The 144,179-nt window shown below is 37.4% G+C and overlaps 1 protein-coding gene across 1 annotated transcript; it reads left to right on the top strand.

Annotated features, from left to right (window-relative positions):
- The first annotated feature begins 30,865 nt into the window (after nucleotides 1-30,865).
- LOC140241086 (uncharacterized) lies at nucleotides 30,866-109,929 on the top strand. The gene is made up of 19 exons (XM_072320852.1): nucleotides 30,866-30,885; nucleotides 35,049-35,200; nucleotides 37,459-37,770; nucleotides 39,017-39,302; nucleotides 39,350-39,405; nucleotides 41,352-41,477; nucleotides 42,622-42,690; nucleotides 43,753-45,299; nucleotides 62,335-62,530; nucleotides 78,577-79,103; nucleotides 82,100-82,282; nucleotides 83,127-83,309; nucleotides 87,434-87,616; nucleotides 89,678-89,860; nucleotides 92,135-92,317; nucleotides 94,300-94,482; nucleotides 102,453-102,630; nucleotides 103,314-103,383; nucleotides 109,884-109,929. The coding sequence occupies exons 1-19, from the start codon at nucleotides 30,866-30,868 to the stop codon at nucleotides 109,927-109,929; spliced, it is 4,683 nt and encodes a 1,560-aa protein (XP_072176953.1).
- Nucleotides 109,930-144,179: the final 34,250 nt, after the last annotated feature.

The raw sequence follows: 144,179 nt of genomic DNA, 5'->3' as shown, positions 1-144,179 counted from the left end.
TTTTGCATAACAATCTCGGTGTTAATACGTTATTAAATGAAAATTGTATGCTTGACTCTAATCTATGCACTTTTTGCTCAGCTAGGTGCTGCAGAGCCTGTTTCCTTCCAGTCGTATAGACACAATGCAGCTATTGCTTACCCTTAATGAAAGCGCATTGCTTTAAAATTAGTCGCTGTTATTTTTGTTTTGTAAACACTATATTGTGATGACATTCTTGTGTCATTGTCATTGATATTCAAACTCACAAACGGTGGTAGATTCGATCCCATTTCCTCGTCATGCTCGTGTTCTTGGAGATACCACTGCCCCCACTGGGAATCCTCGATACGCCGGTTGCCCCCTGCTCCGTGGTCGACTTGTCTAGACCCATTGCCGATATGCACATCTCGCCACAAGGCGTATCTTGTCGGGTAGGTAGGATCCACCTCGTAGGCCTTTTCGTTGTCGTATGGTCTCGGCGTGTACTGAAAGCCTGTGTTTTCGATGCCCGGGAAATCGTCTTCATAATACTTCGGGTAACCATAGCGACTGTTACCGAGTGCCCGACTGAGGTAGAATGGCACGGGTTTACGTTCAACGTTCTGATTTCGTCGCCATTTTGCATAGCCCGCTGTGACAAGAAGGACGATGATGACGGAGATAACGAAGATACCCAGAATGCCACCGAGGATGATTACGGTTTTTGAGGAATCAGAAACCATGTCTAAAAGTGGAGACCATAATGAAATTATTACCTATCCATATTAAATGTTATGTACTCTGAACATAATGCAAATACACTGTAATACATGTACGTTTGTAAATTATCATACAATGCCACGAATGAAAATATAGGGTTTTCAACGCTTTAACTCTAACTGATCTCTCATTGTTCGAGAAGATTGTCATAAAAAAACTAATATTGGTCTTGCAGGAAACGACGAATGGGTACTTCTCTTTTCTTTAAAGTCAAAGTTGTGTCTGTTAATTGCTGTACGCAGTACTCAGCGTGCTTACTATGTCAAAAGGTAAACAGTAAAAACAATATGAAAATGGGGGAAAAAAGCACCAAGGTCACTAACACGTCCGTATATACGTATTATAAGAGCTCCAATACACACCTTGTTGGCACGCACGTCCTCGCTCGCTGCCAGAGCTAGCTGCATCACTGTAACCGTCAAGACAAGTGCAATTGAAAGAGCCCTCTACGTTCGTGCACAGTGCATTGGGTGAACAGTCGTTCAAGCTACTGTCCGAACATTCGTCAAAATCTGGGACATTAGGAAATTTGATGGATACAATAATGATTACATTACTTTAGATTTGGTTGAATGCCGCAGGTCAGCTGATCCGCAAATATAAGCAAGAAGTTATTCACACATTTAATGCATCTATACTATGATGACTTACAGTGTAGTACTTTCGTTTGATTTTGGTCACAATGTTATATTGTATTTGTACTGCTACAGCATTGTTTCATGATCAAATAAATGATTATAATACTATACCAAAAAGAGCACTTTATCGCAGTTTACACAAACCACATCAATAAAATGTACTTCAATTGACAATTACTATTGGACATCTTAAAATCAGGCCGATTATTAACAACGCCATTCACATCTTAAAAACACGCGAGCGCAAAATGATAAAACCTTGCCAGCTGTAGCTGCCGGGATAGGGCAAATCATTTGAAGAATAATAGAATGTGTGTGCGGAGACAGGTTAAATGAAATCAAGGCATGACTTTGGTGTTGTTGCTTGGCAATATTGTGTGTTTGTATGTGTATATATGTGCGGATTGATATCATTACATCAATACAAAGTGTGTGTGTGTGTGTGTGTGTGTTTACACATGAATGGATAAGCAATTTTGACTTATGCATATCTAAATGATATAAAGGCTGGATTTCAAATGATAAACATCACAAATTGCATTTACCACTGATCCTCAGATGTAAAAAGCTAATTGATATATCAGCTACATTACCAGAAATTAGAATGCCGCTTGTATCAATTCCAATTATAGTTTCACCAGAAGCGATTTGGCCCGAAGCAAGACTTGATCTCACCGAAGCTTCGACTGCAGCTATCGGGGTGCCCGAGGGGACGATTAAATTGAAGTTACCGATGACACTACCCCTCTGGAAAGATGTAAACTTGACGTCCAAAATCGTCTCAGGTAAAGATGTAAGCAGCTGCATGATTAAATGAAAAAGAATTAGCAACATCGACATCATTGCATCATTTATTTCGTCGATGCCATAAAAAAACACCAAGCACACAAACAAAGACAAGACAAGTGCCAAAATGTTTCTCGTCCATTCGCATTGAAGAAATTGATGTTTTTCTAAATCCCGGAAGTTTATTGACCCCACCTATAAACTTTGACCTTGTGGTGACCTTCAACTCCCCACGGGACATTTACCAGCCAAGTTTGGTCACAAACGGACGTATAGATCAAAAGCTATGAGCCATAATCAAAACGCGCCGTAGAAATTGAACATTGGGCCCTAAAAGTTCGTTGACCCCTGTCGGTGATCATTGACTTTGTGATGAACTTCATCTCCCTAAGGGACATTTACCAGCCAAGTTTGGTCATAAACGGATATAGGGATCAAAAGTTATTTGCCATAATTGAAATGTGCCGTAAAAACTTAATGTTGGACCCTAAAAGTTTGTTGAACCCTGTCTGAGACCTTTGACCTTTTGATGACCTTCAACTTCCCAAGGGACATCTACCATCCAAGTTTGGTCACAAACGGATATAGGGATCAAAAGTTATGAGCCATAATCGAAACGCGCCGTACAACCTCAACATTGGGCCTTGAAGTTCATTGACCCCTGCCCGTAACCTTTGAACTTGAGGTGACCTTCATTTTCTGTAAATTGTGTGCGTTTGTATAACCACTCTTCCCTCCAAGTTTGAATGAAATCAAAGTAAAGTCCTCAGTAGACAGTTATTCAAGGTTTTGTAGCGCTATGGACAGACGACGGACAGACGCCGCAGGCGATCCCTTGGTCTCCCCGAACCCCCCGGTGGGCTCGACGAAAAAGTACAATGTGTCAAGGATGAAAAGTATCATGGAATCTTTGGGAATGGTGCTGGAATTGGAAAGTATTTCTCGCCATAATCTTCTAATTCCAAAATCATCCCTGATCGTTCCGAGCCTTCACAGCAGAAACACACCATACAACAACAACATTATCTACCTTAAACGGGCGCACGTCCATCGAGTGCAACAGACTGACGTTAGATGTCCTTCTCTTATTTATTTACTGAAAGAAAAAAAAATATAGGCAAGCAAGCAAACGAAAATGTACAGACATTCGCCCACGCACACATGAATACTAAAACAGAGGTTTTTTTTTCTTTTTTTTAACATGCACCTTAGATCGGGCGCATTATTTTTCAGAACAAAAATCTATAGATTCTAACAAATCTTACCGCTCCTCGTAAAAATTGGGCAAATTGTCCGAACTGGAGACCCATAGGATATGCTAATCCGTCTTCATACTCAATAGGTGTACCACGAATAGACGTGAAGTTTACAGATGCGGAGTATGTGGTAATTTCTGGAGAGAGAGAGAGAGACAGAGAGAGAGAGAGAGAGGGAGAGAGAGACTTTTTAGGTTTAAATACCACAGTTAGTCAGATTAAAGGCATTATTTACCATTTGCAGATGAAACAAAATCCCAGCTTTAGTGCTTCAAAATACTTCTAAAATGGGAGTTAGTTATAGAGGGATAGAAACAAAAAGCGTAAAAGTTAATCAGCATAATCAATGTTAAGTATTGATATATACGAAATGCGAACAATAGATATAATACCATTGTTTCCATACTAAACTGTCTACGTTTATAGTTTAGTGAGAAAAATAGTAATATCTCCGAATATTTTAGGCTTTGTTGCAAAAATTTTTTTTTTTTTGTGATACAACTAACGTATACATAGTATGTATCAAATGTGATATCTCGAACATTTTTGTTTTAATCACTGCTCCCAATGGTAAACAAAACATTTAAGGCACAAAAGTACAATCAATATTACGCAGGCACATAACTGCAAAGCATCTATCTGGGAAAACAGAATGAATTTGAATATTTCGAGGAATTAAACTAAAAATGAGGCTAGAACTACGAAATTTTATTCATATAGAGGGGATGCTCATTCCATTATTCTGTTTTCACCTCGATAAAGAAATAATCGTGTTTGTGGAGATCAACCTGTTTTAGCACCATTTTATTTTTGCATTTCCTATCATGAAAATCAATGCTGTTACCTTGACATGTTCCGTTAACCCACAGATAGCCAGGTCGGCACACGCACGTGAACAGGTACCCACAGATCTCGTGCCTAGACGCCGAACAGAGCGAGGCGTTGGAAACGCAAGACGTCAAGCCTAGAGAAAGGGGACATAGGTTGCGAAAGAGTACTGGTTTTATTTTCCTGATGCAGAATTCTCAATGGGCATGATGGGAGTTTAAACCCTCAAGTCCCCACATAACTCTACAAAAAGCAAAAACAATAATCATGTAGATATTGCATCAGAGTTCAGAGGCCGGCACTCTCTGCAAAAGCTATCATTGTACTAACAAGGGTTAAAATTCTTCCTTAAAGAGTTGTTTTATCACTGCTAGTTCACATTGGTTGCAATAAAGTAGTTACCATTGTCAGTCACATACAATGACCTTGTGATATGGATACATGAATATTGATATGCGATTCATATATGAAAGTATTTACTCCGCAATGTTTGCTTTTATGTTGTTGTAATAAAACAGAGAATCAATAGCTTCCCAAGTAGCTTTGCGAGATGATTTGTGTTTGACGGCATAATGTTTGTCTCCGTTCAGGCTAATTTCAAGTTTGATCATGGAGTTTGCGAAAGACCCGACACACCTGTCTCACAGTTTGGTCCGATGTACCCTCGAGGACATTCACACGTGTACCTCTCCCGGAAGTGACGACATAACCCTCCGTGACGACACGGCGAAGATGAGCATTCGTCGATATCTGTGTGGAAGGTTTTGAACAAGTCATCATGTTAGCTCTTATCTCACACTGTTTAACATGTTAACCTGCATCAATGTTAAACACTGGAGTGTGAGAAAGTACGATTATTTATTGCTTTTGCCGTTTGCAAGAGAAATACACCTGTCATTAAAGTTACTATACTGCTCATGAAGACATGAAAGTGAAAAACAAGGACGCGCTATACTTCCATTTTGTCCAAGGCTGTGGAATGAACCTCACTCTCTTAACCCGAGAAACGTTTGTTGCGACACGGATTGTCGCCCCTACACGGATTGTCGCCTCCTGCTCGGGACGACAATCCGTGACGGGCGCTGGTGGCACGGATTGTCGCCTGGCGACAATCCGTGACGCTTGTGCAGTTCCCAGTTTTTGACCTCGAAGGCGACAATCCGTGTTGGCAAAAAAATTGTTGCGACACGGATTGTCGCCCCGTCACGGATTGTCGCCCCGGGCTCGGGGTGGTTCCTCCGGTGTTGAGCTTTGGTGGGATGGGTATGACTGGTAAGTTATGCATATGTGTGTGTGTGTGTGTGTGTGTGTGTGTGTGTGTGTATTGTGAGCTGCATGATATGTGATGTGTATGATTTGTTGTGTGTGTGTGTGTGTGTATGTGTGTGTGTGTTTGGAGTATAACAATACAATATGTAGGAACTGTGCATGTGTGGTGGTTGTATAGTGGTAGTGGTTTGTTTGTCTGTGTGTATACGTGTGCCTGTATGCTTGCGTGTGTATGTGGAATATAGTGGCGCTACTGTGGCAAAACAAACGAATTCAGAGTGTATAAGCCCGTGTTTAAAGAATTCACACCAGCGTTGATCTAAAAATAGTATGGGTGTGTCAACCAATATCAGCGGTGAGGCGGGCTAGGCGAGAGAGAGACCGAGAGAAAATACATACGAGGGAGGTACCCTCCCCAAATGTAATTTGTCTTTGTTCATTTTTCACTGCAGTCATTTTCTTCCATCAGTCTTATAAACTAGAACGTCCATACCACTATTCTTTGTCCCAGAATAGGTTTGGCATGCTCTGTGCATGAGCGAATAATTTCCACACGCCGTAAAAAATTTGTCAATCGTTAGTTCATTTTAGCACAAACGAACTGTCATTGCACACCGCTAATACATACGTAATACAAACACACACCAACAAACACTCAAACAAATCCTCATAATGCGAATAAACCAACTCAACACTTTTCTTCCTTGATATTTATTGATTTCATTCAAATCATTCATAAATCGACCCATTCTGGGTGTAACATGAACAAAAAAAGTTACAAATGGCAATTCGAAACACAAGCAAATCCATTTGTCAATTTATACCACAAATAATCTCACTTCAACATAGATAACTCGATTATACACCAACCCTACTAATAATTTCTTCACGAGAAAGTTTTGACATGTATGGCCCTACCAAACCTATATTCCTTGAATATATTGGTTTGGATCATGTAACACCTTCTTACTTACAAGGGCATATACATAAAAAAAAAAAACACACACAAATACATTACAAAAATCTAGAATGAAATCAGTCATAAAAAAACCCCGACCACCCCGTCCTGAGCGTTCGGACGAATGAGCCTTCAGAATAAAAAACTTTTGCAATAACGAAATGTAACCCCCTTCCCACATACCGACGCACACCCGAACCGATACCACATTCCTTCCTGATGAAACGATTTCCCAATGTTGATAAATATTCGAACGACATAATGGACCGTATGCAGAAAAGCAGCATCCGCCCGCACGCAAGCTCCACTCCGAATTCATATACAAATCTGCCAAACAAACTCATCAAATTCAAAGCTGCTGATAAAATCAATATCAACGTTTATGCCAGCAACAGCTTACTAGGTATCCCTCCCCACGCGCAACTAAAAAACACATACGCAAAAAACTGACATAATAAACACATTCTTCCATCACACACACACACACACACACACGCACACACACACGCACAAACGGACACTAAATTATCATGTGCACGCGCACATACACACTTCCTTGAAACCTCACCATGACTTTTTACATGGCATGTTTGCATGGATGTAGCCATGTAAGCTATGTGTTAGTATTTCAATGATTATGTCCAGAACGATATTACCCAGCAAAATGTGCTTCGAGGGCGGGCGACAATCCGTGCCATCAGCCCTCGTCACGGATTGTCGCCAGGCGACAATCCGTGACGGGGGCGACAATCCGTGTAGGGGCGACAATCCGTGTCGCAATAAACGTTGATTACTCTTTGAAAGAAAATTTCATTGATGCTAATTAAGGCAAATTGATTTCTTTTGTAATTCAATACTTGTCATACAATTCGCGTAAGCGACTTCTTTCGAAGAGACAATATTATGTTTATCTTCTTCATCATCAATAATGATTATCACTCCAGCGCCTCGTTTTGAAAATAAACATATTCCACACCTGCGCCACGTGAGCCTCACTGCATTTTTCCTTGTACATTGTAATTTACTGCAACAAACTTGCTCAACGTCAAGCAATACAAGAGCAAGGGACAGGGAGTTCCGTGAGCTTTCAATGTATTATGACTGTATTAAGGTCACCAATGTGAAATCTTGAACGTTTGTGTAATACAGAATGATGAGAAAAAAATGAAGTTTAAATATTACTATTCTAAAACATCGTTATGCTTATGGCTTCAAATGTGATTAAATTTTCTTGTATGTATTAATTGACATTCATTTGGGCCTTTCGTTTTGCCTTTTGTGCGGAACAGCTCAGAAGTGCACTCTCTGAATTCATGACCATTGTAACATCAACCAAGAGGAGAAAGGGTACACAAGAAAAACGTAAATGTTTGACGTGTCTGATATTCTCACCGACACATATCCGTCCTGATCGTTCCACTGAAGAGCTCACGTCATTATATCCAGACAGGCAGTCGCACTGGTAGCTGCCCATACTGTTAGTACACTCAGCGAAAGGCGAGCAGTCATTCCCATCTTCGCTCGCGCATTCATCGATATCTAAACAAAATACAATAAAATGTCACGTACTACTTGCCAACTGTGAGTGACTTTTTAGGAACGCCACATCTATCGGTCATATATGCGTACGTTCTCAATATCCAAGTAGTAGTACAATGCGAATAACGATCTCTTTCTTGGTTCATACTAATTATGAAATATTTTAACAATTGTTTCCATTAAAAAAAAACCGTATAGAATGGAAAGACAAAGTCATCTTTGGCAATTGACGAATTAATTGAATACATTGAGTTCTTTTGAAATGTCCGTGAGAAAATATTCATTGTTAACAACACTGATATATCACTGGGTCTTGTGAATAGTATTAAAAAAATCTGATTGTATCAACTATCTGTATAATGTCTGATCGTCTGTACCTACCATAAGTACAATTCGGTTATTCTGTGTTTTTCCATTGAGTGTATTAGCATACGAATGAACACGTGATGTATTACAACAATCTATGAACACAAAAATAGGTAGATTTTGATTGATTTACAATCACAGAGTTTTAGTGAATCATGCGATACATTGACAATTCATTTCTGAGGGTGCTGATTAAACCCTAAGACAAAATATTTCTCAAATAATTAGATGAATAAGACGTTTGACCCTGAGCTTCGACGGATTAGAATAATGCCCATACATTTTAACGAGTTTTATGCTAAGAAGGTTGTAAACTCTATGATAGTCATGTATTCGTACCGACGCACACCCTTCCAACTTCGTCGAGGCTGTCTCCCTGGTCACTGTAACCATGGAGACAAGAACACTCGTAACCACCGATGGAGTTATTGCAGACTGCTGAAGACGCACAGTCAGACAACCCAGTTACATTGCATTCGTCGACGTCTGCAAGGTGGACACAGGAAAAAGAGATAAATGGGGGAAAATATGTTAACTAGGTTAAACATGATGACTTTGACGATGACTCAATAGGTCTTTCCCTGGAACAATCTTCCTATGTGTTTTCATTTGAATGAGCCATCGATTCATCATCAATCATTTAATGGAGCTTATACGGACTATTACTCATGACAAGTTAGTGACCCCAATGGAGTTTTCTTTTCCAACAATACACAAGCTCCTTACAAAACTACACTGAAAATAAGAGGAATATGTTCGATCTGCCATCGAGTGGAAACAATAAAAGTCAAGGTATCTCTGAAAGTGTAAGCTACATGAAAGAAAGGAATTCAAACTAGAAACTTGCTGATTAGTTTAACTGCATTGGAAACAGAAATACCCCCAAATAACTTTTTGTCATGTGAAAAAAAATGATTTGATATATGTATTACGCATATTTATTATCTGCCATGCTACGTATCAACGGTAAATGGGCAAGTAGGCCTACATAAACATTACTGCAAACATTATAAACTATAATTATTGCTTCTTGATGCTATCTATATTACATTATTTGCCCATTCAAATATCCAGCTGGAAAGAAATGAAATCTAGTCCTTTCAACAATGAGGCAGCTGAATGAATTTACGTATGATAGGGATTCTTACCTTGTACTTCTACCAAAGATACATTGATGACGAAAGTGTAGTTATCGTAGGACAGGTCCTCAGCAGGGTAGATTTGGTCGTCGGTCATTGGACCTAAAATAGTGACGTCATCAGCTGTGCTGGATGGCGAAAGAGTCAGCGCCAGTTCCACCACGTGGTTTTCGTTGGAGACCGACTCGAATCTGACATCGAGCACTGATGTAAGTAATTCTTCTACTCTTGACAATCGATTTAGGACCTATAGAGTTAAACAATAATATGTGTTTAAGCAAGTACAATTGTCTGCCCTCAATTCCGAAATCTGCAAAATTGTAGACCATGGAATCTTTAGCTCTATTTAGGTGTCATGAAAGGTCAAAACCATGCCACAATCCAGCCGTCACTAATCACAATGATGATTTTTTTTTGTCTTGTCTTCACTAAGAAATTTCATTCACATAAACATTCAGGTACAAAATAAATGTCACTCTACATTATACATAGTATAACTTTCACAATTTGACAGACAGCTACAATACAGTCCAAATAATATGAATACGATTCCAGTTATATTAGATACAAACCTTTATTTTTTTTATAATATATATTGATTTCCTTTTCGTTTGCTTTAAAAATGACAAAATTTGAAAGATCACAATGATTATGCATGGTCAAGTCTCTTAGAAGAGTACATGCCTTTTGAAATTAGGAATCCTTTCGAAATATAAGTTCATGGATACCTTATCTCCCTTTTGTTGTAGTTTTCTTTATATACACATCTATACATATGCATACATATGTGTATATCAGTTCCCTGGGTCTTCAGCCCCACTGTGCTTACACCAACCCTTTGCACCCTTCTCAAAAGAACTTCCTCTCATTCAGATTTTATTTTATTTGGAACGTACTGCGATTTCAAGGTCCTCGTTTCTTGATGGCTCCGAGATATCTGCAGGAGATCCATCGATCTGGGTAACAGTCATCCACATGTTGAATCTTCTCGGTACTGCACGAGGGGGGGGGGGGGAGAAAGTACCAAATATATCTACATTCATAATAAAGGTAGGCCTGTTATTTCCAATCATACAGATGATCATCTGGACACAATAGGTACTTCTGGAACACGATATTCAGATGAAAATGAACAGGGACAGTAAAGCTAACTTTGAAGATATTTGTCACAGTTCAGGCGAGTTCTCAACTTCCAGCTCATTGACACTTTTTAGTGTGCACGTAGCAGCTTTCAAAGAAATTTTGCATTAGGAGTACATAGCTTTCAAAGAAATTTTGCATTAGGAGTACATTGCGCAATGATGAAGTGATTTCGAAAGCTCTTAACATCAATTAGAATTTATTTACAAATATCCTTCGTTTCCTTGAGGATTAGAAATCAACAGATAGGCCTACTATGTTGCCCCTTCCCTAGCTTTCACATTACTTTATTTGCTCTGAGAACAACTTTCGTAGTCCAACAAAATATCATCTAGACCGTTGATAAAGTAGAAGCCATTAATTAGTTGTAAGTTAGCTTTCCTTCCACGAGGTAATTTTACCTTGACACGTTTCGTTGATCCTAACTCGTCCGTTGGCGCACCCACAATAACCGTCGAGACATTGCTCATAGGTGCTGCAATTCTCTGATGAGACGCACATGGCCTCCTCTAAGGGCAAATGAAATGCAGACGATTAATGAATGCCAGTTAAAGTGTCTATTCTGTGGCTGTGAAAGAAATGCCAACTCGAATAAAGGATCTAGCAAAAATTGTAGATACACTGCTTGCCTTTTGACAAAAAATACATTCTTCCCTTCTTTTAGTGGCTGAAATTCGACTTCACAAAACTGATTTTGTCAATAGAATCAGAGGTCAATGACAAGACCAGGATGTTGTTGATAATTGTTAACTTATATAGCGCTAATAATCATAGTTAACTTTTAACTATGATTATGTATTTACACAAAATAATTTTTGGTTTGTATATGTATAAATTATGTTTGATTTGATTGATTGTTTATCTATATATATTTTTAACTGAACTTGTGGAAATAAACTAAGCTGAAATCACCGTGTTATCCAGGATGTGATGTACTTTTGTCTGAGATTGGTAATAACAATAATTACTCATGACGGAAAATAGGATACCGTGTATCAGTAAGATCTAACTTTATATTGGGAAGTGGTGTTTACAATACTACTACTACTACTACTACTACTACTACTACTACTACTAATATTAATATTATTAATAATAATGATTATTATGGTAACAGTTATAAAGCGCTATATATTTATGTTTCTAAGCGCATCAATACGGAAAAATATCAAATTAAAACACAGCATTATGTACATTATAACAGCAACAACAAACAATTAGGATGGAGTAAATACATAAGTTTTCAGCAATGACGTAAACACTTGATCGTAACATTATTCTCGGTCTTTGTACCGTATTCACAATGAGTCCCGGTGTATCCCGAAGAGCAGCTGCACGAGTAGCCGGTTATGAGATCATAACAGGTCCCTCCATTGTGGCAGGGGGAACTGCTGCATTCGTTCACATCTGTAACATACACACATACAAAGGAATTTTTTGAAACTATTTCATGAAAGGTGCATAGGTCTGGTATAGTTTGCGTTTGAATAATCTTCACTAAAAAGCAATCAAAAAGTTTCTCTCCTGCTCGTGTACTGTATCAACACGGTTTCATGCAAGTATGCATATGTCTGAATAAAACCGCAATTTATTTAGACATAGCAAACTCAAAATGTGTACTATACGAGCATATACGAGTAAATATGCACTGTTTATTGTGGCAGAAAATACACATGAGTAGGTTTCAATAGACACAGAATCGCATTATTAGATTCCAAATCAGTGATACGAGAATTATCACATCTCATTATGACTACCGTCATTTCACAAAGGAGGACGGCCGTGTTCCTTATTATTTTTTTTTTTCATCGGAGGCCAACAAACAAGTTTCAAATAAAAAGAAGAATTTAACGCATATTTACCTGCTTCACACGTTGTCCTCCTGTAGTCGTTTCCCAACTCATATAAACTCCCCTGTTTAAGGTTATATACATAAAATATGCGTATAAAAACAAACGAGAATAAATTGAAAAATCTTATTGAAGACAGAAAAAAAAAATCACTACCAAGGGACTGTGAAAGATGATAATCTCTGCTGCAAGCCCTAACAGAACCGTCTGACAATCCTAGTGGTATTAGATATAAACATGTTACTCTTGGACCGAAGGAATTGATACCATGGTTTCAATTTAGTCTGCGAAGACCAGGAAAGTGATGCTAAAAAGTCCCAGCTTTTTAGATGGGTGAAAGATATAATGATTGACATATTAACAATGAGATTAATTCTTTCAACACCTAGAGGTAAGCTACGTATTGTTGATGGCAGCTGCTCTGACGGGATCTAATCTTACAACGAAAGAATAATATCGCACTGACACGTTTGAACTCAGAAATCAAGGATAGCGGTATACCTTTATGTATTCACTACAAAAAAAAAACCAACAACTTCATCGGTATTAGTGTAATGTCAAAGAAACTGTTTGACGACTTTTGATTGTGAAATGTATGTGATTGCACAAGCAGAATTTTAGTCAAAATGTAAAGGGTCATTCAAAATGAAAAACATAATGAAGGTATACTCGAAACTTAATCGTAAAACAATTCGTATCGATCAATAAACTAATTATTAATGATAATTAGAAGTAAGCCAATGCGGGTTTAAGCTATCATACTCATATTACTTCAACTTACAGTGACATATGGACAGTGGTCAGCCGTTCCATACTGCCCGCCATAGTAGGCAAGCTCCGTCTCATTCTGTACGCCCGGTAAGGAGTCAAAGTACTGGAACAAAAAGTGTGTTTGGAGGAATGTTTGGAGAAATGTCTTTTTGATTTAAAATAGATTGTTCCTTGTTATAGTTTCACTTCTTATAGCAGTATGTATTTATATTTTCATTTTGGATTAAACAGGTAGGCTATATCACATCATTTCTCCATTCATTATTTCTGTACTGGGTCTGTGGACAGGCATTACTGTATGCTTTTCGATACCAGTCAGTATACTCAAAGCAAAAAATTTATGGGGTTATTACGAAACGGTATGTATATCAATAGGGTAAAGTAAACTCTGTTTCGTTGGTATTGAAAACAAATCCTACCTCAATTAAGTTGGACTGGCTCATTTCATTCCTAAGTACACAAAGCTTTGCTTCTTTTCAGTTTTTCTTTTCCTACTAGTATTTTTCTTTTTATTACCTGATTTGGCTGATTTTTTTTCTTTTTCTCTTTGACGTAATTTTGTATTGTTTCATCCATTCTTACATTGTCATATGCCTCAAGAAATGCTGAATAAATTATATCATTCGTGGTCACGTCAAGTATTATTCGTACAGCCGTGCATTGCGTCTCATCAAATACAATGACGGAAAAAGTGAAATTCCTCTCTACTATACCCATTGATGGTAGCTTCATACAAGTTATTGGTTCCGCAGTCATATCCCTAAGAGTCTCGACCGCTTCTTACGTTTGATAAGGAAACTCCCACTTTGTTTTCCATTTCGAATTTTTATTTCCCGTACAAATACGACGCCTCAGTTACTAGGAATTGATAATTGTAAGTGGCAGAAAATAACGTATCTGTAGATGATACGGCAATTATCTACTCTGATATCGACTGAATATTTATGCAGAAGAATCTGAAGAAACGTATAACATTATACTATAGCTACCTTTATCATTTGAAGAGAAGAGATTTTACCCCTTTTTTGCATGCCGTCTCGGAAGCTATCTTTGAGGTGACAAGGATGCACTCGCGATAAGAATTTCAGAATGATTCGAAGATTTTTGAAAATTGAATGCAATTATTTCATAATCGACTTTGAGAAAATAGTGAAAGGTCCTCGATCTTTATCTTTGGGTGATATGGGGTCTATATCCCTTTCATGAAAGAGTTCTTATTGATAATAGAGAAGGGGCCGATACTTTGCAGAAACGGAATTGAAAATGGACATTAGCCAGGGGCGGATCCAGGGAGGACCAACCGGCGCACGCCCCCCCCCCCTTTACTTTTTGTTGAAACAAAAGAAATAAAAAGAAAAAAAATGGGGGAGGGGTGCGTGCGCCCCCCCCTTTGATTTTGCAAACACGCCCCCTCTTTACGGAATTCCTGGATCCGCCCCTGTTAGCTGACGGTTACTGGACTTTACCATGAAATTTGGTTCAATCACATTATACTGATATGCATGCTGTAGATGATACGGAATATTTTTATGAGAGCAATCTGGAGACGGTTGGATAGTACTACAGATTTACCTGATAAAGACTTGGAAGAGGTTGATCAAATCGCATTAGGTTACACCTGCCAGAGAACCCTCTTTCTGCGTCACACTGGGGAGCGTTTATTTGGTCACAGAAGGGCTCTATAGACTCTCCCCTTTGCACGGGAAAGGAGAAAGAAAACCAATTTTGATGAGGATGCGTTTCTGGTGTCATCATCTGTTTAACTCTTTATGTGCCATGGTGTAAACCCCCTGTGTCCCACGCAATTCTGAGACAGCAACGTAGTCATGCGTTCAGAAAACATTCTGTTTTTCAAATCTGTGTAACTTTTATAGGTTGTTGTTATTTTGAACATGTACCAAACGAAGTTGGAGAGAAAATGCCGAGCTTTGCTTTGATGTAAATTATATGACAATCTATGATTGTTTTTCTTCCAAATGACCAGTAGCTGTGTAGAGTCATGACTTTTGCACACAAAATAGTGACTGAAACTTTATCTAACAGGAAACATCGCCTGATATTCAATCACCACATAAAATGCAAGCTACATGTGACAAGAATGGAGTCGCAAGAATCGCTTTAATTGTACTGTGAAATTTAGCGATATATCGATCGATTTGGATGGGTTTCTGCGTTTGAGAAGAATTATGCAAACTTGGCACGTCGTCGACTGAGTTGGGCTTGCGAACATGGCACATAAAGAATTAAAAAGCATTTAAAGGCGCAGACTTCAAAGTTAATCTGAAAAGTAAAATGATCAACATTTCCACCTGTTTTAGATTTTTTGATAGCTAAATTGGGAAATTGTAGAATAGGGAAAACAATAATTACGCAATGATCAATTCGAAAGGAATCATTCTTTTCTCTGCAGAGGGATCAATTTCATTCCTTTTTATCAGATACAGTGTAACAAGATATACTCGGTTTGCGGTTAACCATGTCTAGTCCTTGGAAGGACTGTTGGAATGACATGAGAAAAGAAAGAGAGAAAGTCGGATAAGAGGTAAGAATTGAGTGATAGTACTCGAATACTATCACTCAATTCTTTTCTCTTATCCGACTTTCTCTCTTTCTTTTCTCCTGTCATTCCAACAGTCCTTCTAAGGACTACACATGGTGAACCGCAAACCGAGTATATCTTATGTACTACACCATGCAAACGCCTTCCTTCAAAAAAAAAAATCATACAGTTTAATACTTTATATAACGCATTTCGTCAGCACTTGAATACGTCATATCATTTACGTAAGCCTGCTTGTAGGCTTGATAATGTATTTTTTTTTATCACAAGGTCGAATGTTATGCTTTTCTTGGTTCGAAAGGATTTCTTTAAGAAAAATGTGAGCTTGGTCTAAGCATACAGTACAGTATTTTCAGGTGCACTAATGAAGGATATACACTTTCCAATAATATCAGTATTAAAATCCGAAGGTTAAACATGAAGAAACTCACCTAGATCTCTTAGTGTCCATCCACCATTTGCAGCTCTTTGTGACGAAATCACAGCCAAGATTCTTGCCGTAATTGAAAGGATCAGCCTGGTCGTAGTTGGCGCTGTACCAGCCCGTGTCTTCGAAGAAGGCGAGGGAGAAGCGAGAGAAAATCCGAAGGAAGCTGATAAAACCCGTCATACTCTCTCCCTACAGTGAGTCAGAGGGAGAGGGAGAGAGAGAGAGAGAGAGAGAGAGAGAAAGAAAGAGGACGATAGCATTGACAAAAGATCCAACAACTGATGCTATGAGGATTAGAACCAACACTTGCTGTCGGGCGAAAGCTCGGTGGTCTAGTGGAGATGACGCCTGTCCGGTGATCAGGAGGTCGTAGGTTCGAATCCTGCTCGAGTATGTACGCCCATGATTTTTTTTTTTTTATCATGGCTACTACTAAAACACTGATCAATTCAGTGCTTATTTACGTCGATGTAGGGCAATTTGTCAATCAGTTGCAACTGATGAAAAGTATGTTACCGAATATTTTAGGTTCATACGCCCGATGGAGATCTTAGTATTTTGGGATATTCAGGTTTATTATTGTAGAATGGACGAGGAAAACGTGATTAACCAGGATTATCAGCAGTGCTGGCAGGTCTATACAAATTGAGTGATACATTCGAAGACACATAAAAGAGAAATTGTCTTCTCAACAAGATTTATATATATATATATATATATATATATATATATATATGTATAACTGTCATTAACCGTTAAACAATCTATTTAGCTAGATGGGTGCCAACTTAGTGTAGTCTTATGTATATATATATATATATTTTCTTTTTATATATATACATATAATTCTATATTTCATGTCAATTTGTTTTATTTCATGTTCATTACTTCCACACATTGAATTAAAGATATAAACGAGACATCTCCAAAGTTCATAATACGGAGAAGAGTAAAAAATATACACTTCTAGAGCAAATTTTGACCTTCTATACAGTGCAAAATGTGGAGGCGAAAAATCAAAGGCCATTTTTCTGCCATGGTTTCTCCGTAATGTTAAAACATGGCAACCGTTTTATTTCTATACGCGACGAAAGACATGAAAGAGAGAAAGAGAAAAGAAAATAAACATAGTGAGAAGAGAGAATAGTAAACTTACTCCCATGATTCGTTGCTCGAAGTGCGCGAGTCCGGTTCCTCCTGTTTGTCCCATGTTATCTTCTATCTCCACTCCTTCGAGTGTCGGACAGCCGTAATGTTCCCGCGCCTCCCTCTGTAAAAAGATGCAAACATGGCAAAGGGCTATCAGGATTTTGTGTATACATGCAACTCCACTTTCGAATATTAAACTCTTAGTCTCTCTCTCTCTCTTTCCTTTTTCTCTCAAAATACACATGAGAGAAATAATGCACTATGATAATCAAACGTCCTCCGTTTTCCAAACAGAACTCTTCAAGCTGAGCCAAGTTTTAGATAACCGACACTAACCGAGTAGACTTAATCAAAGAATGGGGGAGTTTCGGTTCTCCTCTTTTGACGTTTGAACTTAGAGATATACAGTTATGGAACGATAATAGGAGTTGGATATTCTGTTGTAGAATATAATAAAAACAATAATGACATTAATAATCATCCGAATAATGACATATGTATGCAGTCCATGTCCAAATGAACTTAACATTGGAATCATTGATGAATATCAATAGGTCTACAATAATATCATACTGAAGGAGAAGTAGTTTATTCTGATTTAACCCACCACTAGATTGGGCGTGACAAAGAGTCGGACGGTACGATTGAACACGCCGTCTCTGACATCCCAGTCCAGCGTCACCTCCTTAATCACAGTATCACTCCACTGGTATACACCAAGCCTTGAATAATAGTAGAAAGCAGTATGTTGATGATGAAAAAAAAAGACACAAAAGATAAGAAATATTGTTTATACTCCAACCAGCTCCATAACCACGTCAAAGTGCCGAAAATTTGTCACTTGTCGAGCTCCTTTTTCACACCTTTTGGCACTCTTCAACTCTTAGGGTAAGAAGCGTTGCTAAAATCCATCATCTGCTTAATGCTAGAAGTAGACGTCTAAAGAAAGTAAATGTCTTGAATCATGCAGTCCATAATGTCTATTGTCTATTCCTTAAGGCATATGTCGTGGACTAATCATTCTCACCTGCACTTCGTAAAACAAACTTGGCGGACAACCGACTGAACACTCATGAATTAAGTTAATCTTCCACGTGAAGCTTAGGATCTGTCGTTGACTATATATTATGTCATCCCGTACAGCTGACTTTCTTCAGGTGGAAGTTGCAACTCGCTGTACCTCGTGTTATCTTTATAGCACATGTTGAATCCTACTGAATTGCTCATTAGACACACTCTCAATTATGATACGATATTCGTGAAAGGTTTCCAGTTTAAGAGGGTCAATTAAGGCATCACTTTCTCCAATGATTCCATGCTCCTTTTACAGTGGAATGACTGCCCACATGCTGGACACAACTTACTCGTAATTGATTTCGGGTAGACCTGTTGTTTCGTTGACGGGAGTCCTCGGATCACCGTTTTCATCTCTAAAGAATGCATATAGTGCGGGGCTGAAGCCCTGGAAGAGAGAAAATAGGCATGAAATACAGTACCATTATCTATGCGTATTGACAGCTAACAAAAAAAAAATGACTGAAAGTGTGAACACAATCAACGGCTAAGGTTTTAGCATGATGTCTCTGAGCCCACCTAGTGTGCTCATATACAGCTCTATGGCACTGTTAAGGTGTTAAACCAAGAGACTGCTTGGCCACTAGATCCCAGGCTAGCTTGTCGTGGTTTTTGAAATGGAGCTTTAAAATCTCGGGCCATATCAATATCCATTTTGTTGGTGTTTTTTTTTTATCTCGGCATTTTGCACGAGTGTAGAAAGTAACCGAACCACTGTTGTTTCTTTAAATTGCTTGAGGCGCCCACTGTCTATTGTTGTTAAACGATTTTGGTGAAATGCATTTCACCCGTAGTAATCCTCTCTTGTAGTAACTTCTTGACAAGGAACGAGTTCAATATAACTCAGCCCCACAACTGATGTTCCGGATGTAAAATTTAGCTTCATTATGATTTTTGAAACTGATGATAGTTATAAAGGTCTACCATGTCTACTTCTTTCTCAAAATGAATGACATATTGCCCGAACATGCCTTTTTGTGTGCTAATCAGGAGATAAAATGATTTCCATGGAGCATATGCCGGAGAAAATTTATAAAATCTCAACAAAATTCTACAAGGTTTGGTTTATTCAAGACCTGACACATGAGATAAAAGGGGCAAGGGAATGACTTGCGACCACTTACTAGTGCGTGGAATATTTCATGCTGAATGATGATGTCGAAAATGTCCTCATCAAACTGGGCAAAGATGTCTATCCATCGAGGACACATATTGATGAAACCAATCAACGGTCTAGAGGTTGGATTATGAGAACAGATAATCACGTGCAATGAAAACAACTAGATCGAAGAATTACATGAACTGGAATAAGAATAGATAGATATTAATTTTTCAATGGGACATTAATAGAATAGTACACAGGTCAAGGAAGGTGATAGAAGTGATGAATCTGCTGAACCTGATGTATGTATAATGTATTTCATATTTACACAAACACATAATGTGCATTTATAAATATATATCTGATTATATATTATAATACAACGTTGTAATACAAATATATAATTATATTAAATAAGTGATTTTGCTTCTCTCATTCAAATAGCAAGCACTTTTCTTAACCAGCTGACTTGAATTTTGTTTCCTAATTTTGTTTGAAAACTGTTGATGACAAAATGAATGCATACAGGCTTCCATGAAGAATACGACAAGCAGTAGAATAGGATAACACGTAACGAAAATTCGAGAACGAATTCTGGATATTTCGCTGACAGAAAATGAATTTTATTAAAATTGTGGCATGTAAAGTAATTGTTAGGAGCTTAACCATTCATGGTAGAGTGACGATATCCGCACCGATCTGACACATAAGACATTGTTGATGTAGGTTGTTGCTCTTATTTGAATAGTCTTCAAGTGACCAACAATACTGCAGCACACCTGTAATCACCAGTACTCAAATAACACGGACTAGCAAAAGCCAAGATGCCTCCGACACAGGAATCCGACAAGGCAGCCACGTGTAGTACATAGTGGACGTCTTTGACCCCGTAGCTGGCCGTATGATTTGCCTGAGGTCCCCGGCAGTCGTACAGTCTCCCCGTTCCATTCTCCACTTCACAAGTGTAACATGGCTATGAAGGGCAGGACAAAAGGGTAGTGTAAAAATGATGAAAAACAAGTAAAATGAATACACAGCGTAACAAACGACAAGTTGGTAAAGAAATACAAGACTGAATAGATAAATGACTACCGTAATTTCCGGGGCATGTAGGCCCCAAGTACCTTGTGCGTAATTAATGAAAACAGCTCTAAACCTTCAAATGAATGATGAGTGTTACAATCCATTGTTACTATAAACATTGTATATTTTTTAACCTTTTTGCACGAAGCAATGATATCAGTGGATTTGATATTATGAAGTTATGATGCCCCTTCATAAAATCGGTCATTAAGGCTGACAAAATTTATAATTTTGGTAAATGATTATGCAACTGTCATATGTATTTTTTTATGGTTATTGATATATGATATCTACGGTATATAATGTTATACATGATATATAGATATTATTTTACATTCATATTGTTATATATTCAAATAACTGAGGTAAGGATGAAAACAATTCATTTCTTGAATCTTAATAGACGGAATCTACAAACAGTGTTATGATTCTTTTTAGTACAGAATCTAAGTAACTTCTGTATAGGTGCTACTTCATCTTAAATGCAAGCAATGCGTCGTTGTCGATTCCCAATATTTCACAATGGTCCTCTTCTTTGATTTGTCTCATTCGATAATTTCACACATACAATTCTTGATATAATTAACAATTAGAAAAACTAAACAGTTCAAGAGAGATCGGCGTCACCAAACTCACCTCAAGGTGACTTTCAGGCAGTTCAATCAGACAATACGGACGAGCGCATTCGTGGATGCAGTATCTAGTTCCGTTTTCGATCTTAGCAGTGCCTTGGGGACAAGCCCTGCATGGTGGGAATCATCAAAACTGTGTTTCACAATTAACGAGGGTAGAGTTCAAAAATCCCCATTTCGCTACACAACAACAACAACAACAACAACACCAACGCCATCAACGACAGCAGAATAAAGATACGATCAGGGCCCCGTTTCATAAAAGTTCTTATCATCAACAAGTTACGATAGTTGTTGTATTGGAATCCTTGCATCTGATTGGCTGAGACGGGGACCCGGGATTTATGTAAGGAATGACAACTTTCTGAACCGAATCCGGCTAGCATGAAATAGGCAGTTGCCCATACAGGCACCTACTGACATACTTGTACTGCAGTCTGTATTATGTCCACAAGAAATCATAAAATTTCCTTTTTTGATTTGCTAGAACGCAATTGTACCTAAGCCTAAGATACTAGTATCTCTATCTACTCCTTCTCATTATTTCGAAATTAGCCGGGGAATAATATCGTGCTTTCATACTAAGTACTAGAAAATTTGAATTTGATTTTTTTTTTCAACACGATAATGGACAATTGTGAGGGGTGAGGGGATTTTGACATCATCAACTCACTCATTGATTTTTGTATGGTCATAACATAACTAATGTTTAATAACTACAAAAATTCAGGTTATAACTTTCTTCATTCTTACCCGATTTAGATTACGTTTGCCCTGCTGTGCTCACAAAATTTGACGCTTTATTTTTAGACTAATATTCAATCTTGTTCTTACTTACCTAACAGAGGAAATCGTACTTTTTTTTCAGCTATGTGCCTAGGGCCCTACGACCACGACGAATTTATTGAATAACGTGAGTGTGAGTGCATGTCATTTTTTTTTTGTTGCGTTTTTTTTTTTTGTTGTTGCAAGAATAAGTCATCGAGTTTCTCGTCAAGAAAACCAAGAAAGGGTTTGCGATTTACGAGCTACAGGGAGGTCGATTCCCTGAAAAAGAAAACGAAAAACCTATGGAGTTGCAATGATAACACCCATGAGATGTGTCGCTCTTGTTCTTTTGTGTTGATCTGATTTCAAAAGCTATTCATATGAATCCAAGGCTAATGTATGAAACAGACCATAAAGAAAAGATTGATATCGTTTGTGTTCTCGATTAATACCAGACGTCACTATGGTTCCATCCGACCATTGAGCTACTATTAAATACGTAGCTCCATGATCCGATGGAGTCAAGGTTTCGAAAGCATTACAATGCGCGCACAAGTAAACACATTCGTTACGCTCATTAATATGTAGACCCATCTGAAAAGTAGCTCTGCTGATCAGGATGTTTTACCCCGTGACGTGGAAATAAATTCAATTAAATTCAACTTACGTTCGGATTAAGAAAACAACAACAACAACAACACCGTTACCCCCGTCCTATTTCTCTGACATTGTTCGATGTATGTGTCGATTGTAGGACCCGAAATGAATTTACTGATCAATGTCTGGAAAGATACCTCATTTGGAATTCTGGCATAACGCCATGAATGAAGTGGTATCTGCGGGACAGTAGCTAGATCTTTGCATGTTCGCATAGCGTATTTAACGAGTTCGGAATGTCATGATCAAATTCGTCATTTTATTGTCAAACAAAATTCATTTTCCTGTCGATCAAATTGATCAAATGTTATACATTTATAGACCTTTATGTATTGAGGGTTAACCACGTTGCATCATGTAATGTACGTGTGGTGTAACAGGCGCGGTGGAGCACCCCAATTTGCATCTCATTATCGCCCCGTTCTATTTGAATTTCCAACGGGCATCCACGGCTGCCCGAAACTGAGTGCATGAAAAAGTCAAATCTTTACCTTCTCCTTGTGCCGCTATGCGTGCCGCTAGTAAACTCAAACTTCCCACACTATCTAAGTTTTTAAAAATCTTCCTTTTGATGAAAAAATTATGAAATTTGCTGCACTAGAACTTGAGATATTAAAGCTTTTTGAAAATCACCTCTCGCAAAACATGCTCTCTGTTTTTTTTACGACTGGACCATGGCCGGGCTCCAATGTGTCCGAAATTGGCAACATAAGTTCATCAGGCCTCAATCCATGTATGGTGAAAGTTTTCGCTTGATTCCACCTGTACTTTTTGAGAAATCAACTTGTTTCTACAGGGTTTGGAATAGAAAATTGTAGTCAGCGAAACATTTGAAAATGACGTCATTTCTTTTCCCGTAACATGGGGATGCGTGCGTGGATACGTGAGATTCAGGATTTCGTGCGTTGTTGTTGGTTTGCATGTGACGCTGTGCGGCCGCAGTCAATTTTGCCAGCTGGGATTCTCGTGCTGTGTGATTTGGTAAGTAGGAAGTTTGATGAAATTTCATTCGTGATAATCATATTTGAATGTTGTATTTCTTACAAACATCTTAATGTTTCGTTTAAATGAGTAAAATAATCATAACAATGTAACGGTCTGACATGATGTGGTTTTGATCGGACTCTGCGGCGCGTCTCTGTCGAGGCCGAGCTCGAGGTTCGGCCCGGCCAGGCCGGCCCGGGCGGTGGACCTTAGCAGTTGGTAGAAAGCTGAGCGGAGCCTGTGATTGTGTTTGTGAATGTGTGAGGCCCGGGTGTGAAGCTTGTGATTTTGCGCGTTGTTTTTGCGATTTTGGTAGCACATGCGATTAACTTCTTCATAAAAATCATAAGCAGGAATGTGTTTGTTATGAAATTTTATATTCCTAGTTATGAATTCAGCAATGACCATGGCCAGCAAAGCTGAATGAATAACACCGTATTTAAGTAACACTAACATTTAAACTCTAAATTATAATAAAATTCAAGTAGAAATCAAAGCACTCAATCATGCAGATCATCCCTCTGTTAACTTGTGAACTAGAATCTAATATTACTTCTCTCGGAATTAGAGCTACGGTCACAGATATCCCTGCAAATGCCGTACAAAGATTTTTGTCCATTTGGGGCTGTACAAATCGGTCATTTTTACAGTGTTCGTAAGGACTTCTGTGACCGTAGCTTCAGTGGGATGCATACTTCTGTTTATGCGTTTCTGTACGATTGGTGTGCACCGAGTTGGAAGAGGTAATCATTGAGGAAAGTGATGCTGCTATTGGAATGTGTGAGAAGGATCTGATACATGATTTTGTAAATGTGGACAACATCTGAGAGGAAATATGGAAGGATTTGTTGGAAGAAGGTGCATACACATAATTGTAGCAAAAATTACTAGTACTTGATACATAAAAACACTTTAAAACAATGTACATAGGAAGAAAGACAGTACCACACACATGATAGTGATAAACACACACACACACACAAAATTAATGCCTACCTGCATGTACATCAATAAAGAACATGCCGCTGAAAATAATTCAGATTTACATAAACTGGCCCCCCATCTGCTTTAATTCGTCCAACTATGCCATCCACCCAGTAGAAGGTAATAAAAAAAAATAATAATTTAAATAATAATCATATAAATAAAAAAAAATGATAAAGATTGGATTTTCTGTGTCATCGAATATTTATGAACAAATAGTTTTTCCTCCTCCCCCCTCCCCCTTCCCTAGGCCAAATTTTCTTCTTCCTCACACACATGCCATGTAATGTGACACAGGAGTAGATTTTTTGCATTTAGATCTATATTGTCTCAGAACACAGTTCTCAGTTTTTAGATTAACATGTCAGCTCAGTTCAGTCTGCATACTTCTACTTTCTCGTGTTTTTGTTTCTGTTAAAATATCTCCTTCGTAGAAGGTAAGAAATTACATTTATTCAATCAAATAAAAGTGCAGTGGCCGAGTGTCGCACGGCGGTGACTGCTGAGCTGCTGCCGCGCACGCTGCATGCAGCAATGCGTTGTGTGTGCTGTGACATGCAACGCTACAGTGACGCGATTATATATACATGGGACCGACCTGTACGCTTAGCGTTCGTGTCATTTTTGACATCACCTTCTGGTTTTTTCCGACACAACCATGGCCGGGAATATTACGGTATGACATTTAAAATGCAAGCAGATAAATAAATGTCGGTGTACTTTGTCCGAATGGCGCTTTTGTTCCGCAATCACACTTCGTGAATCTTAGGATGATTTTCGAGGCATATTTTTGGTAATTTTGCTCGCCAGGTTTTCGCTAAATTTCACATTTTATCATTGTCAAATCCTTTGATATGTTATATGTGAATATTCGGACATGTTTTCAAATTCAAACTAACTCAATTTTAATCCAAAAATAGGTTTCCTTAAATTGTTATTAGCGTGAGAAGTTGTTTACTTTTTCTCAACTACGCGAGTACATGTTGTTTACTTTATGCAAATGAGGCTCGGCTGCCGATGGATTTCTGCGAGATAATTGGGGTGCTCCACCGCGCCTGTAACAAGTTTATAAAAACTTTTCCTATGTCTCATTTGAGGGAATAGGTCATGTAGGTATGATATTAAAGTGAGTACTGTGAAAAGAAACTGAAAATGTTTTACGTATGATTAAACGCCGTAAATTTGATGAGTAAACGATTCGATCAGGGCAATAGTTCCAGCATTGTTGTTCATCCGGGGAAAATTTCAGTAAAACTTCGACGGAAACGAATGTCAGTTCACGCAATTGATTTGTGCTCAGCTACTGTGACAGTAAAAATTTGAGTTGCAATTGAAAAAAAAAAAGTAACACGTGTGACAAAGCTCGATATTGAATGACAGTGTTCCATAGCTGGCGAGGCAAGGTTGATTGTTCATGTGAATCATGTGAATATTGATACCAGAATTATTATTCAGAGTGTGACTTACCAGTCGACAGCAATATCTGCTCTCTCTCCCTTTACTTGAAGAAGATTGGATATCCGATTTAGTGTTTCAGTGGTAATCCTCTGTTTAGTATGCAAAATCAAGGACAAGAATTCTAATGTAGTTATATATATGACGTAGAAATGCAATCACACCTCATGTCCTATTCCACTTCAATGTACGGTGTGAAAGTGCGACTCACAAAATGTTGAGTGCTTTACTGAAATCCCACGTAAAACTGCAAATATCCGTTGTCAGAAAAGTGTTCAGGTCCGTAAGATTTTCATTAGGCAATGTTATTATAGCCACTTCATTTTGAAGTTTTCGTATAATGAGGTTGTTATCAATATCTGCTTCACAACACATTTGGACCTTTAAGACGACATCATGAGAAAGTACAGTATTTAAAACACTCATAACTACACACAAACACACATTCATGCACACATAAACACTCTACTGTCTAAACAAGCATTTATGAACAGACATGCATCCACACTGAGTGTCATACGCCAGTACTGTACACAAGAATATAATAGGGAGGTTAGGAGTAATTCTGGACAACCAAAAATGAAAGTCCGAAAAGAAACAGAAAAAAAAGAACCCAAAACAATAAACTTCGGGAGATTTTCAATTGTGAAGCGTTGCAAATTTTCTCAAAACAGTTCTTTAGCAGTCAATTTAATATATAGTTGATACAGAAATGAAAGAGATGTATGGCCGAATCAGGAAAAACTTCCAGTCTCATAACCTCTTAATTTTTCTGTTTCGAATTTAATTTCATTTTTCTTCCTCTAACTCATTTCACTCTTTTTGTCTATTCTTTTTACTCTTTCGTTTTCACACTAACTTTTATCTGGTCCGACATGGCCCTTTGACTTTACCTGTATGGTTTCATTGTACGTGCTTTCCAGTACACTCTGGTGGTACTCGACGTGTACAGCCATCCTCTCAGCATCGACGCTGCGACGGGACACGCGAGGCGAGGCGGAGGGATGGGTGTGTGCGTGGTCGATAAGCTATGCAGGCGAAACAAAATTACGGCAATGTCAAAGACACACATTATATACTACGCAATGTTATTATTTTAGGTCCAAGGGATGCATGAATACACGCTTTTCTTTACATTGTACATTTTGTGAGCATATTCCTCAGAGATGTGGATAAAAATGCCATTTCTCCAGTTAACGTACCGTATTCTAGTAACTATATTTGGCCTGGGTAACTTGTTTGAGTAGGCTTAGTTACACAGAAACCTAATTTCGATTTATGAAGAGGAAACATCGTTCTCAGAGAAACTAAGTAAATATAGAGCTGTAAAAACTGCAGGCTATAGAAGGAGATCAATTAACATCGAATCATGACACAGTCAGTAAGACATCTCACGTGGGTTCATGCAGTAAGCGCCAGACAAAGCCATCATATTTGCAATACTCTGTGGTATCACTCGAGTGAAGGAAGACCCCCAAACAACGACGACGACGACAACAACAACAACAACAACAACAACAACAACAACAACAACAACAAGAAAAAAGCAAAATAAAACAAACAAACTAATAAAGGAACCCGCACCTTCATCAATGATTGTCAATTGTAGCTTTAAAAATGGAGTATCTCTCACCATGTATGGGATTCTAATTTGTTCCTTTTCACATTTAGAAGGGAGTACATGACTGCATGATATTCCTGATACAAATGTACTTGTAATAAGCTCCTGACAGAGTGATGGACGAATCATTTTGTTTAGATTTTTTTTGAAGATTTGTATATAAAGGTATTATTATTGTAATATGTGATATATATATATATATATATATAATATATATATATATATAGATATATATATGTAATATACATATACATGTATATGTATACATTACAGCGATTGCAGTATCACTTTGGTGTATTTAAACGACTCTAAATTGCTAGATATTTGCTTTATCGATGGTATTCTAACAAAGGAGAGTTGATAAGTCTTGAGTCTTGAAAAATGAGGGGAAAAAAGCTAGAAGATGACGACGAAAACTGTCACACAAGGACCACCGTTATAGTCCACACACTCACCTGGTCATAATCTACAGGCGGTGTAAAACACTTCCCTTCGAGAAGGCCTTCATGTGATAATCCCATGCATTGATGAAGGAGGGTTAACAACACAGCAGCTCGCATGACCCCAAGGTCACACGAGTACGCTGACGTTTCCACCTGCCCACGATTTTTGTGTTTGTACCCAGTACCCATTGTATCGAGAGCCACGCTCATCTGTTCGAAGAATCGTTTCTGGATCAGTATGATCTACAAAAGTTTTCCTTTGCCTCCCGATTTACTAATGATCATCCACTACTTTAGTCCTACGTTCGTAAAGCGCGATTGAAAAGCGTGTAAATGAAGCATCTGTCCTGTACGAATGGTTCTCGAATCACCTTGTCCGTGGTTGGCGCCACTGTTCACTTCTTGGGGTCATCGCCACTGGACGCCGCAAGATCTACCCCTATTTCGATTATAACAGCAACTGCAAGTTTCACCCCGGCTATAGACCCATGACAAGAGGGAGCTGCCGACTCAATGTTGTGGTACATTCATTATTCCGATGCGCTCATTTAAGTGCGTTTCTATACAGTCTACCCCAAAATGGTTGCGTGAGCCATGCCTAGTAGTTCGTTCGGGATCAATTGCTCGATATCCTTCAGTTCACCCTATTGACAGCCCTGCCTGACACTCTCCACGGTCTGTTGGACCTTATCGGTCTCACTCTCAAGGGCCCCTAAACAGATTAGCATGTCAGCATGGTATAAAATGATTTACGTGTGGTTGCCTATGAGGAATGCCTCCTTTATATCAACCCCATCTAAGGAGGTTGCTCGTGTACACATTCATTTTCTTAAGACACTACATTACTATTCAAAACAAGGCAAACTTCTAACAAACACCGATTATAACGAATTATCGGGTGTCATGAAGACGTTACTGCTAATCTGACTTTTCAAAAGTAAAAAAAAAATCAAGCTACTCTTAAACAACGAAATCAGCTGTAAGGGAATAACTCTCACAAACAACTTAATCTCATATACATGAACAACGAAGAAAGAAGAAAGATTAGTAATTTTTTTGAATTTGATACAGCGAGAAATAGATTTTATTAAAATCAATTTTATTGATAATCATAACAGCAGTAATAAGTATTGTGTAAAATCTGACTGGAAGTTCACAGAGAAATGCAAAGGCTTGAGACAGATATGATCCCCCTTGTAGAGTCCAATATAAACAAACATCGATTCAGAGTCGAATCCAGAATACCTAATGAAAGTAACAGATGGAATACACAAACAAGTGAAATCTATGAAACATATGCTACTGCATTAAACAAACGAGTACAGCAGACAGAACAAAACTATAAAGAGATGGAGAGGTGCATTTGGTATAATCTAGAATGAACTAATAGGGTGTCTTTTAAGATGATCTAGACTTGAAAACGATTTACACACCAGTAAAAAACAAAACAAAAAACAAACATACCAATCAAAAAAAAAAAAGATGCTTTGAAGTTTTAGCGCTGACCTATATGTTATGCTCTCAACACGTTCATATGAGCGATGTAATCCCCTACTACACACTTACAAAAAACAACATACGATGCCAGTCTTTGCAAATTACATGCGTTTGTTTACTATATTTCCTTTTATAATTTTTATATAATACAATTATACATTCACAATTTAAACTGCACATATATTACTTAAGATTGTGAAGAGTGTCATACATAAAATTGTGTTCTCATGAGCACATGTGCGAATGTTAATAATATGTACGTGTTTCTTAAGTGTGCTCGTGTCATTTTTTTTTTCGCTTCGTGCATGGCATCCGTACCTCAACTCTACCCATTAATGTTTTTTCTTCTCATTCCTTTTAGAAAGTAGGGGGAATCAAATTATCCTAAACATAATATATCGGTAACAAGTCGAAGGTACGCACGCTTTTCATAAAAACATGGGAAGACAGGGCCACGTACCACCAAACCCATAAACATTATACCTCGTCATCGTTTTTTTTTTATTATTTTTTTTTTTAGAATTTTACACTCAACAGGGCTGGACTAAATCATGAGTGCTCTGAAGTTCCATTCTTTTTAATGCAATATTATCATGATAGTGCAAACTGGCTTAAAATGCTTTATTGAGAAATAGAGATTCAGTAAGAAATGCATTTCATGTTTCTTATACCTCATTGTGTGTGCTGTTCCAAAGTGATGCCTCACTCACGCACATAATGGATTGACATATAATTGCTAATTATGTCTATGATCAGTTAGCCTGCAGTGAGTGGCCCAACTGTGATCAGCAGCCGCGATCTTACAAAATTCATCTGTAGAGGGAGACAAATCGAAGAAAACTCGCACCGCATCCCCGCTGTTGCTGTTGTGGTTGTTATTGTAATTTTAATACAATCATGCAGTCATCGGTGACTTGTAGGGGATGAATCTGAAAGTGTTGGAAGGTCTTTAGTTTACTGGTGGCTCCTCTGCTCTCAAGTTGGATTTCTGCATTAAGGGCGTTTCTTTCTGACACAAGTTGAGTTAGGTGCTACGAATATAATTTTATACGTCACGTCTTGGGAAAAAGATATAACAGATGCATATTAAACATGTACAGACTTGTTGACAATTTTCGGAAGAGGGCGCCACCTCTTATCGTCACATGGGCGGCGGGGAGGCTCAGTAGGTAGAGTTTCTGCATGCCTTTGAATCAAAGGACTCGAGTTGGGGCTCAGGTTCGAATCCCACTTTTACCGCGCAATGTTGCGTGTTGTCAAGCCGTTCTCTCTAGAAGATGTTAAATAGTCAGTACCTCTGATAAATACACGTCCCTTGTGTGGGATCGTCACAACGTATGCACTGAACGATCACTCTTTATTTTATACAATGTAAAGAGCAGGATGCATAACTCGTTAAAGAGGTCCACCCAAGCACTCACAGGTAGACAATGCAGGACCAGCCAGAGCAGCTGAATATGGACTATCCAGCCATCTTTTCAGTTGGAAAAAATGAATTCCCCAAAAGGAGAGAAATAAGGAAGATACTACGGATACACTAAGTAATAGTTCTTATCGGTCTTCTGTTTCTATGCACTTTAATAACACCTGTTCACACTGTACTAAGGTATCTCTTGGCGGTTCAGTTTAAACCTATTCGGTTATAAAGCACTGTAAGTATTGTTGTCCGTAAGGGGGGGAGGGGACTTCTAGAAATAATGGTCCAATATGCTATTCAATGAGTCTGATTTATCGCTTTTTTTCCGATTCAGATTCAGATTTATTCAGCATTTTCAGTAAAAAAACAAACAAACGGGAGAATACAGAAAATTAACAACACCATAATAACAAGAAAAGAATGATCACAATAAGCATCAGTACGAAAATACAATACATTTGAAAGTGTTCGGAGACAGACAGAAAGGCTATGCCTTATATAAAAGTCCTGTCCCCATACTATTTCATTCTTAAAATATTAAAACATTAAATGAATACATTTGTTTATGAGTTAATACACACATACATACGCGCGCGCGCACACACACACAATGACATATTTTACAAGAAAAAAATGTTTATCACACCATTTCGGCATACTGATTTAAAACATGCAATCTTAATGTTCTTTTACACACATTCAGCGATGAACTCTGTCTTATTTCGACCGGAATAGCATTCCAAATTTTGGGTCCATTAAAAAATATAAAATTATATGATGGCATAGTTCTGGCATACGGCAATGTAAATCTATCTTTGATTCTCGTATCATATCTTCTATTATCACTCATTTGAAAATAGTTCATCAAACATTTTGGAAGCATCTTCCTAAAGCAAAAGTACATAGAAAATTGCACTTTGATGATAATATATATCATTAGATTTTAAAATCTTCAGATGAAAAAAATAATATAGGCGATGTATGGGCAAGAAAATCACAGTGATGAGTAATACGGACCAGCTTTTTCTGCAATAAAAACAATCTCCTGGCATTGGTCACACCTGAGTTTGCCTAAGCTATTGCACAGCAGTTTAGATGAGGTAATACGAGAGTATTATAAAGAAGAAGCAACACCTTTCTTGACAGAAATCGCAATTTATAAAATATCCCTACATTTTTTGCTATGCCAATTGATAAATCAAATACAGTTAGACATGAAAATATACTGAAACCCACCAGTCATGGCTGAAGTAAAGATTAACATTAAAATAACAGCGTAGAAAAAATCGAGCACAGATATACAAAACCACAACTTTTCATCATCATGCTCAGGAAGATTTCGCATTTTCTTTCTCGCCAGGCTCCTGAGTTAATTAAATTAGTAATTAATTTAATTAGTAAATAATGTTCTATTAAACTTTGCCCATCCTTATTTTTCAAATTTATGATACCATAGTTAGACAGAACGTTAACAGGTTCATTCTGTAGAAACTGTTTTATTGTAACTGTTCAGTAAATATAAGAAATGTAAATCTAATCGACAAAACATTTTGCATCTACGAGTACAAGTCAATATCATCATAAATTGAAGTCCTCCTGCTCCAGAAAACTGCCCTGCATGTGTTTGCGTGAAGCCAAATACAATTTTGAAATTTCTATTGAGAACATAGCTGTAGAGAACAAAGGTTCTGAAGTGCACTCTAATGAGACGTGACTGATTATGTCTCCTGAAACATTGTGCAAGTCACAGAGTACACACTTTGGCATAACACAGCAATACATGTTATCACCAAATTTCAATTTCAAAGTCCTTTCTTTATCTATACATAATATACAATTAATCATTAACCTTATAGACTTGCTGTAAACTCGTATAGCTTTCTTACAAAGTTATAAATGCAAGAACGTTAAGCGTGACATATCAAAAATAAAGTAGATTTCAATAGGAATGATGATTACAATTTGTTATTCCAAAGGGTCCTTTAATCGAAAATTAAATATAATTCGTTTTCGCAAGGTCTGTCAATCCGAATATTACAATAACAATGTTTGTTTTTGCGAAGGTTTGTTATTCCGATGATTCCTTAATCCGAAAATTTCGATAACAAGCCTTCAACATAATGAAACTAACCAACATGAAATGAAATTGAACGCTTAAAAATCGACAATGAACCATGTAAGTATATAAAGAGTTGACAAAAAATCGTTTGAACGTGAACGCCTTTTCTTGACTACGAATGCAAACGAGTTGGGAATTGGAGGGGACAGCTTACTATGATGATGGCTAACTGTATAGCTAACAGGTCTACCTTTCGACGGTCATGTCCATTTGATGCAGGACATTAACTGAAACAAAAACAAAAACATGGTACACAGAAACAGAGTAGCAATAAAACAACAAAAATACAAATACAAATGATTCAAGCAAGTTGAATAAGTATATGTAACATGTTATGCTGCAAAAATGTGACGAAGAATCTAGGAGCTGATTGTTCCAAAGTTTAGACCAATTATGATTATAGTGAAATTAATGCTATGCGACAACAGCACTGTTTGCGTTTAGGCAAATGAAACACAGAGCACACCTCGTTGATACCCGGTTGTTTACACAGTGTGAATGATTTACAAAATAAATGGGAAACATATATGAGACAGCATGATAAATCAGGAAAAACGATTTTGTACGTGACTTTTGTGTTTGTGTTTGGTAGACTTTGGAATGTTTCGTTGGCGTTTTGGTATACACACACACACACACACACACACACTCATACACACACCATTACAAGCAATTCTTTTCTTTATACTCCTGTAAGATTTTACCTCATCTCACTTGAATCATTTTAAAGATAGATTATGTATTAATTTTTGCTCACATGATAATCATGATTCAAACTATTGAAAAAAGGCTAAAATCATGAAAGCTTTACTGTTTTCACTGATTGATTTGTTTTCCTAATCTTGGTGAGTCTGTATCCCAAAGATAACAGTATAGTAGATTGCAAATGAGGACAAAGGACATATGATCATATAACATTTCAGTTATTTTTTTTTAATGAAAAACCGACATTACGTATTACACAATATCACACTGATATGGTATAACGGTACCATCTTGGCATTGAACGAATTCATAACGATGACATAAAGTTTGATGTTTATAGCGAATTGATGCTTATTATTTCATCAGGAAATGCTGTTCACTGAAATTATTGTTACGTTAATTGAGACTCTATAGAAGCTTCAATCACGTGTTAATACAAACATTTGATATCCTTTTATCCCCAAAAGGGTGTCAATTCAATATTCACTGACACAGGTGACATGGATGATGTTGTAAAGCGTCATTTAATTTCAGGTGGAACATGCATATACCAATAAGATGTACGTGTGTGAATCTGAGTTTGCATTAAATAGTGCGCGGAATTAGTGAAGGGTTTAAGTGTTATCACTTTATCGCAATAATAAAGTTATATTAGATACTTTATTACGTATTGTGTTAAACTGCACACATCATCTCCATAACGCAAGTTACATTTAGAATTGGCCTTTGGTCGAGAACAAGGTAAACAACATTGAAGCATTTATCTACTTTGTCGTGCTGCGCATCACTTGAGATCATTATCAAACACTATCAATACACACGTAAACCTCATTAAAATGTGAACTATGTTTCCATCAATATCATACATATCAAGATGTTAACAGTACGTGCCATGCCACGTATTAAGTCATGTTCGAGACACAGAGACGTGAACAAACTAATAGCACACAAGCTGTAGAGCGGGTAATTTCCTTTCTTACACTATCCTTTCCGAAGGAATCCCTTTTTTCTCTGCATGGTTCCTGCATGGGATATGCTTGATTTTTCCCCCTTTTTTGGAAATGTGAGCGTTGTGATTATTGGACAGGCTTGCAGGACGTTGGAATCAAAACTTGTACTCACTTTACGGTGTAAAATGTCTGTATTGTAGACTACGTATAATGGATAGAAGCTGGGATAGAATATACGATCTCGTTCTGCTCCTAACATTGACCGCTGCTGTGTTCTGTGATTTTGCTGGTAAGTGTTACTTCTGTGAACTTGTAATCGTGTCAGGTAAAGGTTACCTGAGGTGCATAAAAAAGAGGGAAAATAACCAAAATACGTTGGTCTGCATTCTGTATGGTACAGGAGAAGAGTAATTTGAATATTGCATGAAGTCCATTTTTATAGGGACGCATTGCGAAAATGAGCATTTGAAAAGGTGCATATCGCTTATGAGTACACACCCTTTTAGAAACCTTCAACATGAATAGCCATATTGCATAAAATGTCATGATTTTCTACATTTTATGAACTCGGGTTTGTCTTTTAATTTGAACACTACATTTAGTATAGCATCCAACCATTCTGGGAAGTCGAAGCTCTCTCTCCCGTGTTTTAATAGCTTTTAGGACCCATTCACTTCACTTTCGAAAAGCATAAGGCGCATCGCTTTAATTGGAATTAGTGAATTCCAAATGACAAGAACAAAACAGTGAATCTATTTTGAATCGATGTATGTTTTCCCTTTTCCTAAGGCGGCGGAATTTAGTTGTCTGACTTTGCATTTTTTTTTCAAAGGAAATTAATTATTTCAGTAAGGACAACGTGAGGGAAGTTTCTCGGTAATACAATACATTAGGGAAGCAACATGCAAGACATCGCTGTACTGGTACTGGTATTCGTCCGCGGCGAATTTTTACCAAGAATATAATTCATTTTCAGCGCCAGTAGCAGATGTTTTCTACAACAAAAATAACGAACAAAACAAGGCAAACAAAACAAGCACACACCCAACATCAGAAAAACAGTATCAGGCGCATATACCTATATTTAAAAAGTTTTATCTTGTATATGAATTTGTGAAACAAATTGTTAAATGTATCATTCACACTCACTCATTGTGATATTTCATGAAACTATCGAAATTTGTTTTAGTAACATTAAGACTGGTTAGTGGGTAATTAGGAGACTTCTAAATGTGATTGCGGCTAATAACACCGTTTTTATAAACCGCGTGTACTTTTCACTGGAAAAGATTTAAGATGATCAGTTGCATTTTATATTATATACACAATATATATATATATATATATATATATATATATATATATATATATGTTGTGACCACCCTTGGTAAAAACAGGGGTAACTTTTAAGTCTCTTCACCCGTTTGCAGCTATCAGCTGGCTGTTGAACGTTTATATCATGACCTGTGAAAGTAGACAAGAGGAGAGAGAAAAGGTTTAAGATTAGCAGTCGATATGCTGTTCCTTATTACGGGGATGAAGCAGAATCTCCGCGTCAAGTGATTGCAATTACCTGCCATCGCCATTTCGCTCAGATTACAAGCTATTATACTGGCAACGGCAGAACTTTGGAGGAACTTACATTAATGGAGCGTTCATGTAAGACGTTGCTCATCGGTGTTCATAAATAACCTTTAAATGAAAAATTGTTCGTCATTTATGCAAATATTATACATGTAGCCTATTTATGATGTTATGAAATCTTATGATATATAATATTTTGTAATCAAATCTATCCGCTTCTCAAAACGGCTTTATCGCACTTTGACGTCCATGTATCATGCCTTCAAAGAGTACTTTTTGTGTAATTTAGGTGTTAGCATAATATGTGTAATGACCTTGTGCTTCCTAGACACGGCCCCCTACGTTCACGGGCGGGAAGGGGAAGATATTCGACTACGATGTGAAATCCAGGATGAGCCTCTCTCTGTGGTCTGGGTTAAGGAGGACATCACAGATCAGCAAGAGTGGAAGACAAAGGCTACATTCTTCGATAGAAAGGCTGAGAGGAAGGATGACCGGTTCCACATCGACAAGAACTTTAGCCTTGTCATCACTGACTTGAAGGTGGCAGATACGGGTCTCTACCATTGTGATGTTACGCTGAGGAACTTTGAGAGTTTCTCGAATTCTACTCTCATGATGATAAGCTGTAAGCAAGCTTTTTTTTTATCATGCGACCGACGATAATGATATCGAAATGAAAAAGAAATGCAAGGTTGACGCCCTATAGTAGGTAAACGATTTACTAAAAGTAAAGAAAGACTGGCTTTTTAATAAACCATGCGACAAAGCTTTTCATTTCAGATTCAGGATTGCTCATCTTTTATAAAGATATTCTTATATTCACCATTATGTGATTCTATTTGAATCTTTCATTCCGTACTTTTCCAGCATATTTGTGTATGACAACGTATTTATTCATCTGTTTATTGTCATTTATTTACGACAACCCGAGTCTTCTTTACTCACATTTTAATCGTCCAGCCTCAGTGATAGGCACTGAGCCCAACGTTCGGGGATGGAAAGGGGAGGACATCCGACTGAGATGTGACATCCAGGAGGAGCCTCTCGCTGTGTTCTGGTCCAAGGAGAGTGACTCAGATCAGCAGCCGCCGACGGTCAAGGCTGCTTTCTTTGGTGGAAACTTTGAGAGCAGGGAGGAACGGTTCGACATCGACAAAAACTTCAGCCTCGTCATTACCACCTTAGAGGTTGCTGATGAGGGTCTTTATCATTGCGACGTGGTGCTGACGAATCGCGATGACTTTACGAATTCCACTTTCTTGATGGTTGATTGTAAGAAATGTATTGTTATTATAACACTCTTTGCAGAGGCGTGGATTTTTCAAAGAAAGGAGTTGAATGAAAGTTTCGAGCCAGAAATGAGAACCGTCATCCAATATAGTTGCCGATAAAATTGCAACAAAGATACCCCCCCCCCAAAAAAAAAAAAAAAAATCCATCTTACTCTTGCCTATCTGTACAACCATGACAATCACTTATGAGAATTCCGGTTAAACATATGAGACTTGAAATGATTTAAGTGTAAAACAATGATGCACGATTTAATGTGGTTCTCTATTCGTAATCAAAGTTTCTAAATTCGCTCTTATGGCATATTAAGATGCAAGGGAGCAGGTCAGAGAAAGAAGTAATTGGTGAGTAAATTTCATGAACCAATAATGGAACTTTCGTCTCATGCGAAGTAGGTGATGTTCTTTTGGGAAAACGCAAATGTGTTTTATGTTTACTGTCTTGTTTTTCTGTCCTCTCCACCAACGAAGGAGGGCATGAATGACTGATGCAGTCCTCAAAACAGAAACGAAATTCAATACGCAAAAAATGATTCGAAACACATTGTTTTCTTAATCAAATTCATGAAATTCTTCCGTCGAGATGTTTTCATTGCAACTGATTGACAAATTGCCCCACATCGACGTAAATAAGCACTGAATTGATCAGTGTTTTAGTAGTAGCCATGATAAAAAATCATGGGCGTACATACTGGAGCAGGATTCGAACCTACGACCTCCTGATCACCGGACAGGCGTCATCTCCACTACTCTCGACGGAAGAATGTCATGAATTTGAATAACAAAGCAGTACCCGCTGCATGCTATAAGGATTAGAACCAACACTTGCTGTCGGGCGAAAGCTCGGTGGTCGATTTTTCATGAAATGAACTTTTTAATTCCTATTGTAATTGTATGCCCTTTATTCTTTCACATTTCTAATCAAGATCTTAATCCCCATCTCAACGAAAACTGCACCACCCTTTTAACCTCAATACCATTCTCGCCTTTTGTAAGACTTAATTAAGTGCAGCAGAATATGATTATGAAGAGGAGACTGAAGGCAATTAAAGCTGGGCAGCTATGGCGATCGCTATACACTATGCACATTATGTAAGCGTAGGTCTGTCATGCATATGCTTCATTTTTGTTTCTACATTTGTTACATTTTGTATCTTCAATATTTGTTCTAGATTCCCACGTAAGATGACAAAATCATGCCGTTTTAATACTATTCATTCTTTTAAAAGCGATGGCCTCAAAACATGTTATCGAGGAATGCGTCGCTGAGAGCCAATCCAATAAAAGCCTATGCACATACCAAACATCCTCCAACACTCCTTCCGTTAACCTAACGTGTGTCGTCAGTGAATTCAAGCCTAACATTTCAATGTTATGGTCTAAGGAGACGGGGGAGATACTTAACTCGACAGTTTCGCAACAGACGACACTATCTGACGACACATACGAGAGGTTCGAGGCAATCACTGTGTTTGTGCATGACGGAACAGAAGAAACCTTTATATGCGTGGCTACATGTTTGTGCATGACGGAACAGAAGAAACCTTTATATGCGTGGCTACCGGTGATCCTCTAAATGGAATTTCGACAGCTGAAGTCACCGTTCTGTCTCCATCAGGTTGGGTGAAAAGTTACCGATAGTTTGTTTGTGTTTCGTCATGAAATCATGATCATGAATATAGAGTTTGGTATTGATGAACAGTCATAGCTTAAAATGACTTTTTTTTTTTTTCAAGTTCAAGTTCAAAGTTTATTTCATTTTTCACAAAAACATATGTTTCACTTCATTTAGTAACAGAAAATAAGGTAAGTAGAACATAGTGTAATAAAAAGAGTATGACAATTGAGGACGTAAAGTAATCATACATTGTATTGCAAGAAAGAAACATAAGTGATCAAAGCGAAATACATGTATACCATTGTTTTAAATGCGAAAAATGGAGGGACCCACTAAAAAGACAGAGCTTGTAGTATGTGGGTCCCTCTGGAGAAGAACATCAACGAAAAGATAAATTGAACCGTCGTATATACAAAAAGATAACAAAGTGGAAGAAGTCTGGAAGCCCACTAGAAATTAGATTAACAAATAAATACATTTATATAGACGCGAACTAACATAAAGCAAGACTAGACAGCAAGACAACTACTAAAGAAAAGGTTGTAAAGGACAAAACGGGATGGACAAGACTGACGAACTGAAGACAAAATAGCAGACAAGAACGCAAAGAAGAGACAGAAACAGTAACAGAACAACAGAAACAACATAAACATAAACATAAACAGCGATCTTCGGCAGAAGCATGCCGAGAGAAACAGAAGATAGTTACTGGGGAAAGCGAAATTTTGACGCCTTGAAGAAAGACAAGAAAATAGAAAATAGAGGGATATATGAGCCGAAGTAGCACACGGAGAGTCAGCTACTAGACTCTTTGGGTAAAAAATGGCATAGATGACAACATTGCAAACATCCAGGGGAAAAAATACCATTAATTCTTCAAGTAGGGGACAAAGTAAACAGGTTAGTATAAAAAAAAAGGCCAAAAGGTTAATTCAGTATTGTAGGGTCATACGATTGCAATAAAAAAGACTTCAGTCTCCTCTTGAAAGAGTATATGGATGGGGCATCTTTTAATTCATGATTCAAAGAATTCCAATAATTTGGGCCTACATAAATAAGTGAGTTTTTAGCAAAAATCGTTCTTAAAAGAGGTAAATGAAATTCACCAGATCGCCTAGTGGGATATTTATGAAATGACTGATTTTTGAGGAACATAGAATCAAAAATAGATGGAAGCAAGTTATTACAATACTTGTACATAAATTGCCCTAAATTGAACAAAAACAAATCTGTCATTTTTAAGAGCTTGTTGGAGGCAAACAACATATTTGTATGAGAACATACAGAGGAATTACAGATAACACGAAGAGCTTTCTTTTGTAAAAGGAACACTTTGTCTAATAAATTCTGATGGGTGTTGCCCCAAACTAATACTCCATAATTAAGATGAGGCAATATTAACGATGAATATAACATAAGTAATGATTTTGAGTACTTTAAAAGTACTCAAAATCTCTTGTAACAAACATTTGCATTATAAATTGTTTTTGGGAAGATCAATCTTGGGCCCGTTTCATAAAACTTGTTATCAGTGACAACTGCCACATTTCTATGACAAATATGCTCTCAGCCAATCAGATGCAAGGATTTCAGTAGCTTGTCACATCTATGACAACTTGTCACTGATGACAAGTTTATGAAACGGGCCCCTGATTGCATAATTTTGAGCAAACATTTGTTTAGGCCATCAATCATGGAAGTATTTTTTTTTTCAATATTGCAGACAAATACATAGAAATTGCTTTCACAAAGTGAGATAAAGAATGAGCTCACTCCTTTTTATAGTGATTTTTTCTGAATAAAATGCCAAAATACGTATGACGGTTGGATCTGTACAATCAAGTACTTCTTTGGCAATATAAAAGACGTGAAATTTTAATGCCTTCAAATTCTAGTAATGGAAGAAAGGTGTTTCAAATAACATGTATACCTATTTCGAATTTCAGAAAAACATGGCAATATGGGTCTCGTCATTGGTCTAGCCATCGGTGTGCCTGTCGCTCTAGCCATCCTGTTTCTCCTTGTTGGAATCTTTCTGCAAAAATATCATCCTGAATACCTACCACGGAAAGGTGTGGAAATTGACAGACTTGGTAACCAATTTGACAAAATCAAAGTGAATAACACGTGATCTGCGTTAGGTTAAAGGGATGGTGTAGTATTGGTGGAGATGAAAATTGGAGTTTTAACTTTTTTTGCGAGGTACCCGCCCCCCCCAAAAAAAAACAAAACAAAAAAAAAACAAAACAAAACAAAAAAAAAACTAATGAAATTGATAACATAATACAGAGCACACCATTCTAAGAGGAACTGAAAGTTTATTCGAACAGGATAAGTTTTGGAATAACTGAGACGTCGAAAAACAAAGTACAACAAAGTACAACAAAGCGATCCTAATAAAAGGTTGGTCCACACTTTAGTTAGGCTTGCTCTGTTTGGGATATTCAGCCTTTTAAAAACCAATTTTCATCAAATAAACGTTGAATCCCCCATAGAATTACATGCTTGTTCATATTTCTTTAGAGGTTTCTCATTATCTCATAAAAGAATGTTAGAAACCTTGATTTAGGTCTCAACCAAAACTTTACGATCCCTTCAAAACCCACTGAAAAGAGTAGGTTGTAAGTACTGTATCATCTTCCTTTTGATATTGATAATCGCTCCTTTTCAGTACAAATAACGCTAGTCAATCAGTTCTGTATCATACACGTGTAGCATCATAGTAATGAAATAGATTTATAACTATAATTAGAAAACAAATTAAACAGAAATATACTGTAACTGTTCATGTTACGCTAACATTACGGTGGTGAATGTTGAAACGCTCGACAGACACTATCAAGTAAGTGACTACAACAATCGACTTGAATATTGTGATTTTGATTGAACGAAGGCATATAATTATTATCACACATATCGTCTGCCTCATCAGTGGAAGATCAAGGAAGGGGGGGGGGCGTCCCCTTTGTAATTATATATAAATAAATATATATTTGTTTTTATTAAAGTGTACACCAGAGAGTTGAGCTCAAGCCGTTTTTGTTTGCTTGTCAGCGGATGAAATGGCACCTTGCTTTGCTCCCCCTCCCCCATACGGAATTTCTGGATTCCCCCCTGCCCATTCACATTGGGTTTTGATTAATTGTTGTTGATGCTCTCGTCGGTTTTTTTTTTTTTTTGTGTGTGTGTGTGTGTGTGTGTTGTTATTTCTCACAGGATGCAGCTGGAATTGCTGTAGGGGACAAGCCAGAACACAGCGATCAGACGTGGAAGGATTGATGATGGGTATGAGATACCTCAACACGCTTGTTCTTATTTTGTGATCTAATTTTTGGTTGAAATCAAAATCAAAAAAGAGAGAAGGGAGGAATTTGGCCTTAGAATTTCCGGTAACAACCACAATAAATTGCTATTCTTTTATTTGTTTATTCCATAATCATCTACAGAATGTATAAAAAAAGTCAATCATTGAATGCACGAATCGACAACAGTTGTACTACTTCTGCTTGTGTGTGTGTGTTTCTGTTTGTTTGATTTTTGGAAAGGGTGGTAGTGTATTTCATTTTATTCGATTCATTTTATCTAGCAAACAACATTAGATCGTCCTTAACTCAGTATACTTGGAGGAAGCCTTCTTATGCTTGAGTTCTACATTTTATATCTAAAGGCTCTTTTCCTGCAAAGTATGATAAATTATGTTCTGAAGCTTCTTGTTAAGCTGCATTACGATCTAGATGTATATTTCACAGTTCAAACCCACTTGAAAAGTGACAAAGTATCCCCAGTGCCATACAAAAGTGGTTACAATGAATTCTACTAATTATTACAGTCTGTAGGGACTTCATAATCTGGGAAAGAGTGGGTTGAAAATAACATTTTTTTTTTAATATCCTCTTTGTTCTTTTGTGTCTTATAAAGTCATCAACGTTTTGTATGAAAATATCGGTACAACATATTTTCTTTGATTAAGTTTGACTTTGAAAAATGACCAGAAACTTGTCAATAACATATTTATGTTTATATTCTTTTTTTTTCTCAGTGTCATGAAAAACAAAATATTCGTTTCCGTTATTTTTTTTTGATAAAAAAGAAAAGTGACTGTGCCTTCAATTCAAATCAACTTTTGTGGTTTCGCGAAACGGTAACTGGCCTAAGATATTTGCAGAGCATGTGATTTACAAATCAATTACGCGTTATCGATATTTTCTTCTTGTATTTAATATAAAGTCACGAAATTATTTTGTTTTTGGTCGTTATAAGTTATTGAGAGCATAGGATGGATGAACCTCAACTAACCTACATGGCTAAATGATTTACCTTTGTTTGTCCTCTTTGTTTGCATTCAAGGATCAGTAAACTCGGCGTTGACAAAGAAGCAAGTGAAACGATGCAAAGAAGATCTGAAGGCGTATTACCGTAAGACGCGACGCAAGGTCACTGTTGATCCCCTTAACTTTATGGAACGTTTAAACTTGGATGATATCTATACCAATCTGAGTCTGATCGACTTAAGTAGTAATCAGAAAAGGCCATTATCATACAAGGACCTTTTGACCAATGAGGGAAATGCAAATCTTTCAAAGCGCCTTCTAATTAAAGGCGACGGAGGTGCTGGCAAAACAACACTTTGTGCGAAGATTGCCTGGGACTGGTGCCAGGGAAAAATTCTCCAGGATCTTGATATGGTGATTCTAGTTCCTCTTCGAGATGTCATTGATGTCAACAAAAGTATTGGTAGTATTGTGGAAAGATATCTCTCTGATTCAAATGAAACAACACCAAACCTGATAGACGACTACATTTCAAAAAATTTACATAAAGTTCTCCTGTTGTTTGATGGGTTTGACGAGTTCAGCGGGAACCTAAAACACGGAAGCAGCAGTGACGTCATTCGCATTCTTGTATCGGAACAATATAAGTCTTGCAAGGTCATTGTGACCTCAAGGCCATGGCGTATACATGAATTCACACTGACCAAGAGTCTTGCTGATGATTACACCTTTATTAACGTCGAAGGATTTAAGAAAGAGGACTTATCGACATATATCAGGAAATACTTCTATAGTAGGAAGAAGGGAGCTGTTGCTGAAAACTTGATCAGCTTTATTGAGGAAAATGATGTCATCCGGTCGAACATGGCCCCGTTTCCAATTTACTGCGCGATGCTTTGCCTTATGTGGGAGGAATTCAGTGAAGAGAGGCGACGAGAAATGATGAAAATGCAAACTTTCTCGGAAATTTTTGGAGCAATGATATCTTTTCTGAAAGAACACTACGCATCAAAATCGTGTGAAAGTTTGCAGAAACAGGACATATCTGAAAAAGTAAGGGAAGCTAGTAAGGCAATTCAAGACGTAAGTGAGATAGCACTAAACGGTTTATTGCACAGACATTTTTCATTTACTGAAGAACAATTCAGAGAGTGTGGGGATGCCATGCAAACGTGCGTCATGGTCGGAGTTTTGACAACAGAAAAAAAAGTCATCGGTAGAGAGCGTCGGCAACATGCCAACACTTCATCTTTTGTTGAGTCAACTGTTTTGTTTCCACACAAATTGTTCCAGGAATATACTGCAGGGGTATATATTACGAATCTATTCTCCAAGGATCGTCCAAAGTATGACCGTCTGAAGTACAAACTTCTTCCTCGATCTCAGGAGTTTCGTTACCTACTCTACTTCGCCTCAGCGTTAAAAAAGGAGCTTGGCCTCGATATCATTCATGGCTTGATAAATGAAGGTAACCAGGATTTATGCATTGACGTTGCATTCGAATGTCATACTGAGGAGGCGACTAAGGCAGTGGAAAAACTACGGAAAGAATACACATTATCGCCAAACTCGTCAGAGCATACGAACTTAGGAGTTGCGTTCATGGTGCACTGGGACAAAGTGGTGAGTGATACAACTTGTTCCAATAGCCACAAATAGTTTGAAATGGTAATGCAAGGTTTTGTTTTGCTTTTTTTTTTACATGTGAAAATGTTTACATTTCAAAAGGAGATAAGGAAAGAATATGCTTTACACTCGACTAAAATCAGATCGATCCCCGGTATTTGTCAATAGTCATTCAAATTCGTCTATGTCTAACATTTCCGTTCCTTCTGTCACCCAAAGTCGTCAATGAGCAAGCATATTGAAATAATTGCAATCGACTTCAAGAATACGGGGTTATCAGTTAGAGGGTCATGGTGAGCGGAATTTGAACCTATTTAGGGTAGTACTTAGCCTTCTTGATGCTATGCTCATTTGGCAAGTGGAATCAAACATTCTCTTTTTTCTTTTTTCTTTTTTTTTTGCTAATGTAAGCTCTATTTTGGAAGTGGTGCTTCTTCTAACAGGGAGGGGTTCACCGTTATCAACCATTGATATTCTTGAAATTCATTGTACAATGGATCTGTATAATTTTTTTTTCGTCATCAGAAACAGGGTAATGGAATGCCTGTTACTAGGTCCCTTTACGTACACTTTATTTGATTACATTAGTACAGCGTAATATTGCACAAACGCTTACGTCTTCATCGTGCCGTGTTTTGTATCAATTCCATTATATTCTACAAAGTCGACACTGGCTGGCAAGACAGTGTATACTGACTTGACCCAGGGCGCCCCCTTCTCATGGTCATCGGTATAGCTTGCAAGTTTGCGATTTTCGGGAAAGTTGTATATTTTGGGTTCTCAGCTCTCGGGAAAAATCCCAGAAAATTTCTTGAAATAGGGGGTCTTTTACTCCTTTTTTTCCCCTGCAATAATTCTTATAAGGAGTAGTTTCCGAATCATTCCCAAACAATTCTGAAATAAGGTACAACAACAACAACAACAACAAAGAGACTAGTTTCAATTTAAAAAAAAAAATCAAAAATTAGGGCGCTTACTTTGCTGCAGGACATTTCGCAACACGTGATAGTGCACGTTGCACGTCATCCTCCTTGTGTTATCCGTACGCCTATGGATACTTGCACTAAGAGACGACACGAGCGCTAGTTTGGGTGGTTGAAACCTTCCTTTTTGGTGTATGTACTGTACACAATGCAAAACATGAGTTGCAAGTAATATGGGGCTCCACAAAAGAGGAGCACCCCCCCCCCCTTTTTTTTTTTTTTTTTTTTGAATGCCGTAAATGTCGATGTTGCGCGAACTTTGACGGGGATCCAGAATAGTGGCACATTCAGGTCATTAGTTTGCCAGAGCTTCATTTTTTATTGAAATGAAACACAGTCCCACACGTACAACGACAAGTAAGTTGAAATAAGCAACTACTGGATGACTGTAAATCACAGAAACCAGTAAACCCCAGCTGAAACCACCACACATCTCCAGAGACTCCAGTAATTAAAAAAAATACAAGAACATTTGCCTCTTGACTCAAAAATTTTGCTCGTTAAATTCACCTTGTTAGCAGGCATATGTATTACCTCTAGGCCCAAGTTTGTTTGTTTTTTTGGTTTGTTTTTGCTCTTGAGGAAGACTTGTTTATGTCATTACATGCCCCCACTAATTTTGCCATTGCAATCGTATACTACCATGCTCTCGTTAGCTTTACGCTTATCTGCACGGATATCACATTTAGCCCACCATTTACCGTCAAATGTGCATGCATGCTTCCATCCGTGCGTCAACTAACACGGTAGTTTTCAAAATGAATTACAATGCATGGAAACTGAAGTTTTGAAAAGAAGCCTAATTAGTCAGAGGATTCACTTTTATGTTGGACAAATCACTGCCCGTCCCCATATATAGTTCATGCTTTGGTGGGTACAGCGATGATTAACGCGTCCTTCTGTAGTTTACTGTATGTGATCAATTTATAAACTGCATACGTAATAGATGCGACCCATACCTCTATGACCAAGGTTATTTTGAAGAAAAAAAAATAGTAATGAAATATAAAAATATATAATATTCTTTCTTTTACTCTCTCTGCAGATTACTCTTTGCAGATGGTTCAAATTTTTATTTTTTTTTATTTCGCACAATAATCCTCTTAACCTTGTAAATACAATAAATACAATAAAAACAATTAATTCAGAGTAAGAAAATGTCGCCTAGTGGATAAAAGCAAGAAAGATATCTCTTGATCTTCAAATAACAAAATACATACTTTTTAGCAATTCTACTGAGGCATTCTTGTTGACGTTGTTTCAGATGGTACTCCACTCGAAAATGTTTCCCATGTAAAATTTCTTGGAATAACAGTTGATAATAAGCTTTCATGGAAATTCCATATTGAGGGTATATGTAAAATTATTTCAAGTAATATTTGTATGATTAATAAGCTTAAATTTTGTTTTCCTTTATCGTCCCTGCTTACATTATATTCATCTTTGATGCTTCCATATTTGAATAACGACATTCTCGCCTGGGGAGATTCATATAAAACACGTTTAGATCAATTACCTTTATTACAAAAGAAATCACACCGTATCATATGTGACCGTGCACCACAAATCGAAGAAAAAGTCGCACACATTGATTTTGTGTGGAGACTGAAAATAGGTGAAATGGGTCAACGTAACCCATCTTGACTTTGTGACATTTTCTGAAGGAGCAAGTCTTCTTCTACATTATATTATAATTTGGGATTATAAAATGTGTGTCTTTTAGCAGTCTATCTTGAACTTTTTTGGAAGAATAGTGTGATTAGGTGTGTTTTTAGAGTCCCCTTTTCATTTCTTAAAAACCTTGAACACTTTCTTCACTTTAAAATCAAATAACTTTTTACAGGATAATGTTACTGCTTTGAAAGTTGGCATCAATTATGAACAGAATGTGTTGATACGGCACTCCCAATTTCACTTTTATCTGATGATCTCTTCATTTTTGTTACTCTGGTGATTAACATCCTGTTTTATTTGTTTAATTTTACATCATGGAATCCAGCTTGCTCTCGTCCACAGTACGTGCTGTAGTTTTTTTTTTTCCTTTCTTTTTCCCTCCCCAATTGTTTTGAGTTCATGTCAGTTGACATCGGTTCGTTTTATTTTGTTTTGTATTGCTGTCTTGTGTATTTTCTGAGGATCCCATATCGTTCAAGCTTTGGATCTGAGTGGGAGCCTCTATTATCATCCCCTTCCTTAATAGTTAACTGGTATTATACGCTCTAAATGTAAACATAGATATAATTGCATTTTATTTCATCGGCTTCTCATTTTCATAATGTACTTTGTTAAATTACTGTGACATTCTGTAATTACTACAAATATCCTGTACATATGCATTGTATATCATTTCATTGTTGTTGTTGTTGTTTTTTTTTGGATGGAAGTGAAAATAAATTTGAATCTTGAATCTTGAACGGCCGATTCCACTGTTCCCAGTGGTTTCTCTATTATTTAGGGGAAAAATGTTTCCAAAAAAAAGATATATATATATATATATATATATATATATATATCTAAATCGTTTTTTTTCAGTTTTGATTACGAGGTAAATATATTAGTCACGCTTTTCTGTAATTTATAAAAAAAAAGGTCACCACCTCATTAGATTTTTTTTTTCATGTACATTTGGTATATTCGTGGATGTCTCCAAAGCCTTTTTCACGATTAATCACGAAATGTCACTCTTAAAATTTACAGCATTAAAGGTTTCCGTTGGAAGGACTTTAAGTAATTCAGAAGTTCTGAAAGTCAATTGAAGATATTCAACACAATTGATGTTTTTATGATTAATTAAGTATTTCTACTATTGGAAAAGACAAAAACACAGAATGTTACATACAATGCATAACATTGCTCATGGGGTTTTCTCCTAAAGTCTGTGTGAGTTGTTTTCATTTAAATATACAAATTATTCTTTTTAGATGCAATATGTTCAAATTTGAGTTATGTAGACTTTCAACTAATTCTAAAACGTATGAATTTACAATACAGGGGATGTAAAGTGTGGAATGATCTCCCATATGATATCAAGATTATGACGTTTTACGTTTGATATGAAACATCCGCAGTTGTAGTTTGAAATCCATTTCATTGTATATATCATAACATCACATCTATTATCATAACGTTTCCTTTTATGTTATGTTACGCGATGACTAATATTGACATTTGTTTTATGTCAATATTTGTCAATGTCTGTATTTTTTCATGTGCTGTTATATGTAGATATACTTTTCTCTTTCTTTGTGATTTTTTTCTCTCTTTTTTGTTCTTATTTCAATCATTGTTATATGCTATTACTGAATCTCTGTTTTCATTCTGTTATATTGTATAAATGCACGGACTTGCAGGATAACAGCCTATGGCTGAGCAAGTTTCCTTTTTATTACCGTGTTGAAATAAAATGAAAATGAAAATGAAATAAAGTTACCTAACCGACAAGCAACAATTTATGTGGGTGCACGTCACGAGACTGACACTCAAGAGTCATTCAGCTCACAAGTCATACAGCCCATGAGTTATACAGCTCACTAGCCATACAGCCCATCAGTTCGACACTAAGCCAACAAGGCCCACGAGACCGGCACATTACGCGCCGTATTTATCTGTCAAACTCGTGGGCTGTTTTCACTTAGTGTCGGTCTCATGGGCTTTATTTGCATATTGTCGAACTCATGGACTGTATGACTCGTGAGCGGTATGATTCATGGACCTGTTTTAATGTCGAACTCGTGGGCTGTATGACTCGTGGGTGTCGGTCTGACTGGGATGACCCCATTTTTTATCTGTCGACAAGGATGCACGCCATGAGATCGTCACCCACGAGTCACACAACTCACTAAGTCATACAGCCCACTAGTTGTACAGACCACGAGTACAATACTTAGTCAATGAAGCCCACAAGTTCGACATCAAGTAAAATAAGCCCACGAGTTGTACAGCCCATGAGTTCGACACTACGCACAAAAGGCTCACGAGACCGATACTAAGCCAACAAGCCCACGAGACCGACACTTAACTACGCTTAAAAGGCTCACGGAACCGACACTACGTAAATAAAGCTCACGAGACCGACGCAAGGCAAACGAGTGTCACGGTCTTAAAGTGTAACTCGGTCTTAAAGTGTAACTCGATGCCTAGGCTTCTGAAAATGTGTCTCGCGCGTATGGAGCCTCACCTGTGGTTTTGGATACGTTTATGGGCCAGTTTTTTTCAGTCGTCTGCTCACTCACCTCTCACTTTTATAGTTGCCATGGTTTTAAATTAGAACAATAAACATTCATTCTGTATGCTTATATTTCTAAATGTCATAAATGAATATCATTATCTTCTTCCTGAAACCTTTGTCATTATGTATGAAGTGTGCTTATTTTTTAAGAGGCATTATAGATGAAGAGGTGAATGACAGATGGGGAGATGAAGGAGTAAATGACACTGAAATGGGGATGGAATGACACGTATGTGTTAAAAACAACAAAACTCCATCATATTAAAACCTACATTTAAGAAGTGATAATTGCCATCCTTTCATAATTTGGTTTTATACCTAATCTATATGTATACCTTGATGTATGTGAGTATTAGTGTGTTGTTGATGCGTGATTTGCGAGTGTCTTGTATGACTTTATGCAGCATTATGATACTAGTACATGTACAAACCTCTACAATAGTTTTTAATAAACCAAATTTTCCTTCTCACAGTGAGTTGTAAAATGTTTTTACACTTAATCATCACAATAAGCATAAACATTTCTGTATGCAGGATATTTTATGGGTTGCATGTTTTCGAGAACAATCATTCGCAATAAACAAGATATTACGTGGAGCAGAAAAATTACCTTCAGTAATTATGCACGTCACGAGCGCAAAGCTGCAGATGCTTTCAGGGTCCGATATGAGCAATTCATTTCATTTCATTTATTGCTGTTTCTGTATGGTACAATATAAATCACTTTCGAAAACATACTTATTGATTCATCATTAATTATATGGCTAACTTTGCACATGAGGGATAAGGAAATCATCATGAAAGGAAACAGAGATAAAATAAAAAGAAAAGTGGAAACATGAGGAATGAAATTTGGATTTCCTGATGAAATTGTGAATTTTATCATATATACACCAATCAGAAAAATAAAACAAAAAACAGGAAATCACTTTCCTACGCTGCATCATTGGTCACCATATAAGATTTCGAAGTGAAAACCATAGAGGACCTTTCTGATCTTGGAATGTAAACCAACCAGGAATGTGTTATAGGCAAAAATTGTGAAAATTAAAGCCCATAAGGGCGTCATTGATTGTTTACACACCAGCAAAACCGTTACAGTGTTTTTTTCAACAATATGTTAGATGTTGAAATACTCTGGGGATGCTACCTGTCTTGTAAAGTAAAGAGTTAAGAATTTTTTCTAGAAGATGTTAAAAATATGAACAATACGCCTCCTCTCCCCCCCCCCCCCATCTTCAGCCTCCCCTCACCCGTCATATCAAATTTAAAAAATACATTCATACATTTACTTTCTGATATAGCATTGCATAAGCTCTGTTACTTATGGTTCTGAAGAAGATTTGCATGTATTTTGTTCAAACAATACCTTATGTTGAGGCCTTTCGAACTGGTTCCCCTTCAAACCAAGTGGGATTCTATTACCCAAGGGATGCTTCACATTTGGTGAAAATGTACATGTTATTGTCATAATCAAATTTTTCAAGAAGATGCTGAAAATTTGAAAATTCCGCCTCCCCCTACCAGGACATGGATGCTGCCATGATCTAACATGAAACTTCCAACTTAACCTTGTCTTCATGACATGTATTTTGTTCAAACAGTCCCTTATGTTGAGGCCTTTCGAATTGGTTCCCCTTCAAACAAAGTGGGATTCTATTACCCAAGGGATGCTACACATTATTTGTGAAAGTGTACATGTTATTGTCATAATCAAATATTTCAAGATGATGCTGAAAATTTGAAAATTCCGCCTCCCCCTACCAAGACATCGATGCCACCATGATCTAACATGAAACTTCCAACTTAACCTTGTCTTCATATTTGCCTAGCTCTATTATTTTTTGGTTCTTATACATTATGTCCCAAAAAAATTACAATCAGATTTTCGCATTGATATCACTGAATGCGATGAAATTGTCTAAATGCTACTTCAGGGTCTTAAAATATAACATCTTAGCTCTATCTTGCAGAAAACCCCATTCAATTTGGTTAAGTGGTCACAGAGAAATGTGGATTGTTGTACAGCATGCCATGAGTCTGATTCATCAGAGTTTAGCATTTTGATGCTCTTGTATGTGAACACAATAGACAAAACTTGGAGGGAAGAGATTCCTGACATGCTCTACAAAATTCCTCGTTTCTCTTTGACCACTGAAGCAAATCGAATGGGGTTTTCTGTAAGATGTGGGCAGTGAGTTATAATTTCATATCCTGAAATTGTATTTTGATCGAAGCGCCATCTTTCAAGCTATCATTGCGGAGGGTCCTGTTGTATTTTTTTTTTTGTGGACATATACGGTATAATAAAGAACGTATAGAAAAAAAAATCCATGATTTCGAAGATAATTATCCGCACATTTGATAATGCAATATATTTTGGTACGAAAATTAATGTACACATTTATTTTTCCCTTTACGTTATGTACATTAAAATATGATATATTCATAGATTTTGCTGAAAATCATATGTGACCCGCTACAACAAAATGATCCTAAAGTCGGGCGAGATCGATTATTTGAAAATTGCATGACACAATTCCCTAATCTGTCTGCTTTAAATTGATATATAACACGTCTTATAAAAAATAATCGGCTGCGGAGATATCGATGTTTAAAAGAGAGCATGTCAAGACGTCTGGGAAATCACTGTTTCGAGAAAAGCGCCCTAAAAGTTCTCCTTGCGACGCAATCACAATCAAGAGACACGCAAGTCAGTATTCACCTCCGGACAATAGAAGTTAAGCCCTAGCAACCCCCGAAACGCTTATTCAAACACAGCGTCGGCGGTCTCCTCACCGACCAATCAGTGACCAGGATGTCAGGAGAAGCGGCTAGGCATAGCGCAACCCGCCCGCATGCACCAGTCGACTGGGCAGTGTGCGAGCTTCACGCTTCGGTTAGCGGCAAGCAGCAAACTGACCAATGAGATCACTCTGGTCGTTGTTAGGGGCGGAGCCTATGTGTGGCGCTCAATCCAAATGTTCGAACCAGTTTCTGCTTCGTTGAAACGCCAAAAAAACATGGCCCAGAAAAACGCTATTTTTTGGTCTTTCCATTCATCATTTTGCTTCAAAATTTCGACAGACGATAGAAGACATGTCAGACTTTAATAATTTATGTCAAATTCAGAAAATCGTAAGTTTTGACCAATTTTGATGCTCTAACTTCAAACTCGATTTTCACGGCTTCGACCGTGCGCGACTTTAGGACCATTTTGTTGTAGCGGGTCACATATTGATTCATATTAATTCATATATGACAATGTTGAAGGAAGTAAATCTTACACACAAAGTAAAAAATACCATATGAAAAATCGTAAGTTTTCTTTTTATTGTTGATTTTTTCTCTTGCTCTTGATCTTGTTTTTAATGTATTGTACCTATAACTCATGTATGTCTGCATCCCCTTCTCCTGAAGTAGGCATCTTGTCGTAGTATTGTCCGTGCTCGTGTGTCTATGCGGTGTGCTGCGTTGTGTAGTAATTGTTTTCAATCCTTAGTTCCTTGTGCAAAATAGCAATTTTGAATTTTGTTTTCTCTCTCTTCCTTTCTCCAGTTGCCCTTCCTATCTGAAGTAGGCATCTTGTCGTAGTGTCTTGTTTATTTTCTTTTGGAATGTTACACTCTGAGGAGTACACATCAAGCTATTGCATTCTAGTGAACCCTTACGTTCTTCAATACATTGTATACATGCATGTAATTAATAACATGAATAATTAAGTTCCTTTTCCTTTATGTAGTTTATATTCGTTAAAAAAATCATTTATATCACGTTGAAGAACAAATGAATTAAATTGAATTGAACTGAAATGAACGCGCCTGATGATGACAAATGTACTACAATTGTATTTGTTTGGGGGCACAAACTCTTGTTGGTCGTAGAGGAGTCTGCGCCAAGACTACTACAAGCACCACTGGCACTGAGCCTCTCTCCCATGGGAGATGGGCACAACCTTGAGTGCGCGACCGCATCCGCAACGCTCTGACCAGGGAGCCTCTCGGTCTCATCCTCCTGCTCTGACACATTTTCAGAAGCCTAGGCATCGAGTTACAATTTAAGACCAGGTTACACTTTAAGACCACAAACGAGGCTACGAGACCAACACAAAGAAGGCCAACGAGACCGACAGGGTGAACAGCGCCATCAATAGACCAATTAATTGTATAGCGTGTCCATATAATGGCGTAAGGAAGATATGATATGGAAAAGGCAAGTTGCTATGGTGTTACCCCCTGCAGTTGCCCTTCCTCACCCCGTTGAACTGTTCAAGATCTTTAATTGTGTTTGCTTGCAATGTATGAGTTTTCTAGAAAAAATAAACACAATTTAGTAAAATGTGCATAAAATATTTCCGCATAAACTTCGAAAATGTCCAAACACCCTCATTCCCCATTCAGCAAAACACAAATCGGTTTTCATTTCATTTCATTCATTTATTTATGCACGGCACATACTTCAGCCCGAAGGCTGTTCTTCCGCAGGTCCGTGCGGATAAAAAATACAACATAGATATACATTTTATACAGAAATGAACAAAGAAACCAAACAAACAAAAACAAAACTCATACATAAAAACAAAAAAAAAAAACATATAGAAAAAAACAATAACATGTTGATGAAACTGCGGCACACATTTCGACAGAAACAAACATGATCAATCAAAGATAACCATGTACAATTATACAAATACATCGCCGTAGTTTGAAATGAAAGAGACGAAAAAAAAAAAAGAGAGTTCAGGAGAGAGAGAGAATGAGGGAGACAGACAGAAAGAGAAACAGAGAGAGAGAGAGAGAGAGAGAGAGAGAGAGGAGAGATAGGGAGAGAGAAGCCCATACAAAGGGGGGAAACTGAAAAAGTTGTCAATCAACAGTTTCGGTCAAGTGCGTTTTTAAAGCTTACAAACGTTGGTTTTTGTTTCAATTCCAATGGTAACTTATTCCAATGCATTGATCAAGAATATGTCAAACTTTTATGTTTGAAACAAGTCTTAATCAAAGGTAACACAAAATTTAACGATGAATTCCTTACGTTATAGCTGAAAATTTTAAATTGAAACATATCAAGCAAATATTTGGGACAAAACTTGTGTGCAATTTTATACATAATTTGTAGAGTATGTTCATGTCGCCTCTTATCCAGTTTATCGATGGGTAATGCTATGTATAATAAGTCAGTTGGGAACCTAGCTTGTACGTTCAGTACTGCACGAAGTGATCTATTTTGAAGAATTTGGAGTCTTTGAATATGAGATTTCTTTATGTTCCTCCACAATTCACAATAATCTAATTTACTTTGAATGATTGATTTATAAAACAAAAGGGCAATATCATCAGAAATAAAAGACCGAATTCGTTTCAACAAGTACAAATTTTTCACTGTACTTTTACACAAATAATCAATATGTTCATTCCAGTCAAGTGATTGGTCAACATAAACACCAAGATATTTACAACAAGAAACCTGTTTAATGGTTGTGTTGTTAATTACTATATTGATATGTTGCTTTTTAACTCGCTTATGTGAACCAATTATCATAGCTTCACATTTATTGGAATTTAGAACTAAGTGATTACACTTCAGCCATTTAGATACATATTCCAAATCGGTATTAAGTTTGGCTTTAATCTGACTGATTCTCTTTCCAGAAAAATAAATACATGTGTCATCCGCGTACAACGCAACAGATGAATGCTGCAAACAATTGGGTAGGTCATTAATGTAGATCATAAACAAAAGAGGACCGAGATTGGACCCCTGTGGTACGCCACACCTTACATTCAAAGGCTGGGATCTAACTGCATTGACTTCAGTGTACTGAAAGTGACCAGTCAAATAATCCCCAAACCATTCACAGGCGAGAGGACCCATACCAATCAAGCGCAGTTTGTCAAGAAGTACAGAGTGATCGACTGTATCAAACGCTTTTCGCAGGTCAATAGTAACCATGCCAACGAGTTTCCCTGTGTCCATAGAACCTAACCAGTCCTCCGTTACTTTTAGGAGGGTGGTCTGAGTGGAGTGTAGAGAACGAAAACCAGACTGGTTTACATTGATAATATCAGCAGCTTTCAAATAAACATGAACTTGATAGTACACAATTTTCTCTAATATCTTAGCGCAAAGAGGTAATATAGATATCGGTCTATAGTTATTCATATCAGTCTTTTTACCACTCTTCAAAACGGGTGTAATTCTGGAACATTTCAGTTTCATTGGCACCTTCCCTGTTCGAATGGACAGATTGAACATTTGGGTCAAAGGAATCGCAATATATTTAGAAATAGGTTTCAACAAAAACAATGGTAAATTATCACTTCCACGAGACTTTTTATCTGGTAATACGTCTCTTACGTCGATTACATCTCTTTTCGAGATCGAGTGAAATTCAAACGTATTGTCACGTGCTCTTATGAACTGTCTGTATTGTGCGCTATCATCACACTCCACACTTTTTTGTATGGACTCACCAATTTCAGTAAAGAATGAATTAAAGCAGTCTGCTATTTCTCGTTTGTCACTTATAATTCCATTTTTTTTTATAGACATATTTTCTTTCCGACTTTTGGATGGCATGAGATGTTTCAACGATTTCCAAATTGCACTGGAATTACTAATATTCGATTTTACGGTATTACTAACAAATTCAGTTTTGGCCTTTCTCACTTCCTTTGTGACGAGATTCCTTAGTTTCCGATATTCAAACCAATCACATTCTTGCTTAGATTTTATTGCTTTTTTCTTTTGTACATTTCTTGTGCGAATTAATTCCAGTATATTGACAGTCATCCATGGCGAGATTTTCTTTCTAACTCTTTGTTTCTTTAATGGTGCATGTTTATCAATGACTTTCATTAAACTGTCCTCAAACGAGCGAAATGCATCATCAACATTTGTCATAGTTGTGATATCACTCCAAATTATTTTACTCACATCATCGACAAATTCTGTCATATTTACTTTATTAACATTACGCATTTCTCTGTACCTGTGACAATTTCCTTGTAATCCAGGCGATTTATTTCCCCATGTACAGTATATCAAAAAATGATCTCTCAGAGAAATGGGCAAAACACCAGACTGAACAATTTTTTCAGACTTATTGGTGATAACCAAATCTACAATCGAAGAAGTTGTTTGTGTGACTCTGGTCGGACTATCAATAACTTGTGTTAAGTTATAGCTTTCAAACAATAATAAGAGTCGCTTAGTCTGCCATAAATTCACACCAGACGGCTTCATCATATTACAATTGATGTCACCGAGAATAACAAAATAAGTGTTTAAGTCATCGATATTTTGCAAAAACGATTGAAAATGTTCAAATACTTCATGATTGGCACTAGGTGGCCTATACCACACAACTACTATCAAGTTCTTTCTATTTGTGAACTTCAATTCAATAGGCAACAACTCCAGACTGTCTTCGACTAAATCTGTACGTATTTCATACATCATATTTGATTTGACATAGGCGGCGACACCACCTCCATAGCGGTCCCTATCCCTGCGTATGATATCATATCCATCAATACTTAATTCAGAATCACTGAAATTAAATCATTTATATGTGTTTCAGTAAAAAAAAAAAAAAAAAAAACATCAGCTGAAAGTTTATGTTGAAGTGATCTCAGTTCATCTATGTTCTTCAATAAAGACGTGCAATTTAAATGTGTCAATTTCAATCCTTTACACTTAGAAATTCTCTGAACATTTACTTCAAAATCTTCAACGTTGGGTTCACATCTGTCTGTACTTATACACTCATCGGATGGCCCACTTAACTCGGGGTTGAGTGAATATGGATTAAATGGCAATTCTTTGGATAAACAAACATTACATATCCAATCATTTTCTGATTCGAATGTTTTTCTGTCAACTGACGTGCATTTGAGATGGCACCATGATGAACATTTAACACACATCATAGCATTTTGATTATTTTTGACTGCTTTACAGCATATGATACATGGGTATAGTGTTGGCATATTGCTAAATCATCGTTACGTTACTCTATCACCATCATACTCATTGCAACTAGCTGAGACGTTCGATGTCGGCCTTTGTCCAGATGACGATTTTCCTCCTGTCAGCATCAGTTCCAGTTGTCAAGGCGTAGATCTTTCCATCTTGCGACCATGTCCAGACGATGGCATCACTGGTCCTCGCAGCGTACATCAAGCTCTGGCGATGGCTGGTAAGATCCTCGTTGATGAAGACAGATGTCCCTTTCAACTTCGACCTTGCAGCGTAGACCTTTTGACGCACATTGTAGCGGCGAACTTGACTATAATGCTTTTTCCCCTCTCTGGCCCTGTCCTGGTGCTGTTTCTCGGGGTGATTCTATGGCTGCGATCAATGTCGGATGCTGCCAGATGAATGTTCATGTGGTCTCTCACAATGTTGGTGATGAGTGTATCGGTATTTTCGCCCGGCTTTTCCTTGACACCGTAGAATCGCAGACAGTTGCGGCGACTATACTGCTCTTGTTCCTCGAGCGCTGAGTTCATGGCGGAGAGTTTTCCTTCCAGATCCTTCACTTTCTTTTCCAAGCTGTTCACATGAACTTGGTGTTGGTCGGCGTCCATTTTGAGAGCCTCATACACCTGCTGTGTAACTTGTTCAAGAACAGTTTCTTTCACGGCGCACACGAGAGCTTTCAACACATCATCAGAACAAAGAGCTTCCTTTATTTTCACTTCAATGGCGAGATCGAGAGTGGTATTACCCTCGATTGTCCCTGCCTCGGTTTGATGACCAGCGGTCAGTTCCTCGGTCATCGGTGCTTGAATCAGCCCCCTGGTCCGGGCGCGGGTTTTCGGAGCTTCGTGTTCAGCAGATCGCCCGTTGCTCGACATTTTGACCGTCAAATTACACCAAAATCAAGCGACGAAACAGTATTTTTTTGACGTTCAAGTTGTCATATCCTCACGTCTATGTCACAGTAACAAAGCACAACACCAGTATGTGCAAAGGAACGTGTAAATATCGAAAAATATCCACAACTCCAGGAGCAGTTATGATAGACTTCTCCTCTCCTACTAATAACAAAATATATTGTCACGGATGATATACACCTACTTAAAAGAAATAAAATGTGGACGTTCAGATCAACAACCTAGAAAAACACCAATCTGTGAAATTAAGTTTACAAGAAAATAATTTAGAAAATGGTCAATGTCCCAGTGCACGCCTGCTTTACATGATATGGAGGGGGATTGTTATCTGCAAAGGTGTTGAAATAGTATAAATTCGGAGAAAATAATGAAATCGTCTGTAACAAGATAGGATTCGGAAAAAGAAGATGCATCAGTGAAAACAGGTATTTTTTAATGAAAAATTTACCGTTTTGAGGAGAATAATCTTACCAACACAAGCTACAAGGTGAAATGCTGCGATATAAAACGTTTTCATCCGTTGAATCTCACACAAATTGAACAGTAGGCGGACGGGTATAAGCAGACGGATAAGATATCTAATAAGGCGTACTTTGCCCTAACTAGTTAGATGTATCAATGATTTTCATTTATCTTCTGCTACGCTCTTTTTTATCCTATTTGGCGAAGACTCCAATCTTTCTTTTCTTTTTTTTCCAGGAAACCCCAACATTCTTTTACAAACGATAAAAGGAGAGTTGACAAAAGGATACTGGCAAATTATCCCTCAATTTGAAGAAAAAAAAAAGTTTATGCCTTTAAGTTATTCACTTGAAACGCTTCCAGGCAATGTTATGTTAGATGGCACCCCCTGGGAGAGGTTTAGTCCATTGAATTCTTTGGTGTGTATGTTGACAGTATATTTCTCTTAAAATATCATGTTAATTATTGTTGTATGATCGTATCCTCGAATATGAGTATAATCTATAAGTTGAGGGTTTTCTTTCCCATTCATACTTTACTTAATTTATATCGCAGTCTTAAATTTCCTCATCTGAACGAAATTCTTTTACAAACTATCAAAGGAAAGTTGACAAACGGAAACGAGCAAATTATTTCTGAATTTGCAAAACATTAAGTTTATGCCTTTTAGTAATTCACTGGAAACGCTTCCAGGCAATGTTATGTTAGATGGCACCCCTTAGGAGTGGTTTTATCCATTGAATACTTTGTTGTTTATGTTGACAGTAAATTATCTTGAAAATATCATGTTAATTATTGTTGTAGGATCATATCCTGCAATATTGGTATATCAATAAGTTGAAGTATTTTTTCTCCACTCACACTTTACTTAATCTTTATCACACTCTTAAGTTTCCTTATCTTGCTTGGGTAAATACTCATCAGCATTTGATTGAAAAATCGCATTTGTTACAAAAATTAGGTTTTGAGAATTAACATACCACTTACAACCATGTGGACACATTAGCGAATTGTTTTCGAATGGTTATGTTTTAAAAGTTAAAGATTTAAATTTGTATCAATTACGACAATTTATGTTTCATTTTACAAAAAAAAAACAAAAAACGAAGCTTAAATAACATATGATGATGTGTTTTTCTTGAAAATGCCAATTATCATAATGTTTTCAACAATTAAGGAAATTTCATTAATTTAATTTACCTTTTATTATTCTGGTAAGTTGGCACAGTCGGTAGTGCGTCTGCCCTACGATCCCAAGTACCCGGGTTCGAACCCGAGTCTGGACTTAGCAATGCTGTGTAATAATACGTCTACTCTAGCAAGAGACAAACACTCTGTCCCTCGGATAGGACATAAAATGGAGGTCCTGTGTATGAGAGAGTGACAACTCATACACGTAAAAGATCCCGCTTCATTCATTCATCGCAAAGAGCAGGGTGTTTAACCCGGTGAAGTGGTTCCACCTCATTTTCAACTGGACCCCGCAGAAGACCAGCTTAGCGTTGCTGAATATTGGCTATCCAGCCATCTTCTCAGTTTTGATTTTACACAGGACAAAGCTTTCTACCAAACTTGGTGATTTAAAAATCGTACCAAGTCTTGATATATTCAAGAGAATATTAAGGACATTTTTTTTTGTTCTTAGATAACACTTGAAGTAGGCCTACAAAGATTGAATCTCATTTGGATAATTATTTTGATGTTTATTACATAGTGTCTGGCAATAGCACTACTTGCATTGAGGACCCCTGCTACCCACAAGTAATCCTTTTCTTCCTTCCTTCATCGTTTCCCCGTCCTTAATTACTCTAACCTCTCTTCCCATTTCTCTTGTTTTTTTTTCCTTTCTCCTTGTTAACAGTGAGCGCTTTGAGCCTGTGTAGTGTTTTTGCCCTTTTTTCTGCATTACAAGTTCTATCTTTGAGTGACCCATACTTTTACAAACTTGTCTTTCACGTGGGCCTCTCTTTTCTAATGACACAATCATTTGGAACATCAGGTCCATATATTGTTGTGATACATTGAACTTTTTTTTTTCCTTGAACTTATATTAACAAAAATGTGCCTTTGGAAGTACAATCTAATTTGAATCGAGTTGAATTGAATAGATAAAATCTGCCCAAAAACAACACAAATAAATACGCAAAATTTTGCTATGTATCAAGTGCAGCATCATTGAAAAAAAATATTTTTCGTATCATGATGACAATATTTCAAACACTTTCAAAGTGACGTTCATTCGTTTTATTCTGCATACCGTTCGCAAGTTAATGAAGCTGTTTCTAATATCAAGTAGCAAGTCTGGTGAAGTGTGAATATCGAAATTTATTCAGTGTGTTACGTCTTCCATTTAATTATTCATTGTTTCAACTCCAAAGCAGCTGTATGTCATCTTTTGCAAAAATGTTTGCTTTATAACCAATTTTTATTTTGCAACAATTTCTATTCATTCCCATCAGCGATCACTGTCCATTCAAGACATGACCTGTGGAAGAACTACGTCGCGTGAACTGGCGGAGAGTATCTGTTCAAGCCGTGTGTTGAAGAATCTCACGATACTCCACTCACAATTTCACATGGATTTCTTCAAAATCCTCGGCGCAAGTGATTCAAATTGCAATGTAAGACCTTTATGCAATGTCTTCATTTGCAAAGGTATTCTATGCAGCTGAAGTTCAAGTGTTATAATTATGATATTTGTAAATAGTAATTCTAGGGTCTTGTTTTTGAACATAATTCCATAGTGAATAAGATAACTAAAACTTGTTGCTATATGAGCCCCTGCATTACAAAAGCAAAAAAAAAAAACAAACAAACAAACAAACAAACAAACAAACAAACAACAACAATTGTCCAATATAGATTTTTAGTTAAGGGCAGCTGCTAAATATGCTGAAAGAGCAGGCTGTAAGCTTTAAAATGATATGTGACCGTGCACCTCAAAACGAACATAAAGTCGCACACACTGATTTTGCGTGAGGACTGAAAATAAGTGAAATGGGTCAACCTAGGCGAACTTGACTCTTTCATATTTTCTGGAAGAGCGGGTCTTCTTTTACATAATGCTAAAATTTGGTATCATAAAACGGGCAGGAAAGTGTGTTTTTTTAGCAGTTTATCTGGAACAGTTTTGGTATAACAGTGTGATTATGTGTGTCTTTAGAATCCCTTTTTCATTTCTGAAAAACTTTGTCCACACTCTTCACTTTCAACTCTAATAACTTTTGAAAAGATAGTGCTACTGCTTTGAAAGTTAGCATTAATTATGGACAGAATGTGTTAATGAGGCATGCTCAATTTCAGTTTAATCTGAAAATCCCTTCATTGTTGTTACTCCGGTGGTTTACTTCCTGTTTTTTGTCCCATTCATCGCACAGCCAGCATGGTTTGGTAAAGATTAAACGCTTGAATAGACACTGTACTTCAGAGCCTCTTTTCTCAGTTCACACTTTTCCTGAGTTTGTGTTTTCTTTCCAATATTTAGATAGGTTAGGAGAGTCCATTTGATTTGAGTTATACATCATTTTAAAGCTTAAAGTCTGCTCTTTCAGAATATGGTCTTAACTAAAAATTCATGTCTGGCGACTTTTTGTTTGTTTTGAGGTGCAGAGTCACATATATAACTCAATTCAGATTGACTCAACTAACACATCTGAATGTTTTGAAAAAAGCACACACTCTGTAAAGTGTGAACCGAGAAACAGGTTTTGAAGGACAGGGTATATTCAAGCGCTTAATCTTTTAATACCGAACAGTGGTGGCTGTGCGATGAAGGGGTGACAAGAAAAAAAAAAACAGATCGTAAACCATCGGAGCAACAACAATGGGGAGATTATGGGATTAAGCTGAAGTTGAGCATGATCTATTAACACATTCTACCCATGATGACTACTTTCAGTACCAACTCAATACCATCATCCTTCAAAAGTCATTAGAAGTGAAAGTGAAGAGTGTGCAAAGGATTTTAAATCATACCTGATTTCAGGGTACACTCTACAAAAAAAAAAAAATAATAATGTAGAAAAACCGCTGGAAATCACCTTTCCCGTTCATTCTGTGAGAAGGACAGGGGCGTCGATCCGTTTCACGATTGGGGAGGGAGACTTGAGTTGGAATAACTGTGCGAAGGAGCGTGGGGGTGGGGTCTGGAAGAGGAGGATCCCCCTTTCACACAAGGAAGATTTTGCAAATTTGAGACCTGAACTGGTGTACCTCTTTGGCGAATTGTTATTTTTTTTATCAAAAAGAGTCACAAAATAGATAATCACAGACAATTGAAAGACGAAACTGTGGTTCGTGTCCAGCGTGAGCGACATCCAATGTGTAGTCCTACTTACTGATGCAAGGAAGTTTTCAGGTGGAAAGGGAGGGTGTGGGAGGGGGTAACCACCTTCTCCACAAATACTATTTTGCATTTTTGGGATTAACATAAAACAATCAGATGTACACTGTTGTGAATGTTCGGAAAAATAATCCCCAGAGTGTGAAGAGTCAAAATCAAAGGATAAGAACCCAATGGGGGAAGGTAAATTGAAAGAGGATGGGGAAATTTGGAATTTATTAGAGTTAAAGTCACAGATATGGTGCACAGTTTTTGATGGATTACGTCGGTATGTGTGGATAGTATAGAAGAGGAGATGCAAGAAAACAAGGAACAAGACAATAAGGTAATGGCTTTTATTTAGATCATCAACATAAATTATAAATATGATTTCCGAGTGCTGAAGAATAACAAGTAAAGGTGGATGATGTAAGCTCAAACGGAGCCGCTGTATGTTGAAGATCCCGACAACAGTAAATCATTCCATTCCAGACAATTCAAAGCAAAGAATGGTTTGCATGGGAAACGTTAGAGATTCAATACGCAGGTACGTGCATGCGTCACGATCACCAATGAACTCGATGAAATGACGAAAAAGATTAGGAATTCCTTTATAATGAAATTGCAACTTTACTCGATTATCTGATGTGGGAGCCTTAGAGAAGTTGATTGGTTTGGAGCGAGACTGGAAGAGTTCATTTTGCTGTAGGGTAGTTTTCCCGCTACCACGTAAAATGGGTGCACATCACGAGACCGATACCCAAGTATCAAACAGCCCACAAGTCAAACAGCCCACTAGTTATACAGCCCACGAGTTGGGCACTAAGCAAAAATGCCCACGATTTCGACATCAAGTAAAAAAAAAAGATACCCACGATTTGCACAGCCCATGAGTTCGACACTACGCACAAAAATGTCACGATCCGACACTACACAAACAAATTCAACAAGCCCGACACTACTCTTAAAAGGCTCACGAGACCGACACTAGGCAAAGAAGGCCCAAGTCCACCTTTAGACCAATTAATTGTGTAGGTTGTCCAGATAATGGACAAGGAAGACATGAGAGATGAAAAAGGAGAGTTGCTAGGATATTACCCCGTCAGTTGCCCTCCCTCACCCCTGAACTATTCAGGATCTTTAATTTCACTTGCATGTGTATTTGTGAAAAATAAACAAATTTCAGATAAAGAGTGCATGAGATCCTTTTTCATTAATCTCAAAAATGTCAAAGCAGCCTTGTTTTCCTTTACACAAAACATTAAACGGTATACACCTATACTAAGAAAAAGAAATAAAAAAGGAGTGGACATTTAGATCAACCAACTAGAAAAAAAAATATCCAGCTGTAAAATACATTGACAGGAAAATATTCCACAAAATGGTAAATGTTGCAGCACAAACCCGCTTCACATCGCATTTTGTTTGAATTGATTATGAATTTTTGGGAGGGGGCTGCAAAAAAACTACACTTGTTTTGCACCAAACGTTTGCACCAGATCGCTGATTTTCAGGTCTTGAAATAAAAAAAAAAAATCATCTTCGTTTGGGAAGAGAAATGCCCCTTATGTACACCCTCGTGTGGACGTGTCTTTTTTTTTCTTTTTTTGATTGCTCAACAGACAGCGTTCGTAATATTCAGCCATTTACATCATCAAAATGCAAAAGTTTTCACTGTGAGAAGGAAACAACCCCCTCCCACACCCTAAACCCTCGTTCGCTCCGCTTGCTTGGCTCGGTCGCGTTCATGACAACACTGTAAGAACTAATACAAGAAGTTTATATCTATCCATTCTATAGGCAAATAATTGTTCATTAACAATCTACATCAAAAATACTGCTACCATAAACAAGGGGGACTGTCTCAAGTCGATAAAACAGGCAAAAACTTGCATCATATTGCACCATTCCCTGCTCGGTCGCGTTCATGACATCTCAGTGTAAGAATTGATACAGGAATTTTATTTAAATGATACCATTCTATAGGCAAATTGTTTATTAACAATTTACATCCAAATGTACTGCTACCTTAAACAAGTGGGACTGCTACAAGTCGATAAAACACGCAAAAACCTGCATCAAATTGCAACATTTACAACATCAAAATGAAAAAAAAAAACGTTCTCATCGTGGGAACCCACTCCCACCTCTCCCTCGCTCACTCCGCTCGCTCTTGCTTGGTTGCGTTCATGATTTTCAGTGTAAATATCAAAACATGAAGTTTATTTGGATAATACTATTTTATAGGTAAATTGTTCAATGATAATCGACATCAAAATATACTGCTATAAAGCCCTGGTCACAACTAGCCGTGCGTGCTTTTCGTCCGTACATTTTTGGCGGAGGCCACGGCATTCACGTTTTGTTTTTTTGTTTTGTTTTGTTTTTTTCTGAAAACGTGGGGAGGGAGTGACTAGAACTTGTCCATGGGTCAGGCCAGATATTGGTACCATCTGAGGTCGCAATACCTTTTTGGTGTCATTTTGTTTGTCGGGCATAGATATGCTTATCAAACTATGATAGCATTTCCAAATGAGTAGCTTAGTCATAGTAAATGAATTCTAGACCAATTTGGCCTCGTTGTTATATCCTTGTACTTCTGAATCGAGACCAACCGCTATACAAATAAGAGCACTGTCTTCTGTATGTTCAAAGGTGTTCTGTTGTAAACGCGGTGCGCTTAGTCTTTATTCAAGGCAGCGAAGGGAAATCCAAGGGTTATGACGTCCACAGCGCTTAGTCTAATATTCAAGACGGCGAAGGGAATCTCCAAAGCTTATAATACAGTGTATATCCCTTTATCTAAAAACAACACCAACAACAAAACAATTTCTCGTGAATTTTAGCGTATTTTTCAATTATTTATCATTTTCCGGTGAAAACGCTACGTTGAAAACACTAATACCACGCCAATGTCGCTTTATTTCCATCCAACAATGAAAGATTATGCAAAAACAATGTACCGGTACACTACAATACATTATAATTAATAATGTTGTAAATGAACAGAGTGATTTTTTTTTAACTGATGTATTTGTTGAGAGGGTGGTATAAAAACAGTATAGATAATTCCTTTTATTAGGAACTTTAGATATGATAACGGTACATTGTTATAGATAAAGACTAGGCGCACCGCGTGACAGCTGTGGACATCATAACCCTTTGGATATTCCCTTCGCTGCCTTGAAAAAAGACTATTAAGCACACCGCGTTTACAACAGAACACCTGTGGGACAAACAGAAGGCAGTGCTCGTATTTGTATAGCGGTTAGTTTCGATTCAGAAGCATAGGGACATAAAAACGAGACCAAATTGGTTAAAAAGTCATTTATTATGACTAAGCTACTCATTTGGAAATGCTATCATAGCTTGATAAGCGTATCTATGTCCGACAAACAAAATGACACCAAAAAGGTTTAGCCACCTCGGGTGGTACTAACAGCCCATTTTCGGCTTTTGGCCCATGGACTAAGCAGGGAGGAAGTACGTCTACGCACGACACTCGCACGGTTGCGCAGGGTGTAAGTACGTGGCCCGCACGCCACGCCTGGCCGTGAGGGGTTACGTGCATCGTACGTTGTGCACGTGGTAAGTGAGTTGTACGTGCTTACAACGTACAATCTCCGTGCGATTGCCACGTTATCTTGCGGAGACTGTAATTACACGTGCTACTCACGAACAGTATCACTACTCTCTCGCATGTTGTAAGTGCGTGCAAGTGCGATGTTTTTTTTGTTTTTTTTTTTCCCGTCAGATGTTGGGGGTAGGCTTATATTATGACCATACGTCTCCTCCATACGTGTACATGGCAGTTTAACCTTCTGTGTACCATATTTATTTCATGTCCAGTGGTTTATATGTGAAATGTGTGAATATATGACTCACTGACAGAGAAAGGATTAATACATTTTGGCCCTATGTTCATAAAAAGTCGATATGATAGCAACTCTTGCTGGAATTGAAATTGTCATAGTAACGACAAGAATCCAGCTTCCTGATTGGCTGTTGCCATATTGGAAGTTGTCATTCCAGCAAGAGTAGCCATCCAAACTTATCTTATGAAATGGGGCCCAGATACACGTATAAACCTATTATCGTGTACACAATGATATTGTAAAACATTATTTTGGTTTAAATAGCCTAACACATTGGCACTGGAGATGAGCTGAGAATATACGTTTGTTATTTCAGATGCATATGATTTGATGTTATGAAGTCCGCCATCTTTACACGCAGTTTCAGAGTTAGGCAGTGGTTCATTTCAGCCATCCAGCATAATCATTTTGAGCAAGATTAATAGCATATTGCTGGAACGATGAATGTTGTTGTTGTTGTTGATTTTTTTTTCATTTTCTCTGAGTCTGAAGGCGTCACGTTTGCAATTTATTAAAGGTAATACTGCTATCATAGTAATTTCTTCCTTGCTTTATTTCAAAATATACACATTCTCAATTTTAGCTTAACTGAAATTGTACTGACTTTATCCCTGCTCTACAAAAACAATGATGACCAATGCCTTTTAACCAAGCTTGTGCAACTCTTGAATGTAACAATTTTTCAGAACTCCAAAAAGCTGGTCACTTCATGCACTGACCACTCAAAATTCACGATTTCTCTTCTTCAAGCAGTTTTTGACTGTCTCTTATGTTCTGCAAAATATAATATAAGGTTCATTATAACATATTTTTAATAACCATAATCGTTACTCATCGCCTGCCGGGCAGAAGGTGGATTTTGGTCGTGATGACAATTCGACAGAGTTTTGAAAGCTTTTTCATGTAATATAACAATCATCTTTCTGTGAATGCGATTTTTTTTTTTTCAAGGCAACAATCCTTTTAGGTAATTTCTGCCCCCTATGTGAAGGAGAACAGTACAAATACCTAATTGCCAACATTTTGGAGAGGAAAATTAATGACACTCGTCCGTCGGCTGGGCTTGCGTGCCTTGCAGAAATCAGTGCGCACAACTTGCGTTGTAAGTGCGGAGCAGGTGCTTATTCAGTACGATCTGCGTGCCCTGTTAAAGAGTTGAACTCACGAAGTGCCGAATAAGCATGGACTACGCACTTATCACGTGCTCAACACGCAAATGCTACGTGCGCTGTCCGTCGAGCGAGTGACGGCAGGAAGACGCATGGAGTCAGTGCGTTGTACGCACGTTTACTGTAGAGGGCACGTACGCTGCCCGTACTTAGGGTAAATCCGTAGCCCGAACGCAGTGAAAGTTCCTCGTGACATAAAAGTGCTACGGCGTGTCTGCGTGCTTCAAAATCCGTACTGAGGCGGTACTTACTACGTACGGATCCCAAAGTTTTGTTCACGTTTTTGCAAGTAGACAGCATGCACTTGCAAGTACGGCGAGTTGTGACCACGGCTCTTCCGTCTTTCGTAAGATGGCCGTAAGTCTGACGAAAGAATAAAGCTACGGTCACAAAGCTTTGTACGAACGATGCGAATGTTACTGTTCGTATGAATTCTGGAATTCGTACAGATTCGTAGATCGGACACAGATTCTTACGGTCTTCTTACGAATTTCGTACGAACGCTGTTTAATTCGCAAGAACAACTTAACACCTTTAAGGGCCGTTCACACTGGAGCGGTTTTGCGGCAGCAGCGGTGTGCCGCAAAAATCCCTCTCGTGTTGTTCATGTACAACTGTTCACACTGGAGCGGTATCGGCGACTTTTCAGAGCAGCAACCGCAAGCGGTTTTCTCGAATCGCTCCGCTGAGCGATTTTTCTAGTCTGCCGCTGAGGCGAGGTTGCTGTTGACCAATCATAATAGAGCATAATTTGTGACGTTATATTGTGGGTGGGGTCATAAACTTTAGCTTGAAAAGAGTCTCGCGAAGGTACAACACGTCGATTGTAGAGCTGAACGAAGAGGTCTGGAAAAGACAACGTTTGTACAAAAACGTAATTATGCTCACAAAAACACTAGTGAGGAAAATATCGAGTTAGAGACCATTGGTGATAAAATCGGGCTAACGTTAAGTGGTAAGTTAATCGTTTGGTTATCTCGAGATTTTGCATAAATTTGTTTCGACGCATAACAGCAGTCACTCTCTTTCAGAGACTACATTGCAGATTGTAACTTTCCACGTATTTTGCCATAGACGCAGACTCGCCAGCGAAAGAAAGCAGTCAATCAATATCACAGTCCCATATACGCCTATCTATGTCTGATATGCTATGGTATTCTGCCAACATGATACTGAAGACTTGAAGTCTAGAGTAGATCTAGAACTACTAGGTCCATTGATAGGAGCACTCCTACTGTCCTACTAGTCCCACACCTACTACTGTATGGAGTCCATAGATGGGAAGGGCTTCCCATAAATGGACCACTTATCTCTGTACGGTCGACTGTATACCGGTATAGATCTAGACCTTCTATTCATATCAAAAGAACAGTTACCATGGTCAACCTATTTATAATGATAAGGCTTTAGTAGACTAGACATTCTACCGTTACTGGTTAGATATGTTTGGTATCATACAATATTTCTGTCAATTATTTCTGATAAAATGAAAATGATGCAGGGAAAATTTTGGAATTGAAGTAATTTATAAGTAAAGATTTGGCATAAATATTCTTAGGGCTTGGGCCCCGTAATAGCGGTAGGGGAATGATAAATGACAAATAAATTCAACTAATGATAATAATAATAACAACAACAACAACAGCTTGCAAGGTGAGGCCTGATTCTGTGATAGTACTGTTAACATTAGACGTAGTTCTGGACTCTAGTCTAGAGTTTCTAGGCCCTAATAGGTATAATGTTCTAGGTATTGACTCTGCCTCTATAGATAGGTCTAGATGTAGGTGTTTTTGTATTGCCATACTGCCACCGCACAGTGGTATAAATGCATGTACACACGACCACAACTATGTCCGTTGGCATGACAATGATCGACTAAATTTACTTAAAATTACTCGCGCTCAGTCATGCATCATCAGACAGGCAGTGAAGTAGGACGGATTTATCTTGTGAGAAAGCAAATTAAATCCCCTCATACTGAGTCTCACCAAGTAACAGGTAATATTTCAAAATCACTTTAACTGTAACTGCAGCTGGTAAGCATGTGCATTATCTTGTCTTGCCTTTCCAAAGATGCCCAAATTTCCCACAATCAATAGACTTGGAGAGTTCCTTCTTAAGGGAAAAAATGCCTAGTGATGCAGTGGTTGGTTAGTTGCTGACCCTTGACATACATATATGTAATGTATATCAAGGGTTGAAGCAGCTACTACATCTTCTGGAAGGCTGTGCCAGTCCGTTGTGTTCTTCAGTAGGAAATATTAACCTCTGTATTGTGTTCTGCAGGTAATTCAGTGCATTAAATCATGTTGGTAACAATACCTAATGTATATTTTTATTAATATTTTTTATTGAGATAAGCACTGGCATATTAGTGGCACTTACAATATACTGCAAAATGAGCAATTTAAGAGCAAAAATCAGATACCAAAAGTTCAGGCAATTTATTCCTGGAGATGGCGATTGTTGTGGAAGTGAAGGACTAAGGTCCTTTTTAAAAGAGACCTGTATTAGAACTTGACTTTACTCCTGTGGGAGGAAAAAACCCAACCCTTTATTTGGGAAGTGATGGTACATGTACTGTACCTGATAATTCTAATTACAACACAGGTACATATTTTGTATGTCACCTAGAACTTAAGAGTGAAATTTCTGTGAAGGCACATTTTTAAATCTCTACCCTGCCCTTCATTCCAAGGAAATGTACATGTAGATTTTTCTTTTTCTTCTCTATTATGGCAACATCCCATACGTTCATGACGTTTGATAGATATCACAGTATGCTGCGTGGACCAATCAATCATTATTTTAGTGTATATTATAGTGTGCCATAGATGCCTAGGTCAAGTAATTGATCCATGCCAATATAATCAGTTTCGGAGGATAGGAAAAATGCAAGTCGTATGTAACTTTGAATGTAAAGTTGCTTGTCACTTTATTTTATTTTATTCCTTTTTTTTTTGGGGGGGGGAGTGGTCCCAATAGATCTGACTTTAGACAAAGTTACACTTCTTTGCAAAAATAGTTCTGGCTTTTAATCAAGCTAAACATGAAAAAAAAAATAACACCATGACTAAGGCCAGAGGTGTAAATTGTTTTGCTGTGATCTGTAGCTTTCTAACAGGCCTGTACTACCTCCCCTCTCCCTTCTGAAACAATTTTGCACCCTGTTTCCAGATATCATGTTTGACTCACTTCTGTATGTACATAGAAGATTTTCAGCTTTAAAGCATGACCTTTTAATCTTGGTCACTCTTGCTCCTAGTTTGCTGGAGTTGCTAATGAATATATGATACAAAATTACTGGATATATCATGTGTTTAAAAGCGTAACATAATGCTCATCAATATGTCTTCAAAATGTTTACACTGTTTTCATAATAATGCTTGCTTTTTTCGTTCTTCCAAGTAGGACTGTTTAAGCTGCTCACATGTGGTCGACACAGAACATCCGCAGTCAGAGCACTTCATCCTTCTTATTGGAGAAAGCAAATTAAACCCTCTTCAGGTACATGTATCTGCAGTTGTGGAGCACAGGGCACAGTCTTGTAAAGGCATTGTGGCTGCAGCTGATCTTGCCTTCAAGTTGATCTTCGTTCTAAATCTCAACTACTGGCCACATTGCATGGCAGTGAGACCATTTTTTTTTTTTAGAGGGACTCCTGTACAAACAAGGAGGATTTGTAACTTTGGTATCAATCCCTATAGTTTCTAAATTTGCCAAGTCAACCATAATGTAACCATTTATTCGTCTGCACCCTCCCCATATCAAGTCTGCATAAATAAAACAGCAGTTGTTTGAGAAGTATTTACAATGTTATAGGGAAATAGGCACTGACCTTTGATTGTGGTCTCCTCATATAACAGTGACCATGTTCTTTCACAAGTCATTTGCCATTCGGATATTGTTGCATTTTGACTATACACCTGTACCAAGTATGAATGATGAGGTACATTATGTTTATATTGATACTGTTAGTGATCAGTGCTTCTTTGAAACATGTATTCACTTTTCAAGGAGTTAGTTTCACTTAAATGATTATGTAGACAAGCACCTATGACTTGATAAGCTGCTAATTCCATTATTACACACCTCGCCCTCACATAGTGTGTACAAGTTGACAAGGGATGTATAGAGCACCAAACTATGACATTGCCATAGAAACTAGTTCTAAATGACCTCACCTGGCCCAAATATCTGTCAACACTATTGTTAACCACGCTTGCACCGGTTTCCAACCCAAGTTACAACAACTCTTTTGATTTTTTAGCAGTCGATCTACAATTTGGCATATGTCGCAGGTAAATGTGTAATTAATGTGCTGCCATGGTAATGAAACACATTCTATGGAAAACTCGAAATCTGATTGCATATACAGGCCCACAACACAAGACTTCCTCGCATTGCCAGTAGCTAACACACTGTTCAAACATGTGATAAAATTCCACCCTTTTACTGTGCATACTTACCTACATAGTACCTGTTACATGTGTGTATTTCACATTGGAATATGGATGCAATATTGTACTATGCTGCAGGGCAATGAGTAAAATAATTGGCAGTAGAGCAAGCACTTTATAGTGTACCTGATGCATGTCACTACAATTTTTGAAAGCTGCAAGTTTACCTTGAAACCCAAATCTATAGATATTGACATGGCATCGAATATATGCAGTGCGTATTATATTACATGTATTGTATAATCTTGAGCACTCAGTTTGTACTGTGCTTGCATTAAGTTAGTACACGATGTCAGATAACTCATATCAGATCATGGCATTAAATGCTTAATACGTTGCTGTTCTGTTTGTAACATGATTTTCTTAATCTGACTAGATGTTAATTTGAACCATGTAAGCACTGAGGTTACCATCTTTGTTGTACATATATTCCTTTGCTTATCCTGATTTTCTTGTGTTTGTCTTTGTAACAACAGTATGTGTCCAAATCATTGTAAATTTCAAGCCTCATCCACCTCCAAGTATCCGCTCTTTCCTGCTCACTTTATTTCATGAACTCTGTACTGCTCTCTTCTCTCAATCCTATTTTCTCCTTCATTATTCATGTTCTACAAAAGTACATGTGGGCCCTAATACTTTTTGAGGTTTGAAAGATGAAATGTAAGCAAATGATTTGTCTTATGTGGTGATGTATGCATTTCTGCCAGGAATTTGCACTGAATTGAATTATTTTTAAGTTGTGAGAGATGAGAATATCTATGTTTATAGAAATTAGGTCCAAGATGCAAATTACATTGGTGTTAATTATCATACTTTCATCATTCACAAAATCCATTACCATTACTATATTGTTTTGACACCTCATGCGTATCCATTCAGATTTACATAGTTGCTCATACAGTGTCAGACCATTGTGAATTTTCCTTTTACATGTCAATGTGCTAGCTGTGTTGAAACACAGGATAATGTTACTTCCCTTCACAAATGTGAACAGTATGCATATACACTGTACTTTATTTCAGCAACAGGCTGCCATATTAGATCACATCAAATAAGAACGTATATTCTAACAGTTGTGTGTATACCTTGGAAATCCACTGTCTGTTAAAATTCTTTCCACATTTCTGAGAGCCGTCATTTAGTGGTTTAGTACAGATGTGTGAATTTGAAATCAAAACTGTGATTATGAAAGACTGTTTGTGTGTGTGTGTGTGTGTGTGTGTGTGTGTTTGTGTGTTTAATGTTTTTTTTTTGTCTAAGGTGACGCAAAACCGCCGTGACTTTCTCCCCCATGCTTAACACTGAAGTTTTGGAGAGTGAAAAATGCTTTCCTGGGTTTTCCCATAGCTAGGAGTATGTGGGCGACTTTATTATGGTCCAGTTGTGAACCGCATTATACTCTACATACGTAGGTCTAAAGTAGGTTTGAGTGGGAGTGTGAATGGTAGGCACATTACCTAATACTTATCCGTGACAGAATATCCTATTGACGGTGACTTCCCCTCACCTTTCCAGAAAGAGTATGAAGTGTGACAGATATCAAATCAAACATTTACATTTCATCTGTAGAGTTTATCGGTAAAGATTGGAATGACAAGTAAAGAAGTATGTTGCTGTTTATTGTTGTTGCTTGTTTCTTCTTTTTTGTGGGGGGGGGGGGGTTGTTGGTAAAGAGCTCATCTTTCATACAGTTGGCTACTTCGCCGACACCAGAAAAGAAGAAGTAGTACAGTGTATTCACATCAGCACGAAGTAAGATAAGACATTTCTAGTATTATTTTGGATGCTGAGTAATTAAAAAAAGACAAAACAACAACAACAACAACAACAACAAAACAAACACACACACACACACACACACAACCCCCCCCCCAAAAAAAAAAAAAAAACACATACAAGGTCACCTTCGCAGTTTGCATTCGAAATATTGTGGCGTTGGATGCGCACCCTTTTATGTATGTGCATTTCACTATACGTGTAAAACAGTCGTCCGACACAATTTCTCAGGGATGCCAAGTTCAAAAAATTTTTATGAGTGAGATTTTCGTGACTCGGCATCTCGGCCAGCGAATGTGCGCGCAAGCGAGGGTGTGGGAGGGGTCCCCTCCCCCGTGGCCTCCCACGGTAGGAGCTTTTCCAATTTTTACCTCTTAAAGTAGAAATTCAAAGAGCACGATCCACACAAATTTGATAAGAAAATATTGAATTTGAACATCTGTCCTAGGTGTACACAAAATATCGAGAGAAAAGAACAGTCCCAACTATTTTTTATCAATTATTGAAATCGGGCGAAAAAGTGAACCCGAAATGCCCCGATGAACGGTCTGCCCATACCCCTTCCAGATGACGTCACGCACTGGATTCGTACTCTGAAAGTGCACGTTCGCTCCATAGACTAGTACCGTGAATTTTCAGTGTTGTGTTTAGGAGCCTAGCAAGTCCAATTATTTAGTTTATTAGCAGTTTTCTTGCATGTCTCCTTGTAGTTCAGAGTTTTTCCTTACATTTAATCCTCATAAAGTATGGCATTTGTGAATGCTAGCGGCGTATAAAAGAGATTTCTTTCAGACGTTTTTGTTCGCATTTCGGTTCCGTGCCTTCAAAAAGCAAATCCGGTCACATCAAGCTGGATGGTACGTCTCGCTCTCAGCTGGTCTCAGCCGTTCATATGGATGCACTGTGCTGGTGTGTGGTTCGCACGGCGTTGTGTGTGTTTGCGTGTGTGTGAATATAAGTGTTCGTGCTGTGATTTGTTCCCGGTCTAGTGAGAGCTGTGCGTAAACACGTGTGTGTATGGGAACATGTACTATTGTACGTACAGTACTTCGAACATGTGCGCCAGGTCCATGCCCCCTCTCGACGTTCGACGCGAGACTCCCTGATCACTCGCTCTCTTTGCATGTTTTTGTTTGTAATAATAATGGATGAACATAAACTCAATACTGTACGAGTAACGTTCGCCACACGTAATCTGTGTATTTCGTATACTCTTCTACGACGCGAATTACTACTGACAGGGTGGAAGAATGAGCCGTGAGGAAGTATAATTATGATCTCTTCTTTTTCCACATTTTTGTCTAAACCGCCGCCGTTATTCATCGTATATACCGATCGTCGAGACTCTAAATCGTACGGAGCCGAATATTATACTGTTTTTCATTTTTTTTAAACGTCAAGGCAGACATCAGACATTTACTTTACCATCAAGCGCAGCTGAATGTTACTGTTATTAATTTCGAAATGTTATAGCAAATATCCGACATTTATTTTAGCATCATATGGAGCAGAATGTTGCTGCTATTCACTTCCAAACGTAAAAGCAATCATCTGAAATTTATTTTGGCATCTTCTGGAGCCGAATGTTATTCCTATTTACTTTCGAAAGTTAAAGCAACCATCCGACATTTTTATTTAATCATCGTGTGGAGTTGAAAATTATTGTTATTCATTTTCGAACGTCAAAGGGATCATTCGACATTTATTTTAGCATCTTCCAGAGCTAAATTTCATTGCTATTTACTTTCGAATGTAATAGCAAAATTCCGGCATTTATTTTATCATTGTACGTAGTTGAATACTATTGTTATTCATTTCCAAACGTCAAAGCAAACATCAAACATTAATAACTATTTTACCATCGAACGCAGCTAAATATTACTGTTATTCATTTCGAAATCTTAAAGCAAACATTCGACAGTTATTTCAGCATCGTATGGAGCGGAATATTACTGCTATTCACTTCCGAACGTAAAAGCAATAATCTCACATTTATTTTAGCATCTTCCGGAGCCGAATGTTATTGCTACATGTATTTACTTTCGAAAGTAAAGACAAGCATCCAACATTTATCTAATCATCGTACGTAGTTGAATATTATTTTTATTCATTTCCGAACGTTACAAGGGATCATTCGACATTTACTTTAGCATCTTCCTGAGCCGGATGTTATCCTTACTCACTTCCGAACGCAAAATCAAATATTTGACATTAATTTTAGCACCGTACGGGGCTGAATCTTACCGTTATTCATTTTCAATTATTTTAGCGTCTTACGGAGCCGATTGTTACCGCTGTTCATTTCCAACAGTAAAGGCAAACATCCGACTTTTTTTAGTGGCCCGATCGGGCCACCAAAATCTTTATTTCTGAAATATTGTCGGCCCGACGTGCGTTTTTTGGTGGCCCCGGGCCACCAGGCCACAGTTAGTGTCGAGCCCTGCCTAATGAATATAGATGATCGCAAGTGTAAAAATGACACAACTGATCCAGCGTCATTGGTGTACTCAACTAAGTTGGCCTCAAAGTTGCTGTCAAATTACTCCATATTATGTCCTTGGTCACTCGACATCACTGACTCCACATATTCAGCAACTTCTCTAGAACAGTTGTCAGCTTGTTTGGACACAAATGATTATGTGATATTTCTGGAACTTGGAGTAAAAGTGGATTGGAAATGTGACTCTCAAGTAAGTTTTGATACACCATTACTCGGTTAGTCCCACGTGTTCAACTCTGAGATGTAACTTGTGCACACTCTAGTCTATGGGGCTCAGCCAGAATTTGACCTTTTGAAACTGTAACATTAGAAGCAGACCTTTTCTCTTGATCACCTGTGAATACCAGACTTAGAGGCACACCCTCATTTCCTTCTGTTATTGTGTACTTGGTTGCTACACTTCTCATTCACTATGCCTACTGAAGCTTCAACAAGTACCACCACAAGACAATCAGCTGCTATCGCTACTCAAGTGATGGCTGATCTGGTAAAGAATGAAGAGTCCATTCACTTGCTGGAGAGCATTGTCGGCAATGCGATTGAGAAGAAACTCAATGAGCTCCTCGAACAAGTGCAAGGGGATGGCTTCGATCTGAAAAGAGACCTGGAAGAGAAGGATAGAGAGGTTAAAAAGGCTTGGCGAAAAGGTCCTTCACAAGGAACAAAACATCAGCAGATTGGAGCACACAGTAGACAGCCTGGAACAATACTCACGACGATCATGTCTCCGGATCTTTGGCCTGGAAGAAAAGAAAGGAGAGAATAAGGACACGCTGGTCACCGAGGTCATCCAGTCCAAGCTGGGCGTGTCCTTGGATCCAGTGAAAGACATCGACCGATCCTATCGCACTGGAAGCACTCGCGAGTCTGCCTTACAGTCTGGCCGCTCATCCTCACAGAAAGCCCGTCCTCGCCCGATCATCGTGAAACTAAACAACTACAGAAAGAGGAAGGAAATCATCACAAATCGCAGAAAGCTAAAGGGATCAGGGATTGTCATCGCAGAAGACCTGACAAATAGAAATCAAAGACTGCTGTCACTGGCTCGTGCTTCAAAGAACATCACAGCTGCCTGGTCCTCTGATGGACGGATAATTGCCCTCATCAGTGCCTCGGATGGCAAGACAGCAACAAAATTGATCACCTGCGAAGAAGACATCAAGATATTACATTGAAAATAATAGTTGAATGAAGCTGCTTCATAGTAACACTTAATCACTCTTATAATGATATATTTTGATTACTTAAATACAAAGTATACTTACCTGTTTACTATTGTTTATATAATGTATGCATGTCAAATACAATCCTCTACTCCGATTTATGTTATTCTTCTTATCGTTTCACTGCAATCAACATTATAGAATTTGTATGTCATAAATTGTGTTCATTATTACACGTCATGTACTTAGCGATGTACCAGTATTTTACTATTCATTACCTTGTCTCCGATATCTTCCGTTCTATTCCTGCTTCACGAAACTCCAACAGCTATGTCAAATTGCTTGTGTTCAATAATGTGAATATTTTGTCTTTCCGTTGTATATTCTTATATGAAAAATATGTATATGTATGATACGATCCATGACGAAGAAAACTTACCCGAATCTTATTTTGATGTGCCCGCCTTTAACTCGAAATATAAAGATGCCAAGTTTTCTGATTCATTTTCATTAGTTCATTTCAATTGTAGAAGTTTGTCGAAAAATTTTAATAATTTGAATATGTATATAAGCAGCATTGATCATAATGTTAAGGTAATAGGACTTACTGAAACTTGGTTAAATGAATCTTCTTCAGTTGAAGTTTATAATTTAGATGAATATGATTTATTTTGTAATAATAGAATTAATAAACGAGGTGGTGGAACAGGTGCATATGTCCAAAATTCATTACATGTATTTATTAGACAAGAGTTGACAATTACATCTGAGTCGTTTGAAAGTATTTTTGTTGGGTTAGTAAATAACAACACCAAATGTAAAAAAAAAAAAAAAAAAAAAAAAAATTATTGGTGTTGTATATTGTCCCCTGAATTGTAATATTGATATTTTTTTGAATGAATTTGCAATTTTTTTTTACATAAGGTGTAACCCGCGTATATACAATTGCTTTATAATGGGTGATTTGAATCTAGATTTAGTGAAAATAGGTTTAAATTCCAAAATTGATTTATTTATGGATATTTTGTATGGATTTTATTTGGAACCTTTGATTAGCAGTCCCACTCGGATAACTGCAACCTCTGCCACTTTGTTGGACAATATATTTACAAATGTTAATATCTGTACTCACTCAGGAATTTTGATTAGTGATGTAAGTGATCACCTGCCAATTTTTTGTATGTCTTCATCCATTGCCCACTGTACAAACAAATCACATCCCATTTATGTAAAACGTAATATTACTCAGTCAAATATGATTGCATTTTTTAACACATTGAAAAATGTTGAATGGGAAAATTACATTGGTGTAGGAAGTGTTGATTTCAAGTATAATAGTTTTTTGCAAGTATTTAAAGATATTTATGATGAATGTTTTCCTTATAAATCATGATTTTAAGAAGAAGAATAAGAATCCATGGTTGACTAAGGATTTGATTAAGCTTTGTCGTAAAAAATCAAGTATGTATAAAAAATATGTGAAGAAACCAACCCCTTATAGAAAAGAGGTGTATAATAAATTTCGAAATTATGTTACACTTCGATTAAGGCAAGCAAAAAAAGAAATAATGAAAAATTTCATCAAGTGAAAAATGATATTAAATCAACATGGAAAATTATTAATAATCTTTTAAAGGGTACAAGAAATACTAAAAGTAGTTTAATAGAAAGTCTTGAGATTGGGAATGAAAAAATAACAAATAATGAAGATATAGCAACTGATTGACAAATTGCCCTACATCGACGTAAATAAGCACTGAATTGATCAGTGTTTTAGTAGTAGCCATGATAAAAAATCATGGGCGTATATACTCGAGCAGGATTCGAACCTACGACCTCCTGATCACCGGACAGGCGTCATCTCCACTAGACCACCGAGCTTTCGCCCGACAGCAAGTGTTGATTCTAATGTATGTCTTCATCCATTGCCCACTGTACAAACAAATCACATCCCATTTATGTAATGTGTCATAAAACGGGCAGGAAAGTGTGTTTTTTTAGCAGTTTATCTCGAACATTTTTGGTAGAATAGTGCAATTAGGTGTGTCTTTAGAATCCCTTTTTCATTTCTGAAAAACCTTGTCCACACTCTTCACTTTCAACTCTAATAACTTTTGAAAGGATAGTGTTACTGCTTTGAAGATTGGCATTAATTATAGACAGAATGTGTTAATGAGGCATGCTTAATTTCAGTTTAATCTGATAATCCCTTCATTGTTGTTACTCTGGTAGTTAACTTTTAACCTGTTTTTTTTTTTTGTCCCATTCATCGCCCAGCCAGCACGATTTAGTAAAGATTAAGCGCTTGAATAGACACTGTACTTCAGAGCCTCTCTTCTCAGTTCACACTTTTCCTGAGTTTGTGTATTCTTTCCAATATTTAGATATGTTAGGAGAGTCCATTTGATTTGAGTTATACATCATTATAAAGCTTAAAGTCTGCTCTTTCAGAAATATATGGTCTCACATGATCTGGGCGCAATTAAAAAGGTTTCAATATTGGGATCATGAACGTTGGTTAAAGAGGCAATATATACCTTCTTAACAAAATTGTGGGAATAATCTTTTTTACAACATTATTGTTGTATTTATATTAACACAGACTTCATACCTTCTGCTTTAGTTGTTTGGCATATGATGTCCAGTATTTAACTATCTGAACTTATTTGAATTCTCTGCCAATGTGGCTTTTAAGTAGCGTTAATTTTATAAAAATTACTACGAGTCTAAGCAAAGGAACTCTCGCACAATTTATGAACTACGACCGTCGGAGAGTTAAAGGGAGTGATTGCTTTAACTTATATACCGATGGCTTTAATTTCAAGAATATGGAAGGCGCGTTCTATTTTCTTCATTTGCATTGCACCCATATGTTTAAAAAAATACTTTATTATTCCTTATTTACATGATGTTGTTATTTGTGATGACATGTTTTGCTTTATTTCTCTGCGCTTCTACAGATTTCCGAGCTGACGTTGCATTTTCAGAGCAGTGACAAGGATTCTGAATATCACTCCTCGATAGGAGGAGACTTGGCCCGATGGGTATGTACATTGCCAAGCCTTTGGACATTCAATCTGACATGCGATTTCTGGCCTGAAAAGTTCTTCTCAACAGCCGCTGACTCGGCATCATCATGTCAGGTATAATCAACAAGAAGTATCCATAATTCATAAACTTACGAGCGACTGGTGGTATCTTATGATGTGCTATACCTATCGGAAATTACAGAACAAGAACTGATCACCAGTGACTCGCTAGTCGTTCGTAACTTTACGAACAGTTTGTGAAACACCCCCAGAAATTATGTCTCAGGATATGTAAACAAAAACAAAACAAAACACACAAAAAAAACGTATTATTTTGTCATGACGTTGTTTGTGTTATATTGATATGGTCATAGAACAATTTCGATTTCATCTGCTTATGTGACCGACGGGGTTCGACAAACCTTTCATAAATGACATTGTGGATTTATGATCTTGACGCAATTAAAAGGTTTGAATATTGGGATCATGAACTTTGGTTAAATGAACAATATTTACCTCCATTAATTCTTAACAAAATTGTAGGAATAATCTTACAGCGGTATTGTTGTATTCATATATACACAAACTTTGCTCGTACCTTCTGCTTTTGTTGATTGGCATATGATGGAACGCATTTAACTATCTAAACTTATTCACATTCTCTGCCAATGCGGGTTTTAGGTAGCTTTAATTCAAAACATGACTACGAGCCTAAGAAAAGGAACTCTCACAAGATTTATGAACGACGAACAGCAGAGAGTTGAAGGGAGTGATTGGTTTATCTCATATACCAAGTGTATACCGATGGCTTTAATTTCAAGAATATGGAAGGCGCGTTCTATCTTCTTCATATGTATTGCACCAATATGTTTAAATAGAACTACTTTGTTATTCCTTATTTGCATGATATTGTTATTTCTGATGGCATGTTTTGCTCTATTTCTCTGCGTTTCTACAGATTGGAGATCTGACGTTGCATTTTCAGAACAGTGACAAAAATTGGAAATATCACTCCTCGATGGGAGGAGACTTGGCCCAATGGGTTTGTACATTGACAAGCCTTCGGATATTCAGTCTGACATGCGATTTCTGGCCTGAAAAGTTCTTCTCAACAGCCGCTGACTCGGCACCATCATGTCAGGTATGATCCACAAGAAGTATGCATAATTCATATTTTCCATGCATATGATCCGTATTTGATTCATTTTTTTTTTCTCGCTACTCTTAAGACTTTTGATCACATTATGTAAAATCTGAATATTATTTGTACGGTCATTCAAGATAGACCTCAAGTAAAAGCAAACAGAAAAGCAAAAAATATCCGATAGCTAAACAGTGGCGTATCTAGGGAAAACGGCACCCGGGGCAAGCGCGAAAATTGCGCCCCTAATTTCTGAAAAAGTGTTCAACCCCAACCCCATCCCTGTAGGGACTTTAAACAAAGTCCACATGACATGCTTTCTTCAAGCACCGAAAAGGGGTCTTTTGAGGGTGATTTAAATGTAATGAATTTTGATCACGAGCGCAGCGAGCGAGCCGAAAATTTTGGTATTTCAGCTTACAAAACATGGAATTCTTGTCATTTTTTTTGCTAATCAAATCTTACAATTCCAATCAAGATATAGTGACGGCCTTATAGATAAAGTTTTATACTAACAAACTGCATGAGGAATTTAAAAAGTACTCTAAATCAGTACGCGCTAGTTAACCGAAATTTGCATATTTCCACGTCATCATCACGTTTTGTTCTTATCTCTTTTTTCTTTTTCTTTTTTTTTTTGATAAATTTTGGCGAGCGAGCGCAGCGAGCGAGCCGAAAATTTTTGTATTTCAGCTTACAAAACATGGAATTCTAGTCATTTTTTGCTTATTAAATCTTACAATTCTAATCAAGATATAATGACGACCTTATAGATAACAATTTATGCCAACAAACTGAGGACTTATAATACTAGTACTCTAAATTAGTACGAGCGAGCAAGCTAAAATTTGTATATTTCCTTGTCATCATTACGTTTTGTTACCTTTTTTTATTTATTTCTTTGTGCCCCCCCCATAAGCTATGTTCGAAACCATTGGCGTCTTCTCTTGATCCAATCGGCGATCGCTTTAGAACGAATGAAATTGCAGCCGCTGCTCCGTGTAACATTTTTCCTGCTTAATATAAAATGAAATGTGTGAACACAATAGACATTGTCATTTTGTGCGCGTCATCGTCACGTTTTGTTCTTTTTTTTTTTGATAAATTTTGGCGAGCGAGCGCAGCGAGCGAGCCGAAAATTTTTGTATTTCCGCTTACAAAACATTGAATTCTTGTCATTTTTTGCTTATTTAATCTTACAATTCTAATCAAGATAAAGTGACGGCCTTATAGATAATGATTTGTACCAACAAACTGTGGACTTGAAAAAAATACTCTAAATTGTACGAGCGAGTGAGCCGACATTTGCATATTTCCGCATCATCTTTACGATTTGTTCTTATCTTGCTTGATTTTTTCCGCCCCCCCCCCCCACGTATGTTCGAAACCGTTGGCGCCTTCTTTTGATCCAATTGGCGATCACTTCAGAACAAAAAAATTGCAGCCGCTGCTCCGTGAAACATTTTGCCTGCTAGATATAAAATGAAATGTGTGAACACAATAGACATTGTCATTTTGTCTGCGTCATCATCACGTTTTGTTCTTACCTTCTTTATTTATATAGATTTTGGCGAGCGAACGCAGCGAGAGAGCCGAAAATTTTTGTATCTTAGCTGACAGAACATGGAATTCTTGTGTGAACACTATAAACATTGTCATTTTGTCCGCGTCATCATGTTTTATTTTTATCTTGTTTGATCTGGTTTTCTGCGCCCCCCCCCCCCCATTCTCCCCCCTCCCCTTTCCAGGCGAGTTTTTTTTTTCTTCTTCTTCTTCTTTTTTTCTTTTTTCTACTTCTTCTTCTTTTCTTTTTCTTTTTCTTCTTTTTTTTTCGTTTTTTGCGCCCCCAAGGAGTGGCGCCCGGGGCACGTGCCCCCCTTGCCCCCCCCCCCCTCCCCTAGATACGCAACTGTAGCTAAATGCTTGTTAGAGTTGGAATAATGTAGCGGAAGAGTGAACATCGCATACAAGTATATGCAGTTTTTACGATGACAGGGTTTCATCTCCTGGTGTGTTGGCATACCTCATACCCATCGTCCTCCACTGACTTAAAGGGTGTGTACAGTTCTGGCCGAGGCAAGCATTTTTAGCTTTTAACGTTTTGCGAGATATTCAGAAACCACTCTATGAGATGTCAAAGAGGATGCAATTCTAAGGGGTATCAAAAGCTTATTGTATGATAGATATCGGTTTTGAAATGACTGAGATATCCAAAAACAAGGTGAAACAAAGAGATCTTGATAAAAAACGTGGCCTGTCGCCTTTTATTATTATCATTTTTCTGGATATCTCAGCCATTTGAAAACCAGTTTTCAACAAATAAATATTGAATTCTTCTTAAAATTACATGCTTTTTCATATTCATGAGAGGTTTCTCATTATCTCACTGAGGAATGGTCAAAACATGAATCCCCACCTCAACCAGTACTGTACAGTCCCTCTAAGGTGACAAGGATGACTCGCGATAAGATATCATAATTCTTCTTAACTCTCAAAAAAAGAAGATGAAACTGTCAAACAGACGGAAGGGAGGCGACAGACGGAGAAAGACGAATAACAATCGACAATAAACTTTAGAAATGCAAACATTTAATTACTAATTCAATTGACTGGGTTCTGGTCACTCGCAGTCTGCTTTTTTTTTAAACAAAAATTATGTGTATTCTTAGATTAGTTGTCGGTCATATACTTCATCGAAATGTTACGAATTCACTGTTAACTATAAGCACAGAAAAGAATGTGGCTACATTAATCACCGGAATGCAGTGCCTCGAATGTTTCAATAATTCGTCAATTTTTGTCATTGGAAAGTGTACTGACTGCCTGAGAAAAAAAAGCACGTTCGATAGGTATTGAATTGAATCATGACTTGCGTCATTAGACTTGTTGGTGAAGTAATTCCTTGACATATAATCCTCAGCTTAATGCAATCAAACACTGTTATGGTTTTCCCCACCCAATGAGCACAACGCTCTTTGCGGAGAACATCTTTCAATCCCCCACAGTCATTCAAATATTTTCACAATGCAACAACACTATCAGAACTTCACTATTATACGCTTTACAGGCCTTGACGATCACGGAATCCTTTGAAGATTTAAAATCACACGAGCTGCAAGAAAAAAAGGCCGCTTGGTTTTTATCCCATATGTATATAAAATAGATAAAGTAATCTTGTACTACATGATCCCGAGAAAACTTGTTGTTGTTTGTTATTACATGTATTATCGTATGTGAAAACAGTACCTGGGCCCGGTTTCATAAAGCTGTTCGTAAAGTTACGAACAACTTACGAGCGACTGGTGATCTGTTCTGATGTGCTATACTTATCAGAATTTACATGATTTAGCACAAGAACTGATCACCAGTCGCTGGCTAGTCGTTCGTAACTTTACGAACAGCTTTATGAAACACCCCCAGGTATTATGTTTCAGGATATGCAAAAAACAAAACAAAAACGTATTGTTTGTTATGCCGTTGTTTGTATTACATATCATTTCATTATTTCGTTTTTTGTTGGTTGAGGGTTTGCAGCTGATATGCTCATAGAACAATTGCGAGTTCATCTGCTTATGTGACCGATGGGTTTCGACAAACCTTTCATTAATGAAATTATGGATTTATGATCTGGGCGCAATTAAAAGGTTTGAACATTGGGATCATGAACTTTGGTCAAATAAGCAATATTTACCTCCATTATTCCTTAACGAAATTGAGGAATAATCTTACAGCATTATTGTTGTATTAATATTTACACAGACTTTGTTCGTACCTTCTGCTTCTGTTGATTGGCATACGATGGACAGTATTTAACCATCAAAACTTAATTGAATTCTCTGCCAATTCGGCTTTTAAGTAGCATTAATTCAAAGTATGACTACGAGCCTAAGAAAAGAAAGTGTGACAAAATGTATGAACTACGAACGGCAGAGAGTTGAAGAGAGTGATTAGTTTATCTCATATACCGATGGCTTTAATTCTATGAATATGGAAGGCGTGTTCTGTTTTCTTCATTTGTATTATTGCACCCATATGTTTCAGCAAAACTACTTTGTTATTCCGTATTTACATGATATTGTTGTTTCTGATGACATGTTTTGCTTTATTTCTCTGCGTTTCTACAGATTTACCATCTGAGGTTACATTTTCAGAGCAGTGACAAAAATTGGAAATATCACTCCTCGATGGGAGGAGACTTGGCCCAATGGATGTGTACATTGACAAGCCTTAGGATATTCAGTCTGACATGCGATTTCTGGCCTGAAAAGTTCTTCCCAACAGCCGCTGACTCAGCATCATCATGTCAGGTATAATCAACAAGAAGTGTGCATAATTCATATTTTCCATGCCTATGATCCTTATTTGATTCATTTCTTTTTTCTCGTCACTCTTAAGACTTTTGATCACATTATGTAAAATCTGAATATTATTTGTACGGTCATTCAAGATAGACCTCAAGTAAAAGCAAACAGAAAAGCAAAAAATATCCGTTAGTTAAATGCTTGCTAGAATTGGAATAATGTGCGGGGAGAGTGAACATCGCATGTATGCAGTGTTTTCGATGACAGGGTTACTTGATGGTATTTGGTATATGTGACCGTGCACCTCAAAACGAACATAAAGTCGCACACACTGATTTCGCGTGAGGACTGAAAATAAGTGAAATGGGTCAACCTAGCCGAACTTGACTTTTTCATATTTTCTGAAAGAGCGGGTCTTCTTTTACATTATGCTAAAATTTGGTGTCATAAAATGGGCAGGAAAGTGTGTTTTTAGCAGTTTATCTCGAACATTTTTGGAAGAATAGTGTGATTAGGTGTTTCTTTAGAATCCCTTTTTCATTTCTGAAAAACCTTGTCCACACTATTCATTTTCAACTCTAATAACTTTTGAAAAGATAGTGCTACTGCTTTGAAAGTTGGCATTAATTATGGAAAGAATGTGTTAATGAGGCATGATTAATTTCAGTTCAATCAGATAATCCCTTCATCGTTGTTACTCTGGTGGTTTACTTCCTGTTTTTTTTTTTTTTTTTTGTCCAATTCATCGCACAGCCAGCACGGTCTGGTAAAGATTAAGCGCTTGAATAGACACTTTACTTCAGAGCCTCTTTTCTCAGCTCACATTTTTCCTGAGTTTGTGCTTTCTTTCCAATATTTAGATAGGTTAGGAGAGTCCATTTGATTTGAGTTATTCATAATCTTAAAGCTTAAAGTCTGCTCTTTCAGAATATGGTCTTAACTAAAAATTCATGTCTGGCGACTTTTTGTTTGTTTTGAGGTGCAGGGTCACATATGGTATCATGGTATCCTTTGAAGATTTAAATTTACTCCAGCTGCGAAAACCAAGAAGGTCCGTTGGTTTTTATCTCATATGTATCCTTAATAGTAACAGCGATCTTGTACTACATGATCCCGAGAAAACTTGTTCTTTGTTATTATTATTATTGTATGTGAAAACAGTACCTGGGCCCTGTTTCATAAAACTGTTCGTAAAGTTACGAAAAACTTACGAGCGACTGGTGGTATCTTCTGATGTGCTATAACTATCAGAAATTACAGCACAAGAACTGATCACCGGTCGCTCGCTAGTCGTTAGTGATTTATAGAACAGTTTATGAAACACCCCCAGAAATTATGTCTCAGGATATGTAATAAAAAAAAAACCAACAACACCAAAACAAAACAAAAAAACGTATTTTTTGTCATGTCGTTGTTTGTGATATATTCCATTTCATCATTTCGTTTTTTGTTGGTTGGGGGTTCGGAGCTGATATGGTCATAGAACAATTACGAATTCATCTGCTTATGTGACCGATGGGGTTCGACAAACCTTCCATAAATGACATTGTGGATTTATGATCTTGACGCAATCAAAAGGTTTGAATATTGGGATCATGAACTTTGGTTAAATGAACAATATTTACCTCCATTAATTCATAACAAAATTGTAGGAATAATCTTACAGCGGTATTGTTGTATTCATATATACACAAACTTTGTTCGTACCTTCTGCTTTTGTTGATTGCCATATGATGGAACCCATTTAACTATCTAAACTTATTCACATTCTATGCCAATGCGGCTTTTAAGTAGCTTTAATTCAAAACATGACTACGAGCCTAAGAAAAGGAACTCTCACAAGATTTATGAACGACGAACAGCAGAGAGTTGAAGGGAGTGATTGGTTTATCTCATATACCAAGTGTATACCGATGGCTTTAATTTCACGAATATGGAAGGCGCGTTCTATCTTCTTCATATGTATTGCACCAATATGTTTAAATAGAACTACTTTGTTATTCCTTATTTGCATGATATTGTTATTTCTGATGGCATGTTTTGCTCTATTTCTCTGCGTTTCTACAGATTGGAGATCTGACGTTGCATTTTCAGAACAGTGACAAAAATTGGAAATATCACTCCTCGATGGGAGGAGACTTGGCCCAATGGGTTTGTACATTGACAAGCCTTCGGATATTCAGTCTGACATGCGATTTCTGGCCTGAAAAGTTCTTCTCAACAGCCGCTGACTCAGCACCATCATGTCAGGTATGATCCACAAGAAGTATGCATAATTCATATTTTCCATGCATATGATCCGTATTTGATTCATTTTTTTTTTCTCGCTACTCTTAAGACTTTTGATCGCATTATGTAAAATCTGAATATCATTTGTACGGTCATTTAAGAGGGACCTCAAGTAAAAGCAAACAGAAAAGCAAAAATAATCGAAAGCTAAATGCTTGTTAGAGTTGGAATAATGTAGCGGAACAGTGAACATCGCATATATGCAGTTTTTACGATGACAGGGTTTCATCTCCTGGTGTGTTGGCATACCTCATACCCATCGTCCTCCACTGACTTAAAGGGTGTGTACAGTTCTGGCCGAGGCAAGCATTTAGCTTTTAACGTTTTGCGAGATATTCAGAAACCACTCTATGAGATGTCAAAGAGGATGCAGTTCTAAGGGGTATCAAAAGTTTATTGTGTGATGGATATCGGTTTTGAAATGACTGAGATATCCAAAAACAAGGTGAAACAAAGAGATCTTAATAAAAAAACGTGGCCTGTCGCCTTTTTTTTATTATCACTTTTCTGGATATCTCAGCCATTTGAAAACCAGTTTTCAACAAATAAATATTGAATTCTTCTTAAAATTACATGCTCTTTCATATTCATGACAGGTTTCTCATTATCTCACTGAGGAATGTTCAAAACATGAATCCCCACCTCAACCAGTGCTTCACAGTCCCTCTAAGGTGACAAGGATGACTGGCGATAAGATATCATAATTCGTCTTAACTCTCAAAAAAAAAGAAGATGAAACTGTCAAACAGAAGGAAGGGAGATGACAGACGGGGAAAGACGAATAACAATCGACAATAATCTATGGAAATGCAATAAATTAAATTAATGACTCAATTTACAGGGTTCTGGTGACTTGCAGTCTGCTTTTATAACACAAATTATGTGTATTCTTATATTACTGATTTTCTTACACTGTTCTGGTGACTTGCAGTCTGCTTTTATAACACAAATTATGTGTATTCTTATATTACTGATTTTCTTACACTTCATCCAAATGTTAACGAGTTCACTGTTAACTATAAGCACAGGAAAGAATGTGGCTACATTCATCAACGGACTACAGTGCCTCGAACGATGCAATAATTCGTCTATTTTTGTCATCGGAAAGTGTATTGACTGCCTGAAAATAAACCACGTTCAATAGGTATTGAAATGAATCATGACTTGTGTCATTAGACTTGTTAGTGATAATTAATTCGTTGACAAATAATCTTCAGCTTACTTCAACAAACACTGTTATGGGTCCCCCCCCCCCCTCCCGTGAGCACAGCTCTCTTTGCGGAGAACGTCTTTTAATCCCCACGGTTATTGAAATATTTTCACTATGTAAAAACTCTATTATAAATTTACTATTAAGAGCTTTACAGGTCTTGACGATCACGGAATCCTTTTAAGAGATTAAAAATCAGACGAGCTGCGAGAAAAAAGAAGTCCGCTTGCTTTTTATTCCATATGCATCCAAAAATAGTAACAACAATCTTGTACTACATGAACTGTGTTGTTTGTTATAATTATCCTATGAAAACAGTACTGGAGAAATGTTTTGTAAAGCTGTTCGTAAATTTGCACACGCACACGCACACACACACACACACACACACACACATTACTATCGACTTGTTTTTTGGTCGGGGATTCGGAGCTGATATGCTCATATACCAATTTCGAGTTCATCCGCTTACGTGACCGATGGGGTCGACAAACCTTTCATTTATAACATTGTGGATTTATGAATTGGGCGCAATTAAAAGGGTTTGAATATTGGGATTATGAAGGTTGGTTAAAGAGGCAATATATACCTTCATTAATCCTTAACGAAATTGTGGGAATAATCTTACAGCATTATTGTTGTATTTATATTAACACAGACTTAGTTCATAACTTCTGCTTTAGTTGTTTGGCGTATGATGTCCAGTATTTAACTATCTAGGTAAAACTTATTTGAATTCTCTGCCAATGTGGCTTTTAAGTAGCGTTAATTTAAAAAAAAATGACTACGAGCCAAAGAAAAGGAACTCTCACACAATTAGTATGAACTACGACCGTCAGAGAGTTAAAGGGAGTGATTGCTCTAACTTATATACCGATGGCTTTAATTTCAATTTCAATATGGAAGGCGCGTTCTATTTTCTTCATTTGTATTGCACCCATATGTTTAAAAAATACTGTGTTATTCCTTATTTATGTTGTTATTTCTGATGACATGTTTTGCTTTATTTCTCTGCGCTTCTACAGATTGAAGATCTGACGTTGCATTTCCAGAGCAGTGACAAAGATTGTAAATATCACTCCTCGATGGGAGGAGACTTGGCCCGATGGGTGTGTACATTGCCATACCTTTTGACATTCAGTCTAACATGCGATTTCTGGCCTGAAAAGTTCTTCTCAACAGCCGCTGACTCAGCACCATTATGTCAGGTATGATACACAAGAAGTATGCATAATTTAAATTTTCCATGCATATGATCCTTATTTGATTCATTTTTTTTTCTCGCTACTCTTAAGACTTTTGATCACATTATGTAAAATCTGAATATTCTTTGTACGGTCATTCAAGATAGACCTCAAGTAAAAGCAACCAGAAAAGCAAAAAATATTCGTTAGTTAAATGCTTCCTAGAATTGGGATAATGTGCGGGAAGAGTGAACATCGCATGTATGCACTGTTTTCGATGTCATGGTTACTTCATGGTATTTTGACAATACAATGAATATACTTTATACCCATCGTCCTCCATTGACTTAATCTTTCTTTTTATGTAAACGTTCTTGCTCTTGCTGTATACACTGGAATGAACAATGTGTCAGAGTTTGCCGACTACCGTAATTCGTCTTAACTCTCAAGAAAAGAAGATGAAACTGTCAAACAGAAGGAAGGGAGACGACAGACGGGGAAAGACGAATAACAAGCGACTGAAAAATGCACAAATTAGATTCCTGACTCAATTGACTGGGTTCTGGTCACTCGTAGTCTGCTCTTTTTTTTTTTTTTTTTACACAAATTATGTGTATTCATGAATAAGTGATTGGTCATTTACTTCATCAGAATGTTAACGAATATTCACCGTTTACAAAAAGCACAGAAAAGAACAGCTGAAGAATGTGGCTACATTAATCACCGGTCTGCAGTGCCTCGAACGATTCAATAATTCTTCTATTTTTGTCATTGCAAAGTGTACTGACTGCCTGAGAATAAAGCACGCTCGATAGGTATTGAATTGAATCATGACTTGTGTCATTAGACTTGTTGGTGATAGTAATTCATTGACAAATAATCCTCATCTTACTGCAATCAAACACTGTTATGGTTCCCCTCACCCCATGAGCACAAGGCTCTTTGCGTAGAAAATTTGTTAATCCCCCACGGTTATTCAAATATGTTGATTTGATTTGATTTATTTCTGCATAATTCCGTTACATCAAATATGATTTTGTACACGACATTTATGACAAACAGTTTATCGACAAATAGTTTTCACAATGTAACAACACTATCAGAACTTCACTATTGAAAGCATTACAGGCCTTGACGATCACGGAATCCTTTGAAGATTTAAAATCACACGAGCTGCGAAAAAAAAAGAAGGCCCGCTTGGTTTTTATCCCATATGTATCCAAAAATACTGACAGCAATTCGTACTACATGATCCCGAGAAAACTTAGTTTTGTGTGTTATTATTATCCTATGTGAAAACAGTACCTGGGCCCTGTTTCATAGAGCTGTTCGTAAAGTTACGAAAAACTTACGAGCGACTGGTGGTATCTTCTCAGTGATGTACTATACCTATCAGAATTTACATAATTCAGCACAAGAACTGATCACCAGTCGCTCGCTAGACGTTGGTAACTTAACGAACAACTTTATGAAACAACCCCAGGAATTATTCATGTCGATGAGATTCGACAAACCTTTCATTAATGACATTGTGGATTTATGATCTGGGCGCAATTAAAAAGGTTTGAACATTGGGATCATGAAATTTGGTTAAATGAGCAATATTTACCTTCATTAATGCTTAACGAGATTTTGAGAATAATCATGCAGTATTATTGTTGTACAATGTATTTATGTTTTCACAGACTTTGTTCGTACCTTCTGCTCTTGTTGATTGGCATATGATAAAAAGTAATTAACTATCTAAACTAATTTGAATTCTCTGACAATGCGGCTTTTAAGTAGCCTTAATTCAAAATATACACAAAATTTATAAACTACAAACGGCAGAGAGTTGAAGAGAGTGATTGTTTTATCTCATATGCCGATGGATGGAAGGCGCGTTCTATTTTGTTTCATTTGTATTGCATCCATATGTTGAAATAAAACTTCTTTGTTATTCCTTATTTACATGATATTGTTATTTCTGATGACATGTTTTGCTTTATTTTTCTGTGTTTATACAGATTTGGTATCTGACGTTGCATTTTCAGAGCAGTGACAAGGATTCTGAATATCACTCCTCGATGGGAGGAGACTTGGCCCGATGGGTGTGTACATTGCCACGCCTTTGGACATTCAATCTGACATGCGATTTCTGGCCTGAAAAGTTCTTCTCAACAGCCGCTTACTTAGCATCATCATGTCAGGTATGATCCACAAGAAGTATGCATAATTTATATTTTCCATGCCTTTGATCCGTATTTGATTCATTTTTTTTTTCTCGCTACTCTTAAGACTTTTTATCTCATTATGTAAAATCTGAATATTATTTGTACGGTCATTCAAGATAGACCTCAAGTAAAAGCAAACAGAAAAGCAAAAATGTTCGATAGGTAAATGCTTGGTAGAGTTTGAATAATGAAGCGGAAGAGTGAGCTTCGCATTATATGCAGTGTTTACGATGACAGGGTTATATCATGGTGTGTTGATGATTATTATAATTCGTACCCACCGTCTTCCACTGACTTTACCTTCCTTTTTATGTTTTTTTTTTTCTCACACAAATAATGTGTATTCTTAAATTAATGATTGATCATATACTTCATCAAAATGTTAACAAATTCACTGTTAACTATAAGCAAAGAAAAGAATATGGCTACATTAATCACTGGACTGGAGTGCCTCGAACGGTTCAATAATTCGTCAATTTGTTTGTCATTGGAAAGTGTACTGATTGCCTGAAAACAAAGCACGTCCGATAGGTATTGAATTAACTTGTTAATGATAGTAATGCATTGAAAAATAATCCTCAGCCTACTGCAATCAAACACTGTTGTTGACCCCTCTGAAAACCAGCCTTTTACTGACGAGAGTGTTCCACCCCATGAGTGGAAAATAAAAACTGAATTGAAAATTGAATTGCTATGGGTCCCCGCCCCCCCCCCCCATAAGCACAACGCTTTTTGCAGAGAACATCTAGAGATAATACCCCACGCTTATTCAAATATTTTCACAATGTAACAACACTTTCAAGACTTTCGGAATTCTTTGAAGATTTAAAATCACACGAGCTGTAAGAAAGAGAAGGTCCGCTTGGTTTTTATCCCATATGCATCCAAAAATAGTAACAGTAATCTCGTACTACATGATCCTGAGATAACTTGTTGTTGTTTGTTATCATTATCGTTCGTGAAAACAATACCTGGGCCCTGTTTCATAAAGCCGTTCGTAAAGTTACGAACAACTTACGAGACTGGTGATCAGTTCTGATGTGCTATAGTTATCAAAAATTTTCTTATTAAACACAAGAACTGATCACCAGTCGCTCGTAAGTCGTTCTTAACTTTATGAATAGCTTTATGAAACAACCCCAGGAATCTTGTTTCAGGATGTGGAGAAAACATATTGTTTGTTATGCAGTAATATATATATATATATATATATATATATATATATATATATATATATATATTCTTTTACATCATTTCGTTTTTTTAGAGGGTTCGGACCTGCTATGCTCATAGATCAATTTCGAATTCATATGCTTATGTGTACAATGGCGTTCGACAAACCTATCATTAATGACGTTGTGGATTTATGATCTGGGCGTAATCATAAAGGTTTTAAAACTGGGATCATGAACGTTGCTTAAATGAACAATATTTACTTTCATTATAATCCTTCACAAAAATTGAAGAAATAATCTTACCGCATTATAATTCTATTTCTACATCTCTATTCACCATTTCCTGAACGTTGCAGAATGCGTGCGCTCTTTCCAGTATTTAGATAGGTTAGGGGAGTCTATTTGAATGGAGTTATACATCCTTTTAAAGTTTAGAGTCTACTCTTTCAGAATCTGCCCTTATTGAAAATCACTGTCTGGCGACTTTTTGTAGGTTTTGTGGTGCAGTTTCATATATAGGCTTTATGTTATTGAAATAAATGTCTGTCACAGCAAACCACCTCCCTCTGTTTTCAGAGCGACGAGAATCTGCCATTGCCTCGGTCATGAAACATGACTAATACTAACACCCATCTCGCGAATGAGTTGGCTGCACTAAATCTGTACGTAGGGAGCGTATAAGACATCCCCACAGACTTTCTTCATACCTTCTGCCTTTGTTCATTTGCATAATTATCGACAATCCTTACTATGTGAAATTATTTCAATTTTCTACCAATACGGCATTTAGGGAGCGTTAATGAACTCTCACAAAACTTAAGAACTACAGGCCTGTACGAACGGCAGAGAGTTGAAGGGTGTGATTGCTTTATCGCATATGCCGATGGCTTTAATTTCGTGAATATATTTGAGGCACGTTCTATTTTCTTCATTTATATTATTCCCAAATGTTTAAATAAAACTACTTTGTTATCAATTACTTACATGATATTTGTTGTTTTTGATGACATATTTTGCTTTGCGTCTCTGCATATTATGTAGTGTTGATGATGACAGAGTTATCTCATTCTGTGGTGTGTCAATAATTCAGACCCGCCGTCCTCCACAGACTCAACTGTATTTTTTTTTATGAATATACTTGCTCTTGCTGTATACATTGGTATAGATGATAACGTCAATGTTTGCCGAGTACCGTAATTCGTCTTAACTCTCGATAAAAGAAGATGAAGCTGTCAAACAGACGGAAGGGAGACGACAGACGGGGAAAGACCAAGAACAAGCGACAGTCATCCTTAGAAATGCCAAAAATTAATTACTGACTCCAATGAGTGGGTCCTGGTTTCTCGCAGTCTGTTTTAACGCAATCCAGTTTTTGTATTCCCATATTAGTAGTTGGTCATATATTCCTCTAGAAAGTTAACGAATTCACTGTTCACCTCAAAGGCAGAAAAGAATGTGGCAAAATTAGTCACCGCACTGCAGTGCCTTGAACAATCACAATTGTTCACATGAGTGTCGTAATTGCCTCATAACATCCGTTTGTTATAAGTTCTGCAATTAAAGTTTGATGTGGCATATATCTATTATCCTGGCATATCATTAAATATGGCATCATGAGAAGGCGTGATTAATTATCGTTAAAATGACACCTAACTTGCTATGATCGGGTTTTCTTACAATGTGCCAAAAACCTGAGTATGGCGAAAAATCAAACGTAAAAAAGTCGCAACAATTCTGCTATTGATAATGTTTGGTTAAAAACCTGGAATAAGCAATGCTGAAATAAGAGCACTTTCAAAAACTCCCATTTTCTACACTTTATATAGATGACTGTTTGGTCAAGCTTTATGTTTAATTCTATCTGCAGATACTACTGCAGTTTTCGATTCATGGATGAGGCCTGGAATCTAGTGATAATCTCACAATGCATTATTTTCAAGAACATTCCTTCCCTGAAACGGCAAAGCAAATGGGAATTATACTGTTTGGCATAACATGTTTGCTCTTTTTTGCAATATTCAACATTTGACCTTTCCTCATACTCAGTCGTACTGTGCATTCCATGAATACATAATGTAAACAGGCTTTCTTATGTCGAATTTGAGTGAAATAATGTAGTTGTAAGAGAAACATGATCTATCAAATTAGAAATACAAGACTTTTTTGAGGAATTTTGTAATTTGTAGGGGAAGACATATTGAAGAAACCCACATCTGAGCTTCACCCCTGAAAATAATTACATTTATTTCATTTAAAATGCCTTGTCTGCATTATATTTTTCAAAGAGTTATTGCAAATTTACTTGCAATTTCTTGCAATTTCAAACTGTTTCAATTTTTCGAAGGATAAACTCCTAAGATCTGGTATGAAACATTCGTTTTTCAACATATATAAATTTATGTATTAATAAGTAATAACATGACAAACATAGCAGTTTCAGAGAGTGCCTCCTTGCCAAAATCGGAAAACGGATTCCGATCTGATTTCATGCAGAGATGCCATTTGTAGGAAACAACACTGCTGGCACGCATCGACCGAGCTAAAATTTGTAGGTCTATAAACTCTCCATGCGACATCGCACATGAAAGATGTTACTTTGAGGATTATTGTTTGGCAAATTTATCCAGTTTTAGTGTGATATGCTCCGATTTCTGTAGCAGCTTTAGGGAATTGCAGTTTTCGAAGGTACCACCACGCCTATTTCATAATATGTTAAACCACGAACAAGGAAGAAAAATTCAGACAAATTACCGCCCCGGCACAAATTGTCACCCCCTGAAACAGGCGTCAAATTGTGCGTGGAGCTAAAGGCACAGATTGTCGCCCAAGTATAAATTGTCTCCTGGCGACAATTTGTGCTCAGGGCTGACGGTACAAGTTGTCGCCCGCCCTCGAAGCACGTTTTTTGGGGTAATCATTTTTGATATAGTCATTGATATTCCGACGCAAAACTTATATTGCTACATCCATGCAAACAAGCCGTGTTAAAAGTCATGGTGAGGTTTTAAGGATGTATGTAAATGCCACTGCGCCTACATCCTGAGGCAGGATTTTTACGGCACATTTTGGTAAATTGCACATTTTGGTAAACGAAATTTGTTACCAAAATGTGAACTGAACATCCATGGATTAACTTGAGAGTTGATTCGGTCAGGGAATTACTGTGATACGTTCCTGCAGTAAAGGTAGACAATATACTTTTTAGCTCACTTTTCGATCACTTTTTTGTTTTTAGGGGGATCATCTATAGGGGGATGGGTAATAATATTGCCCCCATGGGGATCCCTCCTCATTTTTCTGGCATAGATATGTCAATGTATTGAGACCCTGTGCTGCCATGGCACTTCACAATACTGGGTCATAGGTTGCAATACAGTTTTAATTTGTTTTTGTGATGATTGTGGGGCAGCAGAAAGTTACCAAAATGTGCCGTCAATGTCCTGCACATTTTGGTAAATTTGCCAAAATGTGCCGTAGCAAGGACGTTGCAGCGACGTTCATTTCAGCTGCTAGTTGCGCGCCGTGGTATGGGGACGCTTACGCACAGCTGATAGCATCAACACTACGTTCACAGCCATGTTCACAGCAGCCCCTGAATTGAAGTACGCTGTGTTTTTTGAAAGCTTAGAGACTTGTGCATGACAAACTTCTTTCTTTTCCGGATTAATTCGTAACAGCGGTAGGCCAACCATTATTCAGGAATAGATTTAGCCAAGATCTCCCTCTAGAGCTAATTCAATAGGCTGAAATGATCCTTTCAGGGTGTTTTTAGCTGAAAATTTACGTACCGTCGTGTTACGTAGTGAATCATAGAATTGTAGTGCTCGTGGTGTATTGTTTCGATTGCTGAATACCTTTTTTTTATTATTATACCGCAATGATTTTATTCGCTGAATGAATTGAAATCCTCCATAATGTTAATAAGCCTTGAGAACCTATGAAGTGCAGCCAGTTCATGCTTCTTTTTAGGGTTTCTCTTATTTCAAATGTGTAGTTGAAATCTATCATTGCTAAAGATATGGAGTGGCCATCTGTTCATGAAAAACATTTTCCATTAGACTTGAAAATTTCGCGAACTCAATTATGAATAAACACTGAACAAAAACTATTAAAGTTGAAGGAACGAAAGATATCATTCACAGGGGTGAATGTTCAGATGGGAGTTTCTTCACTTTGTCTCCCTTTACAAATGAAATTTGTTATGATCGCAACTGCTGATCTGTAAATTAACCAACATGTCGAAAAAAAAAAAGAACCAGTGGGACTCGAACCTGTCATCTACTACTTTCCGGGAAGCGACACTACCACCAGGCTGTCCCTAGTTGCCGGCAGTGACACGACGAACATGGAACAAATACCCAAGCTCAAGAAATTCCGACATTATTATTGTAACATTGTAACAATGTCGGAAGTTGCGATCATTACAAATTTAATTTGTAGAGGGAGACAAAGTGAAGAGACTCGCATCCAAAAAGTAAGTTCCCCCTAAAAGAAACCTCTGTCATTTCTGAATCAGGAACCTTTCAGGAAATCTGAATACAGGACCATGTAGCTGTATATTTTCTCGGCTACCTTTCATGTGAAATCAAGTGGATATCACTTGTTCACACTTGAGTGAGCATGACTTAATGTCAAAATGGTCACATTTTGAAGTTAGCAATGATGTCAATTTTGCAACTGTGATTTGGTGGTGTTCCAAAAAAAAAAAAATCAATCTTTCAGGATTGAAAGGCATGCAACGTATAATTTATGGGCTTCTTATCATACGATGTGACTTGTGCACAAAATTTCATAGTTGAGTGAACACGAGGTGAAAATTACCAAAATTGCCGATTTGACATGTTTTCGAGATAATATCTATCAATCGAGATTGAAACCGTGAGTTGAACAGTTTTTATACAGAATTCACGTAATTTCACGGTTGAATGAGCAGATTAAAAACCAAGAAAGATAAGAATTCTAATTCTGCAGTATGAAATCCGATAATATTGCGCACTGTCATCAACTGAAATGAAAGGTAGCCGAGAATTACAGCTACATGATCCTGTGCTCAGATTTTCTGAAAGGTTCCTGATTCATACATTACGAAGATTTGTTTTTACGGGGAACTTTCTTTTTGTTAAGTGTTTACATCGTTCAAAGATTTTTGAACTATTGCCACTCCGAAATAGGGAAATGCTTTAAATATTGCAAAACCAATTTACACTGCACAAAAAAAGAAAGTAAACACTTTTTCAAGTTTATATTTCTTATAGAATGTTTAGCTAACTTTTTATGAATCATATACCATATAAAATGAAATTTAATTGCCTAACAATGTGGTAAGTCAATATAAAGGAAAGCTTCATGTATGGGTGAACAGCTTTGGTTTTTTTTCCTCCAAGGCACAAAAATAAGAAAAAAAATGCAAAAATCAACAAGTTTTCAATCAGGCATACGTGATTGTTCATGTAACATTAACATACTAAAAAAACACATGAATTCAGTTGCAAGAACAAAAGATCAATGAACTAGGTCACGTTCCTTCTGTTTGCGTGTGTGCCACACACATGCACACAGCTATGGCTTCTGACCATTTGAGCAATGAGAATTAAGGGGTTTCTGGAACGAACCAGGGCTTTCTATAGCTCAATCAGGAGATCAACGGGCTAGAAATCCATAGGTCTCGGGTTGGCATCCCGATGGTTGTTCGCTCATTTTTTCCACTAAGATATTATATGTATAAAATAGGAAGGGGGTTTTAATTGGAGAAATGACATTGCTCACAGAAGAAAAATGATAATCATCACAAAGAAAGCGAGACCATCAGCAGAATGAGAACACTACTTTTTTATTCTATCAAGAGAACAGGCACTCAGAGGGAGAAAATTGACAATTTTTAGATATAATGTTACTAGCGTAATCATCTTTATCTGATTAGGCGAGTCTTTGCATGAGAAGAAAATGGGATCTTATCTTACAAGTTTACAATTGCGCTGAAGGATTTGTAAATATCATTATATTAAATTCGATACCCCAAAATGTAACGAAAGTATGTTTCTTGTGGAAGGTTACCATTTGGGATGCACGATTCGCACGACCAACGTTATAAGAAATGTGTCTTTTTTTTTTTCCTGTCTTGTTGTTTGACGAATTTGACATTCATTCTTTTTTTTGCGTTTTTTTTTTTTGCGGTGTTGGTTTGTTTTTCTTTGGTTTTTAAATGAAGTTCGACGTGGACAAGGTGGGAGCATGTAGTTACAGAAATTATTTGGGTTGGAGTCTGTATAAAAATTACGCATGTCGCAAAGTATTCTTAAATTGGTTACGGAAAGGACTTTCTGCCCTAAATTTGACGAACTGCCATAATGCTGGGAATTGCAGGTGCCGAATTCATTGAAACTACGAGAAGGATTGAGTCGACTTCTGTATTGTTCAGATAGTCCTTTAGTCTTTGTTATAAGTACCTTACATGCAAATAGACGGCCAATTGAATAACAATTACAATATGGGATGATACTGGAAAAAATATAATTTTCTCTCTTTGGTTCCTATTCCACTTTTAATCTAAAACAAATATTGAACAATCGTTGAATTGTACAATGAAAAGGAACCAAAAACAGGAGAATAAGAACTTCCATACACCCGGCACTAGACTGTAATATATTTGATTTCATTACCTCTTATATGTATTTCTTTTAGACAAGTATTTTAGATTATTTGATATTGATTCTTAAAAGATTCACATCTTCAGACATCTACGTGTTTGTTGATATTTTCCTCCTTTTGCAGATCCGCAAGCTTAAAATGCTGTCACACCAAAGTTGGGAATCAATACCAGCAGCATCAGCAAACCTGGCTGAATTTCTTTGTCGTCTGCCTGTTCTCGAACGTGCCGATCTCAACTTCCAGAACCTACCTGACGTATTTTTCGCGACTATGGAATCACATGACACACGCAATAAAGCAAGTATTAGACATAGTATTTTGTGTTTATCAATGAATAATGTACGTACTGAGTAACCTTTTAGCAAAACATTAACATTAAACATTACACAAGATTAATTTTTGTATTTTCCGATATCCGTCTGTTCAGATCGATGCAATTTGATAGTAGTTCCATGTTATTGTCTGAAATAGTAGTGGAGCTGGTGTACTTCACTACGTCGAACAAGATTATGCCGGAATTTTCGTTACAACAAAAGACAAATTCAGGTCCCCAAATCATAATCTATGATCTCTTCATTATATACTTTACAGCTCAGCTATAACGAAACTTTTTATAAAACGCTGGGAAATCCCGAGAATTTCGTTGCAACGATAATATTGAACCATGTTAAATCTTCCAAACCTTGACATCATAATCTTTTGGAGTTGGTTTCCTGTCATTCGTCCATAATCCATTGAAGCCTGTGTTAACTAGGAGAATATGTTTTGAAATATATAGGTATTTTTACCGATTTATTTATTTTATTTCAGTAAATTTGATTTATTATTTCTTATTAGCATGAACGCAAAGTGTAATTGCTAAACTGTGTTGCTTAATTGTTGATTTTTTAAAAAAAATCATTAAGAGCAAAATAAAAATTGGTTTGAATTGCTACGGGAAACTTACAAGATCTATTGTGTTTTTGTTCGTTATGCTACAGGTAGAGGGCATAACTATCGGCGGAAAACCGTTAAGAGAGTTGCTCGCTGATTATCAAGGAAGGAAGGCACACAGGTAAATGTCGTTGTTTGGTGCTTTGATGTTTTCTCATCAATTGTGAAATGTAGTCTTAATCAGACTGAATTATGTCTATTAATGTTTTTACATTATTGAGAAGATTGTATTTCGTTCGTCGTGTATCATATCCTGAAGATTAGATAGACATTTTACTGGGACAGCCAGTTAGAAATAATAGGAAATTTAAAAAAAATAAACCCTCGGTTGTAAACAATGCACGTACTATAATTGAATAAACTAAACACCGTGAACAAATTTCACGCATTTTCGATGACATATTTTTCCATTCAACAGATTATTAGAACGGGAGAGAAATTGTAATGTCTCATATATTTGGATGACGGTATGACTATGATTGTAATACGGTCTAAAGCGCATTTGATTCGGACGCTGCTATCTACTTTTCTCTTTGATCACGCTTTTGGCCAGTCATTTCCTTTATCATGATCTACAAGGAAAAGACATTACAACATTTATCTATAAAGGGGCATAATGTGCCATAATATAACAAGGAAAAGTAGAAATTACGCGGTGCGTAATATATGTCCCCGCCGGAAGTAGCATTTAGTAGCAAAATGTACAATATAGGTAAAAAGATCAAGGTCAAAGGTCAAAGAAGTCAAAGGTCAACATTCTGTGTAGAAGTTTTGAAGCCCTCACCTAGTGCCATCACATAAAGCAAACGGAATCGAAATCGGGTTAGAAATGGCGAAGGAGTAGCATTTTGTAGCCAATGTACAATATAGGTCAAAATCAAGGTCAAAGGTCAAAGAAGTCAAAGTCAAAATTCTGTGTAGAAGTTTTTAAGCCCTCACCTAGTGCCATCACATAAAGCAAACGGAATAGAAATCGGGTTAGAAATGGCGAAGGAATAGCATTTGGTAGCAAAATGTACAATACAGGTCAAACATCAAGGTCAGAGGTCAAAGAAGTCAAAGGTCAAAATTCTGTGTAGAAGTTTTGAAGCCCTCACCTAGTGCCATCACTTAAAGCAAACGGAATTGAAATTGGGTTACAAATGGTGACGGAATAGCATTTTGTAGCAAAATGTAGAATATAGGTAAAAAATCAAGGTCAAAGGTCAAAGAAGTCAAATGTCAAAATTCTGTGTAGAAGTATTGAAGCCCTCACCTAGTGCCATCACATAAAGTAAACGGAATCGAAATCGGGTTAGAAATGGCGAAGGAGTAGCATTTTGTAGCCAATGTACAATACAGGTAAAAAAATCAAGGTCAAAGGTCAAAGAGGTCAAAGGTCAAAATTCTGTGTAGAAGTTTTGAAGCCCTCACCTAGTGCCATCACATAAAGCAAACGGAATCAAAATCGGGTTAGAAATGGCGAAGGAGTAGCATTTTCAAGCAAAATGTACTATATAGGTCAAAGGTAAAGGTCAAAGGTCACAACTGAAATTCTGTGTAGAAGTTTCAAAGCTCCCATGTAGTGCTATCATATAAATCAAACAGAATCAAAATCGGGGTAGAAATGGCGAAGGAGTAGCATTTTGAAGCAAAATATACAATAATAGGTCAAAGGTCAAGGTCAAAGGTCACAACTGAAATTCTGTGTAGAAGTTTCAAAGCTCCCATGTAGTGCTATCATATAAAGCAAACAGAATCAAAATTGGCTCATAAATGACAGAGAAGTAGCAAATTGAACATTTTGATCACACACGGACGCACAGATGGACGGACGGACGGACAGACGGACAGACGGACGGACACACAGAAACACACACGTACGGAGCCCGTTTCATAGTCCCCTGCTCGAACTCGTTCGGCGGGGACAATAAGTACACTATCATACAGTGCCATATGATAATTGTGATGAAATAAAGACATAAATCTTCTGAAATACACTGTGTTACCTTTGCAGAAATTAATCAGTTACCTCAACATAAAAATGCAATCTAAATGATCATCTCATCGACAGAAACGTGTTGGGTATGGTTCAAAACTAGAAAATAGGTTCAGTTCGTGTACCATACCTTCAAAATATACTAATCATCGTTTGCAGTACTTTGAACATGATGGCTTGTATATATATACCCTGCACCACAAAAACATGATTTGTTAGACAGATTCCGAAAGAGCAGACTCTAAGCTTTTAATGATATTGTATATTACTTAATTTATACGGACTCTCCTAACCTATCTAAATTTTGGGAAAAAAAGCACACACCATGGAAAAGTATGAACTGAGAAAAACAAGCAAAAGGCTCCTAAGTAGGCCTATACGGTCTATTCCAGAGCTTAATCTTTACCAAGCCGTGCTGTCTGTGCGATGAATTGGACAAAACAGAGGATGTAAACCATCGTAGCAACAACAATGGAGGAATTTCAGATTAAGCTGGAACTGAGCATGCTCTGTTATAACATTCTGTCCATAGTAAATGTAAACTCAATATTGACTTGGTTGAACTATTTCACCTCCTTTGAGTCATCAGGGGAAAATCCAAGGATGTGACTTTTTGTTGGTTTTGTAATGCACGTGACATATATTTTATATATATAATTTGACAGTCTCGGCTTGTACCTTTTTACGCTATTCCGTTTATCAAAGTTGTTTTATTTCCCCTTTCTCTAATTACTACCGTCACTTAGAAAAATTGTCAGTTTCGTTATAATACATTACTTGGAAGAATCAAATTTAGTGTAGTCATCCACGTTTTTATCCAAATGTACGGGACTTTAAAAATTAAGAATGTTTTTCTCCCTAACAAAAATCACAACCAACAGGATAATCTTAAATGATATCAAAAACCAAAGAATGACACTATTACTTTTTGACATCGACCGCCGACATTTGACGTGTTTGTCCATGGGTTTAACATGTTTAAAAGGACGAGAAGTATTTTCTTCGCGCACACCTTTGTACCAAAATTAAAATGACTGGTTATACCCTACCAGGGGAGAAGAGAGAAAACAGAAGTGCTGGTTCATCCTAATTCTTCCAGGATTGATAACTCTGATTACGATCTCTTGTCGTGAATATATCAAAATTCACACCTTAACCGTGTTCTGGGGGAGGGGACATTTCATGAAGCGTTATTTTCCGACCAATTTGTCGGACATATTTGCCCTCAGCCAGTCTAATGCAAGTATATTAGTAGCTTGTAACCGTTTGTCATAAAAATATCCTACCAAAAGGCTTTATGAAATGCCCCCCCCCCCTTGGTTTTCTGTCATCAAAAACTGCCCTTAACAATCACCTCCGTGTCTCGTATTTTGAGTGCGAAAGAGATGAGAAAACAAAGATCCTCGGAATATCCTCATTATTCGGGGTATATGTTTCATGCAAAAATTGTCATTCTTTAATAGCAAGTCATCCTTTGTGGCGATCAATTATAAACCCTTTTTGAAGACATAGTATGCTATTGCTTCACATTATTATACACTACAGAGCATATCACTTATATACGGAGTATAGAGGGGTGCTTTCTGTTAAAATTCACAGTTATGGTGAATTTCACCACGTGTTTCAAGATCTTCATGTTAAGGATATAATAATATAATAAATAATAATGTATAACGGTTAACTTCCCAAACCAACTATAAATTTCTGTAATGGGGCTGAATTTTGTTGTTGCACGTAATTGTGTAGGTTTGAATTATAGTGACGTTGTGTGCTACTGTTACAGGAAATATTGGAAATGATAATGGTTGTTATCAGTGACCGTGTATTTAATTTTCACGTATCGTTCAAGCCGTTTCAGGTATTTAATACGTAACTACAGTACTTGTGACTTTCCAGCTCAAAACCCACAATTGTATAATATATGTGACCCTACACCACAAAACAAACAAAAAGTAGGCAGACATGAAATTTTAGTTAAAAGCATATTCTAAAAGAGCAGACTTTTAGCTTTAAAATAATGTATAACTCAAATCAAATGGACTCTCCTAACCTATCTAAATGTTGGAATGAAGGTACACACTCTAGAAAAATGTGAACTGAGAAAAGAGGCTCTGAAGTACAGTGTCTATTCAAGCGCTTACTAAGCCGTGCTGGATGTGCAATGAATGGGACAAAAAAAAAAAAACAAAAAACAAAAACAGGATGTAAACCACCGGAGTAACAACAATGAAGGGACTATCAGATTGAATTGAAATTGATCATGCCTTATTATCCTATTTTGTTCTTAATCAATGCCAACTTTCAAAGCAGTAGCGCTATCCTTTCAAAAGTTATAGGACTTGAAAGTGAAGAGTGTGTACAAGGTTTTTAAGAAATGAAAACGGGACTCTAAAGGCACACTCAATCACACTATTCTGCCAAATAATGCTCCAGAAAAACGGCTAGAAAGCACACTTTCCTGCCTGTTTTATGATCCCAAATTTTAGCATAATGTAGAAGAAGACTTGGCCTTTCAGAAAATATGAAAAAGTCAACATCGGATCGGTTGACCCATTTCACTTATTTTAAATCCTCACACAAAATCAGTGTGTGCGACCTTTTGTTCGTTTTGTGGTGCACGGTCACATAGGGTATATATACATATATATATATATATATATATATATATATATATATATATATATATAGTTAAACTCGCATAAGTCGATCTTCTCGGGACTGAGCAAAACACATCGACTTAGGCGAGTTTCGACTTGAGCGTAAGTCGAAAAAAAAATCGACTTACAGTTACACCACGCGTACACATGTATAATGTACATGTATGTTGTCTACTCTGGAGCCGAGAGCTGGAGCGGTGTGCCCGATATTTGCCCTTCAGCAAGACACTTTATTGACATTGAATATTACCGTTATTCACTTCCAAAAATAAGAGCAAACATCTTACATTTATTCTAGCATCTTATGGAGCCGATTGTTACCGCTGTTCATTTCCAAAACTGAAGGCAAACATCCGTCTTTCTTTTTTTTTTTTTTTTTTTTGGGGGGGGGGGGTGGCCCGGCGTGCGTTTTTGGTGACCCCGCTCGCATATTAACCATTCGCGAAATCGTGATTCGATTCGCGAAAAGACTCCGCTAAGTATATAAGGCATAGATCGCTACACTCGGCAGGGGCTACCAGGTCTGGGTAACGGAAACCAAAATCTCGCGTGAGTTCTTGCGTTACATATCGTTAATGTCAATGAAACATCGTTAATTTGCGCTTGGGATCGTTACTCATCGTTACTACAAACGTTAATTTTCCCGATCATTAGTTTGCGTTAATAACGATTCAGGTGAAACCGCTTGCGTTAATGAAACGTTAATGTTTATTAACGCAAAGTTTCTTTTTGTATATACTGTATGTAAACAAAAACTGGCGTCTCGTCATCTTGACAGTGATTTATTACACAATAAAATCTTATTCGACTTAGGCACAGTGAATTCAATGTTTTTTTCCGTGAAAGTGTTCTTGGAATTTCATCGACTTAGGCGAGTATTCGACTTAAAAAATTCGACTTGTGAGTGAATTAATACACGTAAGTCAATGGAGAAAAATCGGGACTTTTTAAAATCTTCGACCTGCGCGATTATTCGACATATGCGACGTCGACTTAGGCGAGTTTAACTGTATATATATATATATGTACATATACATACTTGTACAGTATATTTATGTATATGTACAGATATAAATATATTTATTTATTCATTTATGTATTTATATGCTATGGTAAAAACCCTGTGTTCCACATCTTTCTGAAACACAAATGTTGTCTTGCTTTGAGAAAACATTCTGTATTTCATATATGTGTTACTTTTACTTATATCTGTTAAGTTGGACATAACTACTGTAAAGTTGAAGAAAAGATGCCAAGCTTTTCTTTGATGTAAATTGTACAACAAATCTGTGATCCTTGTTCTTTCAAATGATTATAGTAGCTAAATTATTGTAAAGGTGTGACTTTTGCACACAAAACAGTGATAGAAAAAAAAATTGCTTGATAGTCAATCACGACATCAAATTCAAGCTACATGTGAGAGGAACAAATTCGCGAGAAACATGTTCATTTTACTGCAGCAGTTCGCGATTTATCGATCGGTTTCGGCGGGTTTCTGCGTTTCAGCGGAATATGCGAAGTTCGCACGCCGTCGCCTGAGTCGGATGTGCGAAAGTGGCAAATAAAGAGAAATAATAACCTGTAAAATAAGATAATCGAAACTTATCAAAAAGTAATTGAAATGAGATGACAGTTAGATATAGAACCATTGGAAATAATAATTAAAACTTAAGGTTTGATTCGCTCAGTCATGTGTAAAAGGATCCTTGAAAAGGTATTTCTATTTTTAAGTGAAAGTAGCTCCTGATAGAAAAAAAAATCACATGGGCCGTATGAAAGCCTATAAACATTTCTACAGTGAAATACATTTTTCCTTGAAATACACGATATGTGCGATACGTAGATACACAATATATCAAGCATAACATTAAGAGAGATGTCTTTCTTTATATCGACAATAACAACGTGTATCTTACAAGATCATGATCATGATGTTTTTAGTGGTATTGTTCACCATTCTTATCATTGCTTCTCATTTTCAAACAGAGACGCAGCAAAAGCAGCTACTAAGAGTAACGGGAAAGACGCGTAACAGACAATGTTACTTGGCATGGAAATTTACCAGCTTCTCAATAACTTGGAAAGAGCAAAGATGGAAATGTTTGCAGAAGTACTTTCTCACCAGGACCAGCTAGGAGGTATTAAGAGGAATGCACCATTGATATCCATGGCAGAGACAAGCAAGAGAACGAAATCAGGTCAGGAGACCTGGAACGTCACAAACAATATGCCGACACTGATAAACCACGACCGACGACTGAGTAATGCGAAACAAGAACAAAATAAAATCAGGAAGAGGTAGAGGAGAAGCAAGAGAGGAAACGTTGGCAAGCGAGATCACAAAGGCACGAGAAGAGAGACATTGAACCAGGAATATACGTGAAAATGCACAAAAAAGAACTTCACACATTTTTTTCTCATTTTCTTCTGCAATTGAGCGCACTGCTCATTGACGTTTGTATGAAGTGGTGCCTCATAATAATGATATTGATTACACGTATAACGACTGTTTTCTACTGTTAAGATAGTATTTTGTAAACATGTTATGAATATCAATATCACTGATTTTGTCTATCGGTTTGATTTTGACTATCGGTAATACTTTTTACCAGTAAGATATAAATGTTCTGAAATGAAAATGCATTCGAACATGAACGATATTGTCATTACTGAACCCTTTTTGGATAGTCTTCTACCGAAACTCTAAAGAATTTCTTCCATGAGTAGAGGATGTGGACTTTTTTTCCTTCCTTCAAAACAATTCATAAACTCTATCATTATTCCTGGCTCATCTTTCTCCTTTGAATATAAAGTATTCAACACTTTAATGTAAAGTATTTAACACTATTCAACACTTTTATATAGTTGGGCTGTACAACGCTTGGGAATTCACTTCCCAGTAACATTGCAACAGTTCAATCTCTGAATTCCTTCAAGAATAAATCAAAATCATTTTTATTGAAATTTTACAACACCCAACAGAGTTAGTTTCCCTTTATCATCTCAGTCAAGTCATCATTTATTTTTACATAAGTCCTCATAAGTATGTCCCTGTCTGTGTTCTAAATATAACGATGTGTTTTTCTCTTTCTCCTGCATTCTTACCAACATAACTACGTATAAAAAATGTTTTGCATTACATTCAATCCAGCTTGTATTTTATCACTTATTTTACATTATGAAATCTAGATTGCTTGCGTCCACGATGGCACATGCTGTAGTTCCCACTTTTTTCTCCCTTTTTTTTTCCTCTCTTTTTTCCCTCTTTTTTTCCTTTCCTTTTCTCTCTTTTTCTCTTCCCAATCATTTTGATGTCAGTTGACATCGGTTCGTTTATTGTGTTTTATATTGATGTTTTGTGTATTTTCTGAGGGTCCCATATCGTACAAGCTTTGCTTCTTAGTGGGACCCTCCACTTCCATCCTCATCCTTAGTTGACTTGTATTATACGCTTTATGTATTTAACAAAGATGTAATCGCATCTACTTTTCATTTTCATAATTTTCTTATGTACCTTTTCAAATTTTGTTCTGTATCACAAATATCCCGTGTATATGCAATGTACATAATTTCTTTGTTCATTTTGATGGAGGTGAAAATAAAGTTCAAAGTTGAAACGTTTACTGCAATATTACTCTCAGCGATGGACCATTATGTGGACAAACATCCGACACACCTTGCAAAAACTGAATTTAAGCAACAATTTGATTCTTGATATGCAGAGAGAAATTCTCAATATTACACAAATAAGCATGACTCACGCTGTTACAGAATGGGTGGTCTATCCTTCTGCTGTGAATTTGTCTTCAAACAGACTTTGCACATGTATTCAATTCGGATAATAGTCATGCTGATATGATATCATGTACATGCGATAATTCCTGGGTATTATTTGTCATTTAGCCCAGTCAATGTTATGCGGTGTCTGTGTGGGAGAGTTTTTTTCCGTTCTATTTTATCGTTACATAAGATACGAAGGGATGATCGGAAATTTCCACATGTAAAGGCAACTCGCTTTTTCTGTGTATACTATAACAGATTCGTTTAACGGATTCATCGTTATGAATGTGGATGCGATATCAAATTGTTCATGTCACTGTGCTTTTATTGCCTAAACATGTGTACAAATGTGAATCTCAAGAAATCAGAATATGTGTTTAAATCTGATATAACATTGACTCGTAAGAAAGCAGCATGCGAAAAATATCAAAAATGTGTGATACAGTAAAACACGACAACGACGACGGTTTTATTTTGCTACAACACGCATTTCAGACACTTGCCTGGGTATACTCGGGACTCGGCCTCAACGGGTAAAGGTACAAAAAAAAGGCAAGTTATTTATGTTGTATTTTATAGCATACTGAAAAATATGTGTCATTATTGTAGCTCATTAGTTATTTTGATATCGAGGAATGTTTGAATGTATCTAAGTGGTTTTATATTGTAAATTTCATTTCATTTCTTTTCCATACTTCCATGCTATAAGTAAATGAAAGTATGTGTGTTGGTGCGTCTTCGCCTTTTTTATCTCATATTTTAAAAGAACATTGTAGTCAAGTATTATACTTCCCTGTACGTACGCTATCTATTGCAAAGATGTAGTCATATTAGATTGAAAGACAGGTGTGCACCTACAAAATAACTCTCCTTTGCTCTCTTTTACTTTGCACAAATCGTAGTCCTTGCCGCCACCACAATCAATTTTCCCTTTTCTTTACTGGCGAAACAGGCCTACAGTTGTTTCCCATGTACTTCATTTTTACTGACAGACGGACATGACAGAAGATACTTAGACAGATAGGCCTAAGTCTAGATTGTGTTCGTGTAAAAGATTTTCATGAAAGCAAACAGGCAGTTTACGTGCACGTGTCATGCAAAGCACTTTATTCTTATTTATTCCCCTTTGCTAGTTTTTTTCTTTATTTCGTAGATTACAATATAGTTGATGCCCAGGGTATTTATTTTGTCATGGAAAATATATTTCGTTTCTTGTCTAATGTTTCTAATGTTACTCGGAAGCCCCACGATTATAATGAGGTACTGCTTTTGATCAGGTGAATTTTGCTGTCTCGATTGTCAGTACATGCTGCCCTCTAGCACTTGCCTCGTGAAGTAATCCGTTTAAGATGAGTTTGATTACAACGATCCGTGCTTATAGAGCGAAGTTGCTTAGAATTAATTGTAGGAAAGCTAACATTACCTCTTTTCCTTCATCTAACGAGGAGATATTCCAGATTGGAGTGGGATTGTGGATCAACTACACACTAACTGCACACTAAAAATATAACCTACAAAGTCAAGAATTTATTCTTTGTGCTGAGGTCACACATTTATTTTGACCTATACTCATTTGATCCACGATTCCCAAGGGTCATATAGCATCATTGATATCTATCTGAACATGTTCTTTTGGTTACTAAAGAAAGAAAAAAAGTAGAAGACTTTGTAGTCAAAGCCGTGGAGAGATGCGTGAGTGCTTTTCATTTCATGCTTGTGTATCTCAATTATGTTCAATTCTTGTTGCGTATTATATGCGTTATCTTGGGCAAAGTTGTTAATGACAAAAATACTCATTTTAAATAGGCAACAATACTTTTTTTTGAATGCATCTACAACAATGAACCGTTTATAACCAGGTTATGTTGGTATAGGATTTTGTTCTTTATGTTGAAATGTATTTTCGTTTGAATAGTGTAACCTGTGTCACGGATCGGTAGAAAAAAACCCTCTTTATTTGAATTCAAATTTTGGACTTTGCATGGGGATGTGATGCACAGGAGGTGAACTGATATAACTATCTATATATATAAAAGTCTCGAACTACTGCTGCTGCTGCTGCTGCTCGCACTTGCTCGGTGCACTCAGGCGGAACGCCAAGGGCATTCATAGGTCATTGTATTGAAACACTGCCTGTGTCATTCCCACTAGGCAGGAGGGATGATGCGTGTACACTCGTGCGAATGTGCACTTAGTTGACTCAATACAGCACTAGTTTATGTCAATTTTATGAAAAGAAATAATAAACTGAAAAGGTATAATGAAAAATATTATGTTTCTGTGTATTTTATTCATAAATCATCTTCATTTCAACCTATCTGTAATCACATCTTACCCACTTGCAAATCGACGTGTCCATAGTGTCCTCGAGCCCCCGAGATAATGCTGGGACATTCCATTCAATGACGGGGTTTTTATTTTGCAACGTTATCAACTAACTCTCATGTAAGCAAGTTCTTGCTATGGCTAATCTATTCTATAATGTATCATAATCTATCTATGCTTTAGATAGCCTAATTCAATTTTGCAGAGACATAGAAAAAGATTTGTTTTACAATCGTGATACGTTCAACTACTCATTTACCCTGTGCTGGAATCCGCATGTCTGCTCCGCACGTGTTATCGCTATCGCTCAAACTTCGATCGCGATGGCTTGTGTGTAGGGGAAGCATGGGGCTGAAAAAACACGCATCACGTGGCATGGTACAAACAAATCGGACGTAAGAAGTCGTACATTCAAGAGCTAAAACAGACAAATAGCGAAATCAATGTCCACTGAAAAGGTCTTGACACTGTAATGTATGTCCCAAAATCATGTTTGGCCTAGTTTTGAGAGGATTTTCAAAGTTTTCCTCGCTCGAGATCAGGAATGAGATAACTGAACTAGGTACTCATACAACGCGTACTGTAACATGTGCAATGTGACTGCTGCGTGCATCGAGTGCGACAAGAACGCTAGGAATGCACCAGCTACGCGGTGTGCTGCAAATTCTTGGGGCGAAATTAGACTTCATTGTTCAGCCCGTGTAGTATTTATATTTTCATAATAATTCTAATTCTTCATAAAATCACGATTAAAATACTTGATATATTCGTTATATATTTTAGAAGTGTAATAATCTTATGAAATATTTGGGGGGGGGGAGGGTTTCAGTCCGAGAGAAAAAAGACTTTTGAATAAAAAAGTAATAATAAACAAAAATTCTTAAATCAAGTCTAAAATAGCGCGCTATTTCGAAACATCGGGCTGATGTGAAAACGCCTAGAGTCGTACCTACCCTACTGCTCCTGTTAGATTGTAATTGAGAGCGATTGTGATTTTATCGGTGGTGTCTATAGTTTTATAACCCTAGCCAATAAAAAAAAGACAAATTCAAACATCAAATGGTGTGACAGTTTTAGTCAGAATTCCCTATCGATATCACTTGTTGCCACGATAGTTTTCAGATTTCACTTGCTTCATTATCGAAGCTGTTGGAAGTTTGAAAGAACTGCTTCGCAGAAATCACCTTTGATTTATCATTTATTTTCACAAATAAGAATTTTATCACTTACATATTTCTTTTATTAGTTTAATGTCATAATATTTCATGATGGTATGTGTTCTGTCTTTACATGGCAAGATGGGATTTTTTTTCCATCCAGGGTCAAAGAAGAAAGTGACAGCAAGGAAACAAAAAGGATAGGGAGGAAATGAAGAGGACAGAATGAAATACCTGCTCAGCAGGCTATTTTTTTTTTATTGATTTAACACAATGGTGAACGCAGTACATCAGATTATAAGTACAATTCTAAATAATTTATTAGTTGAAAAATTAGGAAAGAAAACGGGATTTCATCAAGTTCTAAATGAAAACTAAATAAATTAGCATCGCCATTTAGATCTAATATTCACTACAGAATAGACCTAATGCAAACTTATTGTCAAGCTTTTGGTTGAGTTTCTTTAGAGACACAAATTTTGGTAGCACTAAATCCGAGTGAACAAGCAAAATGAAAAAAAAATGATAAAATGCAGGTCTCTAGACCATTCCTGTCTGTTTCAGTGTCACTCTCGTCATCGGCTTAGGCTACTCGTGTCATGTCGTACTCGCCATCAACGTCATGCTCATGGTCACACGAAATAAATTGCATCATAAGGGTTCGTACATCAACATCACCAGATGGACATTAACATCATCATCACTTTCATCTCAAGTTCTCAACCACAGCAAATCCCTGAATATCACTCCCATCATCATCACATACTCTTCACTCTCACAAAATACATCAGCAAACGAGACCTAGCTAGACATTAGTTATACACAAAAATGAAACGGAGGTGGAAAACAAGTATTGAATACACGAAGACTATCGACAGTGGTATTTTACCGTAGAAAAAATACACAGAACATCTTGCACCGGAAAAAAAAAAATCGAGGTAAAAAACTACGATGAGGAAAACTAGGGTGAAAACCCGATGCCTCGAAGACGAACGATGAAAACACTTTACGGTAAAAATGCTAACTCGAAAACAAACGAGTGGGTACCATACAAAGAACGATGTTCTCGCACACACGTAGATAATCTACATCGTGTTCAATCAAAAAACTCAACAAACACTCGAACAAAAACTCACCTCTAAATTGTTGCAAACGAGATGATCACTTAAAATAATGAACAAAACACTCTCAGAAGTACGATTGTACTTTTGAGAATAAAAGATATAGAATGATAAGAAAGCAAAAGAGAAAAAAGAGGGAGAAATGGACGGGAAACCTAGAGAAGTTACGCAACACTCACTAACGTAGATGGAATTCGACACACACAGCTAGCTAGGTTTATAATCAGATATCCACGCACTCTCTGAGGAGATCGATCGATATCACGATACCGCGCGTAAGAGATCACTGCAGTTGCTGGGACAACACATGGAGTGCAACAAAGATACATGCGCGCTGTAAACATGAATATTGATTACTTTCTCAGCAGGCTCGAACCCCTGGTAGGTGTTTTGGCCAATAAGAGACATTCTAAAATACATTTCTTTGCTTGTAATAATTTTTCTGAGTCCATGAAGGATCTCTGTGATTGGCTAAAATTATTCTACAACTCCTGGCCTTGGCTAAGTCTGAGGTCGTAGGACGCCCTCTTTTGGTCATAAATAATGCATCCCACGCTGGATGTTTCAGATTTTCGCAAAAACTGTTCGGTTTTCACCACAATTTGCTTGGTTGTGGTGGCCCTGCCAAGTTTCCAGCGTACTGAACACATTCCCGGTCATAAATTTTTGTTTAGTGTGCTTAAAACAAATTTAAGCGGGGTGACGGTATTCGGGCCCCTGACGAGGTGCGGGCACCTCGCTATACTTGACAATGGACGCCGAGGCGCGTAGCGCCGAGCCTAGCTGCCGAGGCGCGCGCGCATCGCGCGCCGAGGCAGCTAGTATTATATAAAGCTGATTTGTTACGGGATAGCCACTTATAAAAAAAAAAAATCTACTGTGTGTTCTGTTATTTTTTTTTAACAGTGCAACATTTTAGTAAATGCATAGTGGCATCATTATGACAATGCTTTACTGATGTTTATTTTCCAATAAATTTAGTATCATTGTATTAAGAATGTGTTCGCATTTGTGCAACCGTTAAATGTAGGTACGTGTCTATGTCAAAAGTGGTTAAACAAGGTTCCATTTCATCTTTTTACTTCCTTACTGAATGTAATAAATTGATACAAGAAACTGGCTCAACTTTTAGGTTGCATTTGATGCGAGGCGAATTGTGTCTGCTTGCGCATGGTGGTAAGTATATTACGTTGCATACTAACCAAACGTGTCCCTTCTTTCAATTCAACTTGTAAAATATTGTAGGACCTATATACGTGGGAGTGTAACTATAAAATTTTAATTAGTATCTGCTTGCGTTGATGTGTAGCCATTGTCCCCGAAGTCAACCATGATTAAGATTATTATCTCCTAATAAGCTTGATGCTTATGTTTATATTTAACTTGATTTCAATAAAGATTCCCATAGAATCAATTGGTTACAATGGCTAACATACATATTAAACTATATGGAGAAAATCGCTTAATATATAAAAAGTAGGGAAAAATGTAGAATAGAACGACCGCGACAATTGTGATTTTATGTTTCCGTATCAAATTAAGATAGACGACATCTTTATTTATGACAGCATTTGGTGTTATAATTCTTATGACGTTGTAGAGCAGTATGTGTCAATGTGTATTAGCAATAAAGTGTGATTCTCTTTGGCTTGATTTAACTTTATACAATGAACTGTAAATTTCATTTTTTCTCTTTATTTGGTGACTGTTCGTGCATTCCGACATTAATGCGCCAAATAAGTTATCGTGGCCGACAAGTTTTCCTACGAAAGGTTTAGGAAAATAATACTCACAACATAATTGTTTTCCAGTTTGCAATGTATGTAAACAATACATCATGGGTTTAAACAGCATTGTTTTACCTTGAATGCTTATGATTTTTTGTTTCATTATTTTCCTTTCACTTCACTTTTTGTTACTACGTCCTAGATGGAAATAACAAACATACCTTGTCTGTTGTTGGCCTTTTTTTCCCCTCCACCATATTTTCGAGGTGACCTCCATGTTTGGTTAAATGTACAACTTTATATGAGCGCCCTTCCCTCCAAGGTTAGTTGAAACTTGTTGAAACCCTGGGTACAGAGTTCTTCAGGTTTTTGTAGCGTTAAGTTGGGACGACGGACGAAAGACGGACGGATAAACGTCGCAGGTGGTCCCTTACTCTCCCTTTCACGTCCGTTGGAAAACACACAAACAAACAGACGCAAACGCATGCATGCACATATACATGCATACATGCGCACATACATCATGTATACATATATACGCATCGATTATACACGCGCATACAGAGAGAGAGAGAGGAGAGAGAGAGGGAAAGAAAGAGAGAACCCCGCCATCAACACAAAGACTCGACCAAACATCACACCATACCACAGGCCATGTGAATCCCTACACATACACACCACACATCCACCCTCACAGAAAGACCACTGCACATGGCATACAGCACCATACACACTGCACACATGCAATCAAAACACAGACAAACAAACCACCATACATGCACACAATGGTAATGACAACTTTTAACGTTTTTTTTTTAAGTTTCCCATGTTAACCAAATATACATACTCCACACATATTATCGTACTCCAAACACACACCCCCAGCTGTGCCCACATACATACTCACCTACACACCATACACAACACATACAATACACACACACGCACTTCACATTTATCAGTTAAAGTCCAACCACACCCCAAGCATACCAAAGGAAGACCAATCCCATGCACCTAACAATTCGTAGTACATCTTGATAGTAGTATTATCTTCTGCAGCTTGAAGATAACGACCGACGACAGTTTGTGCAGCTACCATCATTTTGCTTATTTCACAAACTGTCGCCATTGAGGTCAGAAATTGGAAACTGCACCAGCAGCACAATTTTTCGCCAGGCAACAAATTGTGCAGAGGTAACAATCTGTGCCGTCCCTCCCTGCACAAATTGTCGCCCTGTGCCGCGAGGGACACTTTGTGCCGCAACACATGTCTATCTCTTCACGGTTTTGAGTCCCCTTACAGGTACTTCTGGAAACCAATGAGTATTACATTCAGTTGACTGGTTGTATAGTGGAGCAAGTTGAGTTCTTAATTAGTAGGACGGAAGAGCCTCCCTCCACACTTTGAAATGGGGAGGATGCGGGGGATACCCACTTCGTCCTTATTGTTTAGACAAATGACTTATCATATCAACAACCTTTTTAATCTCAGGGAAATAATTAACCGCTCCAAGCATAACGACGATTCCTCGTGGCATATTCCACTCTATGAGAATGACATAGCTTCCGATGTTCACTGGGACGCTACGTTATAAACAGCATTGCACAAGGAAAGCCCGCTCCAAACTTTCCGACACCGATTCCCGGCACGCAAACATCACGCAAACATCACGCTACTTGATGAACATGACAAACAGGGCATACACATTACATACAACATCATTTTGTATACCAGTGGCATTTCAACGTCTCTGCTGAATATGAAATATCTGATGCAGTCTCCCGTGAAATAACAATGTGAACGTTATTATATACGCCACTTTGTGTGGGTTGCAACATAACGGAACAGTGACAAAAGAGCGAATGGGTGCGTCCGCACTGTTTGAAGCAGTGCACTCCCCTTGCCTTTTTTCTTCTACATACGAATCCATTCTGTCTTGATAAGCTACATTTGCCTGGGTGTTCTCGACGATTGCACTTTGCAGAAAACTGCGATTGCAATGATTATTTGACAAGCCTGTCGATCAACACGATCAAAACGAACATTGACTCTATTCTAACTGGAAAGTGTCAGCCGTAGACTAATTATGATGGAGAGAAGATACGCCCTCGTTCTGCTACTAACATTGACTACTTCTGTGTTTTCTGGTACTGCTGCAGAAGGTAAGTGTAACTTCAAATCTATGAAACTCAATCCATTTGTTGATCTTTGTCGGGACTCAATCTGTAAAATGATGTCCCTGAAAGGTATGTTTAAAACGAAAGCCAACCTGAATATCTTGGAAATAGTATGAATGAGCATGAAATATATGTTACATTTGGAGTATGAAATTTGATAAATTCAGGACTCCATTGGATAGGGTGCTTGACTTGCGAAAAAAACCCCACTCATTGCATAAAATCGATGTCATTTTCGTTGTCAAACGCTTTAAAAATAGTTGCGCCCCCCCCCCCAAAAAAAAAAAAAAAAAAAAAAAAAAAAAACAATTTTTAACCAACACTGGGCACCATGCTGTCCACACAAATATTAGTTAAAATCTGCCCAACTGATGTTGGGTAATGAGTTTGCTATGTGGTTGGGCAAATTAAATTGCCCATCAGCTGTTGACCAATCAGACTTTATCCAACTTTGCAATTTCCCAACCGCTGGTTATATTTGGAGTTGGGTAATTATTTGCCAACCAACATTATACCCCATTAGATATTGCCCTACTTCCATTCGTCCAACTGTTTAGTAAGTTGAATTTTGGTTAATCAAACATTTTGTGTTGAATTTAATTGATATATGGGTGTTTACCAGAACATGTGAATGTCAAGACATTGTTCATATTATTATCTAACCTATAATAAACCTATACAGCTAGTCGTATATACCCACAAGTGAAACAGTCTTTGGCTACATCCTAGATATATCTATTACCAGTGATATTTCATTTATACGGTCATTTAGTTGTAATGCTTTAAGTCATGGTTACCATATAGATAACACTTTTACTATAAAGATATGAAAATACCTCATCAAAGGTACAAGTTAAAATTGTGAATAGCACGGCAATAATATTCAATAAATTTCTAATACATTTCAGACTTTTCAGAGTTTATTGACATCATAAAAAACACATTTAAGTTAACAATATTTTATCTTTTTCACGAAAAGAATATTTGAATAACTTATGAATATTCATGAGCAAAAACAAAACAAAACGGAACAAAACACAGTAGAAACCAATAGAAACCAACTGGTATCGAGGAGGTGAGCCACCTCCCTGCTGGTATCAACTGGCATCAAAATTTCAATGTTTTAATCACTGGCAATGAAGTGGTTAGCAAGTCCAGTCAGGTATATGGGTTTCAAAGTGTGTCATCTAACTATTTGCCCACAAACCGACACACACACGCACGTACACACACATACACACCCAAACACACACAAAACACAAACTAGCAATATTGCATAGGAGTATCCTGTAGTTTGTTCGCACAGACAGATATTTCCACAATGTTAATTTTTTTTAACCCTCTGGTGTTGACGGAATAAAGGGAAACGTAAGAAAATTATGTCATTAAGGCCTATACGTCCACAATGTAGTTCTTGCTTTTTTAATATATACATTATTATAATGTATATAATGACAATACCGTGCCTGTGTGTTGTCCCCCGCCCTCCCCCCCCCCCATTCTTAAAACCGAGAACCCCTACAGTAATTCTTGGCACACCCTACACAATCGTAAGGTTCGGCCATCGTCCCATACGTAGACCTATACCACACACACACACACACACACACACACCGTCACATACATAGACACATACACGCGGCGTACCCTCACAATTTTTTTTTTTTACTTTTCCATGAAAATTTACCAACTTTATAGAAAGGAACTTAACAAAATTACCCAAGTAACGGTAAGAAATACCTAATGTGCAAAATAATGTTGGTAAATTATATAGGGCGAATTTCTGCCCAAGTGTCAGTTGCCCAACAAAAAATTCCCGACACACAAAGGGAATGCGTCACTTACACAACGGCAGGGCAAGAAGTACCCAACTCTCCATTACCAATTCTGTTGGTAAATATTCGCCCAATATTGAAGTTAACGTAATTGCCCGATGTTGGTTTAATCACGTAAAAGCTCAATTGGGTGATAATTGCCCAGAATGATGATTTCGTTTATCTTTTTTTTTTTTTTTGGCAACCAACAATTACCCAACTAAATTCACCCAACATTTTAAGAGTGTAGGGATAGCCTAACAATCCGGGTCAGATGAGACAAGTGCGAATGAACCTTAATGTGTAGATGCAGCGTGTATAATGATGAAGTTAGTATCAGTTTGATCCCCACTCACCTCATTGAAAACTTTGTTGAGAGTGCTTCAATTTTATCAACAGTTTAGATAGCAATTTTACCAGAGGATGGGGTTGCAGAAAACAGTGAAACATGTCATTGAATTGTTGTCGTGAAATGTGTCGGTTACAGGGTTTGTATGTGAATTGAGAGAGTCAGCAAAATGATTACACAGTATTAGAGTGTAAGGCACTGCCTCAGAAAAAGACTATCGTACTATTCAAACCATTTGAGACCACGTACGTGTAATGCAACATTATGCTATTTTTTGTTGACTCTTTTTATACAATGATCATTGCATAATTATGTGGCCGCAAGAATGACACACGCGTCATATACTTTAAAATAATGTCTATTATCGATCTTAACTGAACATAACTTACACTTTTCTATAGAATGTCTTTCGGAAATTTTATAAGCAATAATTATGGACAAATGTATGTTGCGATCATTTTTAAGAAATGTGCATTGAAATGTATTCTGTAAATCATAATAACTGTGATTGACATATGACATTTTCGACTAAATCTTGGTTTGGATTTTTTTAATGAGCTTATCAAAGTCATCTGAAAGAAAATATTCCCCTCCCCCCTCAAAAAAAATATATATATATATAGACCTATATATATATCGCCAGTATGATTGCTATGCTTGTTTCGCCAATAAAAAAGCGTCGTTGACGGTATTGAGATCAACATAAATCAACTTGCATTTGCGCTGCACAAGGTCCTTTACGGTGTGCATGCCTTTGTGAGACATCATACAGAAATCGACGTGCATTTATACACGCAGGCACCGACGGCATGTGCACCCTGTATTCAACCATTGTGACACTATGTGCCATTTATACCTAGCACTTTAGACGACACTGAAGCGGCTAGAAGTATAAAGGATGCAGCCGCGTACGAAATGGAAAAATCCATCGGGAACTTTGAACCTGGATGGCTTTATGCCAAAAGAAAAAAAAGTCTTAATAATATGTGGAACAGTATATGGGATACATTATAGAAGAATGCAGGAAATCTCTACTCACAAACCAAAAATGCTATTGCAAATCGCATGATAATAAACTTGATTTGGAAGATTCTAGAAAAATCATTGGGCCTTAGAAATGTGTGGCAAGTACGCCTAACATAAGTAGGCCTAGATATCGGAGTGAGTTGTAGTCAGTAGATGTCAGTAGTGTGTGTGTGTGTGTGTGGGGGGGGGGTGTTTCCTCTAAAATTAAAAACATGGTCTGGTTACATTGTTTTGGGTAGATGCTCAAAGATTACCTCCTGCTTTCTTAAATGTTTTTGTATCTTGTTACTTTAATTAAGACCCGGTAGCGTGGGGATATCATGAAGTGGGAAGACTGGTCCGTCTCTGAAATGATAATCTAACGTAGGTCAATAAGGTCATAATATTCATCCAGGGTAGCCTCGTCAGTATTGCCACTGCTCTGCCAGAGGGCCCTGCCATTTTAATTCCCCTATTGTTGTCAGATAAACGTTTATAAACCTGTGTCGAGAGGGATAATGTGGATAAAAAAGCATGTCTAAAAGGAAGTAAGCACTGAGCGGGATTCGAACTCGGGTCCTCCGATCGGGAGTCGGGAGCCTTATCCACTATGCCACAGCGCATCCACTATATTAGAGAATCTCCGTATTAGAAAGTGCTGTTTACATTTTGGATAACTTATGTCTATGTTAAGTATACAGACACAGCCAAAGAATCTCGATTGGAGTCGACAGTTATTGAAAAAGCATACGCATTCATACACATGTTACTCGCTGACATGTAGATGGCACGCGTTATTCTTGAGAAGAGGAAGTGTCTGGGGTATAAATTGTTTGGGCCCACCGTCAAAGGATTGTCTGTCAGACTGGCGTAGCGTATCATTGCGTGGGCGTGATATAACGTCAAAACTCAGACTTCGCTTTTTTTTTTTTTTTTCAGCCGCGTACTTAAGATTCTGTCGGGTTTGTTTTTTTTAGTACGTCAAAAGTCTATAGCTTTTTGAAGCAAAAATTCTAGAGCGTATGGTTCCTAAAACCGTTCAAATGGTAGGCTGCCATTTTGTGTATGAAGGCTATCCGCAAAACGCGAGATATAAAGAAAATGCAAGAAAAATCATACATAGTTATAATTTTCCACTTAATTTCCATACACAGTAAAAGAGAAATTCACGATAACATACCTCTTTTGGAGAGCAGGGTAAATGGTAATACCCTTGACAAATACATGCAACGATTCGAGGGAATTATGCACTCTTAACACATTAAAACAAAATGTTGACAACCATCCCTTTGAACATTATAGGTATGCACCCTCCCCAGCTGTATACCAATTCAATTCAATTCCTACTTTATTTTCACATTTTCAACAGAATGCACATACAATAATTCAAAAGTTTGACATGTACATATTTTGTACATTGATACACACGTTGATACACACGTAGCAGGGAATAACATGTTCATGTCTGTGATCATTACAAAATGAGCTATGATTCATACTGTAATATATCAATACATTCTGTGAAAAAAAATGAGGTACCCACTCAAAACACTATGTGGATACCTCATAAGGAGGAGAAAAAAAAAGTGCAGGAAAAGAGGGAAGAGCGAACAAAAAACAAATGAAATAAAAGGTGGAAAAAAGAAAACCAAATCTAGAGAGAAAAACATGAGACAAATAAAACTACATCGGTTTGAGGCCAAAGCCAACATAGACGATGAGCCATGGCAGGACAGTATATACCGTATGAAGTGAAGAATGAGCTGAGTCAAAGAGAAAACACTGATGCTGCCAGAGAACTGTCAGTCGTCACGGCGTGCGAATCTCGCACAGAGCGCGGAGGACGTACGCACGCTCGGAGCGGTCATGAACACATAATTAGCTGTGCAGTGTTCTTTTTAAACTATCGTTGTGCAGCCCCAGCATAACATTTACAGCTCATTTTTACATTAAATGAAAGAAGAAAGCTCAAGGTCTAATTTAATGACAATGATTTGATAATATTGGAAAGGGAATTAGGGTAAAAATATTAGTAATTTCACGCGTTGAAAATATAAAATTTAAACCCGAAAGAAGTGGGTCGAATACGTTCTTAAAGGTCCAGTTAACCTTTGGGAGCAGTGATTTTAAAAATGTTTAAGATATCACATTTGATGCATATGTGTAGGTCTGTTGTATCACAAAACGACCTACCATATAAAATTTTTGCAATAAAGCCTAAAATATAAGGAGATATCAATATTTTTCTCAATAAACCGTAACTGTAGACGGTTTAATCTGGAAGTATTCTTATTATAACTATTGTTCACATTTTGTGTATTTAACAATACTTAACATCGATTAAACGGATTCAGTTTTTTACAGTGGTTGTTTCTATCCCTAACTCGCATTTTAGAACTAGTTTAAAGCACTAATGCTGGGTTTTTGTTTCATTTGCAAATGGTAAACTATGCCTTTAACCACCTTGCATCTCTTTCAAACTAAATGAGTAGGATACTTGATTATCTTATTTTCAAAATATGGAAAAATCAAGTCACTCTATCTTTTATACCTCATGGGATCCAGCAAATTACAGCAGTATGTCACACCTTCGTACAATGCTCGATCGTGATGATCAGAAACGACGGTTGCATGACGTCATCACATCGTCTGCTACTGTGTGTTTTTTTTTTTTTTTTACTTCCTGTGTCGGGTCTCGAAGACTGTGTAGATAACGTGTGTACTTTTATTATAATAGGTTTATTCTGTCATCTGTCAAAATGTCGTAGATAATCATTTAAGGATTCGTTATCGCCACTTTGTGTTCGTATGGATTTGTCATTTGTTTGACTACTTGCAGATACGAGCACGTCAGCAATTTCACACGTAAAAAAAAAAAAAAACAACAACAACAAAACACTTGGGTTTAGTCCCGTATATTAATATTTCTGTTACGATATTTCTCATGCCTTTTCTTTTCTGAAATGTTCCATTGTGATTTTCTTTTCATGTTTAGTTTTACATCAAGTTGTCTTGCAAGGTACGGTTTAATAAATAAAATAACCTTGTGTCTGTTTTTTTCCTTGGACATTCTCACTCCTTCAAATTATATTTCTGGTTTTGATGATATGTCCGCTAGCAGATTATGATTTATCCATTTATTTTCAATTTTATCTATTTTCTTTTTTTTAACTGGAACTTGGAAGCTGCAGCTGGGGACTACTGATGATTTGCATGAATGTCAATCTTAAATAATCTGATGAACTATTATTCATGCCACATGTTTTTATTATTATTATTAGTATTATCATTATTATTCTAGAGCCCGAAGGCCTGGATTCATGAAGCATGCAGTTTCGTTTTCTCCTCAGGGTGATTATTTAAAATGTTAATTTCCCCTTCTTCTTTTTTTTTTGGGGGGGGGGGAACTCCCGATTCCACAGAAGACTCTCTGGAAATGAACAATTATGAACCAGCATAGAATCAGAAGCATGTCATTGAACAGTCTCCCGGATAATTGCATTTCAATGTTGGCAGCTCTATATTATGAATGCAAACAAAATACTTTCAACGACACGCCAAGCTTCGCGCCATATGTAGGAAAAATCTTGACTTCGGCGATCGCAACTTCCGGTGCAAGTCTCTTTTTAGTCAGTTTTTTTAACGAATTTTTAAGTAACTTAACAGATATTGCATCTTTTCGCTTTTTAAAACAAGTATCGGTACATGCTTCCTCTGCCGAATAAAAAAAAATAGAGTATGAAAAGTTTGATACCAACCAGGATCCAGCAAAATAGAGGTTTATGTTTCGAATACATCAAAACTACGAGCAAAATATAAGGTAAATTTAACGAGAGATTAAACATTGAAAATATCTTTAAGTATGGACAAGTTTTATATCAAAATGAAGAGTAGGAAACGGGTAATTGGACTCACCCCACCATATCGAAATCGTAAACACTAGCGCTAACTGCATGGCAACTGTATTGGAGCTTGTACAGAGTCTTGCAAAATCCCGTGAAAGCTCAAATTCGCGAGACGGTCATGCGCATCGAGTAAACACTGGCACACGGAACCTCATTATGCCTAATTTGCATACGGCGTGACGACTGATTGAGAAAATCTTTGAGAAATAAGTACCATGTAGATAGAGTAGGTAAGTCCGTTTGCATTGACGTATAGTTTATTTTATAGCTGCTCTTTCAGAATCTGCCGTCAACCCAAAATTCATGTCTGGCGACTTTTTGTTGGTTTGTGTGATTGGGGGGTCACATAATATGTTTTGTTATGATCCCAATACAGTATTTGCAACTTACAATGTACCAGTGATAATGTTTCACATAATTTGCATTTAACAGCTTTGTATCAACTGTATGTGGGGGGGGGGGGGTGGAGGGTAGGCGTAATGAGATCAGACCAGATGCCAATCTGAGAAGTGGAGTCATTCATAGTTTTAAACTTTAAAAGCACAAGCGGAAAATGCTCTTTATACTTCTCCAGTCATTGTGTGGTCGATTTCTGCACACTTTTAAAGTTTGCACCTAGACTGGTAAAACTTATTGCATTTATACCCACGCAGGAATAACGTATCGTGTAGAGAATTGAAGATTATGTAATTTATTTCAAAGCACTGATGTACCACTTGTCACCAGTTATTGTTTTTGCAGAAATACAAAATGTACATGTACGTGGTGGTGGTGGTGTTTAAAAACTGTTGCCAAATTTGGTGAACAAAATTAAATGGTAAACAGAATTAAATGCTAACAACATATTGTCATAGGTTATAGGGCAGCAAATTCAAACCTCAGCTTTAGGCCTGCATTGTATAGTTTACTCTAATGAATTTATGGCTCTGCTTTTAAAAAAGTGTAAATTTTTATTGATTCCCAATGTTATATATTTTAGATCATGGTTGAGGAATTTTGTTCATTCATGCTTGTGAAGCTGTGTGGGTGTGGTATCCTTGCTCTTTTCCCCTTGGGATTCTTGTTATCCTTCACATCATAAAACGATGTGTTCTTTTTAAGGGGCGTCACCAGCTTTTTTTCAAGGGGGGGGGGGCGGGGTGCGTTTTGACAGTAAATGTAAACTGTGAGATTTTTTTTTTTATTTGATTTATTGGCTCCTGTGTCATCATGTACATTTACACATACTCTATATATTGTACATGATACATGTGATTGTATACATGCACCATGCACGAATCTCTCGCTATGAAGGACTATTCGGGGGTACATTATGTGACGGCGATGATCTATTCCGCTCCTTCAGTGCGGAGGGTTGTGGGAGGGGAATACCCCCTCCCACGGTAGGAACTTTTTGTAAAAACAAGAGTGTAAAAGTCGCGCTTACAGAGCATAGTAAAAATAAATATACTATGAAGGACTATTACGGGGGTACATATGACGGTGAGGTGTGAGATTCTTGGCGAGGGAGCGAAGCAACCGAGCGAGAGAGGGTGTAGGAGGGGGATACCCCTCCCACGGAGGGACTTTTTGTGAAAAGAAAAAAAAAGAGAATTGCATGAAACAATTAAATGCGAGGGAGCGGAGCGAGCGAGCTTGAAAATTTTGATATTTTACATTCCCAAACTGCGGTTTGTAGCTATATTTTTTCACTTTGGAAATGAAGGGGGGCGCACCGGGCGCAACTGCTGGCAATTACTGGCAGCAAGATGAGGATAATGGCACAACGATTTAATGCGAGCGAGCGAGCTTGAAAATTTTGACATTTTACAGTCCAAAAACTGCCGTTTTTAGCTCTATCTTTTCGCTTTGGAGATTAAAGGGGGGGGGGGCGCACCGGGCGCAACTGCTGGCAATTACTGGCAGTAACATCAGGAGGATGGCAAAGCGATTAAATGCGAGCGAGCTTAAAAATTTTGACATTCTACAGGCAAAACATTGCCGTTTGTAGCTATATTTTTTTCTCTTTGGAAATTAGGCAGGGCGCACGGGGAGCAACTGCTGGCAATTACTGTCAGTAACATCAGGAGAATGGCATTACAATTAATTGCGAGCGAGCGGAACGAGTGAGCTTGAGAATTTTGACACAGTAAAAAAACTGCCGTTTGTAGCTATATTTTTTCGTTTTTGAAATTAAGGGGGCGGGCACCGGGCGCAACTCCTGGTAATTACTGGCAGCAACATCAGGAGAATGGCATGAACGATTATATCGTCTGTTTCACTTCAGTCAATTAATTTTCCTTACAACGTTTTTGTTACCCCAAGGTTCCACAATTATGTTTTCTTAATGTACTTTGTTTTGATTATGCAGCCTCATTCTATGTTACCCAAGAAAGTGAAATGTTTATGTTCTTTTCGAAAAATGAATAAAGTTTGAATTGAATTGAATTGAATTGAATTGAATTGAATTGAATTGAATTGAATTGAATTGATTAAAATGCGAGCGAGCTTGAAAATGTTGACATTTTATGGTCTAAAAGCTAAAAACTGCCGTTTGTACCTATTCCTTTTCGCTTTGTAAATTAAGGAGGGGGGGGGGGCACACCGGGTGCAACTGCTGGCAATTTAATACTGGCAGCAACATCAGGAGACACTGGCGTAGCCAGGGGGGGGGGGGGCGATGGGGGCGGTCGCCCCCCCTAAGATTTGGACCGAGGAGTTGGGAGGCGGAAAAGAAAATGCGTGTATACTGTATGCATGCACATGAAGCGGGTCTCCTTTGCAACCTTTCATCAAATAAGATATTTCTTTTTTAATATTTCACTCAAAGTGTGCACCAGATCGTTGAATTTCAATTCAAAATATGCAAAATCTCTCGTGCTTGGGAGGGGGTATCCCCCTCCCAAACCCTCCCCCTCTATACCTCTTTCCCTAGCTAAGTACACTTTTTAGATTTACAAAAAATTCTGAATAATTCTGAGTGCACAAGACTTTTCACTAATATTCCGAAAACTGAAGGTTCCCTCATGTATAAGGGGAATTTCCCTTTTTAATCGACCCTTTCCTCCCTCAGCCCCCCCCCCCATCAGTTTTTTTTTTGTTTGTTTTTTGTTTTTTGATTACCCAAATGTTGATTCCATCAAATATGCGTATTATGCGTATACGAGATATCTCAATTTCAACCTTAAAAAGATAAAAGCTCCATCGGAAGGGAAGAGTGGAGATAACACTCGCCAACGCCTTCTTCCTGCTCGCCCCCCCCCCCCCCCCCCCGCCATGCAAAGAAGTAGACTGTGGCTATACCAAGATCGCTTTATTTCAATTCTAAAAACGCAAAAGCTCCGCGAGCGGGAGGGGGAATCCCCCTTCCCCTAAGTTCTACCTCACTAGACTTTATACATACGCACAGATGGTGCACATTCGGAATAAGAGCTAAATTCCGTGATTTTAACACTTCGATGAAAAAGTGTTGCACCAAAAATTTGCACCAGATCGCTGAATTTCAGGTCTGAAAACGCAAAATCACCTTCGTGTGGGAGGGGATATGCCCCTATCTACACCCTTGTGTGCATGCTTTTTCTGTTTGATTGCTGAACAGACAGCGTTCATGATATTCAGTGTAAGAATTAATGCAAGAAGATTAGCGAGTTTGAATCATACTGTTTTATAGGCAAATTGTTCAATAATAATCTACACTAAAATATACGGCAACCTTAAACAAGTGGGACTGTTTCAACTCGTTAAAACACGCAAAAACATGCATCAAATTGCACCATTTGCAACAGCAAAATGCAAAAAGTTCTCACCGTAGGAGGGGACACACCCCCCTCCCACGCCCTCCCCTACCCCCTCGCTCGCTCCGCTCGCTCGGGTTCAGTCGAGTTCGTGATATACAGTGAAAAGAATTAATACAAGAAGTGTATCTAAATTATATCATTTTTATAGGCAAATTGTTCAATAATAATCTACACTAAAATATACTGCTACCTTAAACAAGTGGGACTGTTTCACGTCGATAAAACACGCAAAAACATGCATCAAATTGCACCATTTGCAAAATCAAAATGTAAAAACTTCTCACATGGGAGGGGGAAAACCCCCCTCCCACACCCTACCCTACCCCCTCGCTCGCTCCGCTCGCTCGGGTTCACTCGCGTTCATGATATTCAGTGAAAAGAATTAATACAAGAAGTGTACTGGAATTATACCATTTTATAGACAGATTGTTCAATAATAATCTACACTAAAATATACTGCAATCTTAAACAAGTGGGACTGTTTCACGTCGTTTAAACACGCAAATACATGCATCAAATTGCACCATTTGCAAAATCAAATTGCACCATTTGCAAAATCAAAATGTAAAAAGTTATCACGGTGGGAGGGGGTTTCTCCCTCACCCTCCCCTACCCCTTCGCTCGCTCCGCTCGCTCCGCTCGCTCGGGTTCAGTCGCGTTCATGATATTCAGTGAAGAGAATTGATACAAGAAGTGTATTTGAATTATACCATTTTATAGGCAAATTGTTCAATAATAATCTACACTAAATTTATATATACTGCTACCTTAAACAAGTGGGACTGTTTCACGTCGATAAAACGCGCAAAAACATGCATCAAATTGCACCATTTGCAACATCAAAATGCAAAAAGTTCTTATCGTTGGAGGGGGGACACACCCTCCCCTCCCCCCTCGCTCGCTCCGCTCGCTCGGGTTCAGTCGCGTTCATGTTATTCAGTGAAAAGAATCAATACAATAAGTGTATTGGAATTATACCATTTTATAGGCAAATTGTTCAATAATAATCTACACTAAAATATACTGCAATCTTAAACAAGTGGGACTGTTTCACGTCGATAAAACACGCAAAAACATGCATCAAAATTGCACCATTTGCAAAATCAAAATGTAAAAAGTTCTCACCGTGGGAGGGGGGAAACCCCCCTCCCACACCCTCCCCTCCCCCCTCGCTCGCTCCGCTCGCTCAGGTTCAGTCACGTTCATGATATTCAGTGAAAAGAATTAATACAAGAAGTGTATCTAAATTATACCATTTTATAGGCAAATTGTTCAATAATAATCTACACTAAAATATACTGCTACCATAAACAAGTGGGACTGTTTCACGTCGATAAAAAGCGCAAAAACATGCATCAAATTGCACCATTTGCAACATCAAAATGCAAAAAGTTCTTACCGTGGGAGGGGGGACACCCCCTCCCAAACACTCCCCTCCCCCCTCGCTCGCTCCGCTCGCTCGGGTTCAGTCGCGTTCATGATATTCAGTGAACAGAATTAATACAAGAGGTGTATTTAAATTATACCATGTTATAGGCAAATTGTTCAATAATAATCTACACTAAAATATACTGCTACCTTAAACAAGTGGGACTGTTTCACGTCGATAAAACGCGCAAAAACATGCATCAAATTGCACCATTTGCAACATCAAAATGCAAAAAGTTCTTACTGTGGGAGGGGGACACCCCCCTCCCACACCCTCCCCTATCCCCTCGCTCGCTCCGCTAGCCCGGGTCCAGTCGCGTTCATGATATTCAGTGAAAAGAATTAATACAAGAAGTGTATCTAAATTATACCCTTTTATAAGCAAATTGTTCAATAATAATCTACATCAAAATAAACTGCTACCATAAACAAGTGGGACTGTTTCACGTCGATAAAACGCGCAAAAACATGCATCAAATTGCACCATTTACAACATCTAAATGCAAAAAAGTTCTTACCGTGGGGGGGGACACCCCCCTCCCACACCCTCCCCCCCTCGCTCGCTCCGCTCGCTCGGGCTCGGTCGCTTCGCTCCCTCGCAGACTAACCGCTCCCCCCTAAGATGAAATCCTGGCTACGCCGTTGTCAGGAGAATGGCATATATAGCAATTAAATACGAGCGAGCGAGCGGAGCGAGCGAGCATGAAAATTTTGACATTTTACAGTCCAAAAACTGCCGTTTGTAGCTTTGTTTTTTTCGCTTTGGAAATTAAGGGGGGGGGGGCGGTGCGCCACTGGTAGTCAAGGATGTCGGTTTATGTTCATGATTGGGGGAGGCATGACCATCGAAGTGACCAAGCGGGGGAAGGATGTCCAAAATCTGCACTTTAGAGCATCCCCTAATTGTTTGTGTTTGTGTGTGTGTGTTTTTTATACATGGAACACTTAGGAAATAGCGCAGGTCAAGTCTTATTATTGGCAATGCAAGGTATTTTGATAGAGACTATAGTATGTAACACTCAGTGATCTAGCTTTGATACAACGAAGTGTAAGTTACTGAGGTGTACATTCTACATCACATTGCGCAACATTACAGCGACTCTTTGCTGTTCGGATGTTGTGAGTACACTGCAGCTCCATCCTCCTTATCATTTAGAATGCCAACCAGGAATCACGCTGAATCACAATCTTTTGTCGGCTCCGAGCTTTTTGAACAATGTTTCACACTATTGATGCCTCTTTAATTATGATTAAAAGAAATCTAAAAAAAAATTCTTGCTCACCTTTTCATGTCAATATCAAAAGCAGTTTACTAATCCTTGATTACCATTTAAATATTTTTTTTTGGTACCAGCGGATGGGGGAGGGGGAGGGGATGTGCCCCCCACCCCCCCCCCCCACCAGTTACGCCACTGATTGGAGACCTATAACGGGGTAGGTGGGTGTGGGCGGGGGTATCCCCCTCCGACACGACGGAGCTTATGCATTTTCTGAATTTATAATCCGTTGCACAATGAATGAAATGTATCTTACGTATATACAGTACGGTCGATAGATATAATAAACACTGTATGTATAGCATCAGTGCTGCCAGAGCCGGGGTGCGATTGTTTTTTGTTTTTTGTTTTGTTTTGTTTTCTCTTTTTTTTTCCTCCTGGTGCAAAAAAAAAAAAAAAAAAAATAAAATTAAAAAAGAACAATTATTTAGCGTCTGGCGTTGAGGCCGCTCGCAGACTGAAGGGTTTCTTTTTTTTTTTTTTCTAAGGTTCTGAAGGGGGTACGCACCCAGCGCACCCCCCTGGTGACGCCCATGTGTTTTGTGTGTGTGTGTGTGTTTTTTTTTTTTTTTGTAGGACATGCTGTAAATTGTCAGAGGTCATGATTAACCTGAATTTATACTCTTCTTGTATTTGCAGTTGTATAGATGTGCCTATGGTGCTTTCAAATTGCAGAACAAAAAGAAAAAGTCACTCGTATACAAAGACAAGTTAATTCAAGTGTAAAGCTTATCCTCTCCCAAGTATCATACCAGTAATATAATGTATGTATTTTGTGACAATACCAAAGGTCCTGTTTACTAGTAATGGAATTGTTTTCCTGCCCTTTGTAGTTGCTTTTAGGACAAATATGCTTAAAAAAAACCAACACCAAACAAACTATCAAATATGCGGTAAACGTTGACTTCTGCATATCTGAAGACTGACACAATTACTGTATCTCATCCATGCAGGAATTATTTCATAGAGAATTAGAAATTTTGTTATGTATTTCAAAAGCCTGATGCACCTCTTGCTATTTCATATCATCTGAACAGAGATGTGTGATGGTGTTTCAAGAACTGCTCGGTACACAAATGACAAATATTGTGTGGAAAAAAATTAGTGAACAAATGAAAATATTTTGTTAAGATTATTTGACAGATTATAACATGACAAATACAAACCTCACCTTTAGATTGTAAAAGTTAAGGTGAATAAATACATTTCTGCGGATTTCTGAAAGAGCAAATGTCTATGGTTTTCAGTTATTGAGTAATGCCCATTAGAACCTTTTCCAATGAAATGGTTCTCATGAACACCTTTTGAAAAGAGTAAAAAAGGTGCCCATGGGCACCTTTCAAATGGTACCCACGAGCACCATTTCATCGGGGAAAAGGTTCTAATGGGCACCTTTTGCAAAAGGTGCCGACAAGCACCACTTAAAAAAGGTTCTCACAATCACCAAAAAGGGTATCGCTATTATAGTGACAGTGCTGAGACCCATTTAATGGTGCTCAAAAGAACCTTTTTTTTTTCTAAGAGTGTACAATGAACTTTCATTCGTGTTGTTTTAGGGTCACCTGGTCCCGCTGATTGAACTCACTAATTGCGTGTTCAAATTGAACGACAAACCGAGTAGAAAATCATGATGTTACAAAGCGTATGGCCATTCATGTTTAATGTTTCGTTCTAAAAGGGTGTGCACTCGTAAATGATTCAAATGCTTCAAGTGCTTCCCTATGAAAATGAACTTCATGCAATATTTAAAATGCTCTCCTTATGTTTCATAGATACAAGCTAGCGTATTCCTGTCAATTGCAAATGTTCCCTTATTTGTTTTTTTATACAGTTTTTTGTTTCTGTAAGTCATCATAATGATAATCTACCGATGACACAACTAAAAAAGTTGTCCTGTTCGACAAAGATATTATTGTTGCTGTTATTGTTGATCTTTCTTGAATGTTGAGTATTTCTGGAATTAAATCCATCATCATGTCAAGAGATAAACGCATTAATGAAATTTTAGCAGGGTTCACCCACGTTTAATTGATGTACCACGTCCGACCATTCTGGGAGGCCGAAGATGGTTTCAAGCTAGGATTAATATACGTTTAGTCAGGTTTAGAGGGCGTGTTTCGAAACATTAATCTAATACTGAGAAATTTAAAAAAAAATGTGAAAAGAATATTAGAACTATAAGCTTATAGATTTTCACTTTAAAAAAAAGAAACAATCCTGAACAGCAGATTCTCTCCTTTTCTGCGCGGTGTTGTATGGGATGCTGTAGTAGCTTTTCGGACCCACTCACATCGCGCCCAATGCACACGCCAGATATCATGCGTATGATACCTCAGTGTGAGCTTTTTGCATGAGATCATTTCCCTATCTCTGATAGAGCTTGACTCTCTGAACCGCCCATCCACACACAGCAGTGAGCTAACCCTGCTGGAAAGAAACCAGGGACCCACAATATAAGAAACACAGTGTAAACACAGTGGGGTATCTCTTCATACTGTTACATTCGGGCGTTTTAATAGTGTGAACACAATGTGAGTCATCGATTCACAAGGTGAAACAAAGCATGAGGAACACTCCGTGAAAACCACACCACAGTGTGAAATCATATTCACACTGTTAAATTCGAGCGTTTTACATAGTCGACTAAATGAACACACTGTGAACACTCTGTGAAAACACTTTGGGGCACTTTTACCTCTCACTCCCTTTTCTATAACACTGAACAGCAGTTATCTATTCAAAAGTTGCGTAACAAAATCACTTGTAGTGGTAGGTTTGCAAACGTTGTGATGAAAAGATTTGACAATATTGTCGGCAAAGTTGAAAGAAACGCTTCATGTGCAGGTAAATATCCCTCACACTATATCAGACTCAACCAGTTATAATCAACAGGGAAGTGAGCGGGTCCAAGTTGACCCATTTTCTTCTTTTTTTTTTTTTTCGGTTGGAGTCGATAGCTAAACAAACGGGATTTGCCTTTACAAACCAGCGATATCCACATTGCTCGCAGCCTATGACTGAGAGCATAAACTCTCCCTTATCTCATTTCTTGCAATGCATGTACAATTGAAACTAAAATGAAGCGCATTTCACACGTTACACATAGCATAATAATGACTTAGCCGAATACGTCATCGTAACGAAGTGATAAGAAAGAAGGTAAAGGGGGAAAAAGGAAAGGAGAATTGTGAACTCGCTGTGAAAGTGATGGGTTTGTCATAAATGCCTTAAAGGAGACCTCCGGATAATTTTCAGATTTTTACATTTGAACAGCTATAAATTAGTTATACTGAGGACAGAGTTTCAGAATTTTTAATAATTGGAATGAAGAATAAGAATATTTTCAAAATTTTGAACAAATTGTAATGAACAAGGATGATGACATGGCAGAGTCACCATAAGAATGCATGAGCTGGGGCTCAAGGAAGCAGAACAAAAGAAGAAGGCATGCATAGATTATACACAGGTGAACTCGCAAGCAAGCGGTATTGTAATGGAATTACACTGCTACATTTCTGAAATATGTGAACCTCCTATGTCATCATCCTTGTTCAGTGTAATTTGTTTAAGGTTTTTCAAAGTATTGTTTCTCTGCTCAAGAACCACAATAAATTCCACAAATCTATATATGGAGTTGTCGATTTATGTACTACATGATGTGAAATTATGAAAATCGTCTGGAATGTCCCTTTAACAAATAATCAAGGCTTGCACTTCGGGATCACTTGATTTAATTGGAAGGAGTTGATTAATACAGGAAGGAAAATAGCCACAGGTGTTAAATCAAAAGTGTATAGTAAACTGAAACTGATAATCAGCGAGGAGAAAAGGTTTCCATTTTTACGTCCTTTATTGCGCATGTAGAATGCTGGCTTGAAGTGAATTCCAAATATCGGGACCAAAACGTAAATCGATATTGAATGGATGTCTGGGTCAATTTTTTAATTATGGTGGAATTTGTCTGTCGGGTCGTATAACTATGTACATTTTCGTTCAAACAACGCATTTAAGGCAAGGGGGAAGCTAGTGGGGAAATACCTATGTATCTGTGAAGGAAGCACCATGCATGACGTCGCAATATTCGTCGGCTGCGAGAATCCACTAAGAAAATGTTAGGGCTAAAAAACAAAAACAAAACATAACCCCCCCCCCCCACCAAAAAAACAAAACAAAGCAAAAACAAAACAAAACAAAACAAAAACATACACACACACACAGTCACACACCATCACAAAAACGACTTCAAGAAAACATGAAATAGAGGGCTAGATTTATCCTCCACACTCACACATAAGGGTATTTCCTTGATGTAGTACATTAGGGTACTATAATTACTTGAATGAGCAGGGTATTTGCGGCACACTGTATTTGAAGTCTGCAATAGCCAATCTTAGCACACAGGGAGTTGAGATTATTAGTGTGTGTTGTTTTTTTTTTTCACGCTTACATTATAACAAACTATTAAAGTTGTTCTAATAACAGGCATTCGAGTAAAGACTGGCAAGCGGGTCAACAGGAGACCTCTTATTTAGTTGAGACTAATAGCACCATTTCCATAAGCCCTGTGAACTTTTAATAAGAGTGGTAAAATAATCAATAGTTATATTCCATGCCCGAATCTGTAACATTTCGAAACTTCTATATATATTTTGCGTCCTAACATATTACATTGAGTGTTTTCTTCGATATCACGCCTTTTCAGGAACCATCCCTTAGGATGTCTACGACCATGAAGTTATTTTAAATTTACATGCTCAATACAACGCAGCTTCCAGCTAGGACATATACATGTCCATCCAGAGTTACAGCAATTTTGACCAAAACAACTAGAGCAAGAAGTATAATCAAAACAACTAGAGCAAGAAGTATATTCTTGTTTATATCTCTTTAAGATCTATAATGTTTGTTTTATGTTGTGCTGTCTGGGGCAAATTATTTGTATAGGGCCCCATTTCTCTCTCTCTCTCTTCTTTCGATCTTTAAAATAACAACAACAACAACAAGAAGTATAATTTAGCCTGACTGAGTTTTGATTCTTACAAAGACTAAATAATACACACACACACATACACACACACAAACACACAAAAACACACGTACACATCAACAACAACACATTTCAGTCGGAACATTATGTTTATATCCATGAGGATACATCAATTTGATTTGAGTTGATTTGATTTATTTCTGCTTAATTCCGTTACATCAGATATAATTATGTACATGTCATTTATGACAAACAGTATATCGACACATAGTTTTTAGTAAAATTATACAAGACAAATACAAACAGCTTATGAAACTTAAACAGAACGGTCTCCAAAATAAGCCGAGGCTTGACGGTATGGAGACTATAATAATTGCTTACCTACTCTGGATAGAATAGGGAATAGAGAAATTCAGGAAATTTCATTTCCTGATATTTGGCTTGATACCCGCGTGGCACAAATACCTGCAGACACAGTTTTTTTTTTTTTTTTTTTTTTTTTTTTTTTTTTTTTTTTTTTTTTTAAGCATTACATCATTCCTGAACTGGTTATTCTGATAGAAGCTCTTATTTGTAATTATAATCTATGTTGTGATCATCCTCGGTAAGAACAGGGTAAGTTTTTATTCTTTTCACGCATTGGTCGTCATTTTTTTTTTTACAGTTCTAGCATAATGATTTACGAATATAGACAAGAGAAGACTAAATATGTATGGGAGTTAAGTATAATGTTTTCATATAAGCACTAGACGTAGTGTTTAACAGAATTTTGGCATCCAGTCATTACAGTTATCTGCCATTGCCATTCTTCGCTCAGATGCCACTTCGGTCAGATTACAAGAATAATGCTGTATTCATGGCTTCTCTGAAAAAGAGCCTTATCTATCTGATCGAGGGCATCTTATCCGTGATTAAGTAATATACAAACACACAAACAAACAAACAAACAAACAAACAAATGACTGGAAGAACTTCCGAAGAGCATACATTATTCATTCATTTTAACGATGACACGCGTTCTTTACTCACTTTTCAATCGTCTAGCCTCAGCGGTAGGCACTGCCCCCAACGTTCGGGGATGGAAAGGGGAGGACATCCGACTGAGATGCGACATCCAGGAGGAGCCTCTCGCTGTGTTCTGGTCCAAGGAGAGTGAATCAGATCAGCAGCCGCCGACGATCAAGGCTGCTTTCATTGGTGGAAACTTTGAGAGCAGGGAGGAACGGTTCGACATCGACAAAAACTTCAGCCTCGTCATTACCACCTTAGCGGTTGCTGATGAGGGTTTTTATCATTGTGACGTGGTGCTGACGAATCGCGATGACTTTACGAATTCCACTTTCTTAACGGTTGATTGTAAGAAATGTATTATTATTATAACACTCTTGAGAACCGTCATCCAATATAGTTGCCGATAAAATTGCAACAAAGATACCCCCCCCCCCCCACCAATCCATCTCACTCTTGCCTATCTGAGCAACCATGACAATCACTTATGAGTATTCCGGTTAGACATATGGGCAATGAAATGATTTAAGTGTAAAACAATGATGCACGATTTACTGTGGTTCTCTATTTGTAATTAAAGTTGCTAAATTCGCTCTTATGGCGTATTAAGATGCAAGGGAGCCGGTCAGAAAAAGAAGTAATCGGTGAGTAAATTTCATGAACCAATAATGGAACTTTCGTCTCATGCGAAGTAGGTGATGTTCTTTTGGGAAAACGCAAATGTGTTTTTTGTTTACTGTCTTGTTTTTCTGTCCCCACCACCAACGAAGGAGGGCATGAATGACTGATGCAGTCCTCAAAAAAAAAAAAAAAAAAAAAAAACGAAATTCAATACGCAAAAAAAAAAACTAGACCAAACGCATTATTTTCTTGCCTGCAATCCATTCATCACCATAGTGATGACTGCAAAGCACACGATAATATGTTACATCGAAGAGAACAATCGCACACCATGTGTAGGTAAAGAAAAAAAAAGATATATTATTTTGTCAAGTCGATGTCCAGTAAAGAGTACACAGCGGTTTAAAGGATGCTTTAGTTTTTGGTAAGAACATTATTCAGTTTTTGACTTTTTGGGAGATAATATTAAAGAGGATACAATCAAAAGAAATTGAAACTTTATTTGTGACACGCCTTTTGTAAGGACGACTTTATTTTACTCTGTTCTCGGCTCAGCCATTTACAGAACGATTTTTCATCAAATGAACTTTTTAATTCCTGTTAAAATTGCATGCCCTTTCTTCTTTCACATTTCTAATCAAGATCTTAATCTCCACCTCAACGAGAACTACACCACCCCTTTAACCTCAATACCATTCTTGCCTTATGAGGGACTTGTGAAAGTGCAGCAGAATATGATTATGATGAGGAGACTGAAGGCAATTAAAGCTGGGCAGCTAGGCGATCGCTATACACTGTGCACATTGTTATGTGCAAGCGTAGGTCTGTCATGCATATGCTTCATTTTTTTTCTACATTAGTTACATTTTGTGTCTTCAATATTTGTTCTAGATTCCCACGTAAGATGACAAAATCATGCCGTTTTAATACTATTCATTCTTTTAAAAGCGATGGCGTCAAAACATGTTATTGAGGAATGCGTCGATGAGAGCCAATCCAATAAAAGCCGGTGCACATACCAAACTTCCTCCAACACTCCTTCCGTTAACCTAACGTGTGTCGTCAGTGAATTCAAGCCTAACATTTCAATGTTATGGTCTAAGGAGACGGGGGAGATACTTAACTCGACAGTTTCGCACCAGACGACCCTATCTGACGACACATACGAGAGGTTCGAGGCAATCACTGTGTTTGTGCATGACGGAACAGAAGAAACCTTTATATGCGTGGCTACCGGTGATCCTCTAAGTGGAATCTCGACAGCTGAAGTCACCGTTCTGTCTCCATCAGGTTGGGTGAAAAGTTACCAATAGTTTGTGTTTCGTCATGAAATCATGACCATGAATATAGAGTTTGGTATTGATGAACAGTCATAGCATTAAATGACCATAAAAGTACGCAAAATCTCTTGTAACAAACATTTGCATTATAAATTGTTTTTGGGAAGATCATTCTGATTGCATAATTTTGAGCAAACATTTGTTTACGCAATCATTCATGGAAGTATCTTTTTTTATCAATATTGCAGACAAATACTTAGAAATTGCTTTCACAAAGTGAGATAAAGAGTGAGCTCACTCCTTTTCATAGTGATTTTTCTGAATAAAATGCCAAAAAACGTATGACGGTGGGATCTGTACAATCAAGTACTTCTTGGGCAATATAAAAGACGTGAAATTTTAATGCCTTCAAATTCTAGTAATGGAAGAAAGGTGTTTCAAATAACATGTATACCGATTTCGAATTTCAGAAAAACATGGCAATATAGGTTTCGTCACTGGTCTAGCCATCGGTGTGCCTGTCGCCCTAGCCATCCTATTTCTCCTTGGTGGAATCTTAATGCAAAAATATCATCCTGATTACCTATCGCCGGAAGGTATGGATAATGACAGACTTGGTAACCAATTTGATAAAATCGAAGTGAATAACGCTTGATCTGCGTTAGGTTAAAGGGATGGTGTAGTGCTGGTGGAGATGGAAATTGGAGTTTTAACTTTTTTTCGAGGTACCCCCCCCAAAAAAAAAATAATAATAATAATGAAATTGATAACATAGTACAGAGCACACCATTCTAAGAGGAATTCAAAGATTATTACAAAAAGATAAGTTTTGGAATAACTGAGACGTCGAAAAACAAAGTACAACAAAGTACAACAAAGCGATCCTAATAAAAGGTTTGTTCACACTTTAGTTAGGTTTGCTCTGTTTGGGAGATTCAGTCTTTTAAAAACCCATTTTCATCAAATAAACGTTGAATCCCCCATGGAATTACATGCTTGTTCATATTTCATTAGAGGTTTCTCGTTATCTCATAAAAGGATGTTAGAAACCTTGATTACGGTCTCAACCAAAACTTTACGATCCCTTCAAAACCCACTGAAAAGAGTAGGTTGTAATTACTGTATCATCTTCCTTTTGATCTTGATAATCGCCCCTTTTCAGTACAAATAACGCTAGTCAATCAAATCTGTATCATACACGTGTAGCATCATTGTAATGAAATGAATTTATAACCATAATTAGAAAACAAATTAAACAAAAAGATACTGTAACTCTTCATGTTGCGCTAACATTACGGTGGTGAATTTTGATACGCTCGACAGACACTATCAAGTAAGTGACTACAACAATCGACTTAAATATTGTGATTTTGATTGAACGAAGGCACATAATTATTATCACACATATCGTCTGCCTCATCAGTGGAAGATCAAGGAAGGGGGGGGGGCGTCCCCTTTGTATATAATATAAAAAAGGTAAATAATTCGATATTAAAATGCATTTTGTTTTCATCCATTTTCTATCACTGTCTATAGCTAATCCCCCTAAATATGGCTGTGAAAGCATAGCAAAATTGCATTTTTATTCAAAAGAAGTTACAAATTAATCAATGACAATTTCAAATGTTGTTACACTAGTGATCTAACTCTGTAAGAATTACTAACAGATAAGGCACATGTTCAAACATCCAGCTATCTGTACATTTTTTACCCATATGAACGTTTTCAGATCACACTTGCATCGGGAAAAATAATAAATTGAGAGACAATACACTTATTACAATAAGTCATTTCGATGAAAAAACCACACATAACAATTGAAGATTTATATTTTGAATATATTTCATCAGTTATTTAACTACTGATTAATTTTGAGGAAGCTTTCCTTTTGAAGCGAAATGTCAGCATAAATAAAGTGCTAACCCACTAATGAAAGTTTAAGGTGCTGGGACAGACCATGAACTTTGATTAATTTTCTTATAGGTCATAATGTACAATGCTAAAATGCTCCTAAAACCAGTGATTGTGGTATTTTGGTGATAAGTTCAACAAATATAAAAAACTGGCGAAAAATGTCAAGATCAGTAGAATTAGCATGAAAATAGTGCTAACCCCAACAGTACAAATATTAACAAAAAATACTCATTAAATGCTTAAAATTTCATTAATGTTTATCCCATCTCCATTTTCATAACTGGCAGAAGAGTACAAGTTATGTTAAGAATCAGAATCACTCATTTTTGCAGATGAAAAAGTTTCCTCACTGTTCAGATTTAGATATTTTTATGACACCCTTCTGTCTGCTACCATGGAGGTCGCCATCTTGAAAAGTGTGGCTTAGCATTATATTCCTGCCTATAAGATGTGATTAATTTTCGGGGCAAAAACATGACTGCATTAAAAACCCATTTATTGCCTAAATTTCAAGATGACATTTTTAGGGATTATAGAGCTGTGATTCAGGATGGTGTAAATGCATGTAACTCATTTTTCACCAAAGTGTGGGTTAACACTATAATGCACCGACCCCTTCATATATATATA

This window comes from Diadema setosum, chromosome 17, assembly GCF_964275005.1.
Source record: "Diadema setosum chromosome 17, eeDiaSeto1, whole genome shotgun sequence".
Taxonomy (NCBI): Eukaryota; Metazoa; Echinodermata; class Echinoidea; order Diadematoida; family Diadematidae; genus Diadema; species Diadema setosum.
The sequence above is the reverse complement of the archived record's forward strand: the minus strand, read 5'-3'. Positions and strand labels throughout refer to the sequence as shown.

Excerpts from the sequence above, each read along its gene's own strand:
- LOC140241086 (XM_072320852.1), top strand. The coding sequence starts at position 30,866 with ATGGGCGGCGGGGAGGCTCA. Across the intron at positions 37,771-39,016 it reads CACTTTCTTGATGGTTGATT|CGATGGCCTCAAAACATGTT; the intron begins GTAAGAAATGTA and ends TTCTTTTAAAAG. Across the intron at positions 94,483-102,452 it reads ACTTAGCATCATCATGTCAG|ATCCGCAAGCTTAAAATGCT; the intron begins GTATGATCCACA and ends CTCCTTTTGCAG.